Source organism: Suncus etruscus, chromosome 14 (assembly GCF_024139225.1).
Source record: "Suncus etruscus isolate mSunEtr1 chromosome 14, mSunEtr1.pri.cur, whole genome shotgun sequence".
Classification (NCBI taxonomy): Eukaryota; Metazoa; Chordata; class Mammalia; order Eulipotyphla; family Soricidae; genus Suncus; species Suncus etruscus.
The window spans coordinates 91,189,777-91,328,557 of record NC_064861.1 but is presented as its reverse complement, the minus strand read 5'-3'; the positions used below and the strand labels follow the sequence as shown (position 1 = coordinate 91,328,557).

At 54.9% G+C, this 138,781-nt stretch overlaps 5 protein-coding genes across 6 annotated transcripts in view; 4 read left to right on the top strand and 1 right to left on the bottom strand.

Annotated features, from left to right (window-relative positions):
• Window positions 1-33,966, bottom strand: part of BICRA (BRD4 interacting chromatin remodeling complex associated protein) — a 46,497-nt gene extending 12,531 nt beyond the window's left edge. The window contains exons 1-4 of one of the 2 annotated variants that reach the window (XM_049787236.1): window positions 33,858-33,966; window positions 3,128-3,228; window positions 2,445-2,490; window positions 2,323-2,365 (exon numbers count right to left, since the gene is read on the bottom strand). In XM_049787236.1, coding sequence (XP_049643193.1) covers window positions 2,323-2,365; window positions 2,445-2,485 — 84 coding nt within the window. In that variant the 5' untranslated portion in view covers window positions 2,486-2,490; window positions 3,128-3,228; window positions 33,858-33,966. Of the gene's footprint in view, window positions 1-2,322; window positions 2,366-2,444; window positions 2,582-3,127; window positions 3,229-33,857 lie in introns of those variants that run through there. The other variant, XM_049787237.1, reaches the window with a different exon arrangement.
• A 20,491-nt stretch (window positions 33,967-54,457) lies between these two features.
• ZNF541 (zinc finger protein 541) lies at window positions 54,458-73,837 on the top strand. The gene is made up of 16 exons (XM_049787326.1): window positions 54,458-54,678; window positions 59,765-60,148; window positions 60,767-61,010; window positions 62,058-63,735; window positions 65,156-65,211; window positions 65,516-65,675; window positions 65,802-65,975; window positions 67,049-67,379; window positions 70,316-70,379; window positions 70,843-70,985; window positions 71,094-71,197; window positions 71,724-71,799; window positions 72,128-72,216; window positions 72,980-73,120; window positions 73,269-73,450; window positions 73,545-73,837. Exons 2-16 carry the CDS (start codon window positions 59,842-59,844, stop codon window positions 73,711-73,713), a joined length of 3,918 nt encoding a protein of 1,305 aa, XP_049643283.1. The 5' UTR covers window positions 54,458-54,678; window positions 59,765-59,841; the 3' UTR covers window positions 73,714-73,837.
• Window positions 73,838-79,435: 5,598 nt separating this feature from the next.
• Window positions 79,436-93,816, top strand: NAPA (NSF attachment protein alpha). Its single transcript, XM_049787302.1, has 11 exons — window positions 79,436-79,651; window positions 87,544-87,623; window positions 88,995-89,111; window positions 91,215-91,261; window positions 91,579-91,656; window positions 91,737-91,792; window positions 91,873-91,957; window positions 92,302-92,406; window positions 92,645-92,713; window positions 92,882-92,932; window positions 93,337-93,816. The coding sequence occupies exons 1-11, from the start codon at window positions 79,554-79,556 to the stop codon at window positions 93,436-93,438; spliced, it is 888 nt and encodes a 295-aa protein (XP_049643259.1). The 5' UTR covers window positions 79,436-79,553; the 3' UTR covers window positions 93,439-93,816.
• A 1,575-nt stretch (window positions 93,817-95,391) lies between these two features.
• On the top strand, window positions 95,392-102,362 carry KPTN (kaptin, actin binding protein). The gene is made up of 12 exons (XM_049787285.1): window positions 95,392-95,698; window positions 96,031-96,113; window positions 96,456-96,540; window positions 96,630-96,684; window positions 97,856-97,931; window positions 98,034-98,107; window positions 98,387-98,496; window positions 99,038-99,115; window positions 99,620-99,695; window positions 100,251-100,386; window positions 100,811-100,993; window positions 101,955-102,362. Exons 1-12 carry the CDS (start codon window positions 95,476-95,478, stop codon window positions 102,054-102,056), a joined length of 1,281 nt encoding a protein of 426 aa, XP_049643242.1. The 5' UTR covers window positions 95,392-95,475; the 3' UTR covers window positions 102,057-102,362.
• Window positions 102,363-104,856: 2,494 nt separating this feature from the next.
• Window positions 104,857-129,763, top strand: SLC8A2 (solute carrier family 8 member A2). Its single transcript, XM_049787242.1, has 10 exons — window positions 104,857-105,005; window positions 108,185-108,884; window positions 112,613-113,292; window positions 116,115-116,537; window positions 123,303-123,406; window positions 123,535-123,552; window positions 124,965-125,092; window positions 125,417-125,516; window positions 127,712-127,990; window positions 128,322-129,763. The coding sequence occupies exons 2-10, from the start codon at window positions 108,204-108,206 to the stop codon at window positions 128,696-128,698; spliced, it is 2,790 nt and encodes a 929-aa protein (XP_049643199.1). The 5' UTR covers window positions 104,857-105,005; window positions 108,185-108,203; the 3' UTR covers window positions 128,699-129,763.
• The last annotated feature ends 9,018 nt before the right edge of the window (window positions 129,764-138,781 follow it).

Sequence of the window (138,781 nt, the reverse complement as noted above, 5' to 3'; positions counted from 1 at the left end):
TGCCCCAGCCTGCCAGGGGCAATTTCTGAGTACAGAGTCAGAAGTAATCCCTGAGCACTGCTGGGTGTGGCCCCACAATCAATCAATAAAAATGAATAAATAAAGTTTTTTAAAAAAATGAATCTGCAAAACACAGAGACCACTAGGACTGGGGTCTCATGGGAGACTTGGCTTCCTGATGGGGCCATTCCTGGAGACAGTGCTCAGAACCTGATGGGGAGCAGACCAGCCAAGCCAGCCCTACCAAAGAGTCATACCCTGGTCCAGCTGGAAGCTCCGATTTTGGAGGTCAGAGGGTGGAGGGGACCTTTCTGGTTGGTTCCCTAAAAAGAGGGGCTATTCTCGCCAATACTCTACCAGGTGGGGTGTGGTCCTGAAGAGCCAGTGCTTGAAAACCCACTATGGGGGGGCCGGGCGGTGGCGCTGGAGGTAAGGTGCCTGCCTTACCTGCGCTAGCCTAGGAGACGGACCGCGGTTCGATCCCCCGGCGTCCCATATGGTCCCCCAAGCCAGGAGCGACTTCTGAGCGCATAGCCAGGAGTAACCCCTGAGCGTTACCGGGTGTGGCCCAAAAACCAAAAAAAAAAAAAAAAAAAAAAAAAAAAAAAAAAAAAAACCCACTATGGGGGGGGCTACTGGAGTCCGGTGCTGGGGGCCACCAGGGCTAAACCATGTAATGCGGTCAAGGGTTATGCTATGATACACAAGGGGGTCTTGCACATGAAGGCCAATACCCCAAAGCCCTTGGCATCCCACCTTGCAGAGCTGGGAGTGTTTAACTGCGTTTTGGGTCTAACCTGGCCTTCACAGGCCCTGGGAGGCCAGACAGACAGAACCAGGAGCATAGGAATAGGGGAGGGAGCCGAGCAACGTGGGAGACCAGATACCAGGACAGACACCCGATGCCCAAACAACATTAGTCAAAAGAGTCGAGTTGGAGCCCTATACAGCGGGGTAGGTGCTGGCCTTGCATGCAGCTGAGCCAGGTTCACTCCCCAGCGCCCCATAAGGTCGCCCGAGTCCGCCAGGAATCAGTCCTTAGCACGGAGCCAGAAGTAAGCCCTGAGCACTGCTTGGAGTGTCTCTCCCCAAATAAGCAAAATCAGAAACTACAGCAACATTGGGAATTGGGGCTAGGAGGCGAGACAGCGACTGTGCCAGCCTGGTGCATGCCCGAGTCTGGTTTGATCCCTGGCACTGCCTGGTCCTCAGATTTCCTGAGCACCCCGAAGGCCCTGCCAAAGATGGTGACGGTCACACAGGGAGGCCCAGGCCGAGGCCCTGTGAGCAGGCAAGCTGATGGAGGTGTCTGCGTGTGGGGACACGAGGTGGCAGAAGCCACGGCTGCGGGCAGGAGGGGTTGGCCCTGTCCCCACTGCCAGGCGGGGCCAGGTCTAGGGATGGGCCCTGTTGAGGGATGGTCCCCACCCGGACTGCTGTGGCCGCCGAACCCGCCGGGGTGTTCCGGGGGCGGGCACTTACCCCGGGACCTTCATAGAAGGCACTTTGGGGCTCCCCGGGGTTATCCAGGAGGTCGTCACCATCAAGCTGCAAGGAAACCCCCAGGTCAAAGGTCAGTTCACAGACCGGCATAGACCGGGGTTCAGGAAATGGCCTCAGAGGAGCCCCCAAAGCTTGGGGCTGGTGACTCAGGGGGTGGGGGGGGTCCATGTCTTACAGGGGCCCAAGGCCTCCTCTACAGTCGCCGCAGTCCCAGAACCCACGGCCCCGCTCTCAGCGCCCCTAGGACTGCCCTGGGTGCCCTTCTCCCAGCAGCCTGTGGGCACCATTCCATCCCTGCCTCCCTGCACACGAATCGAGTGGTGCTGGAACATGCACCCCAGCTTTGCGTTCCGAGTCCAGCTGCCTCTGTGCCCAGATACTGCCCAGGGCCTCCCTGGATGGGCTCTCAAGGCTTCCCGCACTCATGTTCCCCAGACAGGCCCAGTCTGACCCCCCCAGATCCACACTGCCACGTCGCCGAGGGTGAGAGGGGCTCACAGTCCCCACCCAACTCCCACCCTCTCCCTGGGGGACCCATCCCATATGTGCTCCCCCATTCGACGCCACAACACTCCACTATCCGGCCACCATGTGCCCCCAAAAGCCCTCCACAGCACCCCTTTCCACTGTCTCAAACCTTCCGCAGGCCCAGCCATGCCTCTTTCTTTGTTTAGGCGTTGGAGGGTGTGTGTGTGTGTGGAATCCAGGGGGGTAAGTGAGGAGCCCAGTCTGGCCCAGGGCAGACAGCAGGTATGTGTGGGTTTGGGGGAATTCGACCACAACACCCTCCATCCCAAGTGCCTCCGGTCCTGCACTCACCTTTTCGGATCCATGAAGGAAGTCGTTGAGGGCCTGGGGGTCGCTGAAAAAGAGAAAGGGGGGCGGATCAGACACTGGGGGGAGAGTACATGGAGGAGGGGCCAGGGACGCCCATCACTCACCAGATCACATCTAATAAGCATCTCCCGTCCTCATCATCCATCGCCACTGAGCAGCCGGCAGGAGGGAGGGAAGAAGAGAGGTTTAGAGTCGGCAGGCGGTGGAGGTATCCCTCAACTCAGTCTGCCTGGAGAGTGTCTGGTTTCTGGAGTCTGTGGCCTCCAAAAGGCCCATGCCCTTCCCCTGAGTTCCCTAACCAGATGGATCTGACTTCCCACCAACACAGAGTCTGCATGGGGACCCTATGACACTAGTGGTACCCCAAGGGGAGGGTCCTTCTGCACCCCACCTGTGGGCAGGCACGGAGGCTCTCCCACCCCCGCCTGGCTTGGATGTAGAAGGCGCAACAAGGAGGAGTTCATCCTCATCTTTCTTCCTCAAGGTGAGCGGGCTTGGCCACGAGCACCTATCTTTTAGGGGCTCCCCAAAGATGTGGCTGCGAGGAGTCATCTTCCCACAAACAGGCCCCCAGTCTCCCACGTGCCCTTAGGGGCCCCCATGAGGGGATCTATGGAACTTGCCACCCAGATGGGGTGAGAAGGGTCAGAGGTCAGGGGTCAGGGTGAGGGCATCAGGGGTCAGGGTTAGGGCATCAGGGGTCAGGGTTGAGGAAGGCAGAGACAAGGGGAGCCGGGTTGCGTGAGTTCCAGTGAGCAGGGGAACACTCAGCAGGGTATCCGGTTACCTGCGCTACAGACGGATCATGAAGGGAAGGAGGGGTCGTCCGCTCCAGGTCTACACGGGGCCCCCGGCTGGGGACTGGCGGAGTGTTCTCTCGAAAGCCAGCTGTGAAAGAATGAGAGCAGAGTGAGATAAGGGGGGGCTAGCCCTGGGAACGACTCAACCCTGTCACCCAGAGACACAGGGAAGGTGCTGGTCACCTCTGTCTGGCCCAACACCGCCACCTGGGACCCCTGAGCACAGAGGCAGGAGCAGACCCTAAGTGAGCACTGTGGGGTGGAGTGAGCACAGATAAAAAAAAGAGAGAGCAACAGAGTTTCAACAACACGAGTTCACGGGGTTGGAATGACAGCACAGTGGTAGGGCATTTTCCTTGCACGTGGCTAACCCAGGGTGGACCTGGGTTTGATCTCCTGTGTCCCATTTGGTCCCCCGAGCCAGGAGCAATTTCTGAGTGCAGAGCCAGGAGTAACCCCTGAGCATCACCAGGTGTGGCCAAAAACAAAAAACAAAAAAACCCCAACAAGTTCACAGCACAGCCAGCCAGGTCGGACAGGCACACACATGGGCACATACCCACACATATGATATAGACCCCCACACATGCACACACATGACACACACAAGTATACACAGCAGCACATACTACACAGACCTACACACATGCACACGACACCTGCAAATACGTGCATACACGTCTCACACGTCATATGCACCCAAAGGGGCAGGCAGAGGGAAAGCAACCCTAGTCTTGTGGTTCCCTCGCACCATTCCCTCCACAGGCCTGGAGAGACCCCCAGATCTCAGCCGGGCACCTCTGACCCTGAGCTGTGGGCTGAGTCCAGAGCCAGGGGTCCCTGGAAGGCAGGAGGAAACCGAAACATGGAGCTATCCCCAAAGTGACATTCCCGGGGCACAGTCACCCCAAAAGTCCAGGCGCCCACAGCTGAGTGTCCTCAAGGCATTTGTGAGCACCGGGCTCTGAGTCCCAGGGGGCCACACTGAGCATGCCTGTGGATGACATTCGTCAAAGGCTGCGGGAACATTGGGGAGCATCTTGGAGGGTGTGGTCCCGAGCTAGCGGGCTGAGTGGGACAGCCTGGAGTGAAAGGGACGGAGGTCCCTGGAAGTCCTAGAGGAGAGTGACAGTGCCACCTTGTGATGTGAGTCGGAGTCCAGGTATCTCAACTGGAACAAGCCGAGATCATGGGTCAGAGCCAAGAAGTTTTATCGCCAGAGCGATAGCACAGCGGGAAAGGTGTTTGCCTCACAGGCAGCAGACCCAGGTTGGATTCCCGGCATTCCATAGGGATCTCCTGAGCTCAGCCAGGAATGATTCCTGAGCCCAGAGCTAGGAGTGTCCTGTCCCCTGAGCACTGCCAAATGTGGCCCCCAAACAAATCAATAACAATGATGTTAATAATAAAAGAACTGCACCCAAGGGCGAAGGTCCGGGGCTCAACATCCAGCAGCCCTCCCCCTCTCACCCTCCCCCCACATTCAGCTTCTTCAGTTTCCTGGAAGCCTGGGCAGCACTCTGCAAACAACAAAAGCCAAAGTATCTATCTAGTCTTGGATTCTGTTCAACAAGACTTCCAGGGAAGTCTGGAAAACAGCAAGAAAGTTTTGCTTCCAGGGTTTAAAGACAGACAGAATTCTCCAGAGAGGAAAACCTTGGCTCCATGCCGCCTTCGAAATAGAGCTGAGACCTTGGCCCACTATGCCACCAGGAGGCAACCCGCCAGAGGCAATGGAGAGCAGCAAGAAGGAGAGGACAGGGCCTTAGACCCCACAGTTCTATCAGCTTAAGGTATTGTCTGCATCTAGTTCTTTCCAGCACAATCAGATACTAATTACCTGGATTCTTCAAGATACCATTGTAGCTCAGGGCTCACTCATCAATGGGAGAGACCCAGAGGACAAAGGTGGGCTACTCTGTGGGAGAAAACCAGGCAAAAAATTCACTGAGGTAAAGCCACAGAAGCCCCAGGCCCACCGCCTCCTCCCCTCTTTGAACCAGGACTGATCTGAGCTCAGGGAACGTGTCTGACAGGATCATGGGGGTTCCGAGCTGGTGCCCCAGGTGACCTGAGGCTCTTTCTCTGCCCCATGGCCACCTGAGCAGATTGGAGCAGAGAGAGCAGAGTTCAGACTCGGACGATGCCCCATCCCAAGATCCACCTCTGAGGGCCAGAGAGATAGCACGATGGGTAGGGCATTTGCCTTGCATTATGGTTGCCTTGGGTTTGATCTCAGACTTCCTATATGGCCCATGAGCCTGCCAGAAGGAGTAACCCCAAACCTAACACCCCTCTCAAAAATAAAACAAGAACCAAGACCTGGGACCGGAGAGAGCATGGAGGTAAGACGTTTGCCTTTCATGCAGAAGGTCATTGGTTCGAATCCCGGCATCCAATATGGTCCCTGAGCCTGCCAAAAGCGATTTCTGAGCATGAAACCAGGAGTAACCCCTAAGCACTGCCAGGTGTGACCCAAAAACCAAAAAAAAAAAAAAAAAAAAAGAACCAAGACCTAACTCCAAAAGCCAGAGGTGTTTAATAGACATGATTTTCTCGATAGATAGATAGATAGATAGATAGATAGATAGATAGATATGGAGGGGCACCTATACTTGATGGTGCTCAGAGCTCACACCTGTCTTGTCTCAAGGCAGGGCCATTTGGGATGCCGGGGATTATTGAACCCGGGTTGGCCGTGTGCAAGGCAAATGCCCTCCCTGCTGTGCTATTGCTCCAGCACCTACACCCCCTGTACTGCTACTAAAACTGCAGATCACATTCCCATTTGCGGGTCCCATACCTGAATGTGGGGTGATGGAAAGTGGATCTGTATGATTTCCTCTCCATAAAACGTCTCATGTGCTCACGGGTGTGACATGGCTAGACACCAGGGGCTGCGTGGAAAAGTTCCTGAGTGAAAAGGGGCCTATTTAGTGTGCAGGTAGACAGGTTCGCTCTCCAGCAATGCTTGGTATCCCAGACTGGGCCCAGCCCCTGAGCACTGTTGGATGGGGCTCAAATGCTAAATTACAAAAAAAAAAAAAAAAGGCAGGGGCTAGAGGATAATACAGCTGGGGGGTCGCTTGCCTTGCATTTGGCCAACCCGAGTTTGGTCCCCGGCATCCCAGATGGTCCTTTGAGCCCCTCATGACAAACCCTGAGCACTGGCCCTAAAAACCAACCAGAAAGAAAATAGGAAGGGGCCGGAGAGATAGCATGGAGGTAAGGTGTTTGCCTTTCATGCAGGAGGTCATCGGTTCGAATCCCGGCGCCCCATATGGTCCCCTGTGCCTGCCAGGAGCAATTTCTGAGCCTGGAGCCAGGAATAACCCCTGAGCACTGCTGGGTGTGACCCAAAAACCAAAAAAAAAAAAAGAAAGAAAAAGAAAATAGGAAAAGCCTCATTCCTGTTTAAGCCACTTTGGGACACTGGGCTGGATAGCACAGTGAGTAGGCGCTTGCCTTCATCCCCTTTCATCCCATAGCGTCTCCGGAGCACCACCTGGAGTGGTACCTGAGCACCATAGGGTTGGGCCCCCCCAATAAAAACAAACAATAAAAGAGCCACTTTGGGGCATCAAGAGAGATCCACTCCTACCCAGCGCGGGGGCCTATGGGCTCCTGCTGAGTCAGACCCTGAACCCAAACCCAGGGACAGGCCACACCGGCAGACCGGCCTCCACTAGGTCCCACTCCCCGGGGTCTACCTGCGGGTGACTGGCAGGCTCAGGGCCTCCTGCAGGAAGAGAGCTCAGGTCAGGGAGCGGCGCTTCGGGTTCCGGCCACGAGGGGGCGCTCTGGGATGACCCGGCCCCGCCTCCAGCACCTCTTTCCATGTCTGGGCCTTTTGGCCAAGGAGGCCCAGGCCTGGTAGGGTCCAGGGCCACCCTGACATGCGAAATTTCACTCTGGGGGGCCCGGGGGTCCTCACTCATGGACCCTACTGTTTTCAAAGCAATTGTTCTTGCAGCTGCTGCCCTTGGAGGAAACTTTTTTTTTTTTCTCTTCTATTAGATTTTATTTTTTTTTAGTTTATGTCCCAACCTGGTGGGGCTCGGGGGTTCCTCCTGGCCCTGCACTCAGGAATCAATGGCCTGGCAGGTTCGGGGTAGGGGTGGAGAGAACCCTACGGGATATCGAAGATTCTTACTGGATTTTTTTTTTGGGGGGGGGGGTCACACCCGGCAGCGCTCGGGGGTTACTCCTGGCTCCGTGCTCAAAAATCACTCCTGGCAGGCTCAGGCGGGATGCCGGGATTCAAACCACCATCCTTCTGCATCAAGGCAAACGCCCTACCTCCATGCTATCTCTCCGACCACACAATTTTTTATTTTTGGGAGGTAATTTTTGGTTTGTTTTGGTGCCCCAACCAATGCTGCTCAGGGATTACTTCTGGTGTTGTATGGAGGACCATATGGGATGCCAGGGATCAAACTCAGGTCAATCACTCCTGTACAAGGCAAACGCCCTCCCCGCTGTGCTACTGCTCTGCTCCGGTCCCAAATGTACAAGCATTTTTTTTTTTTTAATCTGAAAAGGGGCATCTTGGCAAAGGTGATCAAATGGAAGGTCTTTGGCTGACAGCCCCACAGTGAAGCTTTTTTGTTTTTTTTGTTGTTGTTGTTTTGGGGCCATACCCGGCAGCGCTTGGGGACCATAAGAGATGTCAGAGATCTGGGTTGCATGCAAGACAAACGTCCTATGCTGTGCTATCATTTGGCCCAATACAGTGGAACTTTTTTTTTTTTTTTTTTGGTTTTTGGGTCACACCCGGTAGCGCTCTGTGTTCCTTCTGGCTCTGCACTCAGAAATCGCTCCTGGCAGGCTCGGGGAACCATATGAGATGCCGGGATTCGAACCACCATCCTTCTGCATGCAAGGCAAATGCCTTACCTCCATGCTGTCTCTCCGGCCCCACAGTGGAACTTTTTTAATGGACAGAAGAAATGCGGGAAGAGATTTGGGCCATGAGCCCCGCCAGGGTCATCACGACCAGCTGAAACAGTGGCCTGGCCCCAGATTACTGGTCACCTGGTCTCAATAAGGCAAAGGAGGGCCAAAGTAATGGACAGTGGGGAGGATGCTTGCCTGGCACATGGCTGACTTGGGTTCGATCCCCAGCACCCCATAGAGTCCCCTGATCACCACCAGGAGTCAGCTCTGTGCACTGATGGGTGTGACTTTCTACAGCTCCAGGAAGTGAACACGGCATGGAACTTTCTTTTCTTTTTTTCTTTTTTCGATCATACCCGATGACGCTCAGGGGTTACTCCTGGCTCTGTGCTCAGAAATCGCTCCTGGTTTGGGGGAACATATAGGATGCCAGGGATCAAACCCAGATCCATCCTGGATTGCCGTGAGCAAGGCAAACACCCTACTGCTGTGGCTATGTTATCTCTTCAGCCCCATGACATGGAACTTTTTTTTTGTTTTAGTTTTTTGGGCCACACCCATTTGACGCTCAGGGGTTACTCCTGGCTAAGCACTCAGAAATTGCCCCTGGTTTGGGGGGACCATATGGGACGCCAGGGGATCAAAGCACAGGATCAGACCTAGGATAGCACTTGCAAGGCAGACAGATGCCTTACCTCTAGCGCCACCTCTCCGGCCCCAAGGCCTGGAACTTTCTATGAGAATCCTGGCTGTGGATATGCCGGGCCACGTACCACTGCCCTGATTGTACAGCACATAAGAAAACCAGGTTCTGGGGCCTGGGATCCAGACCAGGCTCTGCTCAGAAACAACAAGGAGCACTCAAACAACATCTGGAGCACTGTGGGCGACCATGTGCAGAGTCCAGGAGCAGCAGACTGGCCGCAGAGGGGGTGATCACCACCACGCTCATTGGGCGGCAGGAACAAAAGAGACAGCCCTTCATTCCCCTGGTCCACTCAGCCAGGGCGCCACACCTCCCTTCAAGGGAGGAGAAAGGAAGCAATGTGAGGAGCCATGAAAATCTCTGTCTCCAATTCCTGGTGACCTTCAACATTCCTGGGCCATGGAACCTGTCGAAGGCATCAAAGTCAGCTCGGAAAAACTGCGATCATGCAGGCACTGGAGAAACAGCACGGCGGGCCTTGCACATGACCAGCCGACCTGGGTTCGATCCCCAGCATCCCATCTGGTCCCTCGAACACCACCACAAGAGGCACAAGAGATTCCTCAGCTCAGGGCCATGAAGAAGCCCTGAGCACTGCCGGATGTAAACCCCCCCCCCCCCACCAAAGAAAAATAAAACAACACAAAAAATGTTCAGCAAGAGACTAGGTCTGGTTTCTTTTTTGCATTTTTTTTTCCTGTTTCTTTCTTTTTTTTTTTTTTTTTTGGTTTTTGGGCCACACCCGGTGACGCTCAGGGGTTACTCCTGGCTATGCGCTCAGAAGTCGCTCCTGGCTTGGGGGACCATATGGGAAACCGGGGGATCGAACCGAGGTCCACCCAAGGCTAGCACAGGCAAGGCAGGCACCTTACCTCTAGCGCCACTGCCCGGCCCTTTTTCCTGTTTCTTCTTTGATATCAAGGTCCTTCCTTCCTTCCTTCCTTCCTTCCTTCCTTCCTTCCTTCCTTCCTTCCTTCCTTCCTTCCTTCCTTCCTTCTTTATTTTTATTTTGGGTCACACCCGGCAGCGCTCAGGGGTTCCTCCTGGCTTCCTTCCTTCCTTCCTTCCTTCCTTCCTTCCTTCCTTCCTTCCTTCCTTCCTTCCTTCCTTCCTTCCTTCCTTCTTTCCTTCTTTCTTTCTTTATTTTTATTTTGGGTCACACCCGGCAGCGCTCAGGGGTTCCTCCTGGCTCTATGCTCAGAAATCGCCTCTCGAAGGCTTGGGGGACCACATGGGATGCCAGGAATTGAACCACCGTCCTTCTGCAAGAATGGCAAACGCCTTACCTCCATACTATCTCTCCGGCCCCATATTCTTATTTTTTAATTTAAAAATTTTTTATTTTTAAAATTTAATTTTTAATTATTTTTATTTATCTATTTATTTATTTATTTATTTATTTTGGTTTTTGGGTCACACCATTCGGTGCTCAGGGGTTACTCCTGGCTCTGTGCTCAGAAATCGCTCCTGGCAGGCACGGGGGACCATATGAAATGCTGGGATTCGAACCACCGCTGGTCCTGGGTCAGCTGCATGCAAGGCAAACGCTCTACCGCTGTGCAATCTCTCCAGTCCCTTAATTTAATTTTTAAAATTTTAATTTATATATATATATATTGGTTTTTTGGGCCACACCTAGTGATGCACATGAGTTACTCCTAGCTCTGTGCTCAGAAATTGCTCCTGGCAGGCTCGGTGGACCATATGGGATGCTAGGGATTGAAGCCGGGTCCATCCTGGAGCAGCCGCGTGCAAGGCAAATGCCCTACTGCTGTGCTATCACTCCGGCCCATAATTTTAAATTTTTTTTTTTTTTTTTTGGTTTTTGGGCCACACCCAGTGACACTCAGGGGTTACTCCTGGCTGCGCTCAGAAATCGCTCCTGGCTTGGAGGACCATATGGGATGCCGGGGGATAGAACCGCGGTCATCCTAGGCTAGTGCCAAAGCTCCAGCCCCACTAATTTTAATTTTTAATTATTTTTTAAATAAAAAATTTAAATTTCTTTAAGATTTTTAATTTTTTTTTTGTTTGTTTTTTGGGCCACACCTGGCGATGCTCAGGGGTTACTCCTGGCAGGCACGGGGGACCATATGGGACACTAGGATTCGAACCAACCACCTTAGGTCCTGGATCAGGCTGCTTGCAAGGCAAACGCCACTGTGCTATTTCTCCAGGCCCTAGATTTTTAATTATTTTTTTAATTTTTAAATTATTTGTTTTACTTTTTAAATCAACAAATTTTTTTTTAATTTTAAATTAGGGATTACTCCTGATTGCACTCAGGAAGTAAAACACACATTTACTTTCTGACCCAGCAAGAGGGAAGGGGAAACCTACAGAGATCTCTACAGAGACATGTTCAAGACGTCTTTCCCCATCAACGCCCAAACTGGACACAGGTCAGATGCCCACCAGCTGTGAGATGGAGGAAAAACAAAGTCTGGAAACAGCACACGCTGAGCATGCTTGTCCCCACAACTCTGCCACTTCCAGAGTCAAACTCCTGTACAACCACGCCCAGTTGAGGCCGCCCGCTGTCAGAGCCTGTCTGCCAGGGTCCCAAGCCAGGGACTGATGGAGGAGACATAGGAAGAGGCAAACATCAGAGGGGGCCCCCAGAATGATAGCACAGCGGGGAGGGTGTTCGCCTTGCAAGCAGCCGACCAGGTTCGATCCCCGACATCCTGTATGGTGCCATGAAGTCTGCCAGGAGTGATGCCTGAGCACAGAGCCAGGAGTAAGCCTCGAGCACCTCTGGAGATTTTCCCCAAACAAAAACAAATAAAAAAAAAAAAAAAAAAAAAAAGAAAGAAAGATTGGAATCTTCTGGGGGAGGGGATGGAAAAGGAAATAGTCTCTCCCTCTTCTCTCTAAATCTCCAGGAAGCCTGGGACTACACAGAAAGGTTAACCCCACAAAGGCAAAATATGTGGTAGCCTGCTTTTAAAAACAGCCTAGGCGGAGCCCAAGCCACAGGGCGTTTGTCTTGCTTGTGGCTAATCCAGGTTCAGCCTTCTGCCATTCCATAGGGTCCCCCCAAGCACCTCCAGGGTTGGCCAGAAATAAAACGAAAAAAACTACAAAAACAGCCTCTACACTGTGCCAGGAGACTTCTAGAAGGGCAGCTGGGACTATGCCCAATATGGGGCTTGATTTCCGGAGATCCTGTGTTCCCCCAACGTTACAGGGGCAATCCTGAGGGTCCTCCTGGTACAACTGGGTAACCCAGGGATCTGAGACAATACAGGAACTGAGCAGTACCACATCCTCGGGTCTTTGCACAAGCATCCCCCATCTTCCCCGAAACAAAGGTAGAAGGAAATAAGTCGGATGGGAGGAGAGTTGTTTTACTGTGGATTCTTGCACGTAGGGACGCAGCACTGCATATGCTGCACAGGAGAGGACCTCCACCCCACCCCACCCCACCCCACTGGGGCCCTGCCTCAGGACTTTGCACGTGCCTGTATGACTGGCCACCAGGTCTGGCCCCACTCCGGCAGCTTTGAGATCGCTATCTCAAGCTATCAAGAGTCAGAGCTTACAGACTCTGCCTATACCGCAGGGCTGGGCCCAGCTTTCTGGGCGCCCTCAGCCAATGTCCTGATGTTCACATATCCTGGGACAGGCCCAAGACTGATTGGACACCAGGCAGGCGCTTTGGGGCAGGGTGAAGAGGCCTCCAGGAGCCCCAGGGAAGAGGTGAAAGGTCTCTGGGGTTCCTCACAGGTGGTGGCCACTGTGTGTGTGAAGCAAACACCCACAGGATTGGAGCACTTTCAGGAGCCAAATTAACCCTGCCTACACCAGCAAGGCCCCAGAAATCCAAACAACAGATCAATAGGATGGAAGGAAATTATGATGGCAGAGGGAGGGACAGTACCATCCCTGTGGCCCCCCAGAGCCATCAACTGTGTCCTCGACTGACCACGCGCCTGACCATTACACTGGGAGAGGTTCCAGAATATATGACACGGGCTGCGACTCTAATGTCCACAGCCATCCTGGGGCACCAAGACTACCCTGCAAGGTCTCATGCACTGATATGTTCCAGAATGTTCTGGGTTTTGTTTGTTTGTTTTGGGCCACAACCAGTGACACTCAGGGGTTACTCCTGGGCTCTGCGCTCAGAAATCGCTCCTGGCGTGGGGGACATTTTGGGACACTGGGGGATCGAACCGCGGCCCATCCTAAGTCGGCCACGTGCAAGGCAAATGCCCGACCACTGTGCCACCACTCCGGCGCCAGAATGTTCTGAGTGCCCCGAGTTGGAAACCACCCAGGGAAAGAGGCCAGAGGAGGCAGCCACACTTGTGTGTGAATCTAGAACAGATGAATCTAAGGAGAAAAAGAACAGGGGCAGGAGGGGGGAACTGGGAGAATCTGGGGGAGTGGATGATGAGACGCCTCCCAGGATGACAAAATAAAACATCTCTGGCATGGATGACAGACACGGCCTGGGAACTGCAGAGCTATCTCCAGCACTTCACTGATTTATTAACTTAGCTTGGTTTGGGGGCCACATGTAGCAGTGTTCAAGGGTTACTCCAGACTCTGCTCGATCCTGACAGTGCCTGGGAGACCAGGAGGTGCTGGGGATTATATCCAGGCCTCTCCCAAGCAAAGCCGTGCTCTAGCCTGTAATCAATGCATCAGGAGAAAGTAGCCTGTTTCAGGGCCCACAGAAGTACCATATGGGCTTGAAATGGTCCATGCACTGGGGTCAGAAGTCATTGACTGATCCAGGGACAGGAGCTGTGGCACAGCGGTAGGGTGTTTGCCTTGCACTCGGCTAACCTAGGACAGACCGAGGTTCAATCCCCCAGCATCCCATTGGGTCCCCCAAGCCAGGAGCAATTTCTGAGCGCATAGCCAGGAATAACCCCTGAGCGTCACCGGGTATGGTCCAAAAACAAAAACAAACAAACAAACAAAAAGTCACTGATCCCTTTATGGACTCCAAGTCCAGGATCACAGGCATGGCAGACAGGCCACCTCAGACCAGCAGCAGCCCTTGGTCCTAAAACCCCAGGCTCAGGCCTCCAATGGTGAAGTAGAGAGAGGAGGGATCCTTGCCAGGGTTCGAAGCTCAGCACCACCCCACATGCACTGGCCGAGCTCCTGGCCCCATGGTGAAGGAGACGACCCACAACACAGCCACTCAGGGACGAAAGCACCACAAAATACAGTTTGTCCCCCACCCTCACCCCGTAAGCACCTCCCAGGAGCACCCAAAACAGCAAGTTGTTGAAACAATGCAAAGTTCCAGAAGAAAGCAAAAAGTCACTGAAACAACAATGGAAAGAAGCAAAAAAAAAAAAGGTGGGAGAGGGCAAATGTATTTTACCTGGGGGGGGGGGGGAACACACCCGAAAATGTCCAGGGGTTACTCTCAGCTCTCCCAGCAGGCTCGGGGACCCTACAGGATGCCGGAGATTGAAATTAGGTCTGCTGAGTGCAAGACAAAAGCCCTGCCACTCTGGCCCCCGATTTTTAATTATTTCTAATCTTTTGCAGCAAATCAAACGGGGTACAGGGGAGACAGTCCTGGAGGATGTGTGTGTTGGGTTGGGCCAACTCCTCCTAGATTGGGCTGGGGAAGCCCAAAGCTGCGGGCCTTCCCATGAGAGACTCAGTCAGGTCTTGGGGTCCTCCCAGGGACAGTGAGAGACACAGACATCTGCCCCAGGAAAAAGAAACCCAGCTCTGTGGTGCCAGCTGTCGGGCCAGTTGGATCTTGATTTGAGTGTTTCTCCTTGGCAGCTTTGGTGCTTGGAGCGCAGGGGAGGAGTGGCAGGGGGTGGGGTGGGTTGTCCAAACAACCACAAGTCAGTTCAGTGTTTTCAGCATTTTGCAACTCCCCACTCTCCCTCCGCTTCCTCTAATCTCTTACTAGTTTCTTTTGGGTGGGTGGGGGGGCTCCCACACTCAGCGATGCTCAGGGCTTCCTCCTGGCTCTACGCCCAGGGATTACTCCTGGCAGTGCTTGGTGAGGGACAATGACCCTATGGGGATGCCGGAGATCAAACCTGACGCCATCGCCCTCCCCATTGTGTCATCCAACTATTCTCTTGGGCTGCTTAATCATGCACCCCCAACCAGAAGTGCAAGGGACCATCCTGACCCGGACACCCCACTTGCTGCCTCTGCCTTGGGGACAGAGACAGGAGAAGCCCTGCTATTGGGGTGTCCCTCAGAAGGACCCCACAAACTCTGAGCTCGCTCACCAATCACCACCCACAGCCGCCAAGTCACAGGGTTTGACCGGAAACACTGGGCACAGCTGAGCCAGGCAGGAAATGACAGTGACAGACTGAAGCCACACACCACGTGCCATGAGACAAACACGGTCCCCAACCTGGGGGGAAATGAGTAGGGGGTGTCTTGTGCCAATGAGAGTCCCCGGCACTAAGGGGCCTAAGGGAACAACAGATGAGCATCGGCATCACAGTGGCTCCTAGCGTGACTCCAGCCTTTGAGGCTGACCTCTGAAATACACACACAAGAGTGAAGTTCAGTTATTGGGGTGTGGGGACATCTAAAGCAACATGCGAGTGGAGCGTTCAGGGCTTCATGGGGCTCCTGTCCAGATGAGGGGACAGACAGGCCAGCAGCAAACCTTTTTGCTGGGGCCTGGTGTGATAGCATAAAAGGGAGGGCATTTGTTTGCCTTGCATGCGGTCAACTCGGGTATGATCCCTGGCATCCTGTAGGGTCTCCCATCAGGAGTAACCCCTCAATGTCACCGGGTGCGGCCCAAACACCAAAAACAAAAAACAAAAACAAACACCCACAACAACAACAAAAGTTTTTTTTACTCTGCAGGCCTGAGAAAGAGAAAGGGCAGGAAGACAGGAAATGGGGTAGAGCTGAAATGGGGTGAAGGGGTAAAGAGGTGGCTGGGGTAGAAATTTGCAAGTTTGCCTTGCAAGCAGCTGATCCAGGATCTAAGGTGGTTGGTTGAATCCCAGTGTCCCACATGGTCCCCCGTGCCTGCCAGGAGCTATTTCTGAGCAGACAGCCAGGAGTAACCCCTGAGCACCGCCGGGTGTGGCCCAAAAACAAACAAACAAACAAACAAACAAAAAAGAAAATTTGCAAGTCAAAACAGACAGATCTGCACCCCACTCCTCCACACCCAGAGAGAACTCAATGGGGCTGGAGATGCAGAGGGAGAGAGGGGGGGGGAGAGGGAGAGAGAGAGGTGGAGAGGGAGAGAAGGGGGGAGAGGGAGAAGGGAGGAGAGGGTGAGGGGGGGAGAGGGGGGAAGAGAGAGAGAGAGAGAGAGAGAGAGAGAGAGAGAGAGAGAGAGAGAGAGAGAGAGAGAGAGAGAGAGAGACCTGAGGACAGAGCCAGAGAGAGAGACACCTGAGGACAGAGCCAGGAGTAAGCCCCCCCCCCAACACTGCCAGGTGGGCCCTCCACACACCCACACCCACCACGGAGGTCCCCTATGGCTTTGACGGGGGTGGGGGGGCTTGGTGGTGTCATTGTGGTCATGATAGCAAATACAGACGTTTTTGGGTTTTGCTTTTGGGCCACACTCCACGGTGCTGAAGGGGTGTGTTTACTTCCTTCTGGCTGTGCATTGGGGGGTTCATTCCCAGCAATGGCCATATGTGATACTGGGGATCAAACCCAGGTAAGGCAAATGCCTTCCCAGCTTGTGCTATTCAGGATCTAAAAATACAGGGGCTTTGGGGGAGGAGGGAAAGAGAAATTTGGGGGAAGGGGATCGTGGCATATTTGGGGGTGGCGGGGCAGGATCAAGCAGGGGAGGAAAAGCCGAGAGAACATCTTCAGCAGATGCCAAACAGAGCGAGAGGAGCGAGGGCGGCCCCAGGAACCGGCTGCCCGGGTCCTGGCTCCACTGGGAGAAACTCGCGGCCTGTTTTGTCTGGTGGCCAGCCACACCCTGGCCAGGGGTGGGGACAATGGCCCAGGTCAGGCCAGGGCCTTGCCGCCAGCCACAGCTCTGCGACTTGCACCACATCTCAACCCACTACTATTTTTTTGTGGTGGTGGTGGAAATACAGGCCGAGGGAACCCTCATGTGGCTCTTGGGGGGATTTGGGGGGCACTTCCGGACCACAGGGTTATCCAGGCACCCAACCCCACAGAAAGGCTACACCGGGTGGTACTGGACAACCATGAGGACTGGGGACTGGGCCAGGCTGACTGCACAAGAGGCAAGAGCTTTCATCAGACTTTTCCTTGCCCCCCCCCCTCCCGCATTCTGTGTGTGTTTGTTTGTTCTTGGGGCCACACCCATCAGTGCTCAGAGGTCACTCATGGCTCCAAGTACTCAGGAGTGAATCACTCCCGTCGGTGCTGGGGGGCCCTATGGAGCACCAGCCAGGAGGTTGAACCTGGGTCACTGGCGTGTGCAAGGCTGGTGTCCTTCCCTTGTTGCTATCACAGCTGCCCCCAGGGCCCTGCGTGGAATGCAGGGGTGAAGGGGGCGGGCCAGGGAAGCAGGAACTTCCTGGAGCCATTATTAAAAGACCAGGCCGCAGGGGGCAGGGCGAGGAGAGCAAGGGGAGAGGAGAGAGAAGAGAGAGGAAAGAGGAAGGGAGTGAAAGGGAGAGTCTCAGAGAGAAAGAGACACAGAGAGAGAGAAAGAGAAGAGTAAGCGAGTTCAGAGCCAGAGAACATGGCTTGGCAAGGTCTGATCTGGATTCAGACCCTTGCACCCCGGCCCAACACTGCAGGGAGTGGACTAAGAATCCCACACTCAAAGGGATAAGCCCTCATTGTCTCGTGAACACACACACACACACACACCTTTTTTCTTTCTCTCCATGATAGCTTTCGAAGTTTCAATCAAAACTTATCTTGCAAAAAAAAAACAAAAAAAAAAAAACAACTTATCTTGCTAGGCTGGAAGGAGAGCACAGCTGAGAGGTCGTTTGCCTTGCACGTGGCCAACACGGGTTCGATCCCTAGTATCCCATAGGGTCCCTGAGTCTGACAGGTGTGATTCCTGAGGGGAGAGCCAGGAGTGGGTGTGGCCACCCCCAAGAAACAAACAACTATCTTGCCTCACCAAAAAATAATTACATATTTATATCTATATCTATGTTTCTGTCAATCTGACAGCTTGGACTAGGAGGCCATGGTGTGAGACTAAGGCTGTCTGCCTTGCATGCAGCTGACTCAGATTCAAGTTCCAGCATCCCATAGGGTCCCCCAACTGAGAAGACAACCAACCAGCACAAAGGCAGGAATCGGCCAGCACTGAGCACCTCCGGGTGTGGTCCCCAAACTAGACAAGATATCCAACAGCCCTTACTAGTGTCTCGTAAAAGCCGGGCGCTGGCAGGAGGTGCCCGGACATGCCCCCAACATGCCTTTAGGAGGAGATTTCCCCCCCTCTCCCTCACTAACCGTTTCACCTTTGGGGCGGGTCTGTGAATTGAATTCTGTACCTGGGAGCAGACGCCCTATTGCAAAACAGGAGAAAACAACAGACCTTGGTCAAGCAAGACTCCAAGGAAAAGAGGGAGCTGCCCACAGGCGGTGGGGGTGCCCACCCCCGTACCCCAAGCCTGAACCAGGAGTCCCACTGGGGAAGGGCGGGAAGGTGGCCAGCTGCAGGCCCAAGGCTCAGGGAACTGGGAACAAGGCCTGGCCTGGTCCCCAGCTGTCCCAACAGGGAGGGCCAGTGTTCACAATGGGGAGAAAGCCCGGAGGCCTCTCAGAGCGGGGCAGGAGGTGGCCAACTTCATACCGCAGCAGCAGGAGGATCTAGAATGGCTTCCTGGCCAGGGCATAGACGGGCACCTGAGCTAGAGGTTGCCCGGGCTAAGAAAAAGGTGATGGCAGTAGTGGGGGGCAAACCTGAGAACTCCCAGGACTGGTGCTTTTCATTTGCCTGTTTGTTTGGGGGCCACACCAGCTGCACTCAGGGGTTACTCCTGATTCTGTGCTCAGGAATCACTCCTGATGGTTCTCAGGGGGGAGGGGGACCCTATTTAGGGTGCAAGGGATCGGACCCGGGTCAGTGGGGTGCAAGGTGGACTCCCTCCCTGTTGTGCTCTCGCTCAGGTCCCAGGCTCGTTCTGGCGGGAACAAGAAACTTGGCTGCAAGAGCCCCTAGATGGAAATAGTTAATGCAGGTGGGGGACTAGGGTTTGAGAGTAATCCCCACAGACAGGGGAAATGAAGAGAGTCCCTAAGACAGAAAAGGGAGTAGTGGGACGATGAGAGTTGGGGATGGTGTCTAGAGAAAAACTGGGTGCTGAAAGAGGAAAAATGATGGCATGATGCCCACTTAAGAAATAATAGTGCAGGGGCCGGAGCGGTGGCGCAAGTCGTAGGGTGTTTGCCTTGCACACACTGACCTAGGACAGACTGTGGTTCGATTTGCCCCCCACCCCCAGTGTCCCATATGGTCCCACAAGCCAGGAGTGGTTTCTGAGCACATAGCCAGGAGTGCTGAGCGTCACCAGGTGTGGCCCCAAAACCAAAAACCCAAGGAAGGAAGGAAGGAAGGAAGAAAGGGAGGGAGGGAGGGAGGGAGGGAGGGAAGGAAGGAAGGAAGGAAGGAAGGAAGGAAGGAAGGAAGGAAGGAAGGAAGGAAGGAAGGAAGGAAGGAAGGAAGGAAGGAAGGAAGGAAGGAAGGAAGGAAGGAACTGTGCAAACCAAAGTGTCTAAAAGGAGAGAGAGACAGAGACAGAAGGGGGGATGCCAGGCCAAAGGGGCAGGCTGCGTGCAGGATGACAAGTGGGCAGGTAACTGGGGAAACTGGTGGCTGGAAACGATCGCTGGTGAAGGGTTGGGTGTCGGAAGGAACACTGTATGACTGAAACTCAGCCATCATCAACATTTTGTTGTTTGGGCCACTATGGGCAGTGCTCAGGGCTTCCTCCTGGCTCTGCGCTCAGGAATCACTCCTGGTGGTGCTGGGGTGAGGGGGGGACACTGTGGGATGGCGGAGATCAAATACAGGTTAGCTGCCTGCAAAGCAAACTCCCTTTTGCTGTGCTATGGCTCCGGGCCCCATCAACCAGGTTTTAATTCCGTATCTTGAAGTGATGCAATAATTTAATTAAAATAACTTAATTGTAAGTAATAATTTTAAACAATAACTTAAATTAAAATTTTTACTATGAGTGGGTGTCAGAGAGTCAGCACTGGTACCAAGCAGGCCGAGTGTAGGTGGGTCCTGGGTTCTATCCCTCCCCCAAGATGCCGATCATGTGAATAACATGTGTGGTGCCCAGGGTCAGGGTTCAGAAGCTGGGAGAGAGGAGGGCAGGAGGTGAGGACTTGAAACAGCGGAAGATGGGGCCAGAGCGATAGCACAGTGGTAGGGCGTTTGCCTTGCACAGGGCCGACCCTGAACTGATCCTGGCATCGCATATGATCCCCCAAGCCTGCCAGGAGCGGATTTCTGAGCACAGAGCCAGGAGTAACCTGAGTGCCGCTAGGTGTGACCCAAAAACAAATAAACAAAAAAAGAAAAACAGCATCAGGAAGGGACAGCATGGCTGGGGAGGGAGGGAAACACATGTCCTACACCCTGTGCTCAACCCCACATACTAGGGATGGGGGGCACCCCCAGAGTCAAACGTGCTTTTCCCTCAAAAGAGCGAGCCCAGAAACTGTGACGGGGAAGGGACAGCAGCAAGAAGGGGCTCCATGCCCATCACAGACTTGAGAAATCAGGTCGGGGAAGGCACAGCACAACAGAGACCCCTGCAGAAGGTAGCACGGACGCAGAGGGACCTTGTGGGACCCAATTCCACTGCAGGGGGCTCAGGCCTTGGCCAATACCTGGGCACAGAGAGGCAGAGGCCAGCGTGTGAGCTCAAGCTCGAAACCTGCGGGGACAGACACGGGAGCTGGCGATGTGGCCAGGACAGAGGAATTACAGGCAGACACAGGAGCTGCAGAGACAAAGGTGGCAGCTGTAGGAGCGGCGACTATGCTATCAATGAACCGTGTCCTCGAAGGCCATGGACACTGTCTCTTCATACAGCAGTTAGGTACCCCATCACAGCAGGGGGTCTAGTTTGTCCCCCCCCCACAGGGGCACAATGCCTGGCATGTGTCTGTCCCTTCCTGAATTTATTGCCCCCCAATTAAAAAGGGCAGGAGCTGAAGGACCTTCCTGCCAGACCAGAGAGAGACCAGAGACAGATCAGAGACAGACCAGAGACCAGAGACCTTGGTCGGGAAGTGACACCACTTGCACCCAGGCCAACTGGAGGACATTCTTGGGCTAATAAAGACCGATCATTCACTCTACCTTCCAGCTAATCAATATAAATACGGAACATTCACTGCAGCCCCTGCTAATCAATACGAATCATTCACTGCACTCCCCACCTACCAATCGTTCACTCAGTCCCCTGGCTGATCTAAATCAATACGAATCACCCACTTGGCCCCTCACCTCCCTGGGGCAGGCAGGAGGCCGGGCCGCATCCCCTTCTAATTCACAGGAGCAAACAGCTCCCTCGACTCAGCCCAGCCCCTCCCAAGAAGAGGGACAGGGCACTGGGGGGGGGGGTCCCAGAAACCCTAGGGCTGAGCGACGGGGGGGGGGGGCGGGGGGGGGGGCCCGCTGACCCTGGTTATGTGGGTCTCCTGGGGTCTGGGTGAGAGTCACCTGTGGAGTGAGAGGGCCATGCAGGCTCGGGCGTGAGCAGGGCAGGGGGGCCCATCGACCAATGCCACTGCGAAAAATGCAACTGTAGGGGTGAGACTGTCATGGGTTGTGCTGGGGAGCCCTCAAGGGACCCACCCACTGCCCACCTAGGCAGTGCTGGACACACTGAGGCACATGGGCCTTTGCAGGGGAGATGCTGGGAGCTGAAGGGATATCAGACTTCACATACAAGTGCCCCAGATTCCACACACAGTATCACAAGACCCCCACACCCAATACTGCTGGGACTGACCCCCCACCAAAAGGTTAAGGGCCAAGAAGGTAGCCCAATGGTCATGCACTTGCTTTACATGCATGAGGCCCTGGGTTAGATCCCAGCACCATATAGAAAGCGGGGAGGTGTTGTTATGATAATGTATTTTGTTCTGTGTTTACCCGGCAGAATGAAAGAAGATTCTTGAGAAGAGGGTATGGGAGGGGAGAAAATCTGATAAGCCCTTTAAAGTCAGAAACACACTCCTACCAGGAGAGCAGGGGGAGCTCTAGTGTGCACAGAAACCCCAGATGTGCTGGAGGTGTCACCCCAATATCAAAAGCTAATATTTCCACAACAAATAGGAAGATCCCTGCGGAGCGAGACTATAAAGTACTGGGCTGCAGGCAGGCCTCGCCCGTCCACTGTGGGGAGATATTCATAGCACAGGGGGCCACCAAGTCTTGGCACAGACCCTGTGAGCTCCCCAAAAGTGGGGCAAGGGGTAGTGGGGGATGAGAGGAGGAGCCACAGGTCAGACAAAGCTGGTTCCGATCCCAGCCCGGGCCTGCCCCAACTGACCGGCAGCGACTGCTACCTTTTCTCGTTGGTTCCTGTCCTGAGGAGGTGAGGAAGGATGGGTGAGGGGCACTAACAATGACAATCAGGCAAATTTTGGGGGTCACACTTGGTAGGCTTGGGGAAGGGAACCCTATGGGATGCCGGGGATCAAACCCAGGTCAGCTGCATGCAAGGCAAACGACCTCCCCGCTGTACTATGGCGCTAGGCCCCATCAGACTTCTGATCCTTGGCTGGCTGTGGAAGGCAGACCCCGGCCCTGCTGCTCTTTATCCTTAGTGGGGCCACTCGGAAGGGTCCTATGAGCTGCTGCTAGAGCTTGACTCTCAGCCCCCCATTCTCCTCTTTTCACAGACCCCAAAAATTGGGCCAGAAAAAAAAGAGGGAGCAAGAGCCCAAGTTCTAGTGGTTCTGATATACTCAAGGAAATGTGTCTGCTGGAAGGTCTGGCAGAGCCCCCCACCCCAGATGAGCACCACATGTGGGGTAGGCAGCACCCTGAGGGGTCATGTGGTCTATAAGATCTGCAGGAGCCTGCCCACCTTCCCCCATTCTGTGGATTGGAGCTGGTGGACCACAGGAAGAGGCAGCTGGGCCTGGGCAGAGATGGTGAAGGGTTTGTGGAACACAGCCTGGAGGGCTGGAGGGGCTCCCCCAAATACAGAAGGCAGGGCCCCCCTCATCCTGACCCCTGGGACTCCTGGATCCAGTCCTGAGATGGGCTAAGAGACTCGGGGGGGGGGGGGGGGCAATGAAGAGACAAGATGGCCTCTCACTGGCCAAGGGGTCAGGCTGGATGCAGGGTGGGGGGCCAGCATATTGGGGTGCATGCGCAGAACCATATGGTCCCCACCAATTATATGGCTGGGAGGAACCTCAGAGTTCTGCCGGGCTTATAAACCAAAATGAGAGGTGAGAGTCTAGAACAGTCCTTGGGAAGGAGAGAGGGGACAGGAAACAGAAGGTCAAATGGTTCAGCCCAGAGCAAGAAGAGAGCAGTGCCGGGCCCGGAGAGATAGCACAGCGGCGTTTGCCTTGCAAGCAGCTGATCCAGGACCAAAGGTGGTTGGTCTGAGCAGACAGCCAGGAGTAACTCCTGAGCACCGCCGGGTGTGGCCCAAAAATCAAAAACCAAAAAAAAAAAAAAAGAAGAGAGCAGTGCCAGCCACAATAGTGACCGAGCCCAGAATTGTGCCCCCAACCCAGTGCTGAGCCACCCCACCCCACCCCCACGGGCCATCCCAGCCCAGAAACAGATGTGCAGAACCCAGCAACAGGGCAAGTGAGGCCTGAGCTGAATCCCCAGGACTACACAGGCCCCTGGAGCACCCCCAAATAGCCCTGGCAATCCCCAGTCACCTGAATACCCACAGAACCCTGAAGCCTCCACTAGCCAGGATGTGTGTCACTGCAAGAGTGAGGGTGACTGGCTATGCCCCAATAAACTAAACTAAACAAAGGGGCCGGAGCGATAGCCTAGCAGGGAGGACGCTTGCCAATCATGCAGCTAACCCGGGTTCGATTCCCAGCATCCCATAGGGTCCCCCTGAGCCCGCCAAGAATAATTCCTGAGCACGCAGCCAGGAGTAAGCCCTTGAGCATTGCCAGGTGTGGCCTCAAGCCAACCAACCAAGACCTGGATTTTGCAAACATGACGTAGGAAAACAGAAAACATGGAGCACTACTTAGTGTGGCAAGGGAGCTGGGCTGAGCTGGAAAAGGGACGAGGCACCCAGTGCAGGGACAGGGCGTAGGGTCCTGGGTATGAGCCCCAGCACCTGTTCATCTCCCCCCGAAAGAATTTAGAAAGGAAAGAAACAATGACTATTCAGTGTATAGTGGCAATATTCCAAGGTTCAGCATGGAGCTGTCACTGAGCCGGAGCACAAGGAGATGGGCACAACGACAAGGGTCACACCTGGGCAAGAGAAGCAACGAGCCCGAGAGCAGAGATGTGAATAGGGTGGGGTCTCCCCAGCAGGTTGCACCATAGATGTGAGTAGGTGGCAGATAGGGGTTGAGTCTGGGGGGCATTCCAGCACTGTCTTTGGGACCCTCCACTGTGGTTCTAGACAATGACCCCCTAGGTTGTCTCTCTGGACATCTATATGAATTATCATTCAGTCTTAAAAAGGACAGGAATTCTGATAGCGCACTTGCCTTGAATGTGGATAACCCAGGTTTATCTCCGGCATCCCCTAAGGTTCCCTGAGCACCATCAGGAGTGATTTCTGAGTGCAGAGCCAGGAGTAAGCCCTGAGCGCTGCCAGGTGCGGCTCCAAGCAATCAAAAAAAAGAAATATTTTGGGGGCCGGAGAGATAGCATGGAGGTAAGATGTTTGCCTTGTATGCAGAAGGACGGTGGTTCAAATCCTGGCATCCCATATGGTCCCTCGAGCCTGCCAGGGGCGATTTCTGAGCATAGAGCCAGGAGTAGCCCCTGAGCACTGCCGGGTGTGACCCAAAAACAAAAAAAAAATTTTTTTTAACTTATTTTTAAACATATTTTTATTTATTTTAGGTTTTTTTTTTTTTTTTTTTTTTTTGGTTTTTGGGCCACACCCGGCGGTGCTCAGGGGTTACTCCTGGCTGTCTGCTCAGAAATAGCTCCTGGCAGGCACGGGGACCATATGGGACAACAGGATTTGAACCAACCACCTTTGGTCCTGGATAGGCTGCTTGCAAGGCAAACGCCACTGTGCTATCTCTCCGGGCCCTATTTATTTTAGGTTTTGGAATTACACCGGGCGGTGCTCAGGGATTACTGCTGTCTCTGGGCTCAGAATTTGCTCCTGGCAGGCTCGAGGATCATGTGGGATGCCAGGAACCAAACCCAGGTCCATCCTGGGTCGGCCACATGTAAGTCAGATGTCCTAAGGCTGTGCTATTGCTCCAGCCCCAGAAATTTTGTCTTTGATTAAAAGGAAATTCTTGGAGAGAGAGTCCAGTGGGGAAGGTGTTTGTCTTGTACATGGCCAACTCTGGCTTGATCCTCAGATCAATGGGGCCCCCCCACAGAGCACCACTAGGTATGGCCTCAACCCCGGTTCCCCACACTCAAGAAAACCAACAAAGCCAATAATGGGATTCTAGATGGCTGACAGTCATCTCACATCTGCTTAACTCAGAGCAAGGGCCCAGGCAAAGCCATGAGCTGGGGAAGCGTGGGCCTTGGAAACACGCACCCCAAACTCCCCCGTGGAGTCCACGCTGGAGATGGAGGAGGGAAAGCAGGAGACACACACTGCTTGTGCTCCAGGTCCTCTTCCCTCGCACCCCAGCTCAGTCCTGCCTTCACCAAGCTATGCACCAAGAAGTCTACACCTCCGGCCTTTTTAGGCCAAGTTGTCACTGAAGCTGCGTGAACAGAAATGCCTTTAAGAGCCTGAGTGATAGGACAGCAGTTTGCCTTGCACACGGCGACCCGGGTTCGATCCCCGGCATCCCATGGGGTCCCCTGAGCAGTATCAGGAGTGATTACTGAGCAAAGAGCCAGGAGTAACCCCTGAGTATCGAGGGTGTCCTGCTCCAAAAAGTGGGCCCTAGATATGGCCTCAAGTGAAATGAGTCCTGGCAGGCCCCACGTCTGCCTGGCAAGAGAAGCAACAGCCTTGGGCCCCCACTCCCTTTCACAAACCCTTTAAAGCTATTTCCATGCTGTGGGTATCTGAGCCCTTATGAGCCCAAAACTGTGGTAGAGGAGCAGGCGAGGTGGCGCTAGAGGTAAGGTGTCTGCCTTGCAAGCACTAGCTAAGGAACGAACCGAAGTTCGATCCCCCGGCGTCCCATATGGTCCCCCCAAGTCAGGGGCGATTTCTGAACGCTTAGCCGGGGGTTACCCCTGAGCATCAAACGGGTGTGGCCCAAAAAAAGAACAAAAAACAAAACAAAATAAAACAAAAAAATGTGGTAGAGGTGTCACTGGTGACTCTCAGCCACTTTAGAAACACACAGGCCCCGCACCTTCCAGTACCTGCACAGTTTGAGTCTCCCCCAAGCCTGGGTGGGGAACTGTGGGTCGTGGCCTGGGGTCACCCCTCTAGCAACCCATGTTGGTGTATGTCATTTCTCTCACCTCCAGGAGGAAGGCCGGAGGGGAAACTGAGGCTCACAGCAGTGCTTTCTGGAGCGCAAAGCCACAGTGAACAGGAGGAAGCCCCGAGGGCGGCTTGGGGATGAGGTAGGTCTGGGTCTCAGCTGCTGCACCAACAGGAGCCCAGGCAAGGGGGTTGGAAGTGGGATTCTGGCCCCTTGGCCAGAGGTAAGTGCAATGGGAGCACACAGGCTGCCACAGAGTGCTTTGGCTGTGAAGTCGGGTGCTCCCTGGGCCTCTCCCTGACTGGGAGCAGGCAAGTCAGTGCTCGAGGAAGGGCAGGGCAAGGAGCCCCATCTGTGTTCTGGTCACAGTCTGGGCGGACCTCTATTTTTCCTTTTTGTTTTTAATTTTTTGAACACATCCAGCAGCGCTCAGGGGTTACTCATGGCTCTGCGCTCAGAAATTGCTCCTGGCAGGTTCAGGAGACCCTGTGGGATGCCTGGGATCGAACCTGGGTTGGCCACATGCGAGGCAAACACCCTCCCAGCTGTGCTGTCGCTCCGAGCCCCTTCATATTTCTCCTTTGATTGGGGGAAACCCCCTACTCCTAAGCAGTGCTCAGGGGCCAAAGCTCCGACCCAGCAATAAGACACTCCAGCCCCCTCCCCCCGATGGATGGTGAGAAGATTGGGGTCACCCCAAAGAGTTTGGGGATGTGTGGCCGGGGCCAGCCCAGACCTTGCCCTTAACACAAATCTCAGTGAGGGGCTCAGGTCAACAACAAGATGTTTCTAAAGTGGCCGAGAGTTACCAATGACGCCTCTACCACAGTTTTGGGGAGCCACAAGGGTCTGGGGTACCCTGTCTCACTCACTTTTCTCCTGGGAGCACGGTGGCTGCTGGCGGGTCAGGGCCAATATCCTAAGGGAAGTGTTCCCCACTTCTGTACTACAGGAAGAGGCTGAGCACTCAGGATGTGCTTGATCAGGCTGAGAGGATCCCCAGGAGGAGAGGAAGAGTCCTGAGTACCCCAGGAGGGTGTCGAGAAGAGACCTCTAGGCAGGCTCTGCCCCCTGCCTAGGGGGTGCCTGATCACACAGACTGGTATTCCCCTAAGCCACATACCCCCAACCTCTATGGTTTAGCGCCAGCAGGGACCCAATACCAGGCGGATCTGAGAAGGGGCACTGGGGTGATGAGACTTTGGCGGTACTGGGTGGTGGCATAGAAGGTGGTGAGAAGCCCCATACACGTCAGCACCCTGAGCAGGCCATTCCTGATTTCCACTGACCAAGCAGTGGCATTACATGGGCCTGGGGCTCACGCAACACCCGCTCAGTCACAGCCAGGAGGTGGAATCCTGGGGAACCACCTCAGATAATCTCCCTCCCCAAGACAGGGCAGAGGGAGCAGGCTCTGGGCACCCACAGGACCCCCACCTGGTTTGGGGGCTCCATAGATGAGGCTAGGAGAAGCATCTCCAGGCCCACAAAGAGCTTCAGGAGTTGGGTGTTGGGGAGCAGATTCCTCCAGATGGGGTACCGGGGGTGTCTGGGAAGGTGGGCCAGGGATTCACTGTTGGGGTCAAGCTGTCAGACAACCAGGCTGCAAGGGAGACTTCAAGCCACACACAGCCACCCGTCCTCCACAGTCACCCTTCACTGGCCCTCCAGAGTTTGTGGGGGCCCTCGAAGCACGCTCAGCAGGGCTGACTACTGACCACCAGCTGGGCCCAAGCCTGTATCACAAGCCCTGCCCCACACTACCCGATTCAGTCAGGAAAAGCAGCATCAACCCGGGGCTGATCAGAGAGCATCCTCCAGCAAGTTCAATCCCCAGCACCACATGGGTCCCAGAGCATTGAATTGGGAGTAGCCTGACCCCTGGCAGCCACCCAAACAGCAGCTTCTCTTGCTATTCCTGAAATATGACCTGGGCCATAGACTACAGGAAGTGGGGTCTCCCATTCACACCAAACCTTACCCAACTTCTCCATTTCCCCCTTCCCAGGGAGAAGCCCGAACCCACACTCTCCTCTCTAGAGGTCTCAGGTGGGCAAAACAGAAAGCAAGGGACCAAAGAAGTGGATATGCACAGGAAAGACAACCTGGCCTAGGTAGGCCTGCCTGCTTCCTGCCTCAGTTTCCCAATCTGTAAAACAGGCTCCACGCTGCCTCGTGTCTTCCCATGCCCCAGGACTGAGCCTACAGTGGCAGAGGGAGCAAGAGTTAGAGCACTCAAGCTGTATGTAAGACGGTGGGGTGACAGCACGTCTCAAAAGAAAAAAGAAAAAAAGAACCAGCTCAAAACAAAAACAGAAAAAAAGAAAAAGAGAAGCCGGTGGAAGGGGCGGGGCAAAAGAGTCCAAAAATAAATAAATAATTTCTGCTGGGTGAGCTGGGCCAGCTGGGTGACAGCCATGGTTGATTAAGCCATTCTCTGGGCTCCATTTCCATGACAAAGGGACAATAACATCACCCTCATCTTCAGCCTCATCCTTGGCCTCTCTCAGTGTCTTGTGGGTGCTTCAGAGCCCCCCTAAGGGCAGCTCAGCTGCAGCCCAGCCGGCCAGCAGCGGCCTTCGGAGGCTGAGGCTGCTCAGACCTTCTCCCACTGCTCCAATGACATCACCAGCGCCGGCTGGTTTCAGAGCACTGAGCCCCTCGAGCTCTGGCATCTCCCGGTCACCCCACGGAGGCGGACAGACAGACAGACCAGGAGGCAACGGACAGGGCTGCCCACCCCAGGCCCTCTGCTGCCCCGGGGGCTCCAGCAAGGGGGGCCCTGGTGGAGACAATGGAGACCTTTGAGCGTGGGGTGGAGCGGGAGGCACTGGGATGGGTGAAGGCACAGCAGTGACAGTGTCAGCCCTGGACTCCAGGAAGCTCCATTGTGGAGACAAGGAAACAGGGACCCCGGCCCAGGGTTACTTGAATGGGGTGAGGGAACCCATGTCCCCTGATGGCCCTGATGGGAGCAGAGAGCGCTCCTGTCCCATAAAGAATGACAAGATGCCATCATGACCCAAGATGAGGGGGGAGGCCAGCTTTGCCCAAAGAAGGTCTGAGATGAGTTGGTGGAATGGAGGGGAATCTGAGGCACCAATGCTCAGGTCCAGAACTGGGGTCCAACGCAGCTCCTGCAGTGATACCGGGGGAGGGGGCAGGTACCAGGTGGGAGAAACTAAATGTGTCTCCTGGGGAGCAGGAACAGGCGGGGGGGAGGGGGGCATAGAATATGGCCCAGACACCCTGGAAGCCCCTATGAATAGTGTCCCAGGGCCTTCTGGAGGCTTCTCCCCAGGACAGAGGGAGCGGCCAACCAGGTCACACCAGCCAGGGTTCGGGGCTCACTCCTGGGGATACCCTACGCAGTGCTGGGAATTGAACCTGGGTCAGCGCCCACCCTGCTGCACTCACTCTTCATGGCTCCGGCCCCCAGAAATGGTTTTTATTTTTTATTTTTTGGGGTCACACCCAGTGATGCTCAAGGCTTACTCCTGGTTCTGTGCTCAGAAATTGCTCCTGGCTTGGGGTATCATATGGGACACCAGGGACTGAATCCACATCCATCTGGGTCAGCTGCGTGCAAGGCAAATGCCCTACTACTATGCTACCACACCGGCTCCCAGAAATGTTTTTTAAAGATGAGCGGTGGGTTGCAGGCATGTGCACAGATGCCCCCTGTCGAAGAGGCTTCTGGTGATGAAAATTGATGGCCAGGGGCTTGAGGGGAGAGAAGGGGGATTTAGCACGGTGGGTACTTGTCCTGTGCGTCTGTTCACTGAGCAAGAGGGGAGGTTAGGCCACCTTCTTGCTAAACCTCCTCAGTCAAAACCTTGGGGGGGGGGGGGCTCTCAGGCTTATTCTGGCCACCTCCTGAAGTGAGGTCTCCACCTCCCAGCGGGCAAGGTTCCCCTCAAGAGTTCTGCCACCCGCAAGCTCTCAGGGAGTCTCACTGGGGACAATCAGACAAATAAGTGGCCAGGGCTAAGGCATTTGCTTTGAACATGGCTGTAATCAGGCCTTTTTTGTTTGTTTTTATTTTGGGGCCACACCTGGCATTCCTCATGGCTTACTCCTAGTCCTGGAGGGCTCGAGGGACCCTATGGGATGCCAGGGATCGAACCCGGATTTGCTGAGTGCAAGGCAAGTGCTGTTCTATCCCTCCAGTCCGTCTGTCTTTTAGGTCCCTGGCACCGCAGTGTCCCCTGGACGCTTCGGGCAGAGCACTGCTGGGTGAGGCCCAACCCCTCCCCAACAAGTCTGTTCTCCAGCCAACAGTCCCCCAGCCACCAAACTCAGAAACACAAATCTAATTGTCAGGAAAGTCCAAATGCCCGGGAAAAAATATGCTCCCGGGAGGGGGAGGGTGCACAAAGGCCACAGTCAGTGGGGACATAACTGGGGGCGCCCCAGGCAAGGCTGGGGGTGGGGTGAGGGCCAGTACTGGGGGGCCACGCAAGTCAGCGGTTCCTGCTTCTCTGGTGTGACAGGGGCTGCACATGTGGGACTCGTAGCCCAGGTAACTGGATCCTTTCCACTGGGGGAGCATCCCCGGTGGGCAGGAGGCCCGTCAGAGTGTGCACGAATGGGAGAAGAGTCAGGGAGAAGGCGCCCCCCCCACCCCCCACGGAGAGGGAGAGAGAGAGAGAGCCAAGCGGCCGGGAAGGAATGTTTTCCTGTTTTCAATTAACTTCCCCCACCCACAATTCTGGGTTCTCAAGCCCGGGAGTCAGGCAGTCAGGAGAGCCAGGGAAGCTGTGCCCGTCTGTGGAGGGGGACAAAGGTGCCCCCAGAAACTGGGGGAGCCTCACAGCCAGTCCTGAAGCTTCTCTAAGGTCCCAGAGCTGAGGTCGATCACCCCTAGGCCCTTTCCTGGTGTCTCTTGGCAGGAAGGGTACAAAGCACCCCCGACCCATCTGAAGGAAGGTTGGGGAGGGCCCCAGAGGCATCTGGGAAAGTCGGGGGGGGGGGGGGCAAGGTGCAGGTCAGTCCTCGGACTGCCACTTGCTTCCCAAACAGGCAGGAAACAACCTCCAGAGACAGAGCGTTCCTGGGGGCTGAAGTCAAGAAGGAAAATTCTTTGCCCAACAAAGAGGGCTGCAGGGAGACAGTGGTGGCTGTAGGGAGTTGGGAGACAGGAGCTCTCCAGCTCTGCTGACAAATAGTACCCCCATTTTTCTGCCCCAGCTCCGATAAGTCCCAGACTCAGTTTCCCTGTCTGTGACACCTTCTGGACCATTCCCTGTTCAACAGCCCCCCGCCCCAAGATATCAGCCCCGGGCCTGTGTCCAGGGGGCAGAACCCAGGTTCAGAACTGGGTGTCCCTGGAGTTTCTGTTTATGGGCTCCCCTCCACCCCAGAGGATGTAATTTCCCCCAGAGTCTTTGCTCTGTTCCCTGAAATGCACAGTAGCCCCCCCCAAGTCAGCTGAAAGAAAAGGGGGTCCCATCAGGAGCTGCCAAGGATCCTTCTGGGCAAGGCAAGGGAGACACACTCTGCCAGCCATAGGGACAATGGGTGGGGGGCTCCCCTGGCCCTGCGCCACACCCCCTACAGGATACAACCAGTTTCCCGTACCAGCATTGGAAACAGGGACAGACTAGGACACCTTCAGCGTATCATTTCTATCACCAAAGTGTCACATACAGACTTGGGAGGGGGGGTAATCTCAATCTGAGCCAGAGAAATTTGTCCCTCTTGGGGCTGTGTGACCCTGGGCGAGTCATTTAACCTCTCAGTGCCTTTTGTAAAAAAAAGAAAAAAAAAGAGAAGAAAAGAAAAAAGACACTTAACTATCCTTCCTCTAGTCCCATCCACTTGTGTATGAGACAAGCTCTACCTAAAAGACACGATGCCCCACTTCAAGGAGCTGGGGCTGCTTTGGGGGGGCACAGGAACAGGCTGTTGAAGTCCCAATAGGCAATGGGGGCCAGAGGAGGGGGAGACCCCTCACCTGCCGGCACCCAGATTCCCCATCTTCCCCTTAGGTTCAAGAAGACAGGCCCAAAGCACAGAGCTGGTCCCAGACCTCACTCGGGCCCAGATTGGGAGCCTGGGGGCTTGGTGGTGGGCGCCCCGACCATCTTCTTCCAGCCAAGCGCCCTGAGACAGACAGACAGACGGCAACACACAGTGTCCAGCCCGCCTGCCCGCGCCAGTCCCAGAGGGCCGGGACCTGTCACGTCCCAGCGGCCTCTGACCTCACTCAAGTTCAGCTGCTCCGAACCACAAAGCAAAACAAAGGGGCGCCGAGAGGAAGGAGCCACCGGGCCAGCCTTCCAGTTCCGGTTCCAGTCCCAGTCATAGCCCCAATCTGAGCCCCATTCCCAGCCTGGGAGGCCCGGCCTGGCCTGGCCCGTGCCCGAGCCCGCTTGCACCCCGAGCAGGCCTGGGCGAGCGATCGGGGGCCTGGGCCGGCCGGTCCGGGCTGTCCCCGCCGGCATGGCCCTGACAGTGGCCAGGAGCAGCCACCAGCCGGTTCGGTCGCCCGCCACCTCCATCTTCCTCCCGGGCCAACACGGGCCTGGGCCCGGCTCGGCCTGGGGGGGAAGCGTCGCCTTTGTCTAAAGGTCAAACACGAGCGCGGGGCCCGGCCCGGGCCTGCCGCCTCTCGTCCGGGGCCCCGCGCGGGGTGATCAAGGGGGTCCCCCCAAACCCCAAGGAGTGACAGCAAAGAGGGGGGGCCGCCTCTCGCATCCCCCGCGTTGCAGCCGCTGCCGCCGCCGCCTGCTAACGGCCCCCGGGGTGGAGGGGTGGCTGGGCGGGTGGAGGGGTCAGGCCGGCAGTCGGGGAATGGGGGGGGTCCCCCAATTGCCGAGTCGCCTCCTTTCATTGTCTCCAGCCCGGCGGAGGCCCCGATCGTCCGCCGCACCCTGGGGAGCCGGGCTAAGCTGGGCGGGTGGGTGAGTGACTGGGGAAACCCGAGACCGGGGGTCCACCCGGCAAAAGCCGGGGAAGAGTGGGGGGGTCTCCATCCCCGCCCCTCCCCCGTGGAACGCCGCCGCGGGCCAAGTCCGGGCGCCCCCATTGTAGGCGCCCCGGGGGGCGGCGGGGGTCTGGGCCGCCCGCCCGCCTGCAAGGCAGCCAGGGCGGGCTCGAGCCGGGGCAGGCGGGCGGTCGGCAGGCGGTGCCATCGTCGGACTCCCTCCGGGTGTCCTGCTTCTCCTGGGTCTGACTATTTAGGGGTCCAGGGTGGGTGGGCCTTGAGGAGGGGATCAGGGGGTCCCCTTAGATTTTTGTACGTGGTGGGTTATTCTCTTTTAATTGCCAAGAGGGAAAAAGAAAGGACTCCAAGAGCAGCAGCAGCAGCGGCGGCAGCAGCAGCAGCAGCAGCGAGCGCGGGGCGCTGCACCGATCGGTCGTTCGTTCGTTCGTTCGTTCGTTCGGGGGCTCGAGTGCGAGCGTGAGTGCCGCCGGGTGGGTTTGGTGGTGGGGTGGCGGTGGGGGTGGGCCGGGCCCCCGCCAGACACACACACACACACACATACACACACACACAGACCCACCCGCTCGCCGCCCACCCCCGCGCCCCCCGCCGGGGCTCGGGCGCCCCTGTCACAGCCCCGATCGCAGGTAGAGAGAGTTAAGAGATTTAAAGAGAAATCGCTACATTGTGAGCAACTCACCCGGAGGTTTGAGCAGCCGTCGGCGCGGGGTCTCCGGGACGGCCCCGCACGGGCTGCGCCGGGAGGACCCAGGAGGGGCCGGGCGGCCGGGCCGGTCAGCGCACTGCCTGATCGCATGGCGGCCGTGCGGCGCCGGGCTCCCGCCGCCGCCGCCAACGAAGCCCGGGCGCGGACGGGCCCCGTCGGGGGGTGCGGGCGACAATTCAACGCAGATTATTTTAAACGATTATTGTTTGGTCCTGGACGGACGGAATTCTTTTTTGGGATTAAAATGCCATAGAGGCCTATTGAAAATAAATAAATAAATAAATAAATAAATAATTTAAAAAAAAAAACACACACACAACCCACCCTGGCAGGTTTTGTGTTCCCGCCCCCCCCCTTTGCCGCCGCCGTCGCCGCCGCCGCCGCCGCCGCCTCCCTCTTTTCCCGCCCTCCGCCCTCACCGGAGGAGCCTCCTCTCGCGCGCGCGCGGGGACGCCCGCCCCCACTAGCGCGCTCTGGCCAATCACGGAACGGCCTCGGAGAATTGACGGCGCGCTCGACCAATAGGAGGTGGCGGACGCGCCGCTCTTCCCGGAAGGCGTCCGGGCCACGCCCCCTCCCCCGCCTCCTCCTCCTTCTCCTCCTCCCTTTGCCGCCGCCGCCGCCGCCGCTGCCTTCCTCTCCCCCCCCCGCTCCGCCCTCAGCGGGACACGCCTCCTAGAGTGCTTTAGCCAATCACAGGGCGGCCTTGCGGAGTGGCGGCTCTCATGTCCAGGCCACGCCCCCTCCCCGCCTCCTCCTCCACCCTTTGCCGCCGCCGCGGACGCCGCTGCCTCCCTCTTCCCCCACCTCCCCCCTCAGCTGGGGAAGGACCTAGCGCGCGGGACTCGCCCCCTACCGCACTTCGACCAATCATGAAGCGATATCGCAGAGTGGCGACTCTAGGGTCCAATGGGAAGCTGCAGATGCCCTCCCCCCCCCGGAAGGCCTGCGGCGTCCAGGCCGCGCCCCTCCACCCGCCGCCTCCAGCTACACTTAGCGCCGCCACCGCCGCCTCCTCCCTCTTTTCCCTTTTTCCGCCCTCACCCGGGCAAGGGCCTCGATGGACACGCCCCTAGAATGCTTCGACCAATCATAGAGCGGTATTTTAGAGTGGCGACTCTAAGGTCCAATGAGAGGCTGAGAAGCCCTGCCTGCTGAGTCCAGGCCACGCCCCTCCCGCCTCCTCTGCCCCCCGCCGCTCAGGGCTCGAGCCGTTTAGGGGCGCTCCGGTTCCCGCTCTGCCGCTCCAGTCGGGCGGCGATCGGCGGCCGCGAGCGCGGCTTGCTCGGGTGACCGGGAAGGCGAGAGGAAGGGACCCGTCCGCGGGGCCGGTTCGACTCCCCCACGCTGGAAGTGCCTGGCTCCGGGCTGGGTTAAGGGGCGCCCATGCATGCTACCCCGACAAGGAGGTCCCCCCACTCCAGCGGGAGGACGGGCCCGGGCGAGCCCCGCGGGTGCCTTGAAAGGTACCAGGAGTGGAGGAGGGAGATCCACGGAGGAAGGGGGGGTCGGAGCCCCAAAGGTGGGGAGGCGATCGGGTTTTGGGGGAGACTCTGGGTTAGGCCTGGGCCTGAGCACTCACCCGAGTGACCTTGGCCCAGCTGGCCCCTGGCCTCCCCCAGAGTGCCGGAGACGCGGCTAGCTCCTGCCTCGGAACCTCTTGGAAGCTTTATGGGCACGCTGATGGATTTTTTTAGGGACTCCTCCACTCCCCAAGAAAGACACCCTCGGGTCCCAGTTTGTTTGTGGACCTCCAGGACCTGGTCGTCCACCGCTCCAGACACAATAAAAGATTATTGGGATCTTTTGGGGACGCTAGGGGACCACCTGCTGCAGGGTCTCCAAGCCCTAAGGACTCCAGCTCGGCCTCGGACAACCTGCCCGCAACCCCCTCCCTGGAATTTCTACTCGGATCTCTTGGACCAGTCTCTCTAGGGTCCAGGGAAAGCTCTGTGCATGCAGAAATTTTCTGTTCAATAAACGTTTTGTTGACTAATGAGTCATGCAGACATCTGTGGTTTTTATTGTTTGTTTGCTGATGCCCAGGAGGTACCCAGGGCCTCATGCCTCCTAAATATGGTTTCTGCCATGAGTAACTAACCTCGACATCTGATTCCATCCAGACTGTTTAATTTTCTTGGTTTGTTTGTTTGTTTTTCTTTTTATTTCCTTCCACCAAAGTTGAAAGAGGCCTATGAAGGAAAGGGCCCCGACTCCAGCCAGTTAGGTCTGAGTTCGTCCCTTCTCCCATTTCCTAGCTTCCTGACCTTGGACAAGTTAACGTCTTCATTCTGCTACTCTCCCCTCCACAGCCCCTGATGGACTTAAGTTGAAAGGAAACAGGCCATTAAGAGAACAGAGTGCAGTTATTACTTTACACTGATGATTTTATAAAGAAGTCGGTTAGGGAGGTGAATGCATTTATGGATGGCTCCAAACATTAAGGCCCTCAGTCTAGACTCAAAATTAGTCGTTCCCGAGGCCAGAAGTACAGCACAGCGGATGGGGCAGCTTGCCTTCCATGCAGTTGACCCGGGTCCGATCCCAGCATCCCATATGGTCCTGCAAACACCACCAGGAATGATTACTGAGTACAGAGGTAGGGGTAAGCTGTGAGCAATGCCGGGTCTGCCCCTAAAGCAAAATAAACATTCCCAGTATAGGACCCCTCCAAGGTTCACACTAGAATCTTCTTTTGTGGTGGCTCATCCGCAATTGTAATGTGAACATACCAACCAGAAGTGGTCTCTGAGTGCAAAACTCAGGAATAAGCTCTGAACACCTAGAATGTGGCCACAAAACCCAAAGAAATGGTCCGTTTCAGCTTTTCTTTTTTCTTTTCTAAGGAGAAACAAGTTCAGGGAGGTTATGTGCTGGGGGATTTGACCCAGGTTTATCTGTCCCCAAAGTCTAGACTCCCAGGTTTTGATTCCTGATCTGAGGGCTGGGTGTTTTGGTTGTTGCTGCTGTTTGGTTTTTTTGTTTGTTTGTTTTTATTTTTTTTGTTCTTTTCAACTGAGCCCTACAAATCTTTTGGTTTTGAAGCATCTAGAGATGCTCAGAGCTCAGGAATCACTCCTGGCAGGCTCCACATGTAGATGGGATGCAGGGAATCGAACTGGGGTCATCTGCGTGCACAGCAAACGACCTCCCCGCTGTCTGAGCTTAATCTGAGGCCTCCATGGAGCATTTTTCGGTGCAGAAGACCAAAACAAGCAAAAGCCTTGACAGATCCTAAAAACACTCCTTGCGGCCTCCGGGTTTCCTAACAACCTGCAAGAGGAGAGAAAGTTTCCATTAAGGATCTTTTCAGAGTTCGAATTTAGCCGAAGGCGGCGGGTCAGGAAAGGAGAAATCCAAGATCCCCAATTTCCCCCGTTGACCTCTGCCCTCTGACAGCCCGGGCACGCCAGCTCCCAGAGCCCAGACGCAATGAGAACGATCAAAGCAGGCAGCTGCGAGGCCAGCCCGGCCTCGGGGTCCTCAGAGCAGCAAGTACGGGGGGCGGAGTCTGCCCTCTCATTGGCTCCCGCTCAGGGGCGTGGCCGGAGCAGCGCACCGCCCCGCTGGGTTAAATAGGCCTCCCGCCAGCCGAGTAAATTATTCATTTGGGGGCGGAGCCTCAGTTTGTTTACACGCTCCCATTGGCTGAATTTGAATCAACCCGGCCGGGAGGCGGGGCTTGCCGAAGGCCCCAGCTCGCGCCTGACAGCTTCGCTGGAGGCACCGCTGGAGAGCCGGGGAGGATTCCTGGGGATCCCGGGAATGGTGGATCTGACCTCAGGAGGGGTCGCGGGGCAGTCCGGGCGAGCCGTTTGAAGTTTCTGCCGTTGCCCTTGTTTATTGATGAACTTTAGCCAGGTGGTGGGGTCGAGAGCATTGTTTTGGTCACCCTCCAGCCCCCCAAAATTAACAAACCATCCACCATCCACGAGGTGTCCCTGTAAATAAACTGTCATCTGAAGAGTCACTTGAATGCCACACGTGAGCCCATCCTGAAATGAGCTGATTGGCTGCACCCTTAGAAATATGAATTCAGGGGTGAAAAGAAAAAAAAATGTGAATTCACTAGAAAGATTTAGGTACAGGTTGCAAACTTGTGCTGATTAAATAAATATGCAGCTCTAGCTTCCAAAGCAGAAAGCAAAAATGCTTTTTTGGGGGGGGGGGGCTTGGCTGGACGATGCATCTATCTCTGAGCACTCTGGATTTTGCAGCCCCATTTAGCATAATACAGATCTTGGAAATAAAGACTTGAGAACCCGACAACTCTTCCGTTGCACTTTATTGCTGCTGCTGGTCCCTGGGAAATCCTATGGAGGGATTCTAAGTACTTAGATCCCCTCCCCACTCACTCCACCCCTCATCCAGCTACCTGAATTGCCCAATTGCCCTCCGGGCTGTGGGACTCCATGCTGGGAAATGAGGGAAGGAGTTTCTTAACTGATTCTCCAAAACTCGAGGAAGAAAGTACTTTTACTTGTTGCTGCAAGAGCTTTAGTCATCGAAGCCTTATTTGGATGTGTTGGGGTGTGTGGAGGTTAGGGGAGACCGTGGGGGATGTGTGAGCTTTTGGAGTAAGCTTAGGGAATAGGGAAGGAAACTGAGAAGAGAAAGTAAAGAGGCTCTTTAAGGAGAGAGAGAGAGAGAGAAATTAGAAAGGTCTGGAACGTGCTTGCCTTGAGGAATTCCTGTGTGCAGAGCCAGGAAAAAGTCCCAAAGCACAACCGGTGTGACCAAGCCCCTCAAAAAAATAAAACCATATATATAAAGGAAGAATCGGGTTGCCTGAAACTACAATGCTGGAAGAATAAGCAGACCAGGAGAAATTTGCAGATTTAAAAAAATAATTTTTAAATTCTTATTATTTTTGGGTTTGTTGGAAGTTACACCAGGAGCTGCTCAGGGCTTACTCCTGGCTCTGCATTAAGAAATAACTTTTGGGGCCCGGAGAGATAGCACAGCGGCGTTTGCCTTGCAAGCAGCCGATCCAGGACCAAAGGTGGTTGGTTCGAATCCCCGGTGTCCCACATGGTTCCCCGTGCCTGCCAGGAGCTATTTCTGAGCAGACAGCCAGGAGTAACCCCTGAGCACCACCGGGTGTGGCCCAAAAACCAAAAAAAAAAAAAAAAAAACCAAAAAAAAAAAAAAAAAAACACTTTTGGGGCCCGGAGAGAGCATTTGCCTTGCAAGCAGCTGATCCAGGACCAGAGGTGGTTGGTTCGAATCCCGGTGTCCCATATGGTCCCCCGTGCCTGCCAGGAGCTACTTCTGAGCAGCAGCCAGGAGTAACCCCTGAGCACCGTCGGGTGTGACCCTAAAACAACAACAACAACAAAGAAATAACTTTTGGGGCCAGAGCAATAACATAGCATTAGGGTGTTTGCCTTGCACGTGGCCAACCCTGGACAAACCTGGGTTCAATCCCCCGCATCCCATAAGGTCCCCCGAGCCTTCCAGGAGCTATTTCTGAGCGCTCAGGGAGTAACCCCTGAGCGATGCCAAATGTGCCTCTCCCCAAAGAAATAACTCCTGGGGCTGAGGGGATCACGGGGGATGTCTGGGACTAAACTCAGGGTGGCTGTATGCAAGGCAAAAAAGCCCTCTGAGCTGTATTATCATTCTGGCCTCAAGGGTTTTTACCTTTATTCTTCCTCTTCCTGGAGATCTGTAGAAGAGGACAAGAGATGAAGTGTCATATTTTCTAGGAGAATAGTTAAGGTTTGATTCCCACCAATCTCCCAAACAGAAAAGGCAGTTCCCATTCCCCTGTCCAATTAGGTCAGTGGGAACAGTTCCAGTTGTAGAGATCCACAGGAAATAATTCACACAGTCAAAAGGTACAAGAATGGGTTCAGGAAATCCAGGGCTCAAGCAAGGAATCCAAACCACAAAAGATTTCTGCTCCTAAAATGGAGCGCAGCTCAGTGGAAGAAGACCAAAGAATGAGCCCCAACCTTCTTCAGACCCTTGCTTTTATTGGCAAGAATCAGGTTCCACCCTAGGGTGGAAGCAGAATACCAAGTAAGGAATAATCCAATATACTATCACCAGGTCACACCCTAGGGTGGGTACAATTATTGATTAGGGTAGGATCAGTTACCCAACTTCCTAGTGGCAGGAGAGATAGCATGGAGATAGGGTGTTTGCCTTGCATGCAGAAGATCAGTGGTTCGAATCCCAGCATCCCATATGGTCCCCCAAGCCTGCCAGGAGTGATTTCTGAGCGTAGAGCCAGGAGGAACCCTCTGAGTGCTGCTCGGTGTGACCCAAAAACAAAAAAATGGATGATTTCCTGCAACTTCTTAGCTTTGGCTGTGCAGGGCCAAAGAATTTTGCAAGAATCTCTTCCTATAAAACAAAAAAAGTCTTGCTTCAAAAGCTGGAGTGATAGCACAGCGGTAAGGCCTTTGTCTTGCACGCAGCCAACACAGGACTGATCCCGGTTCGAATCCCAGCATCCCATATGGTCCCCAAGCCTGCCAGGAGCGACTTCTGAGCACAGAGCCTGGAGTAACTCCTGAACACCGCCAGGTGTGACCCAAAAAACAAAAGAAATAAAATAAATAAAAAAAGAATATCTTCCTTTTGATCCAGGGTTTATAAAACATTATTTTTATTTATAACTGCCAGAGGTGCTCAGAGGACCGTGTGGTGCTGGGTTCACCCTCCTGCATGCAAATCATGTGCTCAATCCCTTGAGTTCTCTCTCACCCATGAAAGAAAGGATGGTTGTTAAGTTACCCACGCAGGGCTGGAGCAATAGAACAGCAGAGAACATGCTTTGTCTTGCACATGCCTGAACCAAATTTGATCCTTGGCATCCATATGGTCACTCAAGTTCTGCCAGGAGTAATTCCAGAGTGCAGAGCATCATCAAGTGTGGACCCCAAAGCAAAACAAAACAGAATAAAATTAAAAAGTCACCCATGGGGCTGGAGGGATAACACAGCGGTAAAATATTTGCCTTGCACGTTGCTGATCCCCCGGCATCCCATATAGTCCCCTGAGCCAGGAGCAATTTCTGAGCGCATAACCAGGTGTAACTCCTGAGCATCACCTAGTGTGGCCCAAAAAGCAAAAAAACAAAAACAAAAACAAAAAAAAAAAACAAAAACAAAAAATCACTCATGCCTGAAGTAAGAAACCTGCCAACCTGCAAGAGAGACCCTACATGTAGATGGTTCTGTGGCCCGGGAGCCCAGAGAAGCTCACTGAATACTCCAAGGATTCTGGAGTTTAGATGTTCTAGTATCATCCCTGGTTACTGAGGGGAAATAGAGTTGGAGAGTTATTGCCAAAATTGGCACCATAGCCAGGCCCAGATAGCCTTAATCCAAACTTTATAATTCTGGCTTTATTTGAGAGGGGGGTTTGCCAAATCCAGCAGTCTCGAGTTTACTCCTGACTGCACTCTGATTTCACTATTGGTAGGCCTGAGGGTTCATATGGGGTGATGAGGATTTAATCCAGATTGTTTACTTGCAAGACAAACTGTGAAGTTACACCTTATTTTACCTAAAACAAAGATCATCCCTGGTTCCTTTGTATGTTTGTTTACAACTTGGATTTTCCAGAAACAGAGATTGTCTTACTTGTAAACTTGGGTGGGACTGGCTCAGGATTGCCTGAGCTATCTATCCTTACTCTGTCCTTACTGCCCCACCTAGGGGTGGTCTCTGGACTCAATAAAAATGGCAGTTCCAGGACCAGAGCAGTGGCACAAGTGGTAGGACGTTTGCCTTGTACACACTAACCTAACCTAGGATGGACCTGGGTTCAATCCCTCAGCATCCCATATGATCCCCCAAACCAGAGTGATTTCTGAGTACATAGGCAGGAGTGGCCCCTGAGCATCACCTGGTGGGGCCCAATAACTCAAAAAGGAATGAAAAAGGCAGTTCCAGGTCCGGAGAAATAGCACACGGTATTGCCTACCTATCGGCTGCATAGCTGATCCAGGACGAACAGTGGTTAGAATACCAGCATTTCATATGGTCCCCCAAGCCTGCCAGGAGTGATTTATGAGCATAGAGCCAGGAGTAACCCCTGAGTGCCACCAGGTGTGACCCAAAAGACCCCCCCCAGCTGGTGAGGTGTGAGGTGACGCTAGAGGTAAGGTGTCTGCCTTGCAAGCGCTAGCCAAGGAAGGACAGCAGTTCCATTCCTCGGTGTCCCATATGGTCCCCCCAAGCCAGGGGCAATTTCGGAGCACTTAGACAGGAGTAACCCCTGAACATCAAACGGGTGTGGCCCAAATAACCAAAAGAAAGCCCCCCCCCAAAATTAGATTAACAAGGCTCCACTGGAAATCGTTATTCTATCTTCCCATGATGTTACTAAAATCAGTGTCTGAGGATTTCCTGGGTTGTTGTTGGTGCTAGTTGAGTTTGTTTTGTTTTGTTTTGTTTTTTGTTTTTTGGATCACACCCAGCAGCGCTAAGGGGTTACTCCTGGCTCTATGCTCAGAAATCGCTTCTGACAGGCTCAGGGGGCCATATGGGAGGCTGGGATTCCAACCACCGTCCTTCTGCGTGCAAGGCAAATGCCTTACCTCCATACTATTTCTCTGGCCAGTTTGGGAGATTTCTATGGAACTTCCCCCTCACATTTCCTGGGATATTACTGGACTGAGACTCTCCGATGATATTTTGAGTGTTACACGTAGTCCAGGATCTATATAGATCTGGAATACATTTGGTGGCTTGGCTGTTGTTTAAGATTAAATTAGGGTGGGCTGGAGTGATAGCACAGCTGTAGGGCATTTGCCTTGCAAGTGGCTGACCTGGGACAGACCCAGGTTTGATTTCCAGCATCCCATATGGTTCCCTGAGCCAGGAGCAATTTCTTAGTGCAGAGCCAGGAGTAACCCCTGAGCGCTGATGGGTGTGGCCAAGAAAAGTTTAATTTAGGAACTGGGCCATTTCTGGGGAGGGAGTAGGGTATGATGTAGCCTATTGTGCCTGAAGGCAAAAAAAAATGACATCTGCCCCCTTCTGAGAAGGCCCCAGAAGTATGAACAGGGCCAGACTACCTGTGAATAATGGTGACTGGCATTTTCTTTTGGAGCTTAGTTGAAGAACTGAGACATTTTTCTGCCTGGAAGATGGCGTGTATGTGCAGAGGCTGCTGGGTTTTCTGACAGCGGTGGCTAGAAATGGGGTGGGGGGTTCTTTACCCACCCCCATTCTGAAAGCTTTCCAGAATTTTCAGTCCATAGTCTGGTCCCACTTGAGAAGGATAAGCTGCTCTTTTTATTTTCTAGGCATCAATTGTTTCGTTTGTTTTATTGTTGGTTGGTTGTTTTTGGGCCTCAGCCAGGAGCGTTCAGGCATTACTCCTGGATCTGCATTCAGAAATTATTCCTGGTAGTGCTCAGGGATTGAACCTGGGTTGGTTGTGTGCAAGGCAAACACCCTCCCCACTGTGGGATTTGTGGGTGTGGTGGCTGGGAGGGGCACACAAAAATGCTTCATTTGTAGAGGAAACTGAGGCACAGAGAAGTCAAGTTACTTTCTGGAGATCTTTCAGCTAATAAATAGCAGGACTAAGATGAAAAGTCAGACCCTGCCTTTCCCGTATGTGGATGTTACTATTATCAGAAGAGTTTTATCTCCAAGACTGTCGATTGAACCAGGGTGGAAATAAACAGGGGTAATGCAGGCTGAACCATCATCCCACTGTCTTGAGAGGTGTCTGGCTGAGAAATTGGGAGCCCAGAGGCCAGAGCTATTAGCAGCAAGTAGGGGTTTGTTTTGCCCATTGTGAACCTGAGTTTGATCTCCCACACCTCATCTGGTCTCCTGAGCACCATTGGGAGTGATCCCTGAGTGCAGGGCCAGGAGTAAGCCCTGAGCACCACTGGGAGTGGCCCAGAAACAAGAATAACAACAGCAAAAAAAGAAAGAAAAAAAACGGGGGGCGGGGTTCAAAAAGATAGTACAGTGGGTAGTGTTTGCTTTGCACAGGGTTAAGCTGGGTTCAATCTCCAGCACCCCATATGGTACTGAGCCCCACCAGGAGTGATTTCTGAGTGAAAAGCCAGGAGTAATCCCTGAGCACAGCCAGGATGGCCCCACAACAAAACAAAACAAAACAAAACAACCAGAAATGTTGTAAATGGGTGGCCTTGGCTAATGATGGACTTGTAATTTTGAGTGTTCCTGGGAAGAAACCCAGAGCTGGCGAGGGTCTCCTTCTGGGTCTTGAGATGACTGCCCCTCTTCCACTAGATAGCTAATCATCTCAAAAGAAAGATCTGTTTCTCCAGGGCTTGGCCAAGAGCTTGGCACTTGGCAACAGAACACAATAAAAAGGACAGTATGCGAGTTCCAAGATCCAGGGCAGGAGAGATAGTGTGACGAGTTTGACACTTGCCTGGCCTGTGGCTGAGCCAAGTTCAATTCCCTGTACCACAAAGTATCCCAGGGTTCCAAGCCCCATCAGGAGTGGTATCTGACCACAGAGTCAGAAAGAATCTATGAGCACCATTGGGTGTGACCAGAAAACAAAAATAAACAAAAATTTAAGTTCCACAGCTGGGGTGACTTGGAGAATTTCACTAGCTCTATCTGCTCCCTCCTGCTTTTCAGCTTTGTCTTGAGAATGTGTCTGGGCTGGTTTGCCAAGGTAAGTCTGTCTGTGTAAGGCACACGTGAAATGAGTCATCCCAGTGGAATTCAGTCAACACCGAGACTCATCTCTTGTGGACCGACTGGTTCAGCTAAGAACCAAGCCAAGGTCAACCAGGCCTGGCCCAGATGAACAGAGTTAACTGTCCTTGGAACCCAAAAGTACTCGAGAAAATAACAAAATGGTCTGTTTAAAGCCACTCAGTTTCGAGGATGGCTTGTTACACAGCTACAGCTCACTGGTGCAAACTGGGTCTTACAAGCCTAGGACAGTTGCCCTTGAGGAACAGAGGTCAGCACTGCATAGCTCTGCTATATGTAAAATTTGCCTCCTGAGGGGTGACCTCTTAAGCAGTGTCTAGGGATCCAGCAGTCCCTCCCAGCAGTAATTACTAGGTTGTGCAAGCTAACAATGACTGTTCAAGTTGGAAATTGAACCTAGTGTTTGATGCATACAAGGCATGTGTGGCCTGGAGTGACCCTAGCAGTACTCAGAAGACTATAAATGATGCTGAATATAGAAACCAGTTGGCTGTGTGCAAGGAAAGTGCCTTACCCCTGTACTATCTCTCCAGCCCTATATATAATTTTTTTTGTTTATGTTTGAGGTGGGTTTTTTTTTTTTTTTTTGGTCACTCCTGAGATGCTCAAGGTTTATCCCTAGATCTCTGAACTCATGATTACTCAAGGAACTCTGTGTGTTTTTAGAGATTGAGCCTGTGTTGGCCACATGCAAGACAGGTGATTAACCTGCTGTGTTATCTCCCCAGCCCTAGTAGATCTAACTTTTTGTTTGATTTTGGGCCACATCTTGCGGTGCTTGGAAGTTACCTCTGGCTCCGCAATCAGGGACCACACTGGCAGTGTTCAGGGGACATATGGGGTGCTGGGGGTCAAACCCAAGTTGACTACAGGCCAGACAAATGCCTTCCCTACTGTACTATTACTCCAGCATGAGATCTTTTTAAGTTAGATGCTGATACAGCACTATGTAACAGGGTACCCCCCACCTCGGTGGAGCCCAATGATCTGTTTGCTTCTTGTGATTCTGGAGTCACTGGGGATGGGTTTGGTAGCTCTGCCCATTTTCCTGGTGGTCAGTGATAATTGGTTTAGGCTGGCCTGTGCCACACAGCAGCTGGATTGTGTCTCACCAGTTTCTCTCTGTCTCTGTGTCTGTCTGTCTCTCACTCACTCACCCACTCATAGGCCAGTCTGGGCATGTTCCCTGGGTGAGAGCAGAGAAAGGCTCAGGAGTGGGCAAACCCAGTTCCACAAGCCCAGCTGCAGGTGTCACCTCTGCTAATATATCATTGGCCGTGGCAAGTCCTTATGATTAAGCTCAATGGGAGAGAACAACAGGGTTACAAGGTTAAGATTATAGGAAGGGATAACTGGAAATGAAAGTGAGCTTTGCTATGTGCCACGGGAAGCTTTTCTTGCTGGAGAATCATGCAGAGACTCTTATGAAGTTCCTTTGCTATCACGGTCTTTCAGGACTGTGGACGACAGAGAGAACATGTAATGCCTGGAGCAAGAACAGTCATCTTGTGCGAATGAGGCACCAACCATGAAGAAAACATCCATCTGAGACAGCCAACAGTTGTGCAAGTCTGTGAAACCTGCCTGAGCTATAGACCCACAATCATTGACAATTGGCTGATGTTTTTGGATTTTGGCTCCAAGGTAATTTCTGAAGGTACTCGGGGACTATATGAGGATGGAGCTGGGGCTGGCTGCCTGCAAGGCCAGTGCCTGACTCCCTATGCTGTCGCCCCTGTCAGTAGAATAATTTAAATAGTGCTAGGTAATTATCATTTCAGTAAATTCCTATTCATCTTTCATTTTAAAATTTTCTTATTTGGGGAGCCAGAGAGATAGCATAGACGGTAGGACTCTTGCCTTAAATATGGCCAAAATTAGTTTGATATCCAGCATCCCATACGATCCCCCAAACCCTGGCAGGAGAGATCCCTAAGTGCAGAGCCAGGAGTAAGCTCTGAGGACCGTTGGGTATGTCCCAAAAGCAAAATAATAATTATGGTGTTTGGCCACACCCGGCAGTGCTCAGGTTTTACTATTGACTCAGGAATCATTCATAGGGGCCAGAGAGATAGTACAGCGGTAGAGCATTTGCCTTGCATGCAGCAGATCCAGGATGAAAGATGGTTCGAATCCCGTGAACCCCATATGGTCCCCCGTGCTTGCCAGGGCCAGGAGTAACCCTTGAGCGCCACCGGGTGTTACCAAAAAAAAAAAAAAAAAAAAAAAAGATTTACTTGCTGAAGATCAACCCAGGTTTGCAAGGTAAGTACCCTGCCCACTCCATCCCCTCATCTTTATTTTGTTTTCTTTTTTTGGCCACACCCAGCAGTACTCTGTGGTTACTCCTGACACTGCACTCAAGAATTACTCCTGGGGCCGGGAAGGTGGCGCTAAAGGTAAGGTGTCTGCCTTGCAAGTGCTAGCCAAAGAAGGACCGTAGTTCGATCCCCCGGTGTCCCATATGGTCCCCCCAAGCCAGGGGTGATTTCTGAGCGCATAGCCAGGAGTAATCCCTGAGCGTCAAATGGGTGTGGCCCAAAAACCCCCCAAAAAAAAAAAGAATTACTCCTGGTAGTGCTCTGGAGACCATATGGAATGTCAAGCATTGGACCCAGCCAGGTTGGCTACATGCAAAGCAAGCACCCTACCCACTGTCCTATCTCTCCAGCCCTACTTTTGATTTGGGAGTGGGGGTTGGGGCCACACCCAGTGATGCTGAGGGGTTACTCCTGGATGTGTGCTCAGAAATTGCTCCTGGTTGGGGCCGGAGAGATAGCATGGAGGTAAGGCGTTTGCCTTTCATGCAGGAGGTCATCGGTTCGAATCCCGGCGCCCCATATGGTCCCCCGTGCCTGCCAGGAGCAATTTCTGAGCCTGGAGCCAGGAATAACCCCTGAGCACTGCCGGGTGTGACCCAAAAGCCAAAAAACAAAACAAAACAAAACAAAACAAAACAAAACAAAAACAGAAATTGCTCCTGGCTTGAGAGACCATATGGGACACAGGGGAATCAAACCACGGACTGTCCTAGGTTAGCATGTCCAAGGCAAACCCCCTACCCCTTGTGCCACCACTCTGGCCCTCTATTTATTTTTGACTGTTTTGGTTTTTGGATCACACCCAGCAGGGCTCAGGGGTTATTCCTGCCTCTACGATCAGAAATCTCTTCTGGCAGGCTCGGAGAACCATATGGGATGCCAGGATTCGAATCACTGTCCTTCTGCATGCAAGGCAAATGCCTTACCTCATGCTATCTCTCTGGCCCCTATTTTTTATTTTTATTTGTTGTTTTGGAGGACATTCCAGCACTTCTCAGGAATTACTCCTGGTTCTGCAGTTAGGGATCATTCTTGGCTGGTTAGGGAAACTATATGGGGTGTTACGAAAGGAACCCAGGTAAGTCACATGCAAGGCCAATGCTCTACCTCTATTTCTGTACTATCTCTCCAGTCTACTCATCTTTACACCCCAACTCCAGCATCCTTGTCCACACAGACTCCCTTCCCCCCATATACTGCTCCTCCCAACTATTCCTCATTACATCATGAGTGGTATATCTTGGTTAATAAAGTTTCCCCAAAGGACCTTCAGTGAGGTTGTACATCAGGAAGTCATCTGGACTTTCTCCCCAGGTCATACAAAATTGTCTCTGACATCACTTTTTTGTTGTTTTGGGACCACACTCGATGCACTCATTGGTTACTCCAGGCTCTACGTTCAGAAGTCACTCCTGGCAGGTTCAGGGAACCATATGGGATGCCAGGGATTGAACCCAGGTTGACTGCATGCAAAGCATGCCCCACCCACTGTACTATTGCTCTGGCCCCCAGCTCCCTTAAATAAAATACTTTAAGATAGTAAGACTTTAAGACTTTACTTTAAACCAAGAGAGAGTGAGAGAGAAGAAGAAGAAGAAGAAGAAGAAGAAGAAGAAGAAGAAGAAGAAGAAGAAGAAGAAGAAGAAGAAGAAGAAGAAGAAGAAGCCAGAGAGATAGCATGGAGGTAAAGAGATTGCCTTGCATGTAGAAGGACGGTGGTTCAAATCCTGGCATCACATTTGGTCCCCCAAGCCTGCCAGGAGTGATTTCTGAGCATAGAGCCAGGAGTAACCCTGAGCGTTGCCGCGTGTGACCCAAAAATAATAATTAAAAAAAAGATTTTACTTTAAGCTGCCGGAGAGATAGCACAGCGGTAGGGCATTTGTCTTGCATGCAGCAGACCCAGAATGGACCTGGGTTCGATTTCTGACATCCCATATGGTCCCCCAAGCCTGCCAGGGGTGATTTCTGAGCACAGAGCCAGGAGTAACCCCTGAGCACTGGTAGGAATGACCCAAAAAATAATAAAGGGGGGTTTTAAGATAGTAAGTCACTATCTTACACTATCATGGGGTTTGTCGAAATCCTGAAAGCAACACAAACTGAATTCTGATCTATGTTAAGATTTCATGAATTTTTCTAGTGCTCTGTTTTAGTATAGAGAGAGAGTTCAACTACGCATTATGGTTGCCTTGCATGCAGCCAACCTGGGCTCAACTCCTAGAATCCCACATGGTATCCCAATCCTGAGTGCAAACTCTGAGCATGACCAAATATGACCAAAACTCTCTCTACACCCCCCATAAAATGATCAAGGTGTCATCTACTCGGAGGCTGAGATTGGCTTTACAATCATGGTTAATAACTCTGCTTCAGGGGCCAGCAAGGTGTAAGTAAGGTGTCTGCCTTGCAAGCGCTAGCCAAAGAAGGACCGCAGGTCGATCCCCCAGCGTCCCATATGGTCCCCCCAAGCCAGGGGCAATTTCTGAGCGCTTAGCTAGGAATAACCCCTGAGTATCAAATGGGTGTGGCCCGAAACAACAACAACAACAACAAAGAAACAAAACAAAACAAAACAAAAAAACTCTGCTTCATTCCTCTCTTCACTACAGCTTCTGAACAAGTTTTTCTAGATTCTATCCTGCATTTTCCAGAGCCTGGGGACATGTATCATTTTAAATTTTACTTCCTATGTGGAAGTTGTCCCCTATTATTGGACTAATGTTACCCATTACCACTGGCACATTAACACTTCTTCGTCTGGTTTATCTCTTCTAGTTTTCATTTTTGGGAGGCAGATACCCTAATGCTCATATAATTCCTTAGGGCCCATCCAAGCCTGTGAGGGCTGGAACCCTGGCCATGTACATGAACATGTGTTACCTCTCCCCCCATCCGGAGCTACCATCTCACTTGCTCCAGTGACCCCCACACGGTCTGTTCTTTCCCCATTCTTGTACAGTTACATGATGGAAGTGCTCTTCAGGGAGGCTGTCCACATGCCAGACCACTAGTGCCATGTGCCTGGTCTGAATTGAGGGGTCTGTTAAGGCAAAAGGAAGCTCAGAGGGGTAAGTAAACTCCTTAAAATTTTTTCTAAAGCGATTACATATGGGAAAAAATTATTCTGGTTAAACAAAATATTATTAAAACTAAGTTCCTATTTTTTGTTATTTTGGGGGATCACACCCAGCAGGGCTCAGGGGTTCCTCCTGGCTCCACGCTCAGAAATTACTCCTGGCAGGCTTGGGGGACCATATGGGATGCCAGGATTTGAACCATTGTCCTTCTGAATGCAAGGCAATTGCCCTGCCTCCATGCTATCTCTCTGACCCCTAAGTTCCTATCTTGGAAGCTGGAGCAGGAAGGGTACTTGCATTGCAAGCAGCCAACCTGGTTTCAATCCCCAGCATCCTGTATAGTCCCTGTGCGTCCCTGTGCATCCCTGTGCGTGGTTAGGAGTGATTCCTGAGCACAGAGCCAGGAGTAAACCCTGACTGAGCATTGCCGCATGTGGCCCACAAAGCAAAAACAGTAACTTAAAGGCTAATTTACACACACACACACACACACACACACACACACACACACACACACACAGGCTAATTCACATTTTTGGCGGGTGGGAGGGCCATAACCTGCCGTGTGTTCAAGGATGAGGACCAGCTGGGTCTGAAACTGTTAGGGTCTAGGCTCCCCCATGCACCATGTACTCAGACTCTAGAACTGTATCTCTAGTCCTTTCCCACGTTACTAAAACTGTTTTGGTCCCTGAGCCAGCCAAGGGTGATTTCTGAGCACAGAGCCAGGAGTAAAGTCTGTGTGCTGCTGAGTGTAGCCCCAAAACCAAAATCAAAACAAGATAAACAAACAAACAAAACAAAACACCAAAGAAAAACAAAAAATAAGTGTTTTAACCTTTTGTAGACAAACACAATTCTACTAGCTGTAAAATTATATATGTGGGACTGGTGGTATATTCCTATTGATCAGAGCAGCTCTAGTAGCCAAACTGCAGTCGGGCTTTGGGACTCAGAAGACAATATTTGCTGAAGAAAACCAAAAACTGAACGTCAGTCTGGCTTTCCCATCTACCACCATGCCGAACCTTCTTTGTCCTCTTCCTTAAGGATCAATATTATGTTGACAAAAGCAAAACTTCACTGCGGTGCAATGGACTAGGAAGCCACCCACTTGCAGCCAGTATAAAGCAACGATCAAAATTTAAAATAGGGGGCCAGAGCAATAGCACAGTGGTAGGGCGTTTGCTTTGTGCGCAGCCAACCCCGGATGAATTCTGGTTCGATCCTCAGCATCCATTTGATCTCCTGAGCCTGCCAGGAGCGCCTTCTGAGTGCAGAGCCAGGAGTAACCCCTGAGTTCCCCCCGGGTGTGACCCCCCCCCAAAAGAAAGCAAATGTGGGGGTCAGAGCGATAGCACAGTGGTAGGGCATTTGCCTTGCACACTGCTGACCCAGACGGACCTGGGTTCGATATCTGGCATCCCACATGGCAGCGTTTTCAACCACTGTGCCGAGGCACATTAGTGTGCCGTGGGAAAAATTCCAATTTTATCCATAACATGTGGCTTCGGCTCATGATTGGTCTATTTATGAGCCGAGGTCGCATGTTACTAACTATAAATGCCTCCAGTGTCACTGACCGGAGGAGACATCGCAGTAGATTGCCGATGTGCAGAAGGATACCAATGAATCTGGACTCTGGAGGAGTAATGTAATAAATACGAACAATTATAAAATACTTTATCATTTCATAATAATAAAAATGATAAAATAGTGTTTTGATAAATGATAAATGATAAAATATGTTTGATTCCTTTTTTTTTGGGGGGGCCACACCCATTTGATACTCAGGTGTTTCTCCTGGCTAAGCGCTCAGAAATTGCCCCTGGCTTGGGTGGACCATATGGGACGCTGGGGGGTGGAACTGCGGCCCTTCCTTGGCTAGTGCTTGCAAGGCAGACACCTTATCTCTAGCGCCACCTCGCCGGCCCGAGTTAATTTTTTTTTAACATTTTTTTTTTTTTGGTTTTTGGGCCACACCCGGTGATGCTCAGGGGTTACTCCTGGCTATGCGCTCAGAAGTCGCTCCTGGCTTAGGGGACCATATGGGACGCCGGGGGATCGAACCGCGTCCTAGGCTAGCGCAGGCAAGGCAGGCACCTTACCTCTAGCGCTACCGCCCGGCCCCTTTTTTTAACATTTTCTAATGATGGTGTACCTCGTGATTTTTTTTTCCATGAAAGAGGTGTGGCTTTGGGGCCGGGCGGTGGCGCTAAAGGTAAGGTACCTGCCTTGCCTACGCTAGCCTTGGACGGACCGCGGTTCGATCCCCCGGTGTCCCATATGGTCCCCCAAGCCAGGAGCAACTTCTGAGCACAGAGCCAGGAGTAACCCCTGAGCATTACCGGGTGTGGCCCAAAAACCAAAAAAAAAAAAAAAAAAAAAAAAAGAAAAAAAAAAGAGGTGTGGCTTTGCACAAAAAGGTTGAAAAACACTGCCATATGGCTCTCCGAGCCTGCCAAGAGTAACCGAGCACCGTTGGGTGCGACCCCCAAACCATAAACAAACAAATGCAAGATTGCTGCCTGGCACGATCCCCCATTTTAGCTTATCACCCCCCTCTTCTGCAATGCAGCCCCTTCTGCCCTTCCCACCGCAGTCTAGGCTTGCTCCATTGCACAGGGAGCTGGGGTTCCAACTGCTTGCATGGTAGGTTCAAGTTGCAGCACCCATTGTCCCCTCTCCTTGCAGCTGCAGCTGCACCACCCACTCCTTGCACCACCACCTCACTGGAGGGCAAGTCCCTAAGACCCTGCAAAGGCTTCTCCTGGGATCCCCCAGGCGCGATCACGTGACCCCGTGATCACGTGATCGCGAGGGCCCCGCCCATCTCCTGCTGCTGCGTTCCAAAGCCGCCCCCAGGAACAAGGCCCAGGAGCAGCACAGCCCCCAGGAGAAGAAGAGCCGTGCAACACCACAATCGCCCCACTTTGTCCCCTCGGCACGCACGTCCGCCCGCCCGTCGGAAAAATTCCCAAGCAAGCGAGCCTTGCCTTCCCTCAACCGCCCCGGGCCCAAAATGGCGCCCAACCGCCTTCTTTCCCGCCCAGGGGCGTCGGTCACATGACCGCGCTAGGCCCCACCCAGAGTCACATGACCGCGATCGGCCACGCCCCGCAGGGTCGGTATGCGCCTGCGCGCTAAGCGCAGCACGTGCTCAGAGCCCGGGCAGCGCGAGGCATCCCCGGGGGGTTGCGCGTGCGCATCGCACCGCATCGCGCCCTGCGGGGGGCCCGGAGCCAGGAAAGCGCGGTCTGGGCTGGGCTGGGCTGGGCTGGGGGCCGCTGGGAACCCCGCGAGGCGTGAGGCCCAGGCGCGTGAGCCCCGGGGCGGGTAAAACCCGGTTGCTGCTGCCCTGAGCCCTTTTCCCCTTCCTCCCTCTCCCCTTCTTAAGGCCTACTCCTCACTTTTCAGCCCTTCCCTCCCTCCTGCCCCCCAAGGCCTGGCTTCTCTCCCCTTCACGGTTCTGTGGCGGGAGGGGGGCAGGCCGCTGGGCCTTTCGAGGGGTGCCCTGCAGGCCTGGCGGGTGCCGCTTCCCCCCACTCCCTGTGCCACGCACGCACCTTCTGCACCCCAACTGCTCCCTCCGGGGCCTCGGCTGCAACCCCCGCAGCTGTCTCTCCTCTTGGAGGGGGAGCTCCTCAGGGATTTTGGATTCCCTGCACCCCACTTTTTCATCCCTTCCCCGCCCCCCAACCCCTCGTCCAGTCCCCCCAACGTCCCCTGGTAGCTTCCCCCCAGCTCGTGCCCAGGGAGCCCCTACCCGACCGACCTCTCTCCCTGCAGCTGCATCAAGGCCTTGCAAGAGGCTCGACGCCCCCCCACTCCCCCAGGCCCTGATGCTCCTTTGAACAGTCCCCCCAGTTCCTACCTTTTGGGATCCCACTCCTCTAATTGGTTTCGAAGTCAGGATCGTCTCCAAGCCCCCTCCTCGCAATGTCCCTCCAAAACTGGAAGCCTTCCCGTCCCCCCTGGATGATGCCCCCTCTTCCTTCTCTCTAGCAAAATATTTTCCCTTTCCAGATTTTTTATTTTATTTTTACCTGTATTTGAAAGCATCTTCAGCAAAAGCTCTTCCTTCGCACCCAGCCTCCCATCCTGCACCCTCCCATTTGGAGAAACCTTTCCTTTTGCCAACAAGACAGCCTCTAATCTTTTCTCTTGCGACATTTTTTTTTTTTTTTTTTGGTTTTTGGGACACTGGGATTCGAACCAACCACCTTTGGTCCTGAATCGGTTGCTTGCAAGGCAAACGCCGCTGTGCTATCTCTCCAGACCCATTTTTCTCTCTCGCTCTCTCCCGACTCCCCCTCAAAAAAAGAAATCCCATTTTACCCCCCAGTTAACGCATTTCCCTTATGCGGATACGTGTGGGAATTAGGAAAGGCAAAAGGCCTCTTTTAGCCATAAATCCACAATTTTTCCCCCATCCAGATCTTTGCAGTCTGATACTGCTTTTTTTTTTTTTTTAATTCCTTCTTCCAAAAATTCTCTACTTCCCTCCAGTTTCCCTGCCTTCGTTTGGCTTCTTTGGGAAATCTCAGCATTGACAGACTCTCCCTTTCCACCACCAGCTTTAGCAGTTGGCTTCGTGTCCTGAAGTCACCACTCTGCATTCCAGAAGACATTGATTGCCAAGAGTCTCTTTGTCAGCTGAATCCCTCTCCCACTGGCTCCTTCTGTTTCTGGGACATTGGTTCCTTCACTTACTCTTCTGGTGAGTTTTCCCACTTTTGCACCTTCCTCAAAACACCTCCATGTCGCCACCGAGGCCTTCTGAAGAGATGCCGATGTCCCTTTGTTTGTTTGCATCCCTCTAGATCAATACCTGTGTCCTTATTTATTGCAAGCAATGTTTGCTTTTTTTTTTTTTTTTTTTTTGAGCTTCAAGTGGCAACTTAGATGCTTCTGGAAGATGGCCTGGTGAAGCCAGCTTGAGTGCAGAACCAAAGATTGTGTGCCCTCTCCATGGAATGCCAGCCTATGGAAATACTCTTGCCAGACTCAAAAAAAAAAAAAAAAAGATTGAAAAAATTTTGGTGCCTGAAAATGCTCAGGGTTACTCCTGACTCTGCACTCAGAAATTACTCCTGGCAGACAGGGAACATATGGGATGCCAGGGAATGAACCTGGGTTGGCCCCATGCAAGGCAAATGCTCTATCTGCTGTGCTATCACCCAAGCTCCAAGATTTAATTTTTTATTTTTATTTTTTTTTTTTTAATTTTAATTTTTTTTTTTTTTTGGTTTTTGGGCCACACCCAGTAACGCTCAGGGGTTACTCCTGGCTATGTGCTCAGAAGTTGCTCCTGGCTTGGGGGACCATATGGGACACCGGGGGATCGAACCGCGGTCCGTCCAAGGTTAGCGCAGGCAAGGCAGGCACCTTACCTTTAGCGCCACCGCCCGGCCCCTAATTTTTTATTTTTTATTTTGGGTTCATAGCAGGCTGTGCTCAGGGGTTACTTCTGATTCTGCACTCAGGAATCCCTCCAGGGGATGCTCCAAGGGCCACAGGGAACGCTGAAAATCAAACCCAAGTTTGTGGAGTGCAAGACAAGCAGCCTCCCTGCTGTGCTCTCTGCCCGCCCCCCCCCAAAAAAAAAACCTTTAAAAATAAGGAAAAAGAGATCAGACACTCTTCATTAGAAACCATTTCTTTGCTTAGAAATTGCTCCTCGGGGCCGGGCGGTGGCGCTAAAGGTAAGGTGCCTGCCTTGCCTTCGCTAGCCTTGGACGGAACGCGGTTCGATCCCCCGGTGTCCCATATGGTCCCCCAAGCCAGGAGCAACTTCTGAGCGCATAGCCAGGAGTAACCCCTGAGCGTTACCGGGTGTGGCCCAAAAACCAAAAAAAAAAAAAAAAAAAAAGAAATTGCTCCTCGTGGGGCTAGGGGAACTGTATGGGGTCCTGGGATTGAATCCCAGTTGGTAACATTATAAAGAAAGATCTGCTGTACTAGCCAGTTCCATACCTTTTGAATTTATTTTTATTTTGTTTTTGTTTTCAGCCACACATTCAGGGATCACTCCTGGCTCTGCATTCAGGATCATTCCTGGAACGCCTGAGGGGCTCTATGGGATGCCAGGGATTGAAGCTGGGTTGGCATCGTGCAAGGCAAACACCCTGCCCATTTGGTATTGCTCCAGCTCCATTGATTTTTAAATTAATTTTGTAATTAATTTGTAATTAATTAATTTTATAATTAATTTTAAATTACAAATGGCCTTTTCGATGAGAACTAATTTAGTAAATATTGAGAGACCATATGGGGTTTTTATTTATTTTTTGGGGGGGTTAACATCTAGTGATGCTGAGGGCTTACTCCTGGCTCTGCACTCAAGAATTACTCCTGGAGGTTTTTAGGGGACCATATGGGATGCTGGGGATGCAACCCGGGTTGGCTACGTGCAAGGCCAGTGCCCACGGGCTGTAGTATTGTCCCGCCTTTTGTATGAGGTTCTTAAAAGACATGTCCTAAAATTGCCTAAGACTTTATTTATAGTTTTACTCTTTTTGGTTGTAATTAGACATACTTATTTTTGTTTGTTTTGGGGCACACCCATTCAAGGGTTATTAGTGGCTCTGCACTCAGAAATCGATTCTGACAAGCTAGGGGGACAATATGAGATGCTGGGGATTGAACTCAGATTGGCCACATGCAAGGCAAATGCCCTACCTGCTGTGATATTGCTCTGGCCCAGGCATCTTTTTTTTTTTTTGGCTTTTGGCTTTTGGCTTTTGGCTTTTGGGCCACACCCGGCGGTGCTCAGGGATTACTCCTGGCTATCTGCTCAGAAATAGCTCCTGGCAGGCACAGAGGACCATATGGGACGCCAGGATTCAAACCAACCACCTTTGGTCCTGGATCGGCTGCTTGCAAGGCAAATGCCTCTGTGCTATCTCTCTGGTCCCCCAGGCATCATTTTTATAGATACACCCAAATTGGGCATGTGATACATTTTTCTTGAGCATCAGTTCTCAAGTTTTTGCATCTTAGGACCCTTCTTTATCTTTAAAAATTCTTGAGCACCTGGGGCCAGAGAGATAGCATGAAGGTAGGGTGTTTGCCTTGCATGCAAGAAGGACGACGGTGGTTCAAATCCCGGCATCCCATATAGTCCCCCAAGCCTGCCAGGAGTGGTTTCTGAGCATAGAGCCAGGAGTAATCCCTGAGCACTACCGGGTGTGACCCAAAAACAAAACAAAATTCTTGAGCACCCTAGAGAATTAGTGTGCATATGGGATATCTCTTAGATGTTTAAAATCATCACCAAAGTTTTTTTCTTCATTTTGTAGGGGTTGGTTTTTGGTCATACACAGCAGCTCTTGGGACTTACTCCTATCTCTGCACTTAGGGATCACAATGTGGGTGCAAAGTACCAAACCTAGGTTGGCCACATGCAAGGAAAGTGCCCTACCTACTGTACGATCACTCTGGCCCTGTTGATTAATTTTTAAAATAACAGTAATAAACTTACTGTTTATTAACATTATTGACATTTTATTTTATTTATTTATTTTGGGGGGAGATTGGGTCACACCCAGCAGTGCTTAGGGGTTACTCCTGGCTCTGTGCTCAGAAGTTGCTCCTGCAGGGGCCGGAGCGATAGTACAGTGGTAGGGTATTTGCCTTGCACGCGCTGACCCAGGACTGAGCACAGTTCGATCCCCCAGTGTCCCATATGGTCCCCCAAGCCAGGAGCAATTTTTGAGCCGTATAGCCAGGAGTAACCCCTGAGCGTCAACAGGTTTGGCCCAAAAACAAAAAGAAAAGAGAAATCACTCCTGGCAGGCTTGGGGGACCATATGGGATGCCTGGAATTGAACCAGGGTCCATCTGGGGTTGGACACGTGCAAGGTAGACGCCGTACCGCTGTACTATTGCTCCGGCCCCAACATTTTTATTTTCAAAGTTTTTTCAGGGCAGGACTGGAGCGGTACTACCGCAGGTAGGACACTTGACTTACATGTAGACAACCTGGGTTCAATCCCTAAATGGTCCCCTGACATTCTAGGAGTGACACCAGAGTACTGCCGGGGGTGGCCCAAACATATCTTTTTAGGGGCTACAGAGATGAAGCAGTGTGTTGAGTACATGATCTGTATGCAGGAGGTCCTGGTTTGACACCCCCAACACACACAGACCGTCTGAGCACCACTGCAAGTGACCCCTGAGCACTGCCTGGTGTGGTCTCCACAAAACAAAGCAAAAGAAATAGCACAAAACTATATTCCAGGAGGGAAAGTGTATAAGAATGGTGGTCTTGTTTTACATCCTTAAAATAATCTGGATTTTCATAGCTGTTGTAATTTGAAATCTGGCTTGTAACCTCCTTGGTAAAGTTTTCACTGGAAATAGAAAAAGACAAAGTTCGAATATTATTAGAAAAATAGTCTTGGGGGGCCGGTGCTGTGGCGCTAGAGGTAAGGTGTCTGCCTTGCCAGCGCTAGCCTAGGACGGACCGAGGTTCGATCCCCCAGTGTCCCATATGGTCCCCCAAGCCAGGGGTGACTTCTGAGTGCATAGCCAGGAGTAACCCCTGAGCGTCACCAGGTGTGGCCCAAAAACCAAAAAAAAAAAGTCTTGGGCCTGAGAGATAGCACAGAGGTAGAGCATTTGCCTTGTATGCAGCAGACCCAGGACAGACGGTGGTTCGAATCCCGACATCTCATATTGCCTCTCAGCCTACCAGAAGCGATTTCTGAGCACAGAGCTAGGAGTAACCCCTGAGCACCGCCAGGTGTGACCCCCCCCCCCAAATAGTCTTGACCTTAAAGGCTCTGAGGAACCCCAGAGGTAGCCCTTGTGTACCTCACTATGTAAACATGGTATTTCTTTCCTTTTTTGTGTGTGGGGGCACACCTGACAGCATACAGGGGTTACTCCTGGCTTTGTGCTCAGAAATCATTTCTGGCAGGCTCAGAAGATCATAAGGGATGCTGGGGATCGAACCCGGATTAGCCACTTTTAAGGCAAACACCCTCCCCACTGTACTACAGCTCTGGCCCATCTTCTTTGTTTTGTTTAGTTTAGTTTTGGTACTTTTGGGTCACATCTGGAGGTGCTCAGGGGTTTCGCCTGGTTCTGCACTCAAAAATCACTCCTCCGTGGGGCCGGAGAGATAGCATGGAGGTAAGGCATTTGCCTCTCATGCAAAAGGTCATCGGTTCGAATCCCGGCGTCCCATATGGTCCCCCGTGCTCGCCAGGAGCGACTTCTGAGCATGGAGCCAGGAGTAACTCCTGAGCACTGCCGGGTGAGACCCAAAAACCAAAAAAAAAAAAAAAAAAAAATCGCTCCTGGCTCGGGGACCATATGGGCTGTCAGGAATTGAGCCACTGTCTGTCCTGAGTTGGCCGCATGCAAGGCAAATGCCCTACCACTGTGCTATCTCTCCATCCCCTAGCTTCTCTTCTTGTTTGTGGGGTGTTGGTGGTGGGCTTCACACCTGACTCTGCACTGAAGAATAATTGATTCCCTTTGGGCTCAGGGGATGCCCGAGAATTGCACCAGCTCATAGGGTGCCGGGGATCAAACCTGCGATGACCACATGACAGGCAAGAGCCCTCCCTGCCCTACTATGGTTCTGGCCCCCATCACATCAAGTTCTGTCCATTGCATATATATGGCCAGAGAAAGAAGCCAGGACATTAGGCAGAGGCAGAGTTCATCACTGATTCCTTCCAGCAGCCTCATGAGGTGCAGTGCTGCTTGTGGAGTTGAAGTGACCCAACAACATTTCTCAGTGGCTAAGAAAAGTTCTCTCTCTCTCTCCACTTCCCTCCTTATTTTCGTTACAGGCACTCACTTGCATCCTCCTCCTGCATCTTTCTGGGCAGGATAGTTGTCCTCAGCCACACTCAGGTCGCAGCCAGCAATGGACCAGTACAGCCTGAGCAACGAGAGGCCCCTTCCTGAGGATCTGCACCTGCCCCCCTTCTCCGAGGGCCAGAGCATCAACTGCAGCGACGCCCTCAGCCGGGACCTGGGGCCTGGCTCCCGCAATGTGCTCTATGCAGGCCTGAGCGGGCTGAACCTGGAGCTGGGCCCGGCCGCCCCTGAGGGCCCTAGTGAGGCTCTGGAGGACAACTTGGATGCCCTGTCGCTCTACTCTGGTAAGAATAGTGACCCCGCGAAGCTGCTAGAGGAGTGTGCAGACCCCGAGTCCCAGGTGGCCTTGCAGGGTAAGGTGCTGGCAGGGGTGCTGGGGGGCAGTGATGTGGGGGGGGAATGACAGTCCCCTTCTCTCCTGTTTGGGAACCATTTCCAGCTTCCCCACCCTGAAGGCTGAATCCTGAGCCTAAGGGTTGAGTGAGGTTGCAACTCCTGCTTTTGGGGAATATCGTGAGCAGACAGACCCCTGGACTGGCTTCAGAGCAACTGACAGCATTTGGACCCACCGTTAGGGCATCTGCCCAGATCAGTTTTCTCCTTCCTTCCTTCCTTCCTTCCTTCCTTCCTTCCTTCCTTCCTTCCTTCCTTCCTTCCTTCCTTCCTTCCTTCCTTCCTTCCTTCCTTCCTTCCTTCCTCCCTCCCTCCCTCCCTCCCTCCCTCCCTCCCTCCCTCCCTCCCTCCTTCCTTCCTTCTTTCTTTCTTTCTTTTCTTTCTTGTTTTGGTTTTTAGGCCACACCAGGTTGTGCTCAGAGTTTTACTCCATGCTCAGCAGTGCCAGGGGACTATCTGGGATGCTGGGGATTGAATCCAGGTCCTCTGCATGCAAAGCAAACTGCGTGTGTGTGTGTCCCATGGATACACGTGAAGACCCACCTGAGCTTCCTCTCTCTCTCTCTCTCTCCGTCTAGACCTGGGGCTCAGCATGCCCAAGGCCCCGAAGGAGGTGGAGGAGGTGGGCCGAGTGGCCTGTGGGAGCAGCCGGAAGGGCCGTCGGCAGCACAGCTCCCCGCAGAACCCGCTGCTGGACTGCAGCCTGTGCGGGAAGGTGTTCAGCAGTGCCAGCTCCCTCAGCAAACACTACCTGACCCACAGCCAGGAGCGCAAGCATGTCTGCAAGATCTGCAGCAAGGCCTTCAAGCGCCAGGACCACCTGTACGTGGGGCCCCCAGGTGACCCGCCCATTCCAGCTCCCTCTGCCTCTGGGGCCTCAGGAGACAGGGTCCCGGTGGGGTGGGGATAGTGTATTGGGATATCCTGAGACATGACAGCTTTTGGTGTATTTTTTTTGTTTGTTTGTTTTTTTGGTTATGGTTTGGAGCCACACGCAGCAGCGCTCATGGATACTCCTGGCTCTGTGCTCAAGGATCACTCCTGGGCCCGGAGAGATAGCACAGTGGCGTTTGCCTTGCAAGCAGCCGATCCAGGACCAAAGATGGTTGGTTCGAATCCCGGTGTCCCATATGGTCCGCCGTGCCTGCCAGGAGCTATTTCTGAGCAGACAGCCAGGAGTAACCTCTGAGCATTGCCGGGTGTGGCCCAAAAACCAAAAAAAAAAAAAAAAAGAATCACTCCTGGTGGTACTCAGGGGACCCTGTGAAGTGCCAGGGATCGAACCTGGGTCGGCCGCGTGCAAGGCAAATGCCCTCCTCCCACCATGATACCGCTTCAGCTCCAGTACCTCTCTTTTAAACCTTTTTTTTTTTTTTTTTTTTGGTTTTTGGGCCACACCCAGTGACACTCAGGGGTTACTCCTGGCTATGCGCTCAGAAGTTGCTCCTGGCTTGGGGGACCATATGGGACGCCGGGGGATCGAACCACGGTTCGTCCAAAGGCTAGCGCAGGCAAGGCAGGCACCTTACCTCTAGCGCCACCGCCCGGCCCCTAAACCATTTTTTAATCAAAGTTTTGCTATTGGGTGGGGGGTGCCAGGCAGCTACCTCCTCTCTGACGGAAGCTCCCCACCCCCGACTAGAATTTTCTTTTGTTCTTGAGGTTGCTACCGTGACACGGGGAGCCCAGAAGGCAGGTCCCCCACCTCCTCTCCCTCCTCCTCCTCCTTAGTGGGGAGGGGGAACGGGGTGTCTTTCTGGGGAGCCGCCCCCAACGCCTGGTGGGGAACCCAGTTTGGGGAAGGCCAGGCAGGCTGCCTCACAGGAGAGGGGGGTGCGGGCTCTGACTGCTGCCTGTGTGTCCTCCCAGGACGGGCCACATGCTCACCCACCAGAAGACCAAGCCCTTCGTGTGCATGGAGCAGGGCTGTGCCAAGAGCTACTGTGACTACCGCTCGCTGCGACGCCACTACGAGGTGCAGCACGGCCTGTGTGTCCTGAAGGAGGTGCCGCTAGAGGAGGAGGTGCTGGGGGACTCGCCCCACACCCATGAGGCAGCTAGCCTGCGCCCTTTGGGGCCACCGGAGGCCCGCTCGCCCGGGACCCTGCTGCCCAGCCGCGACCTGCTCCGCCGCATCGTCAGCAGCATCGTGCACCAGAAGCTACCGTCACCGGGGCCCGCACTGGCCGACAGCGAAGGGAGGGGCGCCCCTGAAGGGCCCCCCAGTGAGGCCCATGCCCTGCAGAAGGAGCCCACAGAGGCCTTCACTAGCGCCCATTCCCGGGTTGTGGCGGCAGTGGCAGCGGCAGCCAATGGAGGCCCTGACCTGGTCGATAGCGAACCCCTGCCGCTCCCGCTGCAGGCCGCCCTGGACAGCTGGCCTGATGGCAGCGTTGGCTCCTTGGCTGCCTGCTTGCCCTGCTTCCGAGGCCAGGCCGGGCCCCCTAGCGCTCCACCAGCCAGCCACAGCTTCCAGTGGCTGCGAAATCTGCCCAGTGGCCCAAAGAGCAAAGCCAACAACGTGCTAGTGGTGCACAAATCACCAGCGGTGGCGGCTACGCTGGCCTGTGAGACTCTGCAAACTGGCCCGGGGCCCAGTGCCACCTCCCCCAACAGGGAGCCCACATCCAGCTTGGGTCCCCCTGAGGTGCCCAGGGAGAAGGCGACAGGTGACCCCCGCTATCCCAGTGGGGAAGAGGACACCTGGGCAGCCAAGAAGAGCAAGTTGGAGGGCGACGCACTGGGCTGGCTGGGTCCCGGGGAGCCTGGCACGCTGCCCCCTGATGCCACCCCGCTCTTCCGCCAGCTCTTCCTCAAGTCGCAAGATCCGCCACTGGTGGGGCCTGAGCATATGCAGGTACTGCAGATGCTCGCCAAGTCTCAGCGCCTCTTCTCCCACGCGCAGGCCAGCGCCGGGTCCAGCTCCTGGGCCCAGCAGACCCCGCTCCTGCCACCTCCCACAGCCGCCGAGGTGGTACACGCGGGAGCCGGCAACCCCGAGCCAGAGGGCTCCCCAGCTCGCCGCAGGAAAGGCCCGGCTACCTTCCCCAGAGAGTCCTCCCCGGGCAGCGGCCACCGTGATGCCAAAGGGGGCACCAAGACGACAGCTGGCAATGGCCCCCTGACCCTTGGGTCCGTGCTTCCGGACGCCCCTGGGACCCCAGACCTCTCATCTCTGGCCAAGCAGCTGCGATCCTCGAAAGGCAACCTGGACCTAGGTGACATCTTCCCTGCAGGGGCCCCTCGGCAGGCCCCACTCGGTGGGGATGAGCCCTCTGGAGGACAGCTCAGTGGGAAGCAGGCAGTGGACAGTAGCCTGGGCAAAGCTGACAAGGTCCCAGCCTGCCCCCGTGGCGGCAGCTACCGGCTCCTGTCGGGGAATCCTCGGGCCCAGCGTTTCTCCGGCTTCCGGAAGGAGAAGGTGAAGCTGGATCTGTGCTGTGCCGCCTCGCCCAGCCAGGTGGCCATGGCCTCCTTCTCATCCCTGCCACCTGCCGACGCCACCCGCGACGCCAAGTCCAAGCTGACCATCTTCAACCGGGTCCAGGTATCCAGCCCTTCACTTGCTTCTCAGCAACATTGAGCCCAAATGGAATTGCCAGTGCAGGGAGGATCCTCAGGCGCCCCCAAGAATGGACGGGATTTCCTGGAGATGTAAACCCAATCCCTGGCTTCTCACTCAGTGCTGCATTCTTCTGTGTAGCTGATTCCTCAGTGTCCCATCCCGTCCTGTCCCAGGGTTGTGCACAGAGGGGCCTGTTTTCCGCATCCCATCTGCTTCCTTCTTCCTGGCTGCGGTCTAGCTTCTTTCCCGTGTCTCCTGCATGCATTTCTGTTTGTTTGGCCACACCTGCTGCTACTCTCTGCCTGGTGCTCGGGGAGGGGTGGCCATGTACGCATGCTGTGCCAGGGAGGGAATCCTCCTGGCCCAGCTAACCTCTCTCTGCTCTGAGTCAGCAGACACCATCATGGCCCCAGATAAAACGCACAGCCCTGAGTCGTCACCCCTCTGCTCCTGGAATTCCAGCCTTGAGAATTGACATGTTGTTAAATGGGGCTCACCCCATCTGTAGCTGCCAGGGTGATGCCAACCCTGATACTATGTTCTTTAGCAGCCTGTCTATGTATGTGTGTGGACATATGTGTCTCTGGGGGACATGTATGCCTACATGTGTATCTGTGTGTTGCAAATCAGCCCTTGATGGGGCTGGAAGGTGATGGGATGGAGGATAAGGTCTTTCTCCTCCAGCTCGGATCTCTCGTCTGCCACCCTGTTCAGCGGGTCTGAGGGTTCAGGGTAGTGGCGGGTAGAAAACTCAGTCAGGCTTCAGGAAATAACAGCTTTCTTCAGTGGGTAAGGCTGAAGAATCGGTCCCAGGATGACCCCCAGCCTTCCTCAGACCCTTGCTTTTATGCACAAGAATCAGGTCCTACCCTAGGGTGGGAGCAGAATACCAAGTAAGGAATAATCCAGTATACTATCACCGGGTCACACCAGAGGGTGGGGCACATTATTGATTAAGGTAGGATCAGTAACCCAACACTACCTGTACATGTCTGTATGTCTTTCTGGTATGTGCACATAGGTGGGAGTGTGTCTCTGTGCGTGTGTATACATGCGTGCCTGTGTGTTGGTGTATGTGTGTACATGCGTTTATGGGGGTGTCATTCTGTTGCTCTCTGAGCCATGACAGTGCTGGCCCTTGGTTGCTGTCACCTGAGTCATCTTTCCCTTCTTTCCTGTCATCCTGCGGGCAATACACATTTCCCTTCGTAACACAGCTGCCAAGTCTGCATAGACCCAGGTTTCTTCTGTCTTGTATGTACATGTGTGTGTGTTGCGGGGGAATCTCCCTGGTCACCAGTGCTGTGTCAGGGGGCCCAGCCCTGAGTTCAAGACAGTTCTAGGCTTTCTCCCCTTCTGCACACTGGCCCATTGGCTCAGCTGTGTCTGTTCTGCCCTGCAGGGTGGAAATATCTACAGGCTCCCTCACCCGATAAAGGAGGCCACGGCCAGTGTCTGGTGAGTGGGGTCCCTGCGTTCTGGAACCTTCCTGTGTGGCCTACAAGCTTGCCACCCTGACGCACTTGCAGAGAGCAGCTCTGCCCGCCAAAGGGGAGTCCACTCCTCCTTTGTTTCATGGGTCAGATGGAAACATGGACGAGGGATGAGCAGGCAGTGGGTGCGGCCTGGGGTTGAGCCCAGGCCTACAAGTCACTAGGCCCCTGGGTCCAGACCCAACATGGTGCACACGTACACACACACACACACCTGGAGAGGACAAAGTGCCTCATCTACCTGTCTCTCCTGTCACATCTCCCCGCAGCAGCCAGCAGAACGGGTCCCCCGGCAGCTGGGCAGAGCCCGGGAGCGCTCACATCTGCAAGAACTGCAGCCAGACGCTGTCTGCAGACAAGGGGCTGGGCTGCCACCCGTGTCACCACGGAGACCAGTGGATGTCCCCACAGGGCAAGCTGGAGCCGCAGGTAACAGGGCGCAGGCAGTGGGCTTCCGGCAGACCCAGTGTCCATGTGGGGAGCTGGGCTGCATGTTCCCCCCTCTCAGATTGAGGCGGCCCTCCTGTGCCTCCCTCATGTCATTTCTCTGTCCAGGTGTTTGGCTCAGAGTCTTGCAAGCCGCCAAGGCAACTGCTGAGGCCTGAGGGGCCCAGGCAGTGCTCCCCAGGAACCAGGAAGAGCCTGGATGGGATGGCCCTGGCCCCAGGAGTGGGCACTGCATCTGTGCCTGTGACGTCTGTGACTCAGCCCTCCACGAGCACCGCCAAGGTGAGTCCCTTGTCTGAAGCTGCTTCTTGACTTGCTTCTTTCGCTCCCCCCAAAAGCCAGGCCAGAGCCAGGGAGGTCTTGAGTTGAAAGGCTCCCCCTTATCCCACTCCTGGGACCTCATGGTACCTCATGCGGGGTGGGCGAGGCTGGCAGCGGCCACAGGGACTTGTAGGAACCCCAATACAATACCTGAAGACACTCTGCAGAGGTCAGGGAGGACTTCTTGGAGGAGGGGTTTAGTGAGGGCGGTACCAGGATGTCATGTGAAGCCTCATCCCCCACCCATATTTCCTAGGTAACTTGACCTTACCTTACCATTCCTGGGAGGGGTCTTGGAAAAGATAGATAAGCCTTTGAGCCAGGGGATTAGGAGTGTCTGCCCTGCTGGGCTCTCTGGCTTTTGGGTCTTTGCCTCTTTTGGTCTTTGACCAGCATGGAGGTCAAAGGGAGATGGCTGAAAGGAGTTAAGACGCAGGGCTAGTTAAGAATGGCTGAATGCTTGAAACGTTATGAGAGAGGCCACACACATAATATCTGGTTCCCAAGACCCCTCCCAGAAATGGGTGGGTCTCAGGTAGCTACATCTAAATCTAGGGTGGAGTTATAGTCATGGAGAAATAAAAAGGGGGATTTGCAGTGTCCTGGTCCCAAATGGCCAGTGAGTGTCTTTGTTCGTGCTGGGGGTGGGGGACTCACTCAGAGGAGCTCATGCTGGCCCGGGATGCCGGGACAAAGTGCATGGACACAGGGCTCCCTCAGTCCCAGACCCAGGCCTATCATTTATGGGAGGACCGTGTTTCACTCTGTGCCTATGCCCCACTTCTAGGGTGCCCCTCTGTCCCCTGGAGTTGCCCTCCTGTTCCCCTAGATTCTGCACCCCTGTATCTCTCACGGGGGGTGGGGTGGATGAAGGCCCTAGCTCAGAATGTGGGATTAGGCACACTAGGGTTTGAGGGGCCTTTCGGTCTCTTCCCACCCTTTCTCTGTCCAGGGCCACCTTGAAAACTTGACCACATGGCCAATGACCCTAGGGGACCCCCCTCACCCCAATGCTTCTAAATTCTCCCCTCCAGGGCCAAGAGCGGGAGCAGGAGGACAGGGACTGCCGGGAGGGCCTGTACCGGAAGAGGAAGAAACGCCCCCAGCCCAAGGCCCTGTTCATCTCACCACCACCTGCGGCCCCCTCTTCGTCCTCGGACCCTGGGCAGGGCGGCTGCCACCAGAGCTGCCTGCGCTCGCCAGTCTTCCTGGTGGACCGGCTGCTGAAGGGGCTGTTCAGGTGCTCCCCCTTCACGCCGCCCCCCATGCTCAGCCCCATCCGTGAGGGTTCGAGGCTCTATTTCAACGTGCTCTGTTCGGTGTCTACCCATGTGGGGCCCGGCAAGCTCCCCAGCAGCACATTGGGTGAGTGGTGCCAGTAGGGGGAGCCAGGGACCTCGGGACCCACCGACTCATATGCTCTTGGGCCCCTTCCATGCTCATCTTCCACCCTGGGCAAAGGTTTTTGGGGTTCAGCCATGGCCAGCTTCATCGGGGGCCTCATTCCTTGTGGTCCTTGAGGCTGGCTGGGCTGGGCCACTGGCAGTTTTTCTGCAGCTTGATTTACCCATGAGTGACTTTGCCTTCACTTCTGCAAGATCCCTGCTGGGTGGTGGGGGCGTCGTGGGGGGGGGGGGGCTCGTGCTTCGCTGGCACCCACTGTCTATTGCCTATAGTTTGCTATGAGCAATGCCCCCTTCCCTGGAGGGGAGGCCTGGTGGGCAGCTGGCAGCTGGCAGGTCTTCCTGCTCAGCTTTGGGGCCTTCTGGCAGCTTCCAGTGGGTTGTCTGGTGTGTTGACCGAGAACAGTCTGTCCTGTGTGGCTAAAGCAGGTGAGAGTCTGTTGTGCTTCCATCTCGTCAGGGCACGGTAGTCACGTGCTTTGAACACCATCCTCCTTCCTCTCACACTGTTCTCCCTCCTCCATTAACACTGTGTTTCCCTCCTCCATCTTCCTTGGCATGTCCCTGCCCGTCTAAGACTCTCCAGATTTTCTTCACCTTTTCTCTCCAATCTTCAGATTTCAGAATTTCCACTCACCAGCCCCTGGGCCTTCTGACCTCCCTCCCTCCCTCCCCTCCCCTCCTCCCTCCCCTCCCCTTCCTTTCACTTCCCTACCCTTCCCTTCCCTTTCCTTCTCTTCTTTTTTCTTTCTTTTTGGGACCACACCTAGTGTCACTCAGGAGTTACTCCTGGCTCAGTACTCTGGAATCACTCCTGGCAGACTTGGGATCCTTCCTTATGGATTGCCGGAAGTGAACCCGGTTGGCTGCATGCAAGGCCAGCGCCCTCCGCTGTACTGTTTTTCTGGTCCCTTTCATCCTTTTTCTTGCCAGCTTAAATCTGCTGTTGATCCTTGTTTTGGTTATTGTACTTTTTTGTTTGGTTGGTTTGGGGGCCACATCCAGCAATACTGAGGATCTACTCCTTCCTGCCTTTTCATTCAGGGATCCATCACTCCTGGAAAGGCTTGGGGGTGCCAGGAATTGAACTGGGTCAGCTGTGTGCAAGGCAAGCAGTCTCCCAATGTATCTCTCCAGCCCCCCTGGGATATGCTTTAACTGTAGGCTTTGCAACTGGTTCCTTGTAATAATTACTTGAGGGGTAGTTTCCAGGGACTGCTCCCAAATCAGTACTCAGAGGACTATGTGAGAACTAAGACCCAAACCTAGGACTCAGGTAGACATGGCACATGGACCAGAACTGTAGACCAAATCACCAGCCCTAAAGCACTGCTGACGATTTTGAGTCTTTAATGAGAAATGGTTGGGGTGATGGATGCTGGGGTGAGGGTGTCCCCAGATCCTTGCAGTGTGATCACAGAGAAAGCTGGGTCAGCAGGGAAGGTTCTCGAACTCCTGCTGTTCTTAGCACTCCTGAGTACATGACTAGAGGGACATTGGCTCACAAGAGACAGTTTCTGGGCTGGAGTGATTGCACAGTGGTAGGATGTTTTGCCTTGCACCATGCTGACTGACCCAGGGCAGACCTAGGTTTGATTCCCAGCATTCCACATGGTCCCCTGAGACTGCCAGGAGCGATTTCTGAGTGCAGAGCCAGGAGGAACCCTTGAGTGCTGCTGGATATGACCCACAAACTAAAATAAAGAAAAGAAAGACCCTAGGAGCCAGAGAGCATGGAGGTAGGGCATTTGCCTTGCATGCAGAAGAACCATGGTTCGAATTCCAGCATCCCATATGGTACCCGAGCCTGCCAGGAGCAATTTCTGAGCATAGAGCCAGGAGTAAACCCTGAGTGCTGCCATGTATGACCAAAAAAACAAACAAACAAAAAAAGACCCTGGGTCTACATCTGTGGTAACAGCCCAGACCAAATCCCAGCCTTTTAACTCCATGGAGGTGTGAAAGAATCTAACATAACACAAAGGGCTGGAGAGATAGCACAGTAGTGGGGCTTTTGCCTTGCATATTTCCAACCCAGGACGGACCCTGTTTCAATTCCTGGCATCCCATATGGTCCCCCAGCCTACCAGGAGCTATTTCTGAGCACCAGAGCCAGGAGTAATCCCTGAGCACTGCCAGGGATAGCCCCTCAAACAAACAAGAGGCAGTTTCTGAAGATGTTGTAATCTAGGTCTGAGTGATAGCACAGCCCAGATTATCCCCAACATCCCATAGGGTCCCCCAATCCTTCCAGGAGTGATCCCTGAGCACTGCCAGAGCAGTCCCAGAACAAAACAAACAAAAACAAAGACTTCGTCCAGCTCATTTGTCACGCTCCTTCCTGTCCCCTTTCTGATGTCCTGCGTCCTCCCTTGATAATGGCGACAGGAGCCGTGTGGGCCTGGGCCCCACCTGTGCTGGGGCCTGTGACTCCGTGTTGAACCACACAGTCCTGCAGGCTGATTCCCAGGCCCCGCCCACTCCCCAGCCAGCCATGTGGGGTATGAGTGAACCGTCTCTCCAGTAGTTCCAGTCAGCACCTCACACTTCACCATGTGTCCTCATGGCCACGGCCACTTAGACAAGTTTTCTTAAGACCTGGCCTCTGGCACAGTTTCCCATCTGCATTGCGCCTTCCCCCTCTGTCCTGCTGCAGCCACACCTGAAAGCTGGAACCTGGAGCTGGGAAGAAACTACCTGCCACCTCCTGGGGGTCTTCTACCCCCTCCTCGGCATCCACATTAAGAAACGGGCTCTGTGGGTAGCCGGGAATTCTGCCGCAGGGTTGGGGCCCCCGAGTGCCATGAGGCCCTTCCGGCCTGCTCTGCGGTGCCCTGGCAATGGGCAGGAGGGAAAAGTGCAAGTGCGCAGCCCCCAAGCTCTCCTTGTGTCCCTTAGATCAAGCGGACAGCGGCATTAGTGTCTGTGTGCTAAGGGACGACACCAAGATCAGCATCGAGCCGTGAGTGTAGCCCCTGAGCTTTCCCAAAGGTCCCATCGGGGCCTCGTGAACCAGGGCAAGCTCAGCCTTCAGGGGGACACACAGGAGGTGTTTCTGGGGGAGGGGGCCCTAGTCCTCCTGTCCAGGACTCAGAGCTCGCATCCTGGGGTTCCAGGAGGGATGTTTGCACAGATATGGCCGCAATGTGGCACGTGCTATGTCCCCCTGTCCTTCCCCCAAGAGGGGCACCGGAGCCAGACCTCCTTCCCATCAGAGGAGGGGCTGTTGCCTGGCTGTGGGAGAACCTAGCCCCCTGCAGCCCCGAGTACCCCAAGTGCAGACCCAAGAAGTACTGCCTGTGTTCTCAGCTCCTGGCCCAGTGGGGAAAGCTGGGTGGGAGGATCCTGAGAAACCCTGCAGGCCTGTGTGCATTTGGGGGCAGTGGGGTCCCCAGTGACCCGGCTTGCCTCTGCTGCTCCCTCAGGCACATCAACATCGGCAGCCGGTTCCAGGCTGAGGTGCCTGAGCTGCGGGAGCCAGGGCTGGCCAGGGCGGAGCAGCGTGGCGCTTCCCTGGTCTGGAAGCCCTGGGGAGATGTGACAAGTAACCCCAAGACGCAGGACCGAGGTAAGGGGTTTGGGGGACCACTCGGCTGTAGGCCTGGCGGGGGGGGCTGGTGTGAGAGGCTCCAGCTGACACCCTCTTCTTGCCCTGTGTCCCCACCTGCCCGTACAGTGGCCGAGCTCTGCAACGTGGCCTGCTCGAGCGTGATGCCAGGCGGTGGCACCAACCTGGAGCTGGCGCTGCATTGTCTACATGAGGCCCAGGGCAACGTGCAGGTGGGCTGCACCCACAGAAGCTGCTGCTGTTTCTCCTCCTCCTCTTTCTCCCCTGGGGCTTCCACTCATGGGCCCTGGCAAGCTGGAGGCACAGATGAGGGTCCCCCACACCCCAAGACCCAGCCCTTCCTCAGGGACACAGACTCCCCCCAGCCTAGCCCAGTCCGCTCTATTTCCGACCTTGACCCCTTTTACATGAAGACCTCCAAATCTGGACCCCAGACACACCTCCCCCTGAAGGGCCACTGCCCAGACTGGCTCCCCACACAAGATCCCCCACCTGGATTGATCCTGAACTCTGATCCCCACAAGTGGCTTCTCAGCACTGCCGGGTGTGACCCCCCAAACCGGAAATAGGCCGGTTGGTGGCTGCCTTGTGCTGCTCAGACTCCATAGGGGCTAGTGAAGGGGCCCTCCCAGAATCCTCAGGAGACCCTAAATCGGGTGACCCCACAGATGGTGGCAGGCAGGGGTCACCCTACACAGGGACTGCTCCCTGCACCCCCTGCCAGGCCTCTTCTTGCAGGTGGCTCTAGAAACACTCCTGCTCTCTGGACCCCAGAAGCTGCGGCCACACCCCCTCTCTGACTACCGCTACACAGGTACGTGGGACCAGAGTTCTCTGGGTACCTCAACTGCCCCCCCACCAGGCTCTTGTCACTGGGCTTGTGTTGGGTCCCACTGTCGCTGTTCTAGCTTCCTTCTGTGTCCTGGTCATGGTTTTCAGTGCGGGGTGCAGAGTCTTCTGACCCAGGGCAGACCCTACTCCCATGTCTCGAGGGGGCCGTGCCTGGGCCATGGGCAAAAGGAAGCAAGGGGGGCTCGGGAACACAGTTGGCATTGGACAGAGAAACAGCTGGAAACACACACATACACACACACACACACACACACACACACACACACACACACATATGCTGTCTCTGCCAGGTTCTGACATCTGGACCCCCATGGAAAAGAGGCTCTTCAAGAAGGCGTTCTGCGCCCACAAGAAAGACTTTAACCTGATACACAAAATGGTAACATGGGGATCTGAGCCAATAGCACAGCGGGGAAGGCACTTGCCTTGCCTGTGGCCGACCTGGGGTTCCATCCCTGCCATAGGGTCCCCAGAGCACAGCCAGAAGTGATTCCTGTGGGATCAACCCCTGAGGCACTGGCTGGGTGTGACCCCTCCCCCAAATAAAGCATTGCCCTGTACGCTGAGGGTTCATTTTTATTTTCCTGGCTCTGTACTTGGGGTAACCACTAGGCACGCTCTGAGAACCATGTGGTACAGTGGATGAAACTTCTCTCAAGACTCAGGTCCTCACAGCAAGAGTGATAGCACAGCGGGGAGGGCATTTATCTTGCACATGACCTGTTTGATCCCCGGTGTCCCATATGGTCCTCCAAACCTGCTAAGTATGATTCCTGAGGGCAGAGCCAGGAGGAACCCCTGAGCACCACTGGGTGTGACCCCAAAACTGAAAATAAACATAAAAACCAACCACTTACGCCCACACTTGCTTTTGGACCCTTGACCTGACTTGGTGGGAAACTGCTTTTATGAACCTCTACCCCCTACTCCCGCTAGAGCCAAGCCCTGCTTTGGCCCAAGCCTGTATGATTTAGACAAAGGCATGGTGGGTGACACACAGCACTGTGAGCGCCTCTGACACCCAGGAAGTGCCTAAGCCCACCCCACCCCTGCATTGCCCCTCAGGCATAGAGACCATTGGGGGAGTCATGCGAAAAAGGGGTGCCTGACCCAGCTCTCAGTTTCTGCCTTCTCTCGGCCAGATCCAGACCAAGACTGTTGCCCAGTGCGTGGAATATTATTACATCTGGAAGAAGATGATCAGGTTTGACTGCGGCCGAATACCTGGGCTGGAGAAGCGAGTCAAGAGGGAGGCCGACGAGATGGAAAGGACAGAGACCAAGGTAGTTACCTGGACCTGGGTGCCCAAGGGAAGACGCCCCCCCTGACAGCTGGCTGTGACCCAGAGCCTGCCACCTCTTCCTTAGGATGGGGGCATGCAAGGGGCACACAGGGCCCCCCTCACCACGCTCAGTGTCACCCTTTCCGCAGGTCATCTGTAGCCCTCGGGAGCGGCCCGGCCACCGCCCTACTCCAGAGTTGAAGATCAAGACCAAGAGCTACCGGCGAGACTCCATCCTTGACTCGAGCCCCAACACCGGCCCCAAGCGCACCCCTGAACCCCCTGGGAGTGTGGGGGCCCAGGGTGTGTTCCCCTGCCGAGAGTGTGAAAGGTGCTGGCCCTGCCCCCTGCCCTGCCCCTCTGGCCCTGACTGCTCCCCTCCAACATGTTAACCTGGATGTATTTTTTTTGTGGGGGGCCCACAGAGTGTTCGACAAGATCAAGAGCCGGAATGCGCACATGAAACGCCACCGCCTGCAGGACCATGTGGAGCCCGTGGTGCGCGTCAAGTGGCCGGTGAAGCCTTTTCAGCTGAAGGAGGACGAGGAGGAGGAGGAAGAGCTGGGGGCAGACATGGGGCCCCTGCAGTGGTGACATGCGGGGGGGGGGCAGGCATTCCCTCCGCCTCTCCCCTGCCCCACATGGCTCACTCAGCCCTCAGGGCCAGTGAGCACCATAATGGGGAGCCCCACGAGTCCCCAAGGGGCCAGGGCTGGGAGGAAGCCGGTTCATTCCGGGGTGCATTTTCATCCAAGCCCCAGGCTGGGGGTTCTGCTTTTATCCATCATGTAAGGCCCAGCCATGGAGAATTTTAGTAGGGAGTTACCTGCCCACAGGGGTCCCCTTGGGGGACCCCACCCCACAGATCTGTTCCCGCCCCTCCTCTTGCGATGGCTTGTACAGGTTGGGTATTTTTTGTACGTGTCCACTTGGAAACTATTAAATTGGGTTTGTGAACAACTGTCCACTGTTTTCCGAGTCCTGTCCTCAGGCAGAGACTGGGGTGCCCCACCACTAATGGCCTGTGGTGGTGCACTCCTACTAGTGTTGGCTGGTCAGGGAGAGAAGGTGGGAACCGCCTCAAGTTCTAACACTGCATAAGTAGCAGAAATCTGAGGGGGCTTGCCAGGAATCTGGGGTCCGTGGAGTCCAGAGGCTCAGTCCTGACCTGGAGGACCCCACCAGCATCGTCTTTTTTGGCGAGTGCAGGGGAAAAAGCACATCGTGAGTGAGGTGTGTGTGTGTGTGTGTGTGTGTGTGTGTGTGTGTGGTCCATACCCAGTGTGGGGTGTGTGTGTGTGTGTGTGTGTGTGTGTGTGTTTGGTCCATACCCAGTGTGTGTGTGTGTGTGTGTGTGTGTGTGTGTGTGTGTGTGTGTGTGTGTGTGTGTGTGTGGTCCATACCCAGTGTGGTGTGTGTGTGTGTGTTTGGTCCATACCCAGTGTGTTCATGGCTGACTCTTGGCTCTGCACTCAGATCACTCCTGGCAATACTCAGGACCACATGGAATGCTAGGGATGGAATATGTGTCAGCCACATGCAAGTCAAATGCCCTCCCTCCTGTACTATCATTCTAGCTCCCAATTTTTTTGTAGTTTTGTTTTATTTTGGGATTACACCCCGAAGTGTTCAGGGATTACTCCTGGCTCTGCACTCAGGGACCACTCCTGGAGGGCTCAGGGAATCATATGAGATGCTGGGAATCGAACCCAAGTTGGCTTCAGGCAAGGCAAACTTGTACTGTATTATCATTCCCCTCACACCTTCCCTGTCCCATTTTAAGAGGGAAGGAAACCAGGAGCAGAGGGCCTCTAGAAGGTTCCCTGGCAGTGTGAAAAGAAAGAGCCACATCTCTCCTGGACCCTCAAGCTGTGTTCCTGTAGCTCTGTGTTACCCCAGCCCCTGGCCCCGAACTCACTTCACTTTAACAGGAAGAGAAGATGAAGCAGAAAGAAGAACATTGTATTCAACACAAAATGGCCTAAAAAGGGCAAAGGCCGGATTCAAGGAGGAAGACCAGCTCTGGCACCCACAGGGACCTGGGCAGCCAGGTCAGGCCTCTACCTGGGATTCCAGAGATTCAAGAAAGCAATTGTCTAGAAAGTTTGTCTAGGAAGAAAGAAAGGAAAGGGGCCAGAGTGATCGCACAGCGGGAGAGCATTTGCCTTGCATGTGGCTGACCCTGGTTTGATCTCTGGCATGCCATAGGGTCTTCTGAGCACTGCCAGGAATGACCCAAGTGCAGAGCAGGGAATAATCCCTGAGCAGTGCCAGATGTGGCACCAACCCCAAAATAAATAAGAAGTAGGGGCCTGCTGTGGTGATAGCTATTGGAAGCCTGGAAGGTTCCAGAGGCTGTGTGGTGGGTGCCGAATAGTTTGGGCTGCATCCAATGATCAGCAGAGAAGAGGAAAGGCAAAACAAGTGATGAATTTTTTCTTTTCCTTTTTTTCTGTTCAGGGCTTATTCCTGGCTCTGCACTGAGGATCACTTCCAGTGGTGCTCAGGGAATCACCATACCTGCTGGATTCTCTCTCTAACCCCCCGAGGGATGCATCTTAGAGTTGGAAAGAGCACCAGGCTGGCATGGGAGTTTTGGAGAGTGAACAGCAGAGCAGATGCCATTAACTCGAACAGAAAAGGAGCTACTGCTCTTTCCCCACTACCACCCTACTTTGGAAGGGCCAGGGTACCCAAGGTGGTGGGGGAGTGGGGCGGGCCAGGAGCTTCACAGAGAAGGAAGTGGAACTGGCAGCAGTTTTGATGTGGTTGAAGAAAGGGCTGGGTCGTCTTCTGAGCCACAGATAGACACAGCCTGGTGCTCATGACCTCTGCTCTGTCCTTGACCAAGTCACATTCCCCCGCCCCCCGCTGGCCCCACTTCTGTTGTCCTGTGGATGGGAGAGAAAATGCCTGCCCCAGGGCAGATGTGAAGACTCAAGGTGCCAGGGTGCATGGAGGCCGACAAGGCTCATGGGCAGCACCTTCTTTCTGGCTGTGTTTGCATCTGCACAAAAGAGCAGGCAGGATCCTGGGATGAAGGATCGAGTGTGACAGTAACCAATGCTGTGTAACAAATTACTCTTGACTGACAGCTGGAAGCAAGTGGAAGCTTTTCTAACAGGGCCACTTTGACAGTGTCTGGAACAGAAACTGCTCATCTAAACTAGACACAACCATGCCGTTCTGTGGTCAGAATCCAGGGGTGACCAAGAATGGGTAGTTCTTGGGAGTTGGAATGTGGGAGGAGAGTTGGGGGAAGCTTTCTGTGCTCCATTCCTCCCAGTCACCCTCCCCTCCATAACAGCATTTTCATTGTTCTTTGTTTTTGAGTCACATCCAGCAGCAGTTGGGGCTTATGGCTGGCTCTGCTCAGGGATTATGCCTAGTGATGCTTGGAGGACCATATGGGATGCTGGGATAGAACCTAGGTTGGCTGTGTGCAAGGCAAATATTCCCTTCCACTGCGCTATCACTCTAGTCTCTTTAACAGCATGTTTACAACCCGTGCTCCCTAAAATATTTGTAGCCTGATCATCTGAGGACTCCCATACACCCCTTCTGTTGATGTATTTAAAGGAATTAGTCAATGGGTTGATGACACACCCCTGTAATGACACCCTCCCCTATTGGACTGGACATGCCACTGCAACTGACAATTGCCCCCCCCCACCAAAGTATAAAAGGAGAGTCTGGCAGTTATGGGGGACTAGGTAGAGTCCGGAAAAGAGCCTGCCAGGCTGCAGGGGCGTAAAGATAAAGCTTTGGGAGATGCTGCTCACTCCATCTCTACCCCTATTGTATCCCAAAGCTAGGACCTACAGGCCTCCCCTGGGCCTCTCTGGCAGGTGAATTACATCCTTCTCTTTCTTTCTGTCTCAGTCTCTCCCCATCCCACCACGTTGGGAGTCCCACTACAGAATTTCAGAATAGCAATCCATGAGGATTGACCTCTGGAACTGGATTTCAAAAAGAAGGTGTTTGGGATTTTTTTGTTTTGTTATTTTGTTTTCTTGGGCCACACCCGGTGCCACTCAGGAGCTACTCCTGGCTCTTTGCTCAGAAGTCACTCCTGACAGGCATGGGGGACCATATGGGATGCCTGAGATTGAACACGCATCCATGCAGGGCATATACCCTACCATTGTGCTATCACTCCAGCCCCTCAAACAGATGTTTTTTTAAAGCAGAAGAGTTGGAGGGTTAACAGAAAATTTGGGTAGATGACGCAGAGAGAGGCCTAGACACCACTCCCAGATCTCCTGACTATCCATCTAGATGAGTATGACACTTTCCTTACCTTAAGTGACCTATAAGTGACCCATTATTATTCACTAGAGCCTGTGTTTTATTAGTTGCCTTAGTTCTGGCGGCATGTCCTTCCATGCCAAGAACACCTACCCACCCACTCATCCCCACCCCCGCACACACACCCTACCTCTTGGCATTAGTCATTTTTCCTCCTTAGACTTTTCTCAGTTCTGATAGTCTCTGTCTTTCATTGCTGTTGACCTTAGCACTTTGGAAAAACAGTTGGGATGTGTTTTGACTGTGAGGAAGCCCACGGATGTGAAATGCCATTTTCATCACACTGTACTGAAGAAACCAACTCTCAACGCCTTTGCACTGTTTTGTTTTATTTTTTAATTTGGGGGGAGTTACATCTGGCAAGGTTCCGGTTACTCTTGGTTTGTGCTCAAGAATCACTTCTGATGGAGCTCGGGGAACTGTAAGGAACGCCAGGGAGTGAACTTGGGTCTGCTGCTTGCAAGGCAAGTGCCCTCCCTGCGGTCCTAATGCTCGGGCTCAACCTTCGCACTATTGATGAGAACCACAGTCGGCGGCTGGCAGCGTTAGATTTCTCCACTGTAGACTTAGGTCCACCCCCTCCACCACCCCCCCATCCAACCTGTACTTTGGAAGAAGTAACAGTGCATAGTCCACTGGAGGAAGTCAGATATGTCCCACTCTGGGACACAATGCACGAATTAGTAGGAGTTTTGCAAGAATGCTCCACGCCACTTAACTGCCCAGTCATTTATATATAGCATTGTGACATTGTGACTCTTTCATCTCGAATTATAAACCAAGACTACTTTGTTGCTAAAGGCATTCCAGTTAGAGACATCGAAACCTTTTATGATTGTCCCTTTGACCTCTGATCATGTGCGGAGATGGCCTGAGACGAAAGCACCTACCACTTTCCTATGAATTACATTGCCTAACTTCCTGCCTAGTTCCAGAACTAGCCTATATACATGAAGATGGGTTCCTTTTATTGGAGAATAGTGTTCAAAACCAACTCCTGGCCAATAGATGTGACTAAAGCTGAAAAAGAATGTGTGTGTGTGTGTTTGTGTGTCATGGGAGGCTGAACCACAACAGGTTCATTCCTGGCCATGCTCTGGGGACTGTATGTGGCTTGAGGAGGGTTCGGCTGCAAGCAAAGCAACAGCCTTAAGCCCTTTGCTGATCTCTCTTGGTCCCCGAACAAAAATTCGAATTTATTTATTTATTTATTTATTTATTTATTTATTTATTTATTTGGTTTTTGGGCCACACCCGGTGGTGCTCAGGGGTTACTCCTGGCTGTCTGCTCAGAAATAGCTCCTGGCAGGCACGGGGGACCATATGGGACACCGGGATTCGAACCAACCTCCTTTGGTCCTGGATCGGCTGCTTGCAAGGCAAACGCCGCTGTGCTATCTCTCCGGGCCCTCGAATTTATTTTTAACACACAGGCTCCAATCATTATGAATTGTTTTTCTTTTTTTCCCAATTATTATGAATTTTTAATGAAATGAGTTTGAAATGTTTGAAATGAAGTTTCAACTGTTTGCAAAAGTCTCCCTTCAGTATTCTCTCCAGCTTCAAGTCTTTCCCAAGCCAGTTTCACCATGGTCGGCAGAGGGCGCAAAAAAGGCAAAATAGGTTCCGAGACTGCGCCTGAACTGTCAACCCTCAGAGATGGGTAGGGAGCCACTTCCGGCATAGGCCTTAGGGTGTGTCATGTGACAAACCGCGATCAGCTGATTTAGCAACCTTTTGTGGTTGGTGGAGGAAGTTCTCTGGGGGCGGGCTCTTAAACGATGGGGCCGCTGATAGGCTAAAGCCACATCACGTGGGCCGTTGTGGTGGTGGGGAGAAATCACCCAAAAGAGCTGGGGAGGCCGACGCACAGCGTCCAGGGCGCCTGCGCCGAAAGAGCATCGAGCCGCGGATTGGACGGCGTGAGTCACGGGGGCGGGCCTAGCGGGGGCGCGCGCCGCCGGGAGAGCCGCTGATTGGCTGGTGGGAGTCACATGACCGAGCCGCCCGGCGGCGCGCGCAGCGGTGACGTCCACGCAGCCCCCCGTTGAGCTCCGCCGAGTCCTCCGAGGCCCGGCGGCGCTTTGCCACTTTGCCACTTGGCCCGGGGAAGACTTGCGAGCGCCATGGACAACTCCGGCAAGGAGGCGGAGGCGATGGCGCTGCTGGCCGAGGCCGAGCGCAAGGTGAAGAACTCGCAGTCCTTCTTCTCGGGCCTCTTCGGGTAAGGACGGCGCCGGGGGCCGCGGGGACCGGGGTGTCACGCGCCGAGGGGACCCCCCCTGGGGATCAGGCGGCGGGACCCCGGGCTGGGCCGGCCCGAGAGGCCGAGGACGCGGCCCGGATCTGCTGGGGTGCCTGGACAGGGGTTGCGGGGGGCGTGCCCCGAACCGGGGGAACCAAGGGGGCCCCTACATTGCAGGCCGGCAGGTGGGTGCAGGGAAGGGGCGTGGAACTCGGGAAGCACCGGCGATCGGACGGACCCCCGGGTGTCAGCTTCTTGGGACTGACACCGAGAGATCAGGATCGGGGAGTAGGCCTGGAGGGGCTTGTTTTTGGGGTGCGGGAGAAGGGCTGCCAGACTCGGAGTAGGAGATGGGGGAGATCCGGGCAGGATGGTGGGGTGTGCTCGGCGGCATTCGGAAACCCGCAGGGCAGGGGACCCCAAAGTCAGCTCACTTGCAAGCGAGGTGGGGTCCCCCGCACAAGAAGGCCTTTAAAGGGGTCTTTCTGGTGCGAAGATAGATGGATGTTGGCGTCGGAGGTTGGGTGATATCAGCCAAAAGAACCTGATCTGCCTGGGTGCTGGGCGGTGTTGATGGGGCGAGGTACAGACAGACAGATGGACACACACACACACACACACACACACACACACACACACACACACACTGCCTGGGTGCTGGGCGGTGTTGATGGGGCGAGGTACACACACACACACACACACACACACACACACACACACACACACACACGTTGTGGCCCAGTTTGGAAGGGAAGATTGATTCTGGCCGGACACCAGCAGAGGAGCTGTGGAAAGTTCCGTGGACTTTCTGGGCTGAGAGCGAAACAAGGCTCTTGTGAGAAGAGTACTGTGTCTATCCCCACAGTTCTTTTATTCTTTTAGTTCTTGTGTCACACCTGCGGCCGGTGCTCAGGTGTTACTTCTGTGTCTGCACTCAGAAATCACTCCTGGCATGCTCTGAGACCATATGGGATGTTGGGGATCCAACCGAGTTGACTACCTACCTGCAAGGCAAATGTCCTCTCTGCTGTGCAATTGCTCTAGCCCCAAGCCCCTCTGTTCTGAGGGTTCCATGCAGGTGTGACTAGAGATCAGAAGCTAAATGGAAGAGGGGGTTGTGCCCAAAGAATTAGAGACAAGCCCACAGAGCACCCCAGAGAATAGAGGGCAAGCAGGACATTGGGGGTGTCAGGAGGGGAGTTCCTGAGGCCTCATGCTCACAAGCTTGTTCCAGGGAGTCAAACTTAACGTTTAGGAGGAATTGGAGTAGTGACTATGACCTGGCTCTGAGCGCCTTGTGACAAAATATTTGGACTTGGGGAGAGTTGAAGGTGTCAGAAATCTGGGAGCCCCAATTTGGTCATTTGGGGCTGCTGTGAGGGAATATCTTAGGCCAGGTGAATTGTAAATGGCTGAAATTTTCTGCTCCTAGTCTTGGAAGAAGGCTGGGAGTCCAGAGATCACAGTGCCGCCCACCAGCGCCTGCTCAGCGCCCTGGTCAGGGGTCCTTGGAGGTCTTTCTGCTGTGTCCTTGCCACTGCTGGAGGCTGGGCAGCTCTCCACCTCAGGAGTTAGGTTTCTAGTCTGTAAATTTGGGGAGCAGGGGCAGCGAAATACTAGCTCTGGCAGGGCCAGTCCTGCAAGGTTCTCTGGGCTCCTGTTTGCCTTCAGTTTTTAGTCACTTGTCTCTTCTGTTTTGTCTTCTAAGGAGGCATTTAGGGTCACAACTGGCACCACTTGGGTCTTATATTCCCGGCTCTGTGCTGGGCTTAGGGGGTGGGATGGGGACACATGACAGACACAGAACTACATGTGGGACTGGGGATTTGAACTGGGGTCCACCACATGCAGGGGAAGCACCTTGACCCCTCTGCTGTCTTTCCAACCTGTTGGTGTCCATTTGAGCGATTCCGCCTCCCTTTTCCTTCACTTCCTCCTGCGTTGTGATGGTGGCGGCTGTTGGGCTCCACCACTCTGTTCTCATGTGTGCCCGGGGCTTGAGCTTCTTTCTTTCTTTCTTTCTTTCTTTCTTTCTTTCTTTTTTCTTTCTTTTCTTTCTTTCTTTCTTTCTTCTTTCTTCTTCTTTCTTTCTTTCTTTCTTTCTTTCTTCCTTCATCCTTCCTTCCTTCCTTCCTTCCTTCCTTCCTTCTTCTTCTTTCTTTCTTTCCTTTCTTTCTTTCTTTCTTTCTGTCCTTTCTTTCTTTCTTTTCTTCCTTTCTTCATTATTTCTTTCCTTTCTTTCTTTCATTCTTTCTTTTTTTTTTTCTTTTTTTTTTTTTTTGGTTTTTGGGCCACACCCGGTAACGCTCAGGGGTTACTCCTGGCTATGTGCTCAGAAGTTGCTCCTGGCTTGGGGGACCATATGGGACACCGGGGGATCGAACCGCGGTCCGTCCAAGGCTAGCGCAGGCAAGGCAGGCACCTTACCTTTAGCGCCACCGCCCGGCCCCTCTTTCTTTCTTTCTTTCTTTCTTTCTTTCTTTCTTTCTTTCTTTCTTTCTTTCTTTCTTTCTTTCTTTCTTTCTTTCTTTCTTTCTTTCTTCCTTCCTTCCTTCCTTCCTTCCTTCCTCCTTCTTTCTTTCTTTCTTTCTTTCTTTCTTTCTTTCTTTCTTTCTTTCTTTCTTTCTTTCTTTTTTTGGTTTTTGGGCCACACCTAACGTTGCTCAGGGGTTACTCCTGGCTGTCTGCTCTGAAATAGCTCCTGGCAGGCACGGGGGACCATATGGGACACCTGGATTCGAACCAACCACCTTTGGTCCTGAATCGGCTGCTTGCAAGGCAAACGCAGCTGTGCTATCTCTCCGGGACCTTTTTTAGTTTGTTTGTTTTTGGGCCACACCCGGCGTTGCTCAGGGGTTACTCCTGGCTGTCTGCTCAGAAATAGCTCCTGGTAGGCATGGGGACCATATGGGACACCGGGATTCGAACCAACCACCTTTGGTCCTGAATCGGCTGCTTGCAAGGCAAAGGCCGCTCTGCTATCTCTCCAGGCCCGGCCTGAGCTTCTTTCTCTCTCTTTGGTTTTTGGTCCACATGTTCAGAATTCATACTCCTGGATTTTCCTCCGGATCACTCCTGGCAGAATGTGGGATCATATGGGGAGTTGGGGGTTGAACCCAGGTCAGCTGCTGGCAGGACAGGTGTCCTTCCTGCTGGAATATCGCTCTGGCCCTGGTTTGCAGTGCTTGAGTTGGGGGCTCTCCAGGCCTCACTCTCTGAGTTGGGCCCCCAAGGTCCAGTCCAGGTGCTCTTGGGCTGCAGTCCCTGGTCGTGGGGGATCAAGGCTCCTATGCTCTGGTTGGGGCTTCCTAGGGGCCCCATGGAGCCCTGTCCATGGTGCTCACAGTTGTGTTTAGTTGTGTGTGTCTGGAAGTCACTGCTACCCCAGGGATCACCAGCCCCGGTTACTGGGACTTAAACCCAGGACTCTAATCTGCAAGGCAGCTGCTCTGTGCCTCTGTGCCTCTGTTTCTATCTGCCGCATCCCCCTTTGCCTTTGGGAAGAGCTGTTCCACTGTAGTTGGGAGTGGGATTGTAGCGATCTGCCAGGAGCCCAGCCTGTGTCTCAGGTCCCACCAGGCCTTGAGAGGCTATCTCCTCAGGGGGGTGGTGGTGGTAATGAGCCTATGGGATGAATGGTGACCAGCTCCAACTCTCTGACCTCACCACCCTTTACTGCCCCTAGAGTGTATCCTGAAGCCAGGAAGTGGCTCTTTGAGGCTGCACCTGCTTTGCAGGCCCAAGACCTGGGTTCAGACCCCCCCCCCCCCCCAGGAAAAGTGTTGGGAGCTTCTCCTCGAAGATTAGGCCTGGTTCTGGCACTTTAGAAAGGTCATTGGCAGACTAGGGGTCCCGCCCAGTCCCTCTTTTCTGGCAGTCTGGGGAACGGGAGATGAGCAGGTCTGTGGTGCCCAGTCGGATGGACTGAGCCAAGGGAGTCAATGCTGGTTCGCCTTGCGGGGTCCTTCAGAGCACTGATCTATGATGTCCTTGCTCAGCTTGGCCCTTGGGTTCTTCCTCCCTCCCAGCCAGGACCCCCAGCCCCAGCACCTGCCCGCTCTTAATTTGCAGCACCTGGCCCCGAGGGAGGCCACCAGCTGCAGCAGGGATATGAGCTTTGCTTTGATTCTGGGGCCCTCGATTTTGCCCCCTCCCCGCCTGGCTCTGTACCTGTGGATGCTGAAAAGAGCGCTGGCAGTCAGGGAGGAAGTTTCTGGTTTCCCTGATACAGGTCTCAGCGGGGAGGAAAGGTGATGGGGGAGAGGCCAAAGCGCCTTTCTCTCCCTGACAGCTCCAGAGCACTCTGACACCCATTTCCCGAACAGGCGCTTTCCTGGGGACCCGCTTCCTCCTAGGGCTCCTCTAGGGCTGTTCAAGGAGCGGAGGAGATGGACAGCACGGGGGCCTCAGGCCAGTGCTTGTCCTTGTCCAGGGTAGCCTGTGGGAACCCCGGGGAGTGTGGGGGAGAATCACAGCCTATGCCCACCTGGTTTTTGAGGTGACCACTTGGTCAGGGTGTGAGCAGGATGCCTGGAGCCGAGGGAGGGGCCTGGCCAGGCCCTGGGGCGTCTGCATTTCTACCCTTGGCTTCTGTCCCTGCAGCTGGGTCCTGAGCCCAGCACAGGAGGGCTGGGGTGGGGGTGGGGGGACTAGGGAGGGACCGGCAGCTGTCACCGAGCTGCCACCCAAACAGACCAGCCAGCCCTCCCCTCAGCTTTCTTGGCTCCTGCGGCTGTGTGAAGTCACCCTGATCCCGTACCCAGCCTCCGGCCTATTGTTGTCTTACTCTCGAGGATCCTTAGCCATTTTTGGAGCTCTGCTCTCACCCCAGAGCAGCTTTCCTGAGCCTGCAGATGTCCCCCACCCCCACTGCCCTGTGTCCAGTGCAGAGTTTGAGGCTGTCTGGGGAGTCTCCGGGGATTGCTCATCGCCTGGATCCATGGGCGGGTGAGAGCATCGGCTGCTGACACCTGGCGAGCAGGGAGCAGGGGCGGGCCTGGAAGGGTTTTCCCTACTTGCCACTAGCATCGCTCCTGGGGTGCCCATTGGGCCACTCACAGGTCTGAGGGCGGAGGCTCTGCCCATCCCAGCAGGAGCATCACGTCGGGGACTCGCCTGTGGTTTGGTCGCCCTGCCACAGAACAATCTAGAGAAGCTCAGCAGCCAGATGACGAGCAAGCCCCTGCCCTCTTCGTGGCCAGCTGGGAGTCGGGTTGCTGGGAAAGGGGAGCAGGGACCCAGCAGCCCCTTCTGGGGGCAGCAGAACCCCAAGAGGCAGGGGTCGGGTGTAAGGCTTAAGGAGGAGCCTCCCCTCGGCTTAACAGGGGCCATGTGTGACCCAGAGCCTGAAGTGGACTCTTCAGGCTCATTTGAGGGCTATATGCAAAGCCCCCGCTCCCATCCACACACTCAGCAGCCCCGGGCTGGGGCGACCCTGGCCAGGTTCAGAGGTGTATCAGGCCGTGTGCAGGGCAGCACTTTACTGCCGTGCTAGCTCCCCAGCCCAGATCTTGTGCTGCTTTTTTTTTTTTAATTCCCTCCTTCCACTTTTTTTGGGTGAAAGGGCTGTTTGGGCCACACCCGGCAGTGCTCAGAGGTTACTCCTGGCTCTGCGCTCAGAAATCGCCCCGGCAGGCTCGGAGGTCTCTATGAGATGCCAAGAATCGAACTCGGGGGGGCCGGAGAGATAGCATGGAGGGTAAAGCGTTTGCCTTTCATGCAGAAGGTCATCGGTTCAAATCCCTGTGTCCCATATGGTCCCCCGAGCCTGCCAGGAGCGATTTCTGAGCATGAAGCCAGGAATAACCCCTGGGCGCTGCCGGGTGTAACCCAAAAACCAAAAAAAAAAAAAAAAAAAAAAGAATCGAACTCGGGTCCTTCTCAGGTCAGCAGCATGCAAGGCAAGTGCCCAACCGCTATGCTATCGCTCCAGCCTCCTCCTTCCACTTTGAGGTCACACTCCTACTGTGGTGCCTGGAGATTGCTCCCAGCTTTGTGCTGCTGGGGAGACTGTGGTGCAGTGATCGAAACCAGCCTGATCTGACCCTGTGTTGCCTGTCAGGAACCCTCCTGCTACACTCTATGTAGACTTGTTTTGGTTTTGGGGTTTGGGGCCATACCCAGTGATGCTCTGGGCTAACTCCGAAGTCAGGAATCCCTCCTGAAGGTGCTCGGGGGACTGTAATGGGTGCCAGGAAATTTTTGTTTGTTTGTTTTTTTTTTTTTTAGGCCACACCCAGTGACTCTTAGAGGTTACTCCTGGCTACCCTGGCTATGCGCTCAGAAATCGCTCCTGGCTTGGAGGAGCATATAGGACACTGGCAGATCGAACTGCAGTCCGTCCTAGGTCAGCCACATGCAAGGCAAACACCCTACTGCTGTGCCACCACTCTGTCCCTGGTGCCAGGGATTGAACCCTCTCCGTTGCGTGCAGGACAGATGCTGTCCCAGCTGTGCTTTGCTCTGTCCCCTGGTCCCCATTGTTTCTTATCACCACCACCAACCCCCCGCACCCTCAGAGATAAGGTAACGATTTTTTGATGTCTTTTTCCAGAAATAATTCTCTTCTTATATAAATATGTTTCTGGTTTTTTAAAGCATCTTTTTGTATTTGAACAAATGGAAACTTTTATTTTTGGGGCCATCACTCCCAGCAGGGTTCAGGTGCTGCTCGTGGTTCCATTCTTGGGGACCATATGGAGCCGAGAATCAAACCAAGGGCTCTTGAACACAGAGCATGTGCCCAGCCTTCTGAGCTGTCTCTCAGCCCTGCAAATAGCCACACTTCAAATATGCTTTTAAAATTAGTCGTTCTAGGCTAGAGCCATAACACAGCGGGATAGCGCTTGTCTTGCACACGGCTGACCCGGGTTTGATCCCTGGCATCCCACAGGGTCCACTGAGCCCTGACAGGAGTAGTTTCTGAGTAATCACTGAATACCACTGGGTGTTACCCCAAAACAATAGAAAACAAAATCATTATTCATTCTGGGGCCTGAGTAATTGTACAGTGGGTGTGCGCTTGCCTTGCAGGCAGCTGACCTGGGCAACCTGGGTTTGATCCCAACACCCCATAAGGTCCCCTGAGCACAGAGTAAGAAGTAAGCCTGGAGTACTTCCAGGGGTGACCCCACACAAAGGCAAAAATAGTTGTGTTGGGGCCGGAGAGATAGCATGGAGGTAAGGCATTTGCCTTTCATGCAGAAGGTCATCAGTTCCAATCCCGGCGTCCCATATGGTCCCCCGTGCTTGCCAGGAGCAATTTCTGAGCATGGAGCCAGGAGTAACCCCTGAGCACAGCTGGGTGAGACCCAAAAAACCCAAAAAAAAAAAAAATAGTTGTGTTGGGGTCTGGAGCAGTTGTACAGCGGCTAGGGCCCTTGCCTTGCATGGGACTGACCTGGGTTCAATTCCGGGCACCACGTCAAGTCCCTTGAACACAAAGCTAGGAGTGAACCCTGAGCACTCTACGGGGTGGGTGGCTCTGAGCACTTTGGGGTAACAGCATCTGATTCCGATTGAATGGGGTGGGGTGGAGGAGAGCCACTGGCCTCTGCGATGAGGACTGGGAACCCTAGCAGTGAGGCCTGTGGGCTCAGGGTCACTGGGCATAGAGCCACAGGGCGACTCTACTATGGTGTATCTGGGATGGAGCCTGGGACGAGACTTCCTTGTGAGTGGCCTGTGTGGAAAGGGGTGACAGATCTGCCTTTTGGGGCCCTTCCCAGGAGGGCAGGCCTGAGGCCACTAGCAACCCCATCAGATGGCCAGATGTAGCTTCCTGGGGTTCCTGGGCAAGGGTGGGGTGCTGCCGGCTATCCCACCCACCCCCAACTGCCTGGCCTCATCCTTCCTCCCTTGCTTCTCCCCAGAGGCTCATCTAAGATCGAGGAGGCCTGTGAGATCTACGCCCGAGCCGCCAACATGTTCAAGATGGCCAAGAAATGGAGTGGTAGGTGCCTGGCCTACCATGCCCACTCAGCCTGCTGCCTGCTCCTGCCCCCAGGATGGATGAAACCTAGGGAGGTGCCCATGAGTTGAAGCCACCGCACTGCAGTACTCCCTACAGCTCCCCAAGATTCAGGGGTTTCCTGCCTCTCCTCCTGCGCCCACCTCATGCCAAGCTTCTCAGACTAAACTTGCCCTTCTCAGACACAAGATCCCCATATGCCAGTCAGAAGGAGCACACAGTGGGGTGGGCAAAGGATGTGGTTTCATTCCTGGCATCCCCTTGGGGCCCCCTATCATTGCCAGGAGTGATTCCTGAGTGCCGAGCAAGGAGTCAACACTGAGCACCACCACTGAGTATGGCCCCAAAACTAACAACAGCAACAACAAAAAGATCACTCTGTATCCCCTTTGGAACCCTGCCTTCTTTAATTAGAAACACCCCCACAATTGCTCCCATGGGCGGAGAGACAGCTCAGTGGACACTGCTCTGCATGATTTGACCCAGGCTTGATCCCTGCCACCTCATACCGTCCTCCCGAGCCTGCCAGGAGTCAGCTCTGAGCACCACTGGGGGAGGCCCACAAACAAACAAACAAAAATTATCAAATTTTTTTTCTGGAGCCAAGAGTGGCTATCTAGGGTCTCCCCTTGGAAAAAGGGGAAAAGAGGGGTCAGAGCAGTGGCACAAGCGATAGGGCATTTGCCTTGCACATGCTAACCTAGGACGGACTACAGTTCGATCCCCCGGTATTCCATATGGTCCCCCAAGCCAGGTGCAATTTCTAAGCTCAGAGCCAGGAATAACCCCTGAGCATCACCGGATGTGGCCCAAAAACCAAAAAGAAAAAAAAAAAAAAGTGGAAAGAGGGGAGGCACGGAATGGCAGTATTGTGGGAAGGTCATCCCGAACTAGATCCTGGCATCCCCACGGCCCACCAGTAGTGATCCCTGAGCACACAGCCAGGAGGAACCCCGGTTCATCGCTGGTTGTGGCCCAGAAACCCCACCTCTGTTGTGTCTGTCACCCCCCGCCATCTTCCCTTTCTCGGGGAGCCCATCCCCCATGGTGGCCACCTCACCTGCACCCCCTGCAGTACTTAGCAAGTGGTGAGTGGCTAGAACATGGCCAGAGGCAGGGTCGGGTGGTGGAGCTGGGAAGCGCTTCTGGGGTACTAAGGAGGAAAGAAGCGGAGTCGGGGCCGAGGGAGAGAGTGTAGTTGACCCTGGTCACCTCGGCCCCCACCTGGAGGGACCCAGTGGGCCTTGGGCAGCTTAGCCACCCCCAAGGGAGATGCCTGCCCTGTGTGCCCCCTCCTGGAGGGGTGTCTGCGCCCCGGGCCCCCCTGAGCTGGGCCCCGTTTTCCTGCTGCAGCCGCAGGCAACGCTTTCTGCCAGGCAGCCCAGCTACACCTGCAGCTGCAGAGCAAGCACGATGCGGCCACCAGCTTCGTGGACGCCGGCAACGCCTTCAAGAAAGCTGATCCCCAGGGTGAGCCCCTACCCTCAGTGGCCGCGCTTCCCGGGGAGCCCAGGAGGGGACGCTGCGGGGCCGCACCGGCTGCTAAGCAGCATTTGGGAGTGGGTGGGTGGGCGCCACTCAGACCCCATTCAGCCCGGGCGGGCGGGGGTTGGGGGTGGTGGAAAATCTGTTCTGTCATCTGAATTAACCTCTGGAGCAGAGATTTGTGGGGTGCTGCTGAACCCGGGAAAGGATCCTGGAGTTAGAGACCTGCGGCTGCCTACTGGGTCCTCTTGGTGGCGCCAGACATGCTGCCGACTTGTGCCGGAGTCTGCAAAGGGGGGTTTCTAAAATTGACCCCACACCTCCGCTCACAGGGTCCACACTTCTGCCCGAGTGCGCCCTGCACCCAGGGTCTGGGGTTCCTTCAGGGCTGGGGTCACCCTCTGCCCCTAGACCTGCTGCTTTGTTCTTCCATTGGGATCTCAGACACAGACCTGAGCAGGGGGGTGTCCGTGACAAGGGCCACCCCGGACTTCTGTTCATCTCCTCATCCCATCCTCCCTGTACCCCTTGAGTTTTCTTCTCTCCCCGAGGAACCTGCCCAGGCAATTGTGGGTTTCAGCGGTGACACCAGGCCAGGATTCACCCCACTTAGCCTGGGGGGTGGGCAGGGGTGGGCAGGGCCTTGTTTGTGGCCTGGCAGAGCAGACTGCAGGTGACGTGACATATAACCGAGACTGGCGGGGTGCAGCCTGGGCTTCCCCACTGTGGCCCTGGGCCTAGTTGGGCACCTAGCCAGCCCATTTCTGTGGCACTGCCATCTGGGGGGAGAGTCCTGGGGCTCCCCATGCCCCCTCCTGAAAGGACAGAGCTGCCAGTGCCGGCAGGGGCAGAAGGGAAGGATCTGTCACCCTGAAGGAGTGCCTGAGCTGGAGGGTACCTGAGCTCTTGGACCCTGCCCGCCTCTGTTCATGGGGAGTGGAGCTGCCCCGGGTTTCCCCCACCTCACACCCAGACACGAGGCATCTTTCACCCGTCCAGTTGCTTTGTGAGGTTCTTGCATCTGCCAAGGGCAGAGACTGGGGCAAAGGCAGGACAGGGGCCCAGCTGCCTTGGCTCTGGCCCAGCTTTCCCCCTTGCCGGCTCATTTCCGCTTTGCTGGCTCTGCCCTGCCCTGCCCTGCCTGGTAGGGTCCTGGCAGCGGGAGAAAAGCCAGGTGGAAGCAGCCTGGCAGCTGGTTGTTTGGGGGAGCCCTGGCAGGCTGCCATGACTTGGGCTCACTGTTCTGGAGAGCAGGCGTGAGGGCACCGTGCCCTGTGAGGGGGGGGGCTAGGAGAAGGGGAGACCACCCCTCCTGGGGTCCTCCCTTCTCTTCCCTGCAGCCTTTGCCTCTGGGGGCACAGAATGGACTTGGGGAGCCCTGTTTGCTCCCATCCCCATCCGAGGCGATCTGCACCAGCTGGCACCTGACTTCCCGAATGTTCCCTCCAGTGGCTTGCCTGGGTGTTTGCTTCCCCCGAGCACCTCATTTCCCCTTGGCAGCCTCTGCACATGAGCGAGTTCAGAGCCCTCTGAGTCTTGGGGTACCCAGAGGCCTTTCAGACCAGATGGGCCCCAGACCCCCCTCTCCAGGGAGCACTGGCTTGTTCGCAGGTTGCTGGTGCCGAGGGGTGAGCCTGGCCCCTGCCCAGGCCCTGCTCACCCTCCTCCCTGTCCCTCCTCCCACGGCCACCACCGCTAAAGCGATCCCGCCCCACAGCTCCTCTGGCTGCTAGAAAGTGCCTCCCACTCACCCTCTCTCTCCAAATAACTTGTCAAAAAAAATATATATACCACGCCATTCCCAAATTTACAGACTTGCAAGAGAATACAGCAGAACAGCCCAGACTAGCTTGAGGGAGGGGGGAGTGTGGGAGGCTGAGGCTCTGCCTGCTGCTCACACAGCACCCAGGAGATGGGAGATCATGGCAGGCAAACCATGACCCAGTGGGGGACCCCATCACAGCTGAAAGGGAACATGGAGGGGGGTGTCAGTGCACCATCTTCATTGCTAGGGAGACTGAGGGAAGCCTCGTGGTCACCTGCTGCATTCCCCCCGGCCCATGTGTCCCCGCTATCTTTTCTCCCCAGAGGCCATCAACTGTCTACTGCGTGCAATCGAGATCTACACAGACATGGTGAGGCTCACTGGGGGCAGGGGGGGGGTCAACCTTGACAGGCAGCCCCGCTGGCCGGGCCTACTGTCGCTGCACTCCAGTGGCAGTGATGGGACTGTCCGGATCTTGTGGGCCACACTGCATCGCTGAGCCCAGTGTCTGGTCGGGGGTCTGACAGTGTCCCCCAAGAGTGGTAGTGCATGGCAAGGGGGCCCTTGGGACCTTCTGTCAGGCGCTTCCAGGGCTCCAGCATCTTGGCCAGGTACCCCCAGCTCTTCCAGCCAGTCCCCGGTGGTAGGGAACCCCCACAGTGATGGTGGCCCTGTGCCCGCCCCCAGGGCCGCTTCACCATCGCCGCCAAGCACCACATCTCCATCGCTGAGATCTACGAGACGGAGCTGGTGGACATAGAGAAGGTGGGCTGGCGTGGGGGGCCGGGCTGGGTGGGGCGAGTCTGTGGCTGGGCCGGACTGACCAGGCACCCCTTGGAACACAGGCCATTGCCCACTATGAGCAGTCCGCCGATTACTACAAAGGCGAGGAGTCCAACAGGTACCCGCAGCCCCACCTGCCCACTCTATCCCCCACTCCCCCGGCACCCCCGCCCACCACCCTCTCTGCACCCCACTCAGCTCGGCCAACAAGTGTCTGCTGAAGGTGGCGGGGTACGCGGCCCAGCTGGAGCAGTACCAGAAGGCCATCGACATATACGAGCAGGTGGGCGCGGCTGCCCCAGCACCCCACCTCAGTCCCGCGCCCCACCCCATCCTCCTCACTGCCTCGAGTCAGGGAGGGAAAAAGCACCGGAGCCTGTGGAGTCCAGGCTGGAGTGGGGGGGTCCCTGGAGCAGGGAGTGGCCCCTGTGGTGCAGAGGGTGGGCCAGGCCCTCCTGGTGGGCAGCAACTGGTTGCGGGCGAGAGCGGGAGGCACCTCGTGTTCCCGCAGTGCCTGCCCCCTCACTGCCATCCTGAGGCTCCCACCTCCTCTTGCCACCTCTGCCCGCTTCCCTGGGGCTGCTGTGACCTGGGGTTCCCGGTTCACATGCTACCTCCCACGTGCAGGTGGGGACCAGTGCTATGGACAGCCCCCTGCTCAAGTACAGCGCTAAGGACTACTTCTTCAAGGCCGCCCTCTGCCACTTCTGCGTGGACATGCTCAATGCCAAGGTGCCCCCACTCGCCCAGACCCTCCCCATGGAATCCCCGGCTCTTCCTGAGTGCTGGCCTGGCAGGGGTTAGGGACAGCTATCCATATCCTGCCGTTCCCTTGGGGAGCAGATGCAGGAGCACCCCTCCGCCCCCCAGTTGCACATCTTGGTGGGTTGGTGACAGGACCCTGGGGAGAGTTATGGAGCTAACTCTGGGGAACCTCACGGCTGTGGCTTCCAAACCCTCTCCCCCACAGTTGGCGGTGCAGAAGTATGAGGAGCTGTTCCCTGCCTTCTCGGACTCCCGGGAATGCAAGCTGACCAAGGTGGGTGGCCAGTGCCTGCACAGGGCACAGCAACGATGGGACCCAAGGTGGGAGGCTGAGGGGTAGCACAGTCTCCATATGGGACCCCCCCCATCTGCCCACAACCCTGACCTGCATGTGTGTGCCTGGCATCCCCACCCCTGCATCCTGCCTGCTACTATTTTGCAGAAGCTGTTGGAAGCCCACGAGGAGCAGAATGTGGACAGCTACACTGAGGCAGTGAGTGTGTTTCCCCCGGCCCCTGAGGTCCTTTCCTAAGTTGCCCAAGAGCTGCAGAGGGTCTGCTCACGTGAGGTGCTGGCAAGGGTTGAAATCCTGTACCTACCCTACCCCACATACCTAGGGACATGCTTGAGGACTTTCTTTGGGTTGGGGGGACAATAGAGAGAGGGGCAATCCTGGCAGCCCTACGGTGATGACACACAAGGTCCCCCCAATTCAGTCCTACCTGCCACCATCACCAACCACCAAATCAGGAAACGCTCTGCCCACACCTCCTGGCCTGTTTGTGCTGGGAATCGGGGCCGCTGCCAGGACCCCATCCATCAGCCAATCTGGGGCAGGCTGTAGACCTGTGTCTGCGCCTGTGGCCGCGTATGCCCCTCAGCATCCTGTGCACGCAGGTAAAGGAGTACGATGCCATCTCGAGGCTGGACCAGTGGCTCACCACGATGCTGCTGCGGATCAAGAAGACCATCCAGGGTGACGAGGAGGACCTGCGCTAGCCACGGATCCTCCAGCCCGCTGCACAGCCCCTACTGCACCCTCTGCCCCATCTACTTATTTAAGCCCCCAGGGATGCCTCGTCCACCTGGAAAGCTGGAACCCAGGACTGGCCTGTTTGCTTCGGGTGCTACGGGCGCCGGGTCGATACCAGCCCTTCCCCCGGCCCACTAAGGCGCTGCTTGCTCTTCCCTGGCCCTCGGTTGAGCCCAGCACGTGCAGTTGAGCTGCCCTCGCACAGGATCGGGCTCCCTGCTGCCCATCCACCCGGGGGCCCCGGGCTCTGCCCCTCCATCTGCTCTCCCCGTGCTTTGAGGTTCGGGGTTTCTGGCGGGAGTGCAGCTGGCCCAGGAAAGGAAATAAACATCACTATCTTGGCATGGGTTTCCAAACTCACTCTAGAGCCCCTTCTCTCCCATCCAGGTCCCCTTTTCCTCATGCCCACCCCTCAGCTGTTGGAATAGAGGGCAGGCAGTATCATCCGGCAAGCCCTATGGGAGATGGGGCTGCTTTGGACAGGTGTGGGAGATGAGGGGTACACCTGGGACAGGTAGGAGATGGGGTACCCCCAGGCAGTTGTGAAACCGGGCATCAACCAGGTTTGCTGTGGCCCCTCAGGACTGGCCTTGGGCAGGAGGATGTGTTCATGGAAGACACCCCTGGGTCTCAAGGCTCCCCCCCACCCAATTCCCATAGTGCCTCTAGGCAGGGCTGCTTTGTTGCACCTACTGTGACTTAAATAAGGACTCAACTCCACTGTGCTTCAGCATCTGAAGCCCAGGTTCTATGATCCAGGCTGGAGAAGCACCGTGCTCCCTGATAAAGTGAAGCTGGTTGGGAAGGAGATCCAGAGGTGTCTTATGAACATGTGCTCCTGAAAGTTCCTTAGATGACTCAAAGATTAGAAACCACTGGCCAGGACAGTTTGCCCCAGATGACGCATGACTCCGTGACTCGGCTCATCAACACAGAAATGAGGAACAGCAGTCTGAAGAAAACAGAACGGGGAAACTGCACCCCAGATTCTTCTCATCAAGCATTTTAGCACCCACTGTACCGCTCCAGGCTCGGGGAGCATAACCCGATTTTTAACACGGTTAATGATTCCTTCATGTCAGGTATTCAGAGATCCAGTGACTGCATGTATACCTGTGTGTGTAAAAGCATATAGAGTTTCCTCCTTCCCCTCAAAATCAGAAACCTGATGTCACCCCACATACGTACCTATCAACCCTGGGGCCCCGTTTTATAGTCTAAACTGAAAGTAGTGAACTGAAGAGATAAGTACATCGGGGAGGGCCCTTGCCTTGCATACGGCCTATCTGGGTTGGATCCTCAGCACTTCACATGATCCCCTGTACTGCCAGGAACAATTCCTGAGCTCAGGGGTAGGAGTAAACCCAGAGCTGTCGGGTGTAGCCTCAAAATAAACTTAAAAAAGTAAGCACACGGGACCGCAGAGATGCCTTGCAAGCAGCCGATCCAGGACCTAAGGTGGTTGGTTCGAATCCTGGTGTCCTATATGGTCCCCCATGCCTGCCAGGAGCTATTTCTGAGCAGACAGCCAAGAGTAACCCCTGAGCACCGCCGGGTGTGCCACCCCACCCAAAAAAAAAAAAAGTACACAAAGTTGCCATGGGAAAAGAAGGAGCTTATTTCGTGAAGGACAGATCGCTAAATAATTTCTCCTTGGGGTGAAAGAATGGATTTCACCCTTAAGGTCGAGGCAAAAAAGGACAAGTAATAAAACGAAAAGGCTGTCTTGTTTGGGCGCCACTGCTACCCACTACTTCGGGGGCCCAGCAGCAACTTCAAGTTGCCAGGAGAACCTGGGGGGCGCGCAAGCGCACTGGGAGGGCCCAAGCGGCCTAGGCAGGCTGCCTGGGCGCCATCTTAGTTAAGGGCAGCGCTGGCAGCTTCATTACGTCATCAGTGTGCGCGGCGGACTGGCAACCCGGCCTCCCGAGTCGCTTCGGGAGCCTTGAGCGGGGCGAGCCGCGGTCGGGGGCCTTACGGGGGTGCGTGGTGAATGGGGCGTGATGGGGGAGGCCGTGGTGGCCGCGGAGCCTTGCCCGCTGCGCGAGGACAGCTTCACGCGCTTCTCGTCGCAGAGCAACGTGTACGGCCTGGCGGGCGGCGCGGGCGGGCGCGGGGAACTGCTGGCCGCCACGCTTAAAGGCAAGGTGCTGGGCTTCCGCTACCAAGACCTCCGACAGAAAATCCGGCCTGTGGCCAAGGAGCTACAGTTCAACTACATTCCCGGTGCGTGGCGCCCTGGAGCCGGGTCCTAGAATGGGGTGGTTGCTAAGGCCTCGGAGGGGTCTGTGAGCCAGTTCTGCACGATGGGAGGGGGGGACAGGGGACAGTGAGGTCCGGGAAAAGAGGTGATCTGAGGTCATAGGCCTCAGGAAGTTTGAAGTCAGGGGACCTGCACCATGAACCATGTACCTGCACCATGATGTTCTGCTCGGACTCCCGAGCTCATGGTAATGCCACTGTAGAAGTTACCCAGCCCCAGAGGTTGGGCAGTTTACTTGGTGTATTGAGATCATGATTTATCCCTAAAACTTCAACTTGCACTCTATCCCCTCCAGTGGATGCCGAGATTGTCTCCATCGACACCTTCAACAAGTCACCCCCAAAGCGGGGTCTGGTTGTGGGGATCACCTTCATCAAGGTACCCAGAACTGGGGCCGGGCGGTGGCGCTAGAGGTAAGGTGCCTACCTTGCCTGCGCTAGTGTAGGACGGACCGAGGTTCGATCCCCCTGCGTCCCATATGGTCCCCCAAGCCAGGAGCGACTTCTGAGCGCATAGCCAGGAGTAACCCTTGAGCGTCACCGGGTGTGACCCAAAAACCAAAAAAAAAAAAAAAAAAAGGTACCCAGAACTCCCAATACCTATTTCCCCGGGCCCTTTGCACACGCGTGTGCGTGGTACCTCCCGCACCCTTGCACCCTTTCCGTTTTAAGTCTCTCTTGCTGTTCCTACTTGACATCTGAGACCACTTTCCTCCTGCAGGATTCTGGGGATAAGGGCAGCCCCTTCCTTAACATTTACTGCGACTACGAGCCTGGTTCTGAGTACAACCTAGACTCCATTGCCCGTATGTGTGTCCTGGAGGGTCCCAGGGTTGCAAGAGTGGGGCTTGTGAGGTGCCCTACGCTCATATGTGTTTGTGTGCTTGCCTTTCAGAGAGCTGCCTGAACTTGGAGCTGCAGTTCACGCCATTCCAGCTGTGCCACGCAGAGTAAGTGTGTGTGTGAGATAGAGAGGAGGAGAGAAAGGAGCCGGGAGGTGCACAGGTGATTGACCCCAGATCTGCCCACAGTCCAATATTCTTTTTTGTCTTGGAGCTCTTCACAGTGATACAGTGGGCAGCTAACAGTCTTGGCTGATGTGCCATTCTCCTATTTATCCCTGAGAAATCATTGAGCACTGGGATTTTCAAGAACTTGAACTCAACTTCTGGGCTCTAATTTTCAAAGAGTTAGCTCTGCCAGGATCTAGAAAAATTCCCTCCTCCCCTTTTTTTCAGGAATGTAATCTCAGAGATTCCAAGAAAATAGGGGACGAGAGCTGAGATTCTAGGGCTGAATCAATAGCACAGGAGATAGGGCATTTTTTTTATTTGTGGCCTATGCAGGTTCCATCCCCAGCATCCCATGTGGTTCCCCGAGCCTGCCATGAGTGATTTCTGAACACAGAACCAGGAGTAACCCCAGAGTGCCATTGGGTGTGGCCCCAAAATAAACAAACAAAATAAAACATAAAAACAAGCGCTGAGATTCTGTAAGGATAAAGTCGTCACATCCTTCTCTTTCAAGGAGAGCCAGCAGAGACCATCTAGAATATCCCAGAATATGTGGGTTCCACTCTAGAGCGCTGGATCCCATGCTAGGACACCAGTGGTCTTGAACAAGGCTCAGATCAGCCCTTGGAGCAAGAACACGGAGGACACTACATGAATGGGTGTATGCGTGTGGCTGCGTTCCAATAAAACTTTATTTATAAAAGCAGACCAGGGGTCGCTTTTGGTTGCTCTGTGTAGTTTTCCAGCCGCTAGAGTCCTAGAAACTGATGTTACAGATTCTAGGATGTGAATTATTCTGCCATCCCATAGAGACCAATTTCTGCAAGTTCTGGAACATGGAGGTCTAGATGATGCAACATCCCAAGTGAAGTTTCCGCAGAACTTCTGGAAGGTTCTTGTGTGCTTACAGTAAGAATTGGAAAGTTCTTAAAGTCTGCAGTTCTCGAGAACTAGGTTTCACAAGACTGCAATCTGGAATTACTATCCTTCACCCCATCACCTGGGGTATCTAGGACCCAGATTTTTTGGGTTGTGATAGACAAGAATGTCTGTAAGAGGAAGGTTTTGAACACACACACACTCGGCTTCTCAATTCCTCTATTTTCAGGGTCCAGGTTGGGGACCAGCTGGAGACTGTATTTCTTCTGAGTGGGAATGACCCGGCCATTCATCTTTACAAGGAGGTGAAGAGGGACAGCTGGGGGGGGGGGCAGCTGGACTCCTCACAAGCTACGTGGTGACTCAAGCCTGGTGTGTCGGGGGTTTGGGGTGTTGATTCTTCCCAGAATGAGGGACTGCATCAGTTTGAGGAACAGCCCGTGGAAAAACTCTTCCCAGAGCTCACGAACCTGACCAGTAGGTAGGTAGGTGATCCCCTGAAAGAGGTAAAAGATGTGGGTCCAGGGCAGGTTCTAGTGGTGGGGGCACTCAAAGGAACAGCGGGGTGTCGAGGAAGCCTTAGAGAAATGGAGTGGGGGAGAGTGGAGTGGAGTCAGGAGATGAGAATGAAGGGCTGAAATGACCCTAGAAATGAGACCCAAGCTAAGAGGCGCCCGGGGAAGTATAAGTTGGGGCCCTAACCTAGTGAACCCCCGTTTTCTGCCCTTTTAAACTTCCGGCCTGCCTGCTCGCCCACCAGTGTCCTCTGGCTTGATGTGCACAACCTCCCGGGCACCTCGCGGAGGCTGTCAGCGCTGGGCTGTCAGAGCGGCTACGTGCGTGTGGCCCACGTGGATCAGCAGACTCGAGGTGAGGGATGGGGTTATCATAGGGCAGAGCCTGATGAAGGGATGGGATGTCGAGGGGTGGAGCTTGATGGGTTGGTCAGAGGCGGAGCTAGGTGAGGGCGGGGCTTCTTAGGATGAAGCTTGATGGGGCGGGGCCTTCTAGGGGTGGAGTTTGATGAGCGTGGGGCTTGATAGGGTGAGGTTGTTGAAGGGTGAGTTTGATTGGGTGGGGCGATCAGGGGGTTGAGCTTGATAGGGGGAAACTTGATAGGGTGGGGTTACCAAGGGGCAGAGCTTGATGAGGGGATGGGGTTATGAAGGGGTGGGCTTGATGTAGGGGTAGGACTGTCTAGGGGTGGAACTTGAGAGGTGGGATAATTGATGAGTGGGGTTTGATGCGGTAAGGTTGTCCTGGGGAGGAGCTTGATGCTGGGCGGAGTTGAGTTGGTGCAAGGGTGGGTTCATGGTAGTGGTGGGCCCAACAGAGTTGGTGAGGAGTCCTCTTGAAGGGGTGGGCAGGGCGGGCATGCAGGCAGCATCTGGAGTCCCCACTCTCCACACAGAGATTTTGCACACCTGGACGGTCCTGCAGGATGGCCCCATCTCCCGGGTGATCATCTTCAGCCTCTCGGCCCCCAAGGGTGAGTGGATGTCGGTTCCCCCAACCCCTAGATGTGCCCCTTCCCCAAGTGCCCAGCCCCCTAGCTCACCCCTACCCCAGACATCTGGAGCTAAATTGTCTTTACCTGGGGCATCTAGTCCACACGCCATCACCTCTATCCTCTTCACTCCTCGCCATGCTCCAAGCTCGGCTGCTCTCCCAGACCTAAGGCTTCCGCACCCCTCAGAGTCCTGCCCCAGGTACCCACAGTTGGGTCTGTGTCCCTTGCAGGGAACTGTGCTGTGCCTCCTCACCCCTGAGCCTGCCCTTGGTAGGACCATCTCTGCTGCTCCTCAGCCTCCATCCTTTGACCCAGCTCTGACCACCCTGAGTTCCTCTCATGGTGGCCACCTTTATCCCTCTCTGTGTCAGTCCTCAAACCCTCCTGATCCACAGCCTCAGGCCTCTCCCCACTTCCCCACAGTGCCCTGCCCACTGCAGGGACACCCCCTCACCTCCATTCCTGTTTATCTTCCCTCCCCAGGGAGTAAGGAAGAGCCACAGCAAGAAGAGCACAGTGTGTTGGTGGCCAGTATGTTGGAGCCGGCCGTCGTCTACCGGTGAGGGCCCAGGGGTCTCGTGGGGTGCTCCTGAGGCTAGAAGGTTCAAGGCAGGTAGGCAGGCACCCAAGTCCGTGATTCCAGGTGGGGGCACGAGAGTAGAAGGTCCGAGAACCTGTATGGAATGGATGGGAGCTGGATTTCCACTACTTGGGTAGCAGGAGGGCGGTGCCTGGAGATAGACCTTGTCCTGCTTGGGGGGACAACACTGATCTGAGGCACTTGCCACCAGTGTAGAGATCCCAGCAGCTGAGACCACCAGCTGCCCACACAATGCTGTCTACAGACTCACCAGTCACCCATGGCAACTCATGTCCACGTTGAGCCTGCTCTCCAGCCATGGGGATATGGAGGGGGAGGAAATGCTTGACCACATTTTCAGAAGAGAGTGTGGGTGTCCAGACCTGGGAGGGAGAAGTAGAGGACTTCCTGGAAGAGGATGCTGATTGGTGATGGGGAGTACGAGGGGGGCTTCCAGGTCTGACTAGATGCAGGAAGTCAAAGTGCAGGTACAGCCCCCTCACCCTGACCCCCTGCTGCCTTCTGGACCCCCAGTGACCTGCTGAGCCAGGGCCTGGAAGATCAGCTGCTTCTGCCCGGCAGCGACCAGTTTGACAGCGTCCTCTGTGGCTTGGTCACCGACGTGGACCTGGATGGGCGGCCAGAAGTCCTGGTAGCCACCTATGGTCAGGTGAGCCCAAAGGGAGGAAAAGAGGGTGCTAGCCACACTCCTAGTTCAGCCTCTCCACCTAGCTTGGTTCCACCCTGCCTGGCCTGGCCACGCCCCTGCCCAGCATGTGCCTTCTGGTTCCTCCTGGCACCACCCCTGCCTACCCTGGCCACGCCCTCTCAGACTCTGGCCACGCCCATGGTCCCGCCCCACATAACCTGACCCCCCCCCTCCTACCCCTGCCTAGCCTGGCCATGCCCCCAAGATCCTGGTCACACTCTTGGCCCCGCCCAATCCATCTTGGACCCACCATGGAGTCTGACCACGCCCTCCTGGTTCTTCCCTGTCTCGCCTGGACACACCCCTCCTGGCCACTCCCCTCCCCATTCCTGCCCCGCCTCCACCTTGCAATGCCACGCCCTCTCGGGTGTCTCCTGTTCTACAGGAGCTGCTGTGTTACAAGTACTGGGGTCCAGAGTCGGTGCTCCCCGAAGGCGAGAGGGGTTTCCGCCTGCTGTGGCGGCGCAGCTTCCCCAGTCCGCTGCTGGCGCTGGCCCATATCGACCTGACTGGGGATGGACTGCGAGAGCTCGCAGTGGTCTCCCTGAAGGGCCTGCACGTGCTGCAGGTAGGGGACGTGGGGGCAGCAGGCAGGCCAGGGGAAGGGGCGATGGGGGCCAAGGGGGCAATCCAGGGGTCCCCGCGGCCTTCCTGAGTTCTGATTTTAGGTCTTTGGATCACTACTGTGAACCTAGGCCTCCTGTGACTCTGTCTCTCAGTTTCTGACTCTGTCTCTGTCTCTGTCTCTGTCTCTGTTTCTCTCTCTCTCTCTCTCTCTCTCTCTCTCTCTCTCTCTCTCTCTCTCTCTGTTTCTGTCTCTGTCTGTCTCTCGCTCGCTCGCTCGGTTTTGTTTCATTTTGGGGACATATCCAGCAGTGTTCAGAGGTGACTCCTGATTTGTTCAGAATCACTCCTGGGGGTGGAGCGATAGCACAGCAGTAGGGCGTTTGCCTTGCACGAAGCAGACCCAAGATGGACCCGGGTTAGATTCCTGGCATCCCATACGGTCCCCTGAGCCTGCCAGGAGCGACTTCTGCATGCAGAACTAGGAGGAACCTCTGAGCACCATCGTGTGTGACCCAAAAACAAAATGTCATTTCTAGCTGTACTCAGGAGCACAGGGTGTTGGGGATCGAACCCCGGGCCCACTGTGTGAACACATGCACCCTCCCCACTTGTTCTCTCCAACCCCTGTCTCTTCTCTTAGAATCTCAGCCAGAGCCTTCAGCCCAGCACAGCCACTGACACCCCACTTTCCTTCCCACTTTGCCTGGCTCTTGTTTTGCTTTAGGGCGCTCAGTATCCTACCAGTTTGGGGGGGACTTTGCTCAGCTGCTCCTCCAATTTATCTGTTCTTTCTGTTCTGTTCCCTTAGTCCTCAAGTCAGCACAGCCCTCCCAATGTGAACCTCAGCCTTCCATGTGGAGGGTCCCCCATTCTCGACCCCAGAGTACCTTTCTGGCCCATGCCTACCACATTCTGGGGGTTCATCTCACCACGCCCCTCCTGTCTCTGCTTCATCCCCACAGCACAGCCTGACCCAGGCCTCAGAGCTGGCCCTGAGTCGACTCCAGCAGGAAGTGGAGCAGCGGAGACAGAAGTCACAGCAGCAGGAGGACAGAGAGGGCTAAGGGGAGCCTGACCCCCTGAACTGGGCTCTTCCTTGGGGGCTCCATGTCCAACCCAGGAAGGAAAACTGTACTTCCCAGATGCCCTGTGACCCTCTCTGTGCCCCTGTGAAAATGGGGGTGGCCTCCCCGTCCCCGATCTCTGCCCAAGCTTGGAGGAACTAACTAAAGTTGCCTGCCCCCACTTTGTTCGCTTGCTTTTGGGGGGTGGTCATATCTCTGTGCTATCCTGCCCCGGGAGTGAGAATCTCTGTTAACCCGGAACCAGGATGGGCCAGAAGCTCAGCAATAGGCCACAGAGGAACTAAAAGCCAGAGTTGGAGCTAGTAGAGGGGTGAAGGCCTTTGCCTGTGTTGGTTCCATCCCTGGTACCACTTCAGAGCACTCCACAGGTGCAGCCCAACACCCCCTCCCAAAAGAAAAGAGGAAGCTAGGCTTGCTAGCCTAGCAGAGGGAGCTAGATCACTGTGGAAAAGTCTAGAATGTTGGGGAGGACTGAGGTAAGACCCCAGCAGACAGGCCAGGGGAAGCTGAGCATCCTTGCAAGTGACCCCCCCCCAACTCCGTAGCACCCACTGCATGTATGACCCCCAAAGCGCCTAACAAAAGTAAAGAGACCTACAGGAGTTGCAGACAGGGAGTACTGAGGGGAGGGTGCTTGTCTTGCACATAGATTTGGCACCACCACCACCATCCCGCCCCCCAAGCTCCCACCAGGAATCATCCCTGAGCACCACTGCACTGGGTGTGGCCCAAATTTTTAAATAAAATTAACGAAGGGGTGAGGGCGAAGAAATAGCACATGTAGGGCATTTGCCTTGCATACGGCTGACCTAGGACGGACCCAGTTCGATTCCCGGCATCCCATATGGTCCCCCAACCTGCCAGGGATGATATCTGAGTACAGAGCCAGGAATAACCAGAGCACTGCTGGGTGTGGCACCAAAACCAATCAACTCATCAATAAATAAAGTAAACAAAATTAAAATTAACAAAGGGATTGGAGTAATAGCACAGCAGAGATGGCATTCAGGGTGCCAGGTGTAACCCCAAAACAAAAGAAATAGTTTAAACTACGGAAAAGACCAAGGCCAGGCCCTGTAGAAACTTCAGAAGATGTCCAAGGAAAAGTCAGGTTTAGGGTGCTGGGGTGTGGCCCATGGAACAGAGAATCTGGCTTGACACACAGGATGCTGAGGTCTGTCCCTTCACCCCAACAGGAAAGAACTGGGTTTTGCTTCCAGTGTGGAAGAGGAGGAAGTGAAGGAGGGAACACCCTGGAAAGGAGCCTGACTAGGAAAGGCCCAGCTCGGGGAGTCTGGCCACCTGCCATGTGACCGTAGGGATCGTCCACTCACTTAGGGGCCCCCTGGGCCCGTGGCCAGCAGAGGGAGGCGCGGGTCCTGCCTCCTGGCCACCTCCTGGCTGCGGGTGGGGATGACGACAGGCGTCCCCTCCCTCCCCCTGCAGCCAGGAATAGAATCCAGGTCAGGAGGGGTGAAGAGGCAATTCTGAACTGGATCCAGCTGGCGGGGGAGGTGGGACTCTGGCTTGTGGGGAGTTGGGGGGGGTGCCCTGCATCTCCCACCTGGCAGAGGGACTCCCCACCAGCAAAGGTTGGGACAGCAGACACCCCTCCTTGCCCAGGGTTTCCATCTCAATGTGGAGACAGGAGAGCGCCCCTGAGCCTCTAGTCTGGGAGAACTGGTGCTGGGGCCTGCTGGATTGGTAACATGTTTGGGGGGAGTTAGGGTGCTTCTGGGCACCTCCTGAACTCCAGCCAACTCCATTTTTTTCCCCTTTTCCCCTTTATTCTTTTCTTTCTTTTTGGTGTTTGGGTCACACCCAGTGGCACTCGGGTTACTCCTGGCTCTGTGCTCAGAAATCTTCCTTGGCAGGCTCGGGTGTCCATATGAGATGCTGGGGATCGAACCTGGGTCGGCCTCAAGCGTGGCAAACTCCAGCCCCTTTTGCCAGCACCTTTTGGGGCATAGACCCCACAGCCATCCCGGACTCCTGGGCCTCAGTTTCCCCATCTGCACGACGAGAAGCAGAATGACTGGGGTCCGGGAGGAGAACCCAGTGGTGTCAACCGCGTGGCAAAGGCGCTGATGCCAAGGCGCCCCGGTGCCCGGCCGGCCGGGCTCAGCGCTCAGACGGGCTGAATGCGGCCCTTGTTATTATTATTAATGGGAGCCTCTGTGGTTGTTTCTGGCTGACGGTCGGAGCCGAGGGCTGCAGGCACCGGCTGGGGTTTGGCTCGGGCTCCCCCAGTTTGCTTCCCCGAGCTGGCGGGCGCGCACACACGCGTGCACAAGGGCGCACGCAGGACCCGCCTGAGCCTGTGACTATTTGCGGCTGTTTTTTGTGTCTTTTGGCCCGGCAGGGCCCGGAGCCCGTCGGTGGTGCCCGCGATCGCACGTGCCAGCCCATGTGTGCCTTGGGGGGTGCCTCGGATGCAGCCCCCCCAGACCCCCAAACACGCGCGCGCCCCAGGACCAGCGGTGCGCCGCTGTCCCAAGCTCCTGGTGCTGAACCAGGGGGTGCTGATAGGTGGGTGGGTGGGGGAGCCCCGGGACCGGCGCCCCTCCCCGCCCCTTCCCTGCTGGCTCCCCGCCCCGCCGCCGCCTCCCCGCTTTCCCGACTCCGCCTCCTCCTCCCGGCCGCCCTCCCGGCCCCTCCTCTCCTCTCCTCTCCCCGACTCCCCCTCCTCCCCGCCCCTCCTCCCTGACTATCCCTCAGTCTCTGCTTCTCTCTCTCTAGACTCTCTCTCTCTCTCTCTCTCTCTCTCTCTCTCTCTCTCTCTCTCTCTCTCTCTCTCTCTCTCTCACCCTCTCACCCTCCCTCTCTCTCTTCCTCTCTCCCTCTCTCTTAGTCGCTTAGTCGGGCAGAGGAGTCACCCACCACTGTGAACCCCGACCAGGGGGAACCTGCTCCAGGCTGTAGCTGCAGGTAAGGGTCCCCAATTCCCCCCCCAGGTGAGCTGTGGGGGCGGGAGTGAGGAGCAGATGCTGTAGGTCCCTCTCATTTGGTTGTATTTGGGGGGGGGGGCTGCACAGCTAGAGGTGGAAGGCACCTGCAGCCGCTAACATGCCTCAGCCCCTCTCCCATTCCCAGGGAAAGAAGGGGGACAGGGAAGGTGGGCCCTCCCCTCCCTCCACCCCCCGCCTTCCTGTGTCTGGGGCTCCTTTCAGGCTTGCTTGTTTGGGGAGTGGTGGTCTCTGAGCTGTCTCTGGGGAACCCTCTCTGACCTCCTACCCCCGACTCTCGACTCTCCTGGTTCTCAGTTCCCAGGGCTCTTCTCCAGTCCTCCAGTCCCAGGGGTGTCTCTTCTGCTCCCTGTCATCTGTCTTGGGGGGATCTAGTCTCTCCACTTCCTCTCCCTGGAAGCTGTCACTTAATTCTCCTCCTACACACCTTTGTCCCCGCCTCCCCATGGGCTCCCCCAAACTCCTCTTTTTTTTGTCTTTTTTGTTTGTTTGTTTGCTTTTGGGTCACACCCAGCGGTGCTCAGGGGTTACTCCTGGCTGTCTGCTCAGAAATAGCTCCTGGCAGGCACGGGGGACCATATGGGACACCGGGATTCGAACCAACCACCTTTGGTCCTGGATCGGCTGCTTGTAAGGCAAACGCCGCTGTGCTATCTCTCAGCCCCCCCCCCCAACTCCTCTTGAGCCCCCTTGCCATCCCTGCCATGCCCATTCTCCCAAAACTCCCACTCCTTTTAGTCCTTCATACTGGCTCTTCTGGGATGCATCCCAGCACGGACAGCCTGAATCTCTCTCTCTCTCTCTGAGAGAAGCAATGCACCCCTAAGCTTTCCCATCAGCTTGGGAGGACCTTCTGGAAGACCAGAAGGTGGAGTACCACCTTTCTTCCTAATGGGGCCCCCAAATTCTGGTGGAAGTGATAAGAGGGGCACCTGAATCTAGAATCCATGCGGTGGGGTGGGGGGTGGGGGTCCCCAGCGCCCACATGTCCCCCTAGCTGGGGTCAAGCATGCCCCAGACTAGCAGTGCCCTACCAGAGTTGGCATGCATACTCTGTGCTCTGCCCGCTCAGACCAGGCCCTTGCCCTTTCCTGGCCTCAGTTTTCCCATCGGGGCTGTGGGTGCGAGTGTGTGTTGTGTGTGCAGGCTTGTGCCAAGCTGGGGTGCTGCGGAGGAGGGACAAGGTGGTGGGACCACAAGATCAGTTTCAACCCACTCTCCTCCAGAGTACACCTCACAAGCAGGACTCTGGGGTGGGGGTCCCCAACTGGTGCTTGTTTTCTGGCACCCAGGAGACCAGCTGAAGTTTCCAGACCCTGAAATGGGGATTTCTCAGTCCTGTCCCAGGGGCCCTTGGCCCCAGGGATGGAGAGGAGGGGCGGGTGGGTGAGACAGCGCCATACGCCTCCACCTGATCCCTTTGGCCCTGAGTTGCGAACGAGATTAGGTTTCTGGGGGCCCCAGCAGCAGCTGAGCCGTGGGCCACCGGCAGAGGCAGGAGCGCACAGACCCACAGACTGAGCCAGCCGCCTGCTGGACTGAGCTCAGACCTCTGTTCCCTGCACAAATATTTACATGGCGCTTCCTCTCCCGGCGCCCCGGAACCCAGATTTCTCCCACAATGAGCCTTCTCCCCCCTCCCGCCCCGCCCCAGCACTGCCCCCCCCCACGTCTTCCTGGGTGGTGACAGGTGATAACAACACAGGACAGGAGAACCTCCAAAGGGAGGGAGGAAAGGAGAATTCAGGACCCTAGAGGTCCCGGGGCTCCCCCAGAATGCTGGCAAGGGAGGAGGGAGGAGAGAGCTCCTGGCATCCTGGTGGGCTCGTAATTAGCCTAAGTCGTTGTTAATTAGGGGGCTGCTAATTACACGCTCATTAGAGGCCCTGCTGAGGGTGCTGAGGCCCTTGAAGAATCACCCCCTGTTCTGTGGGTCCCCACACATACATGTAATCACTCATATATGTCCACATGATGCCACTACACATTTAGAAACAGACACACTTCACAGGAAAGTTCTGTCCAAATACTATCTCCCTCCCCACAAGCCAGCACATAGCCCAAGACTCCTCAGGGGTGAGGGGGGCACCCAAATTGAAACCCCAAGAAACACAGGCCCTGCTCCTGGGAAACAGAAGTTACGGGGGGAATCCTCACAATGGCCCAGAAAGGTGGGCTGGAAGGGTTCTGAGGGTGCCTCCCACGGTCTCTGTCCTTTTTATAGGTTCTGGATTCTGTGCCGAAAGGGGGGCTCCCCCTGCTCTGTGACATGAGGATGGGGACTCCTCAAAGAGGGTGGAGTTGTTCTGAATCTAGTGGTTAGGGCCAGGGACGCCCCCAGAGGAGACCAGAAGGTGTGATGGTGGTGGTGGTGGTGTTTGGGGGAGAATATTCAGAACCGCCAGGAGGGAGTGTGGGGGAGGCCTCTGGGAGCAGGAGGGTTGAGGCGGGTTGAAAGAATCTGAATTCCTGCTGTGAGGCACTTCAGACAGGACAGAAATAGCCCCTCAGACCCAGGCCCAGAGGCTGCAGGAGACAGAATGTCTGTCCTCGAACACACACACTATGCCCTGTGGAATTCAGCTGCATAGTGCCCTTTGCAGGTGGGCAGGCCACCTACCAGTTACTGAGACCCGACCCCAGCCAGCAAAACCACCCAATGGACCTGGTTCCTTATGCCCATCACAATGTCCATCTTGAAGCCTGGACCCGGAATTTCTGTGTAGTTGCTTAGCCAAGGCCCACCTGTGTGGGTGAGACAGCGCCATCCGCCTCCACTTGATCCCTTTGGCAGCCACTCCCTTTAAAGTGCTTTATAATATTCCACCTGTCATTACCACCATCATCTGTTTTTCCGAGCACAGCTCTGGGTCTATGTGTGTGTGTGTGGGTCCCCCAATCCTCCTGTGTTTGTACAACCAAGCAAATGTTTGAGCTGCTTCTCCTGCCCATGCCCCTGGAAGCCGAACCATCGTGGGGTGCCAGGTATCTGGGGATCTTGGAAATGGTCTTGGAGATCGATTTGTCTTCCCAGGAGCACCCACCTCTCCGAGTCTTTCTGGTCCTCAGCTCCCCCTGCAGCGGGCAGGCACAGGCAAGGGTGGACACCCCTCATGCAAGTTTCCTCCCCTCCTTCTGCAGGCCCCCCACATCACCCTCCATGGCGCCACTGGCCCTGGTGGGGTTTGTGTTCCTCTTGGGGACGCCCCCATGCTGGGGGGCAGCCACCCCGACCCCCTCTCTGCCGCCGCCGCCCCCCACGAATGAGAGCGACGGCAGCACGGAAGGGGGGTGCCAGGGCTCCAACCGCTGCCAGCCCGGCGTCCTGCTGCCCGTGTGGGAGCCCGACGACCCTTCGCTGGGCGACAAGGCGGCGCGGGCAGTGGTCTACTTCGTGGCCATGGTGTACATGTTCCTGGGCGTGTCCATCATCGCCGACCGCTTCATGGCGTCCATCGAGGTCATCACGTCCAAGGAGAAGGAGATCACCATCACCAAGGCCAATGGCGAGACGAGCGTGGGCACGGTGCGCATCTGGAACGAGACGGTGTCCAACCTGACGCTCATGGCGCTGGGCTCGTCGGCGCCCGAGATCCTGCTGTCGGTCATCGAGGTGTGCGGCCACAACTTCCAGGCGGGCGAGCTGGGCCCGGGCACCATCGTGGGCAGCGCGGCCTTCAACATGTTCGTGGTCATCGCCGTGTGCATCTACGTCATCCCGGCCGGCGAGAGCCGCAAGATCAAGCACCTGCGCGTCTTCTTTGTCACGGCCTCCTGGAGCATCTTCGCCTACGTGTGGCTCTACCTCATCCTCGCCGTCTTCTCCCCCGGGGTGGTCCAGGTGAGCGAGCGAGCCAGGGAGCGAGGACCCAGGTGTGTCCGGAAGTGGTGGTGGGTGGGGAGCGTGGATTGGTGCAGCTGCAGCGGGAAGTCACGCCCACAGGCTGGAGGGCTGATTGGGGATTGGTGGAGGTGCAGAAAGGCCCGCCTGCGGGTTGAAGGGCTGTTTGGTGATTCGTTTAGATGCAGAAAGGCCCTCCCACAGGCTGGAGGGCTGATTGGGGATTGGTGGAGCTACAGAAAGACACGCCCACAGGTTGCCTGGTGATGTGTGTAGGTGCAGAAAGGCACGCCCACGGGTTGGAGGGCTGACTGGTGATTCGTGGAGGCACAGAAAGACACGCCCACAAGCTAAAGAGCTGATTGGTGATTCGTGCAGACGCAGAAAGTCACGCCCACAGGTTGTAGAGCTGCCTGGTGATTCGTGTAGACACAGATAGGTACGCCCACAGGTTGGAGGCTTCCTGGTGACTCCTGTAGGTGTAGAAAGACACGCCCACAGGCTGGAGGGCTGATTTGTGATTCGTTGAGGCACAGAAAGACACGCCTACAAGTTCAAGGGCTGATCAGTGATTCGTGCAGACGCAGAAAGTCACGCCCACCGGTTGTAGCACTGCCTGATGATTCGCGTAGCCGCAGAAAGGCCCGCCCACAGGTTGGAGGTGCAGGTGCCTGATGGAGGTGCATGGAGGACGGCCTTCAAGGAGCCATACTGGAAGCCAGGCGTGCCCCAGGCCTGTCTAATGGTGCTGCTGGTCCTGGAAGGCTGGGGTTCCATTGCACAACCTAGGCACCCAAATGGGGGTGCCCTGGGTCACCCAAGGGCCCTGTCTTCGAAGAAACGAGCACACACTGCCAGGGTTCCCATTCTGGCCAGAGGATGGGACTCTCCCAGGCTCCCTCTCCCCCATCCCTTCTCCCTGCCTTGTGCATAATTCAGTCCCGCCTTTGCAGTGAGATCTCTCTCCCTCTTGAATAATTCACGCCACACTTGTCCAATCCCGCTTGTTTTCCGACAGTGCTAATTAGATTGGCGGAGTCGGTGTCATTTGCCTAATTTCTCTCCCCCCTGCACTTGCAGAAAGTAAGCCACTCTGGCTACCTATGGCTCTTGCACACCTCCTCCGTTATTCATAACTGGTTTCCGAGGTCAGGGTAATTCCTTCTGCCTCTTCAGAGTTGCCTAGATGCTACCTCCACCCCCTCACCCCTAGACAAGGCCAGTGCCCTTACAAAAAGCAAGGCCTGGCTGCTTCACTCCTTCCCACAGTGGGAAAATCTAGACCTACAGCTGGAACGTGCGCCCCAGTGACCCCACCGCGACCTCTCATCTGCCCCATGTCTCTTGTCTGGAAAACATTTGCCAGACTTCTTTCCCACAACTCAAGGGCTGCCACGCTCATTGGCATAATTGATTTGTGGGCCTGGCTTAATTTACTCCCGGGCATGTATAATTTATTTGAGGCTGCCCAGGATTCATTTGCACATGTGGCTGGTGGCCTTGTACCTTAGATCTTACCAGGGATAGTTTCCTTCCAGGAAAAATCACAAATCAAAGACAGGTAAATTCTCTGCACCTTTATATTTTTTGGGGGGGAAGGGGACCTACCCCTTCAGGTTCAGGGCTTACTCCTAGCTCTATACTCAGGAATCACTCCTAATAGGCTCAGGGGACCCTAGGGGATACCAGGATCAAACCCCGGGTTAGCTGCATGCAAAGGAAGCACCCTCCCCACTGTGCTATCTCTCCATTCATCGTCCCTTTAATAACAGAGATTTGAACCATCCTCTCTACGCTGCTGCGTGAAATTCCCTTCTTTTGGGGGGAGTACACCTGGCAGTGTTGGGGTAACTTTCAAAAGGATAGGATCTGGGGATCTCCCAGGTTAGTATGAGTTCAGTTCTTCTGAGCCACGCCCACAGTCCCACACCAAGAAAAAAAAATTTTTTTTTTTTGGTTTTTGGGCCACACCTGGTGGTGATCAGGGGTTACTCCTCACTCGGCACTCAAAAATTGCTCTTGGCGGGGCCGGAGAGATGGCATGGAGGTAAGGCATTTACCTTTCATGCAGAAGGTCATCGGTTCGAATCTCGGCGTCCCATATGGTCCCCCGTGCCTGCCAGGAGCAGTTTCTGAGCACAGAGCCAGGAAAAACCCCTGAGCACTGCCGAGTGTGACCCAAAAACCACCAAAAAAAAAAATTGCTCTTGGCAGACTCAGGGAACCATATGAAATGCCGGGTATTGAACCCTGGATCGTCCTAGATTGGCTGTGTGCAAGGCAAAACACCCTACCTACCACTGTGCTATCACTCCGCCTGTGCCTGTCCCCTACAGTCCACCCCCTAACTCGGGATCAGAGCCATGAGTTCATTTGGGAGATGAACTTAGAACAGAAGCTGGCACCAAGGCCCCCTTAACACCTTTCTCCATCCACCATGAGAGTGTGAGACTGTGTGCATCTGTGTCAAAGTCACACTTTGGGGGCTGCAGCAGGGCCCTACGTGCTCAGGATGAGACTGATGCTGGCTCCTTGTAGTGCTGAACAAGTTTGGGCATAAGAGAGAAAGAGCAGGATGGGCACCTATGCTATGCCCTGGGGAGCAGGGAGGAAAGAGGCATGATTGGCATCTGCAGAAATGGCACCACATGCCAAGTTTGCACCGATGTCATTCTCTGCTGGGCTGTCACCAGTGGGAATGTCCGTGGTGCCTTCTGAAGTCGTGCCAGACATGGTACTTAATTTTTCCAGGGAAGAATCCCAGGGGGTTGGGGGGCTGGGTAGACATGGCCTGTGGTGCTCAGGAGCCTAGACAGTGCTCCTGAGTGAGAGGATCTCACCCATGCAGAGTACCTGAGCCTCATGTCCCTCCAGGCCAGCTGTGAGGGGGCTGGACAGCCCCAGTCTCTGGAGCTCCTGGCCCCTTGTTGGCCCTAATCATGTTGCTTCCCCAGAAATACCCCTAGAAGAATCCCAATATCTGGGCTGGAAAGATAGCACAGCAGTAGGGCATTTGCTTTGCATGTGGACAATTGGGGAGGGTCTCTGTTAGATTCCTGGCTTCACATGTGGTCCCCCGAGCCTGCCAGGAGCGATTTCTGAGCGCAGAGCCAGGAGTAACCCCTGAGTGCTGCCAGGTGTGACCCAAAATCCAATCAATCAATCAATTAAAAAAAAAAAAACAAGAATCCCAATATTCTCTCTGGAGCCTCTCCTGCTCATGGAGCCATAAAATGGTTTATTCTCACAGGTGGATAAGTCTGTGCCTTCTCCAGAAATACCCCATTAGTAAAGGCCAGAGAGATAGTACAATGAGGGAGGGCACTTACCTTGCTGCATCCTACTGGGGTTCGATTCCCAGCATCTCATAGGGTCTCCCAAGCATTGCCAGGAGTGATTCCTGAGCGCAGAGCCAGAAGCAACCCCTGAGCACAGCCGGGTGTGGCCCAACCCACCCACACCAAAGAGAGAGAGAGAGAGAGAGAGAGAGAGAGAGAGAGAGAGAGAGAGAGAGAGAGAGAGAGAGAGAGAGAGAGAGAGAGAGAGAACAGTGAAGAAGGTGAAGAGAAAGAAAGAACTGGGGAAGACAGGAAACGATGGAAAGATGCAGATGGCGGCAGATGCAGGAGAGGCACATTGGAGAGCGAGCTCACACGTGGGCCCAAAGCTGGAGCACCCCCTTCCAGCGTGGGGTCCTGACATCGCACCCTTGCTTGGCCATCCCGCAGGTGTGGGAGGCACTGCTGACCCTTGTCTTCTTCCCGGTGTGCGTGGTGTTCGCCTGGATGGCCGACAAGAGGCTACTCTTCTACAAGTATGTGTACAAGCGCTATCGCACTGACCCACGCAGTGGCATCATCATAGGCGCCGAGGGCGACCCCCCGAAGAGCATCGAGCTGGATGGCACCTTTGTGGGTGCTGCAGATGCAGCGGTGGGAGCACCGGGCGACATGGGCTCCCTGGGCCCAGGCCCTGCCGATGCCCGGGAGCTGGATGCCAGCCGCCGTGAGGTCATCCAAATCCTCAAGGACCTCAAACAGAAGCACCCCGACAAGGACCTGGAGCAGCTGGTGGGCATCGCCAACTACTACGCGCTGCTGCACCAGCAAAAGAGCCGTGCCTTCTACCGCATCCAGGCCACACGTCTCATGACCGGTGCAGGCAATGTGTTGCGCAGACACGCGGCTGATGCCTCACGCCGGGCAGGTCCTACAGACGATGCGGCCGAGGACGAGGATGATGGTGCCAGCCACATCTTCTTTGAGCCCAGCCTGTACCACTGCCTGGAGAACTGTGGCTCAGTGATGCTGTCCGTGGCCTGCCATGGCGGGGAGGGCAACAGCACGTTCTACGTGGACTACCGCACCGAGGATGGCTCGGCCAAGGCTGGCTCGGACTATGAGTACAGGTGGGTGGCCCCAGGCACCTATGCATGGGGAGTGGGGTGGCTACCAGCCAGAGTTGGTCCCTCAAAGGGATGCACCTGGCAGTGGGCTGAGCTGCAGTATTATTCGTCGAGCTGCATCATCATGTGAATTTATGCACTTATTTGTTTGTTCACTCACTGCTTCTATCCATCCTTTCATGTGTGCATCTACTCAATTGGCCATCATCTTCCCACCTATCCATCCATCCAACCATTCATCTTTACATCCATTCAGCAACCTACTCATCTATTATCCACCCATCCATCCATCCATCTATGCACCCATCCACTCATCTATCCAACTATCCACTCACCCATCCGTCCATACTCACCTATCTTATCTATCCATCCACTCACCCATCCATCCACTCATCCATTCATCCATCCATACACCCATCTATCCACCTACTCATTCACCCACACACACACCCATCCACCCATTCACCCATCCCTCTTTTCTACCCATCGATATACTCACCCATCCATCTATCCATCCACTCACCTACCACCCACTCACTTATCCATCTACCCATCCATTCATACACCCACCCCCCTGTACATACAATCATCCACTCACCCATCTACTCATCCACCCATCCACCTACCCATCCATATGCTCACCCATCATCCACCTACCCATCCATCCTCTCACCTATTCATCCATCCATCTACTCACCCATCTATCCATCCACCCACCCACCCATCCATCCATCCACTCACTCATCCATCCATCCAACCCATCCATCCATCTATGCCCGTATCCATTCACCTACTCATTCATCTGCCCACATCCATCCACCCATCTATCCACCCAACCCTTCTATCCAAGTCCACTTCATGCCAGTTCCAGTTCTTGGCACTTAATACCCAGCACCAAATAAGACAGGTACCCAGTCCAATGTGATAGTTCCATGAACAGGGCATTTGCATGAACAGGCCTTGCACATAGCTGAGTTTGATCCCTGAAAACCTATATGGGTTCCTGAGCCCTACCAGGAGTGATCCCTAAGTTCAGAGCCTGGAGTGAGCCCTGACATAGCTGGGTATGGCCTGAAAACAAAACAAAACATAAAAAAACAGGCCCCATGGCTGTCACTGTTACATGTTCCTCGCCTACTTGTGAGTTGTTGTGTAGGATGCCACACTTTTCTCCTTATTATAGTTCCATGTTCTGTACTGTTAACAGGCAGAACAATTACACACACATCATGTACCCCACTCACCCCATTACATCACCTAATGACTGTTTGACAAGTAGTGGACTGGCCCTTCTGTTGAGACTGCCCCAAAAGGCTGCACCATCTTGCCTAAGCCTGTAGCCAGCAGTACTATCTAAGACAGGGGCACTTGGTGTTGTTCATGCAACAAAAGTGCTGGTTGCTGACTATCTCAGACCATATACTCATCTTTAAGCAATCTATGCCTTGCTTAAAGCAAAAAATAGATTCTGAGCAAACCATACACACACACACACACACACACACACACACACACACACACACACACACACACACACACACACACACACACACACTGACTACCTGCTGGCTGAGATGAAGGAGAAGAGAAATCCACATTCCGTATCCTTAAGTAGCAGCACTGTAATAAACTCAGACCTAGAGCAGCAGCCAGCGATGGTTAAGTGCCTTGTGCAAAAAAGTCAGGCAGGGTGAGAGGAGCCGCAGTCCCAGCCCCAGCCTTCTCCATAAGCCACTGGTTCAACCATAAAACAAACCTTCTGTTTCTTTGTGTCTCGCACCCCCGCACCGCCCACCACACTCTGAGCGGACCTGTGACCTCTCCTCATGCAACAATTCCTACCTGCTGGGTCCCAGCTGCTTTTCAGGGAGGACATAAAGTTAGGTAACTTCCTTGTCCTCATCTGACCTTATTTTTTTTTTTCTTTTTCTTTTTTGGGCCACACCTGGCAGTGCTCAGCACTTACTCCTGGCTCTGCACTCAGGAATCACTCCTGGTTATCCTCGGGGGACCATTTGGGATGCCAGGCATGAACCCAAGTTGGCCAAGGTGCAAGGCAAACCCCCACCCTTTGCTGCGCTAGCTATTGCTCTGCCCCCTGACCCATTCTGGCAAGAGGAGCAAGCCAGGGTTAGCCTGGGAATGGGGCCACACCTAGAACTGCTCAAGGACTCTGTGTTCAGAAATGACCCCTGGCAGTGTTTAGGAGTCCATATGTGGTGCTGGAATAAATAGACCACGACTGGCAGCTTGCAAGGCAGAATACCTTCTTTCTCCCTGGTGCCATCTCTCCAGCTTCTGGAATTTGCGTTTTTGAATAAGATTCCCCAGGGATCTGGAGAGATAGCATGGAGGTAAGGCATTTGCCTTGCATGTAGAAGGACGGTGGTTCGAATCCCGGCATCCCAGATGGTCTCCCGAGCCTGCCAGGAGCGACTTCTGAGTGTTGAGCCAGGAGTAACCCCTGAGCACTGCCAGGTGTGACCCTCCCCCCCAAAAAAAAACCCTCCAAAAATAGGATTCCCCCAGGGGAAGGACAGTCTTGGTTGAACAGTCTAGTTCTGGGACTTAGCCTGGACGGTAAGGCCTCCTCCAGGAAGTCTGCCCTCCCCAATCCTTCAGGGGACCAGCTGTCCTGTTGGGCTTCTGCTCACCTCCTCCTGGAAGTCCGCTTTGATTCCCATTCCCATCCTGTCTCTCCACCACCCCCAAGCTGGCGTGTTCTCCTGGGAGGCCGCCCTCTCCGGGGTAGGGGCGAGCGCGGGGACCCCTTCCCCGCCCTCGGCCCTGCGTGCCCCCTCTTCACCCTGCCCCTTGGCCCGCAGCGAGGGCACGCTGGTGTTCAAGCCGGGCGAGACGCAGAAGGAGCTGCGCATCGGCATCATCGACGACGACATCTTCGAGGAGGACGAGCACTTCTTCGTGCGGCTGCTGAACCTGCGCGTGGGCGACGCGCAGGGCATGTTCGAGCCCGACGGCGGCGGGCGGCCCAAGGGCCGGCTGGTGGCGCCGCTGCTGGCCACGGTCACCATCCTGGACGACGACCACGCGGGCATCTTCTCCTTCCAGGACCGCCTGCTGCACGTGAGCGAGTGCATGGGCACGGTGGACGTGCGCGTGGTGCGCAGCTCGGGCGCGCGCGGCACCGTGCGCCTGCCCTACCGCACGGTGGACGGCACGGCGCGCGGGGGCGGCGTGCACTACGAGGACGCGTGCGGCGAGCTCGAGTTCGGCGACGACGAGACCATGTGAGCGGGACTCGGGACTCGAACCAGGAGGGCCCGGTTGGGGTGGCGGGGAAACACCGGGCGGGGCGGGCGCGAGGAACGGGGCGTGTGTCGTGGGCGGGGCCTTGGAGGGCGTGGTCGATGGAGATTGGGCAGGATGTGTTCTGGAGGGCGGAGCCCTGCATAATAAGCGGTGTGGGCGTGGCCTGTGGGAGTGGGCGGGGCATAAAGGATGTGGTCTCCGGGAGATTGGGCAGGATATGTCCTGGAGGGCGGGGCCCTGCATAATGAGCGGTGTGGGGCGTGGCCTGTGTGAGTGGGTGGGGCATGGAGGGCGTGTTCACCGGGAGATTGGGCAGGATATGTCCTGGAGGGCGGGACCCTGCATAATGAGCAATGTGGGCGTGGCCTGCGTGAGTGGGTGGGGCATGGAGGATGTGGTCGCCAGGAGATTGGGCAGGATATGTCCTGGAGGGTGGGGCCCTGCATAATGAGTGGTGTGGGGCATGGCCTGTGGGAGTGGGCGTGGCCTCCTTGGTTGTGGTCATAGGAGATTAGGCAGGCTATATCCTGGAAGACAGGCCTGCATAATGAGTGGGGTGTGGGGCGTGGCCCATTTGGGTGGGTGAGGCCGTGGAGGGCGTGGTCGCCGGGAGGTTGGGCAGAATATATCCTGCAGGGCAGGACCTGCATAATAGACGGGGTATAGGACCTGGTCTATGGGAGTGGGCAGGGGCTTAATGGAAATGAGGCATAGGTGGGACTCGGCCTTGGGTTGTGGTCATAGGAGATCAGGCAGGATATATCCTGGAGGGTGGGACCCTGGGTGGATATGGGGTGGAGCCTTGTGAGTGGGCATGGTCTCCAGAGGTGGGCGTGGTCATGGGGCTATTGGGCAGGATATATCCTGGAGGGTGGGGCTCTGAACAATGGGCGAGCTATGGCGTGGTGTATGGGAGTAGGGGGGCCTTCATGAAATTGAGGAGTGGGTGGGGCCCTGGATTGTGATCATATAGGATATAGGCAGGATGTATCCTGAGGGCAGGCCCTGTACTTTTAGGTTATGGGGCGGAGCCTGTAGGAGTGGGCGGGGTCATGGAGAATATTGGACAGGACATATTCTGGAGGGCAGGCCCTGTACGGTGGACCATGGGGCATGGCCTGTGGGAATGGGCGTTGCCTTCACGGGATGGGACGTGCTCATGGAGATATTGGACAGGATATATCCCGGAGGGCGGGACTCTGCTTCACGGGTGGATAATTGGAAGTGGCCTATGAGTAGGCGTGGCCTTCATAGGACGAATGTGTGGGTGGGGTCTTCGGGGAGATCGGTTGGGCTATATCCCCTCACAGGTAGTCTATGGGGCGTGGCCTTAACAGGATGGAGGTTTGAACAGTGGACTGTGGTCCAAAGACTGATGCTCTGTGATCAGAGCATCCATGGGGGTGGTATAGGGAGTCTGGTGTGTGATCATGCTTGCTTGAGTGATGAAGGTAGGGGAAAGGAACCTGGTTCAAAGACAGAGGGGCAGGAGTGATAATACAGAGGGCCTTGCACCTTTCCATCCCTGGCACCTCATATGGGTTCCCGAGCATCATCAGGAATGAGCCCTGAGCACAGAGACAGGCGTTAGCTCTGAGCACCCACGAGTGTACCCTATCCTAAAATAAATTAAGATAAAAGACTGGTCAGGAGTGGGAAGGGAAGAGACTGGAGTGATGGACTATCATAAAGATAGTAGGGGCAAGGGCAGGGGGAGGGGGAGGTGGGTGGGAGCCCAAAAAGAGCCAGGAGAGGGGAGACAGGATGCAGAACTGCAGGGCTTCCTTGCAGGATGGCATGTGTCTTGTGGGGTGAGGAGTGGGCTGGCATCCGTGCAAATAGAAGGTGGGCTTGCGGCATGGAGATGGGCAGCGACCCTGGCAGTGGGCATGGGGCGTAGGAAATGGCTGAGGTCCTCAGGAGGAACCTAAGGAGCAGGAGCCTGGCTTGGGAGGCAGTGGGGAAGGGTCCTGCATCAAGCAGCAGAGAAAACCTGGGGACAAGAACAAGGGGGAACATGGGCGAGACTGTGGGAAAGAGGCTGATGGGGACGGGGACCTTGGAAGGTGCTGGGGGCGTGGCAGGGTGAGGCCCCAGGCCCTTGCAAGTGGGGGTCCCTAGGGGCATCGCCCAGAGACACATCATGAGGCTCAGACACCATCCGCAGAAATAACCGAGTCAGCGCCCGGATGCCAGGCCACCCCCAAGCACACATGCCCCCTTCTCCCCAGTGTGGGCTGGCAGCCGCCTGCCAGGGCCGCAGAAGGCACCGCCCCCGCCTCGCCTGCTCCCCGCCGCCCCCGCAGCGCCGTCTGTCTCCCTCCTCCCGCCGCCCACGCCCACGGTGCTCCCGCCGCGCTGCGACCCCGCCTGCCAACGCCGAGCTCCTCGCGCCCCTCCCGCAGCCCACGCCCACGCCGCCTCCCCCTAGGGGTCTCTCCGGATTGCAAACCCTCCTCCACCACCTTTCAGATCCAGCCTTGGACGCACATCCTGGGGCTCCCATCCAGCCTTGGACCACCCCCAACCTCCTTGCCCTCTCCCCCTCCTCCTTTTCCCTCTGGCTCCTGGTGAGAACTTGGGGAACTGAGCACGCCCCCACGTTTTTTCCCCTGCTGGTCCTGGTCCTTTCTGCAATCTAACTCGCTTCCCTCCTGCTTCAGCGGCCCCTCCCCGCCGCCGCCACCACCACCCCAGCACAGAGGCTTCCCCAATCCGGGACACCCCTGGCCCCCTCCGCCCCTGCTCTGTTTTCCAGCTGTGGCTTCGGGAGGCAGAAAACCAAGAAGCTAATTAGCGTTTAGGGAAATGCATCCGGCTCCTCAGACAGGCAGGCGTTAATTAGGGGTGCAGCATGCTTGGAGGGGTGACCCTGGCAGGATCAACATAGGGATGGGGGACAGACGCCCAGAGGTGGGGAGAGAATGAGAAAGGAGGGAGATAAAGGGAGATAGAAAGGGGGGGGAGGGAAAAGAGGAAAGTAAGGGAAAAGATGAGGGGAGAGGAGAGGAGGTGCCAGAGAGAAAGCTCAGGGGTTAAGGTGCTTGCCCAGCATATGGCTGACCCGGGTTCAATACTTAGCACCCCACGTGGTTCCCCAAGGCCCATTAAGAGTGGTTTTTGAGTGCAGAGCCTGAACACAGCTGGGTGTGACCCCCCACCCAAACAAAGCAGCAAAAAGAATGTAGGGGTGGAAGAAAGGAAGAGAGGAGAAAGGGAGGGAATGAGAGAGGAAGAGGGGAACTGAGATTTAGGAGAAATGAAGAGATGAGGTGCAGAGAAATGGGGGGACATTTTCTCTCAAATTCAAGGAAGGAGACCCACCCACCCCCATGTTCTACGGACTGGACCAGCAAGTGATGGTGGGATAGGAACAGAAACCATAAGCCGGAGGGTCCCAAGGAGAACCTCCCTCGTACCCCTCATGCCATCTGTCTTTGGTTCCTCTTTCCGGGGACCCCAGGATACGCATCAGTGTCCCAGTGCCTCTGCGGGACAGTGAGGGTGTGGGAGGGACCTGTCTGCCCCCTCAGACCCTGATGGTTTCAGCACCCAGGACAGTCCCTGTGTGCACAGCTCTGTGTGCCCCAAAGGGATTGACACCCCTGTCCAGGGAATGAGGGAGAAGACCAGCAGGCGCCATGGAGTGGGGTGACCTGCTCTGAGGAGGGGTCGTCTCACTTTCTACGGTGACGGTGCTTGCTTTGGCCATTTCTTTGCCTTGTCTTTTTTGGATGGAGATCTTCCAAGCCCTGCTTGGAAGAACATTCTTCAACCAGGCTGCTGACTTCCTGCAGGGGCCCCAGCTTCCATGCTGGTCCGTCCTAGGCTTGCGCAGGCAAGGCAGGCACCTTACCTTTAGCGCCACCGCCCGGCCCCTAGTTTTCTTTTTTAAAAACTTTATTTATTTATTTATTTATTTGTTTGTTTGTTTATTTATTTTTGGGCTTTGGGCCATATTGAATCTAAACCCTTCGGTTCTGACCCTGAACACTGGTAAGACGGGTCTGAAGTCAGAAGGCAGCCTGTAAAATAATCCAAACACACACACACACACACTTAAAAAAGGAGAAAAGGGGCCCGGAGAGATAGCACAACGGCGTTTGCCTTGCAAGCAGCCGATCCAGGACCAAAGGTGGTTGGTTCGAATCCCAGTGTCCCATATGGTCCCCCGTGCCTGCCAGGAGCTATTTCTGAGCAGACAGCCAGGAATAACCCCTGAGCAACGCCGGGTGTGCCCCCCCCCCAAAAAAAGGAGAAAAGACTTTGGAAAATTCCCCACATTACCCTCATTCCTATCCGCTGGCCACCACTCCAAGCAGCCAGCGTCACACAGATCCAGAAACAAAAAAGGGCTTTTAACCTTTTACCCTTTCCACCCAAGCTTTTTATATGACGAAAAAGTCCCACCTGGAAGGTGGGACCATCAGGTTTCACTACCAATCACAGGGGCTACATTCAAAGAATTCCATCCAATGAGAAGCAATGTGGATATTGATTGGTGTAGAACAAATCCCATAATCCCACAGGGCCACATCTGGCTCCTAAATTACTCCTGACTCTGCCCTAAGAAATTGCTACTGGCTAGGGGGACCACATGGGATGCAGGGGATCAAACCTGTGTCAGTCCTGGGTCAATTTCTTCTTCTTCTTCTTCTTCTTCTTCTTCTTCTTCTTCTTCTTCTTCTTCTTCTTCTTCTTCTTCTTCTTCTTCTTCTTCTTCTTCTTCTTTTCTTCTTCTTTTCTTCTTCTTCTTGTTCTTCTCCTTCTCCTCCTCCTCCTCCTCCTCCTCCTCCTCCTCCTCCTCCTCCTCCTCCTCCTCCTCCTTCTTCTTCTTCTTCTTCTTCTTCTTCTTCTTCTTCTTCTTCTTCTTCTTCTTCTTCTTCTTCTTCTTCTTCTTCTTCGTTTTTTGTTTTTGGGCCACACCCAACAGAACCTGGGTAGGTCCCTTGCAAGGCAAACGCCCTCCCCACTGTACTATCGCTCCAGACCCTGGTCATTACATTTTATGGACACTTGAAACATAGGGTCAAGACAGGCAGAACCCAGAAGCAGGTGGCGATCTGGGGCACCAGGACCAAAGTTGTTGGAGCAGAGACCAAGACAGGCATGCCAGCGCAGGAGCGCAGGAGCGCAGGAGTAGCTGTGGGAGAGCCAAGAAGCAAAGAAAGACAGCTGGGAGGCGCCGGCAACAGATGCCAGGAAATATCGAGATACCCAGAAGGGGTGCCAAGGTGGTGCCTCTGTCTTCATGGAGTGGGGGGGGGGGAAGCACCCTCCTGAGTTGGCCACAGCATGCGGCCGAGTGTCTTGGAGTGTGGGCGCGAGGCGCTCAGCCTGGCGGTCCTCCCTGAGCTGGCTGAGTGTGGGCCGTGGGTTTGCGTTTCTGGGTGCTGGGGCCGGCCCGCTGCCTCCTACAGCTGAAAACGTTGTTGGTGTCGAACCAAGTGCGCCTCCGGGCGTCGGGGCTTCGTGATGGTGCGGGATTGTAGGGGGAGGCAGCCAGCCCCGACTCTCCGGCCGCCCCCTCCCCTGTTACCATAGCAGCCGAGTTGCTGGTGGAAAGCACTTAGCCCTGGTGAACTGTCCTCTTGGGGTCCCAACAGCTGAAGGATTCTTGTTAGCACATGTTTGGGGGTCCGGGGTCCCTGGGGATTAAGGGGTACAGCAGGGAACACCAGTGTACCCAGGTCACTGCCTGGAGAACGGGCAAGTTCCCCCAAAGGTTCCCGCAAAGGAGGTTATGGGGTGCAGGAGGTCAAAGTCAGGCTTTAGGAGGTGCATTAACTCCGTCAATGACAGGAACGATGGCCAGGGTCGTGGGACTGCGTCTGGGGGTGCGGGGAAGGAAAGATTCCCATACACGCAGGGACTGCACCATGCTCTCTAGAGTGTCTGGAACTGCTCCTAGCTTTGTGCTTAGGGATCATTCCTAGAAGTGCTTGTGGTCAGCCACATGCACGGCGAGCGCCCTCCTCCCTAGATTATGTCCCCAGCTTCAGGGATCTGCATATTAAAAGTGATGACCCCAGTGGTGGATCCAAGGCTTAGGGGTTCTGTGCCCAGCCCCTTAAACCCTCAAACACCTCTACTAAAGAAAGTGGAGCCAATAGGAAGACAACTACAGGAGTGGAGCCATCTGGGAAGATATTGTGGAATGGCAGGTGTAAAGGTGCAAAGGCTTGAGGCATGGGTGGGCCTGGTGTGATAAGGGGCAGGGTAGATGGAGTGAGGTTACTGCAGGAAGAAGGGGTGTGTAGAGGAATCTAAAGGGTTCACAAAGACCTAATTTACCGGTGGGGTGTGTGTCCTGTGGATCACTTCTGGAAACTTGGAGCAGAGGGATGACCCTTCTCAGTTGTGTTTTCTGGGGAGTCCTCTGGTCACTGTGGGGAGAACTGTATGTAGCGGGAAGCTCAGCCTTGCAGATGGTCTGGGAGGCAATTGGTGATGATGGGGGACCACTGAGAGGCAGAAAGGGGTGAAATCAAAACACACCCCTGTCATCTCAGAGTCACATTCCTTCCCTTTACCCCAGCGCGGACCACGGGAGATTTGTTAAAATTTTAAGTGTGCTTAAGTGTGCGTGTGTGCGCGCTCGGTGGCTCATTCCCAACCTCTCTGATAGAGCGGGTTATGAAAAATTACACCACTACGGCGGTAGGAGGCGCTGTAGGAAACACCCTGCTGGCTCCATTAGAGGGCTTCATGCCACACACACACCCTTGCACCCCCTATCACAGGAAAACTCTGCAGGTGAAGATAGTGGATGACGAGGAATATGAGAAAAAAGATAATTTCTTCATCGAGCTGGGCCAGCCACAGTGGCTGAAGCGAGGGATTTCAGGTGAGGGCTGTTGGGCTGGGGGTGGGGGGAGCCCCCCAGAAGTCCACCTTCAGGGCTATGAGAAGGAACTTGGCAGAAAAGTGAACTGACTCTCTCTCTCCTCTCTCTCTCTCCCTTCTCTCCCCCAGCCCTGCTCCTCAATCAAGGTGAGTTTTTGTGACTTCAGGCTCAGAAGACTGTTGGGGGCACTCAAGGGGAGAGTTTGGGTGACCCTAGAGATAGCACAGCAAGGAAAGAATTTGCCTGCAGTGACCCAGGTTCCGTCCCCGGCACCCTATTTGCTCCCCAAGCACTGCCAGGAGTGAATCCTGAGCAAAGAGCCGAGTCAACCGTGAGTACAGTTGGGTGTAGCCAAGATACAATAAAAAAAGGCTGGGCCGGCGAGGTGGCGCTAGAGGTAAGGTGTCTGCCTTACAAGCTCTAGCCAAGGAAAGGACCACGGTTCGATCCCCCGGTGTCCCATATGGTCCCCCCAAGCCAGGGGCAATTTCTGAGCGCGTAGCCAGGAGTAACCCCTGAGCATCTAACGGGTGTGGCCCGAAAAACCAAAAAAAAAAAAAAAAAAAAAAAAAAAAGGCTGGGGTTGGAATTAGAGACCCAGGCACCCTCTGAGCTCTTTGTGCTTGTTTGGGGGTGAGGAGAAAGCAGAGCTGAGACTCTCTGGAGGGTGGAGCTAGTGTGAAAGTTGGAGGGGTCAGTTCAGTTTGGGATGACAGGTAGGGGCTTGGAGCTTAAGATTGAGTCCTGTTTGTAGATATAATTGGGGGGGGGTAAAGCTGGAGAGATAGTATAAGGGTTTAGACACTAGCCTTGCATGAAGTAAACCCCAGCTGATTCCTAGCACTATACCTGGTGCCTGAGACCTGCCCAGAGTCAGGAGTAACTCCGGAGCACTGAGCCAGGAGTCACCCACTGAGCACAGTCAGGAGTGATTCCCTGAACACCACTGCGTGGGGCCCAGAACCAAATCAAACCAAAAATAGGGGTATGGGGCCGGAGCAATAGGGCATTTACCTTGCATGTAGCCGACCCAGGACGGAGCCGGGTTTAATCCTCGGCATCCCATATGGTCCCCTGAGCCTGGCAGGAGCGATTTCTGAGCGCAAAGCCAGGAATAACCCATGAGCGCCCCAGTCTGTGGTCCACAAACAAACAAACAAAATCCCTCCTGACAGGCATGGGGGACCATATGGGATGCAGGGAATTGAACCCAGGTTGGCTGCGTGCAAGGCAAACACCCTACTACTGTGCTATTGCTCTGGCCCAGGTTAAGGAATTTATGAGTGGGGCTCTGTGGTTTGGAGGGGGTCCAGGACAGAATTGGGGTTGGTAAGGTTAGGAGTCAGACTAACTCAAGTCAGACTAAGGAAGTGTGTGTGTGTGTGTGTGTGTGTGTGTGTGTGTGTTATTTGGGCCACACCTGACAGTGCTCAGGGGTTCCACATGGCTCAGTGCACAGCCCTAGAGGTGCTGTGTCAAGAAACGGGAAGTAGGGGCTGGGAGTCCTGATTTGGGTCCCTTGAGTTTTGATCTACCCCCCCAATGCCTCCTGTGGCAGTAGACGGAGGAGACCGAAAGCTGACCGCTGAGGAAGAGGAGGCTCGCCGTATTGCTGAGATGGGCAAACCCATCCTGGGGGAGAACCGGCGGCTGGAGGTCATCATTGAGGAGTCCTATGACTTCAAGGTGTGTGTGATGTATGCATGTATGTGAGGAGGAGTCTTCGCTGAAACAGTTTCCTGAGGTGGGGGAGTCCAGGAGCAGAACCCCAAAGGGCACGGGATTGAGGTGCGAGGAGTCAGTCAGCACCGTGGACAGCTCCTCCTTCACTCCCCAACCTTCCCCTCCTGGCTAGTAGATCTGGGTATGGAAGGCTCAGCCCCAACGCACCTCCTGGATCTGCCGTGGGCTGTAGTGTTGTAGTTACACACACACACACACACACACACACACACACACACACACACACACACACACACACACACCGCTCCAATTCTCTTTTGTCCCCAGAACACGGTGGACAAACTCATCAAGAAAACCAACTTGGCTTTGGTGATTGGGACCCACTCGTGGCGGGAGCAGTTTCTAGAAGCAATTACGGTGAGCGCAGGTAAGTGGAGAGGGAGGAAAGAGAGGGTCAGGGGAGGCGGAAACCCAAAGGGACCTGACAAAGGGACAGAAATATGCCTGGCAGAACAGCAGAGGCAGAGCAGGAGTGGGGGGGGGGAGAGAGAGAGAGAGCGAGAGAGAGAGAGAGAGAGAGAGAGAGAGAGAGAGAGAGAGGATGAAAGAGACAGGAAAAGACAGAGACGTGGGATGCAGACAAGGGAAGCAACTGGGCGCTCGGGAGAGATGCTGGGAGGAACAGAGGAAACAGCAGATTTGGGCCCCGAACAGACTGGAAAAAGGAGAGGAGCGGGTTGGAGGGGCGGGTGGATGGGGTGAGGGAGAAGGTGGGAGAGGACAGAGGATCAAGGAGGATCCCGGGGAGGACATGGACTGGGGATTGATGGAGTGAGGCACAGACAGAGCCATCTCTGTTGCCATGGAGATGGTCGCCAGGACACCCAGCCCCTCCCACCTGTGCCTCTAACCATTGGATCGAGCCCTAGGCACCCCACACTGCCCCCCTGTGGCCTGAAATGCAATGGCAACCGGGCGGGCTAAACTGAGGTCCAGCTCTCAGACTGGACCTGAAGTGTCCCCAGGGGAGTCCAGAAGGGCTGCAGTGGCATTTCTGTCCCTTCACACGAATCTGATCTCACCAATTATTGGACCAAAGTCACAGTCCCATAAGGGATGTTTAGTCCTGTGCCCCTTGAGTGACATCCCGGAGTGGACAGAGAAGAGACCCCAGAGCAAGGCTGGCTGAGAGCAATTATGAAGTCTTGCTCAAACAGAGGGTGAGTCAGGGAGGGCTTCCTGAATGAGGAAGCTGCTTGGTGCTGTTCTCAATGGGATTAGGAGTCAGCTAGTGGGGAGAAGGAGAAGACAGAGGGGCTTGGAAGAAGGCAGAGGGAGGCCAGGGCCAGACCACACCTGGACGCCACTGGGAACTCGAGTTTGCTTTTCCCAGCACCAATGCAGCACCTGTTGCCCTTTATTTGGTTTTTTGGAAGGGGGGTCTCATTTCTTTTTTCTTTTGGGGCTGTACCTGGAGGTGCCCAGGGCTTCCTTCTGATTCTGCACTCAGGAATTACTCTTGGTGGTACTTGGGGGACCTTATAGGATGCCTGTGATCAAACCCTAGTTGTCCATGAGCCAGACAAGCTCCCTACCCACTGTACTACCTCTCTGGCCTACAGACCATGATTAATGCTAATCCTCTCTGCTCACCCCCTGCTGCAAAGGATTCTGGGAAAGCAGGCATTTGTTCAGAGAGCAGGGAGCTACTGTTAGTGGGACTGAACCAGGAACTGAGGGTTTCTAGCTGCGGAGCAGCTGTCAGTCGTCGTAAAAGCTTCTGGAAAAGGAATATTTTTAGCTCCGGAGACAGGAGCAAGGGATCTTGGGAGCCCTGATATTTTGAGCTGGATGCCTGTTCTTTTCTGGCTTTGAGGCATTCTAAATTAAATTTTATTTTATTTTGGGGGGCTGTGGGGCCACACCTGGAGGTGCTCAGTGGTTCTTCCTGGCTCTGTACTCAGGACTTACTCTGGGCGATGTTTGGGGGACCCTATGAGATGTTGGGGATCAAATACATCCATGGCAAAAGCCCTCCCCATTATGGCTCTGCTTATATTATTATTATTATCATTATTATTATTATTATTATTTTGGTTTTTGGGTCACACCCGGCAGTGCTCAGGGGTTACTCCTGGCTGTCTGCTCAGAAATAGCTCCTGGTAGGCACGGGGGACCATATGGGACACCGGGATTTGAACCAACCACCTTTTGGTCCTGGATCGGCTGCTTGCAAGGCAAACGCCGCTGTGCTATCTCTCTGGACCCTATATTATTATTATTTTTTTGTCCCCTCTCCTCCAGAATATTTTGTTTTATTATCATTTGGGGGTCATATCCAGCAGTGCTCAGCTCAGGCACTGCCCAATGGTTACTCCCAGCAGTGGGTGTTTGAGGGACCATTTAATGCCAGGATGAACCCCTGTCTCTGCATGGAGGGCACCTGTGCCCAAACCCTCTGAGCTCTTTCTCTCTAGCCCCCAAGGTGACTATTTCCTGTGGGCTCTGGGCATGCTCCTAGCTACCAAGGCTTCCAGGAAAACAGGGATGTGCCCCCCGGAAGCTGAAGGAAATGGAGGCTCTTCTGGCCAAATGAACCCCAGCTGGGTCATATGCTCGTAGGGGACGAGGAGGAGGAAGAGGATGGAACCCGGGAGGAGCGGCTGCCATCCTGCTTTGACTATGTCATGCACTTCCTGACGGTGTTCTGGAAGGTTCTGTTCGCCTGCGTGCCCCCCACGGAGTACTGCCATGGTTGGGCCTGCTTCGGCGTCTGCATCCTGGTCATCGGCCTGCTCACAGCCCTTATCGGGGACCTGGCCTCCCACTTCGGCTGCACAGTTGGGCTCAAGGACTCAGTCAACGCCGTGGTGTTCGTGGCGCTGGGCACTTCTATTCCGGGTAAATCCCCTGGACTGTGAGGGCTGGGGTTCCCCACTCAGAGAAGCCACATGAGGGTCATGAGGGTGGCCAGATTAAGGGTGAAATCAGGCAGCGAGAGCCTGGAGTGATAGCACAGTGGAGAGGAAGCTTGCCTTGCACATGGCCAAACCAGGTTTGATCCCCAGCATCCTTGAGGGTCTTCTGAGCACTGGGGAGTGATCCCTGAGCACCACCAGATGGGGCCCAACACATTTTGTAAATCTGACAGGCATTGGCTATTGGGTTCCATGGGGGCCAGGGAACCTGTGTGTGGATGACCCCTGACTTCTGCCAACCCTTGTCCCTGCAGACACGTTCGCCAGCAAGGTGGCAGCTCTTCAGGACCAGTGTGCCGACGCATCCATCGGCAACGTGACGGGCTCCAACGCTGTGAACGTGTTCCTGGGCCTGGGTGTAGCCTGGTCGGTGGCCGCCGTGTACTGGGCGGTGCAGGGTCGCCCGTTCCAGGTACGCACCGGCACGCTGGCCTTCTCCGTCACGCTCTTCACCGTCTTCGCCTTCGTGGGCATCGGGGTGCTGCTGTACCGGCGCCGGCCGCACATTGGGGGCGAGCTGGGTGGCCCCCGTGGGCCCAAGCTCGCCACCACCGCACTCTTCCTGGGCCTCTGGTTCCTCTACATCCTCTTCGCCAGCCTCGAAGCCTATTGCCACATCCGCGGTTTCTAGGGCGCTCCCCATCCTACCATCCCACCCCAGTGGCTTTTGGGGCCCCCACACCGCGCACATGCGCCACAGACTCAGCCTGAGGATGATGAAGGTGCCCCCCCTGCAGGGGTCACAGCCTCCTTTGCTCCTGGGGACCTAGTCCCTCACCGCAACCCGATCCTTCTGAGAGGGACCCCATCACCCTCACCCCGCTGCTGCCTTTCCTGGCAGATTCTGTACCACAGAGTCCCTCCCCACAGAGCCCCATAAGGGAGATTATTTTAGCTCTCTCCTTAGACACCCCACCTTGCTCTGTCCTCAACCCATCCTCCTTTTTATTTAATTTTTTTTGCGGTGCCAGGGATCAAACCCAGGGCCTCCCACATGCAAAGCATTGCCCTCTACTGCTGAGTTACACGCCCCTTTAAGGACCTCCTGCCACGGGAGGGGGTGCAAAATAAGGGGAAACCTCCCCGTTTCCCCCTTTAGAATTCAGCCATCTCCAGTGGGGTCGGAGTGGGTTTTTCAGGAGTTGATCTACCCCTCAACTCCCCCCACGCAATGTCCCAGGTCTCGGCCCTTCCTCCAAGCCTCAGGGAGCTGGGATGGGGCGCTGGAAAGAGGGGTCACGCCTCTGATCTCTCCACTCCGGCCCTTGGGGGCGACTCAGGGCTTGGAAAAGAGAGAGAAGTTTGGGGTTTCCAGCGCTGAAGGGGGGCACCATGTGAACCTGTAACTTCTCCCATTCCAGCGCCTCCCACTACCTCTGAGAGCCGGGCCATGCCTTGGAGGAGGAGGGACTGTGTGTGTACACGTGTGTATAGTGTGCTTGGGGAGGGGGGACGCGGGAGGGTGCATGTCTTGGGGAAAAGGGGGGACCGACTTTCCTTTGACGAGGGCAGCAGACTCCCCCAGCCATGAGACTCGACTCTGGGGAGGAAGGAGCCAGGGAGAGCAGCCGACCTCCCACGACAATCTAGAAGGTTAATTCATGCCCTCAGTGCCAGCCAATCTGGGCAGGACCCTCGAAGAGAAGCTCGAGGTGTCCCAGAGGACCAACGCTACAAGCCAGCAAATGCTGCCACATCTCTGCCTGGTGGGGAGCAGGGGTGGGGGTGGGAGGGAGGGGCTGGGGACTGGGGGTGTGGTGGGCATTTTTAACTCCGGAGGCCACCCATCTGCTGGGGGGGCCACCTGCATTTCTTACTGTTGATGTTTCCCGCCCAAAGGACATGCAGGGTGTGGGAAGTGCCGCCCAACTCTTGGGGACTCCCCACCCCAAGGATGACCCTACAAATCCCCAAGACTCTGCTTCCCACACACCTGTAGCGTCCCACCGTCCTGTTGTGCATTGGCCCCAACACCCCCAGACCTGTGACCCCTTTTGCTCCTTCTTTCTCCACTACGAGCTGAATACCGGTCGTCATCCGTCTCTCTCTCTCTCTCTCTTCTCTGTGATTTCTGTAAAAATTGCCATAAAACTTGGATATTCTGCCTGAGGAAAAAAACAAAACCAAAAACATTCTTCCCATGGAGAGTTGGGATTCGAGGAGGACCCAAAGGGGTGGGTGTCTGGCCTTGGGCATCTGTGAAACTTCCCCATCTTTTACTGGGCTCAGGAATGATCAAATTGACAGCCAAAATCTGGCTGTCTTAGCCGCGCCCCATGCCACACCCCTGGGTGGGCGCTTTCCTGGCCACGCCCCCACGGTTGCCAAAAACTGCTCTTGGCCACACCCCCATCAATGTCTGGGAACCGCCCTGGCGACCCCTCCACCAATGGCCGGGAAGCATCCCTGACCACGCCCACCAAATGGCTAGGAAACGCCTTAGCCACGCCCTACAACTGGCTAGGAAACTTTAGCCACGCCCCTGCAGTGGCTGGGAAACACATTGGCCACGCCCAGCAAGGGCTAAGAAACTCCTTGGCCACGCCCCTACAAATGGCTGGGGAACAACTTGGCCCCACCCACCAATGGCTAAGAAACACCTTGGCCACGCCCCTACAAACGGCTGGAAAACAACTTTGCCCCGCCCACCAATGGCCAAGACCACGTCGGCCACGCCCACCAATGACCACGCCCCTTCACAGCACTCGCGGACTGCTTTGACCACGCCCCTGTCGTTGCTGGGAGAAAAGTTTTGGCCACGCCTCCAGCGCGCTCTGGCCCCGCCCCTATTCCCTTCTCTTTCCTGGAGACCTGCAGATGGTTGCAGAAATGTGGGGTGCAGCTGGGGGGGGCGGAGAACAGACAATTTCCTGCGCAGACAGCATTGAATCAGGATTCAGAGTCAGTGGCTGCGAAGGACCTGCCTTCTGCTCCCCAGCCAGATTTAGGTTTTGTCTGTATGTAGTGCCGCAGGAGGGGACGGCCTGGCCCTGGGACCTGGGACAGTGGCTGTGTCCATAGTGAGTGAGAAGCAGCTCGCAGAGCCCGGCCTCTAGGGGACCAGCAGGTTGGAACTTGGGGCTTCAGGAGAAGTGGGAGGGGTGACGGGGGCATCTGGGCCAGAGAAATTTCTAGAATGATGAGGCTGGAAAGGTGTTTGCCTTGCACGCAGTTGACCTGGAACGGACCCGGGTTTGGCATCCCATAAGGTCCCCTGAGCCTGCCAGGAGCGCTTTCTGAGCAGAGCCAGGAGTAAGCCCTGAGCACCACCGGGTGTGTCCCCCCGCAAAAAAGAAATTTCCAGAATGAGCATGGACCACAGGCCCGAAGCCAAGAGAGGAGGAATTCCCACTGCAATTAAGTGTTGGAGAGAGCTGCAGTGAGGCAAGAATCAGGCAGGTGTGTGGCGAGGAGAGCGTGCAGGGTGGAAGAAAAACTGAGTCAGAAAGGCGTGGACCCCGCTGGAGGGGAAGGATATGGGAGAATGTTGATTTAAGAAAGAGGAGGGCCCGGAGAGATAGCACAGCGGTGTTTGCCTTGCAAGCAGCCGATCCAGGACCTAAGGTGGTGGGTTCGAATCCCGGTGTCCCATATGGTCCCCCGTGCCTGCCAGGAGCTATTTCTGAGCAGATAGCCAGGAGTAAGCCCTGAGCACTGCCGGGTGTGGCCCAAAAACAAAACAAAACAAAAGAAAGAGGAGGTGGTGGGAGGGCAAGGAAGGCAAATATATGGAGGAAATGGGGGTAGCAAGCAGCAGAGGACAGCGAGCATCTCTGCAGCTGTGGGGGTGGGCAGTGCTTGACACTGTGAGGGCTCCTTCATCCCATCTCCCCCTCGAATCCTGCCCCTTCCTTCTTGGCCAGAAAACAGACCCTGGGGATGAGGCAACCTGAAGAGACAGCAGAAGAGAACAAACAGGACTCCATCTTACCAGAAATCACCACTGCAGGGGTGTGTGTGGAGGCAGAGAAACTTGGGAGCAGGGAGAGGAGGCCAGATCTTGGGGTGTGGAGAAGCAGATGCTCCTTTACCCCTCCCCAAACTTAATTTTAATTTTTCTTGTGTGTTTGGCGGAGGGGTACATCTGGCCACACTTGAGTAGTACTCCCGTCTCTGTGCTCAGGGCTCATTCCCAACAGTGCTCAAGGACCATGGGATGCTGGGAACGGAACCAGACTTCTACATGCAAAGCCTGTGCTTTGCACAACTCTCTGCTCTGACCCACACTTTGGGTTTTCACCCAGGTAGGAGGAACCCCTCAGAATTCAGTGGCAAGGGGGCTGGAGTGGTGGTGCAGCGGTAGGGGATTTGCCTTGCACACAGCTGACCTAGGACAGACCTCGATTCCATCCCCTTGGCATCACATATGGTCTCCCAAGCCAGGAGCGATTTCTGAGCACATAGCCAGGAGTAACTCCTGAGGTCACTGGGCTTGGTCCCAAAACCAAAAAAAATGTAGAATACCCCCCCCCCATTCTTCTAGGGGACCAGGAAGATCTCAACCGTGAAAGGATTGAACATTCCCCGCTTGTTCCATACTCACTGCCGGATTTCACCACCTGCCCTCACAGCCTTGCCCAATACATTCTCTGCCTTAGCACAGACCCAGTGGCCAAATCACAGTAGGGAAAGAGGGAGGCTTCCTGGAGGAGGAGACATACCTGATCCCTTCTCCTGGATGCTCTAAGCAAAGCAGATTACCTCCCTCCATTTTTCTGCTTTATTACCACCCCTCCAGCCCACTGATATTTTGGAAGGGAGTTCACATTCTGTAGTGCTCAGGGCTTATTTTTGCCTCTGCAGTCAAGGGTTTCTCCTGGAGGGACCTTGGGGAATGCCAGGAATCAAAGCCAGGTCACTTGGGTGACCTCTTAAGTGGTGCCTAAGGCTGGTGTTTCAGAGGAAGGGTATGAGGATTTCATGTTGCTTGAAGTTCAGGGTCACACCCATGGGGCCTCCTGGGCTGCACCCATCAATGTTCAGGTAACCAGATAGTGCTGGGGGCCACATATCTTGCTGTGCACCCAAAACCCCATTCTATCTCCCTGATCCCTGTCATTATGATTTGGTTTGATTTTAAAATTATATTCTTTTTTGTTTGTTTGTTTTGGACCACACCCAGCACCAGGGGTTACCTGGCTCTTGGGTCAAAAATTACTCCTGGTAGGGTCAGAAACCATATGGGATGTTAGGGATCAAACCTGAGTTGGCTTAGTGCAAGGCAAACACCCTCCTTGCAGTTCTATCTTTCTGTCCCTTCAACTTTATTTTAGACATTTGCTCTCTGGTATTGGGTCCAGAGTAAGGGGTAAGGTGGTTGCCTTTCATGCCTGGGAGTGATACCTGAGCAAAGAGCCAGAATGGCCCCTGAGCAGCGCAGAATGTGACCCAATGTCCCCCACCCCCCAAAAAAAAGTGTCTTAAGTTTTGTTCCAGCAACCACATAAAAGACCATAGGAGGAATCTTTGGTGAGATCTCTCTAGAGCTCAACCTTTCTCCCTCCCTCGCACCCTCCCTCCCTCCCTCCCTCCCTCCCTCCCTCCCTCCCTCCCTCCCTCCCTCCCTTCCTTCCTTCCTTCCTTCCTTCCTTCCTTCCTTCCTTCCTTCCTTCCTTCCTTCCTTCCTTCCTCCCTCCCTCCCTCCCCACATCTGGCTCTGTGCTCAGGGCTTACTCCTGATTCTGTGCTCAGGGAACCATATATGATAGTGCCCAGTCGAATCCATAGGCAAGATGCAAGGCAAGAGCCTTATCCCCTGAGTTATCTCTTGCAGCTTCTCATCTGTTAGGTTAGTGAACCTTAGGCAAGATCTCCTGTTTCTGGCTGCCCATTCTGCCTCTGTGTGGGTGGAGGGGAAGGCTGGGGAGTGGGGTTGAACTGAAATTCTAGCCTTGACTCAGGCCTTGGGTCTCCTACCTCCTCCATGGGGACTCGCTTTCCCAGAGCCCTTTGCATCTCGGGGCCCACGTGACCAGCTCCAGCCAATCAGGCTCCCTGCCCAGCTGCAGCTGGAATTCTGCAGAGGCCTTGGCCTGGCCCTGGAAGGCCCCATGTGGGATATCATTAGCTGCCGGACTGGGGTGACAGCCACCATGTGCTGACCTGGGGAGACATCGTGGCTGCAGGGAAAAGCGTGACATGCTGAAGGGTGGGGGAGGCAGTTGTGTCTGAGATTTTGGGCTGCACCAAACTTCACTGAAACCCATCTTCACTGAAAGATGGTTCCCATCAAGGTTCAGTTGGGGTGCTGGGGCGATAGATAGTACAGCGGTAGGGCGTTTGTCTTGCATGGGCCCACCTAGGAGGGACCCGGGTTCGATCCCCAGCATCCCACATGGTCCCTCGAGCCTGTCAGGAGCAACTTCTGAGCGCAGAGCCAGGAATTAGCCCTGAGCACCGCTGGGTGTGGCCCCAAAACAAACAAACAAACAAACAAACAAAAAACAAAAAAAAAGGAAAAGAAAAAGAAAGTCAGTTTGTAGCATGATTGGGGGGCTTCTTTTTCGGAAAACTTCAATTCATGCCTGCTTCTCCCCATCACTTCAGGCGTCCTGAAGACCTGCCCTTCCTTGCACACAAAAGTCCATACTGCAGCCAGGCTGTAAGACCCGAGCTCGACATATGTTCAGCCCTGGCTTTTTCCTCCTCCACACCGCAAACATACCAGAAATAGGCTCATGAGAAATTGCCTCAGTATGAGCTAAATTCTTTTTTCGTACCCAAGGGAATGTGACCCATTCCTGCCTTTGGATTTCAGAAATGACAGAGTGATTTTTCACTCACTCCAGGGGCTCTAGCGGCTAGGGCATGGGAGGCTGGCTTGCCTTGGGCGTGGAACTAGAAGAAGAAATACATCTCTAGGGGCTGGAGTGGTAGCATGGTGGTAGGGCGTTTGCCTTGCGAGCGGCTGACCCGGGAAGCATCCAGGTTTGATCCCCAGCATCCCATATGGTTCTCCGAGCCTGCCAGGAGCAATTTCTGAGTACAGAACCAGGGGTAACCACTGAGAACCGCCATATGTGGCCCAACCTCCCAAAAAAAACACAACCAAAAAAACATCTCCAGGTTCATTCAACTGAGTGTAGGGATGTGTGTGTTTGTTACAATAGCCGTTCCCACCTTACAGTGAGAGGATTTGGAAAAGAGCTCAGTTGGGGCCAGAAAGATAGTACAGTGGGGAGAGCTTTTGCCTTGTGCACTCAACCCAGGTTCAATCCCTGTCATCCCAGCTGATGCCCTAAACCCACCACGAGTGATTCATAAGTGAAGAGCAGGGACTAACTCGTGTTTAGGGCTTACTCCTGTCTCTGTGCTCAGGGATCACTTCTGGCAGTGTTTGGAAGACCCTATGGGGTGCCTGGGATTGAGCTCAGGTTGAGCGCATGAAAGACTTTATCCATGGTTTTGTCTCTTTGGCCCAGGTTAAAGATCTTAATTTGGTTTTGGGATTTTTTTTTTTAGGCCGCACCCATTAGTTCTCAGGGCTCACTCCCATCTCTTCACATTCCCATCTCTTCACATAGGAATTATTCCCACTGAACTCATGAGGTGGCAGGGAACAAATCTGAGTCGGCTGCCCCCTCCCTGCAAGGCAAACACCCTTCCCGCTGCACTTTATCACTCCAGCCCCCAGGTTGAAAGATCTTGAGATGGGGACGGTACCTAGATGATTTCCTTCAGCCCTGAAGGCAGTTACATTCTCCCAGTCAGTTTGAGGGGAAGGGAGGAGGAGGAAAGGGGAGGAGGAGGAGCAGAAAAACCTAGCCCAGAAGGAGATAAATAGATAAGAGGAAAAAGCAGCAGAGAAACGAGGGGCGTGACTCCAGATCGGCCACGCCCACCACTTACCCACCCATCGTTAAGCCCCGCCCACATTCTAGCCCCGCCCTTTCGGGCACCGCCCCCGCTGGGTCAAGGCCGGAAGAGAAAGGAGGAGCGTGGCCCAGCCCCGCCCACATCCTAGCCCCGCCCACGAGTCTTGTCCCGCCCCACTCGGCCCCGCCCCCCGCCGGTCTCGGCCAATGGCGTGAGGGCGCGGCTGGCGGCGGTGACAGTGTCCCCCGCGCGGGTGATGGATGGCTGTAGCCGGCCCCGCGAGGCCCCGCAAGAGCAAGATCGATGCTTCCTGCTCCCGGAGCCGGGCCGGCAGGGTGGGGGTGGGAAGTGGGGATCGAGGCCGTGGGGGTGGGGCAGCCTGGGCCGAGCGAGGCAGGACCCGAGACCCCGCGACCCTGGGCGGGAGAGGCCAGGGGGGGCCTGGGGTGAGGATGCAAAGGTTGGAGCTGGAGGGCGAGAGAGAAAGAGCGAGACAGACAGACAGATGGACGGACGGGAGGACAGACGGACAGATAGACAGGCGTACAGACAGGCGGGTGGATGGACAGAAAGGCAGACAGACGGACGGGCAGATGGACGGACAGATAGGTGTACAAACAGGCGGGTGGATGGACAGAAAGACAGACAGACGGACGGACAGATGGATGGACAGATAGACAGGTGTACAGACAGGTGGATGGATAGACAGAAGGACAGGTGGACGGACAGACGGAGGACAGACAGACGGACGGATAGACAGGTATACAGACAGGCGGATGGATGGACAGTCGGACGACCAGACAGATGGATGGACTGACGGACAGACAGACGAACTGACAGGCGGATGGACGCAGGGACTGACGGACAGCAGCTCAGGAAGGAACCTGGCTCCCCGCAATCCCTGCCTTCACCCCAGTTTCTCTCCCATGTAGACTTTCTCCTCCCAAACCTCCCTCCTCTCAGGAAAGGGTCCGAGTCCTTCCTTTCTCCCTGGTTTTGGGGTGGAGTCCTGCCTGGCTCCAGCCCTGGTCTCTGTGACCCTCCCCCCAATGCCCGACCCCTCTCCTCCTCTCCTTCTCCAACCTTCTCCCCGTCCTCAGTCTGGCTCTAGAACTTTCCTTCTCCTCATCTTTCTCTCTTCCTCCTCCTCCACTTCCTCCTCCTCCTCCTTTCCTCCTCACTGGACTCATCCATCTTTCTGTCCTTTGTCCCTACTAGGACTGCCTGGGACCCTATTTATTAGAATCAGATTGGGCATGGGGGGTTGAACCCCACAACCCAGGCAAACACAGTGGGGGGAGACATCTATACTTGTGTTTGGTTCCCCAAACCCTGAGCCTGGCTGAGAGCTTAGTGTGTGCGTGTGCGCGCGTGTGTTTTACACAGAAGAGCTTAGCATCTTTAATTAAAAAGTGATTTAAATTAATTTTCTGCTCCAAAACTCCTATCTGGGGGGTGGGGAGTGTGTGATTAAAAGCTGGGGGGAGCTTCCCCCTCAATCCTCCTTAAAGGGCCAGCATCACTGTGGGACATCGGTCTGAGACAGTTTCCTGGGGCACCTCCCTGGCCCCAGCAGACTCAGTCCAGCCCCTTGAGTCTGGGTGCCCAGTGTTAGCTGCCTCTTCTTCACAGGTGGGGAGACAGGTTCTAAGAGGTCAGAGCGGGGTGCCCTGGGGTGACTTAGAGCTGGGCTTGTTTGGTTTCCCAGGGCTGCCTCTGGGGAGAAGCAGGAGGTAGTGCTGGTTATGGGGTGTTTATGGCCCATGTTTATGGGGTGTTTACGGTCTCTGCCTTTAGGGAGTCAAGAGGGCAGAACTGCCCCTCCCTCCTCAGCCCTGTCCTTTCTGTCTCTTTCTCTGTATCTCGCTGTCTCTCAGTCTCTGTTTCTGCTGCTTATATCTCTCTGGTCCATCTCTCTGTGGGTTTCTGTCCTCTGTTCTCTGGGGTTTTGAATTTGCGTGTGCATGCACCTGTCACACCCAGGGCATTGTTTCTGTGCAGAAATAAGCATGTGTGTCTAGCATGTTCCTGGCACATGCTGTTTATGTGGTATGCCTGTATCATGTGGTGAGCGGATGCATATCTGTGCACATGTGGGTGTGATCTGAAGTCTTATGCACGTAGGGAGGCACGTTACCACAAACCCACCTCTCGGCCCTGACCCCCAGATTTTTGCCTCTCAGTTGCCTCCCTCCACATGGAGCTTTATGACTTTGGGGGGGTCAAGAAGCCCAGTGTGAGAGCAAGATGGTATCTCTGCAACCCAGGACAGAGCTCTCTGGGCCCTTCCAGGACTCCGGCACCAGCACACTGATGACATACCACACACACACACACACACACACACACACACACACACACACACACACACACACACACACACACACACACACTGCACATCTATGCCTAGAACTTCAGCGGAGACCCCTAAAGTCAGAAAAGCAGCAGTAAATGGAGCCCAGGCACTATCCTATACCCGGGTCTGCTGCTGCTCCTGCCCCAGGGTCTTTACACCTGCATCTAACCCCGGCTTCAAAGTCACCCCCACCTAAGCGAGGCCCAGCTTCAGCTTTTGCACCTTCGAGGTCCTCTGGGATGTCACCTCTCCTAGCTGTTCTTGCTCTGTCCAGAGCTGATGCCACTTCTGGACATGCACTAGGACGAGTGGTCTCCTCCACCACATCCACCGGGCAGAGGATCCCTAGTTTCCTGATGCATAATCGGAACAGCATCCGACAGAGTGGGTGCCTTTGCATGCAAGCACAGTGCCCGCATGGGTCCCAAACCCTCTCACACACGTGAGTATCCCGGAAACATGTCCCCTGTCTCACCATCCAGGTCTCCAGCTCTGGGAAACCTCCCAGATTCTACCTTCCCCTCCAATCATACCACAAGAGCA

Excerpts from the sequence above, each read along its gene's own strand:
- SLC8A2 (XM_049787242.1), top strand. The coding sequence starts at position 108,204 with ATGGCGCCACTGGCCCTGGTGGGGTTTGTGTTCCTCTTGGGGACGCCC. Across the intron at positions 116,538-123,302 it reads TTCGGCGACGACGAGACCAT|GAAAACTCTGCAGGTGAAGA; the intron begins GTGAGCGGGACT and ends CCCCTATCACAG. Across the intron at positions 127,991-128,321 it reads GCTGGGCACTTCTATTCCGG|ACACGTTCGCCAGCAAGGTG; the intron begins GTAAATCCCCTG and ends TTGTCCCTGCAG.
- NAPA (XM_049787302.1), top strand. The coding sequence starts at position 79,554 with ATGGACAACTCCGGCAAGGAGGCGGAGGCGATGGCGCTGCTGGCCGAG. Across the intron at positions 87,624-88,994 it reads GATGGCCAAGAAATGGAGTG|CCGCAGGCAACGCTTTCTGC; the intron begins GTAGGTGCCTGG and ends TTCCTGCTGCAG. Across the intron at positions 91,793-91,872 it reads AAAGGCGAGGAGTCCAACAG|CTCGGCCAACAAGTGTCTGC; the intron begins GTACCCGCAGCC and ends CACCCCACTCAG.
- KPTN (XM_049787285.1), top strand. The coding sequence starts at position 95,476 with ATGGGGGAGGCCGTGGTGGCCGCGGAGCCTTGCCCGCTGCGCGAGGAC. Across the intron at positions 95,699-96,030 it reads ACAGTTCAACTACATTCCCG|TGGATGCCGAGATTGTCTCC; the intron begins GTGCGTGGCGCC and ends TATCCCCTCCAG. Across the intron at positions 99,116-99,619 it reads CAGCCTCTCGGCCCCCAAGG|GGAGTAAGGAAGAGCCACAG; the intron begins GTGAGTGGATGT and ends TTCCCTCCCCAG.
- ZNF541 (XM_049787326.1), top strand. The coding sequence starts at position 59,842 with ATGGACCAGTACAGCCTGAGCAACGAGAGGCCCCTTCCTGAGGATCTG. Across the intron at positions 61,011-62,057 it reads TTCAAGCGCCAGGACCACCT|GACGGGCCACATGCTCACCC; the intron begins GTACGTGGGGCC and ends GTGTCCTCCCAG. Across the intron at positions 70,380-70,842 it reads ACCAAGATCAGCATCGAGCC|GCACATCAACATCGGCAGCC; the intron begins GTGAGTGTAGCC and ends CTGCTCCCTCAG.